The sequence below is a fragment of the Barbus barbus genome (assembly GCF_936440315.1).
Source record: "Barbus barbus genome assembly, chromosome: 13".
NCBI lineage: Eukaryota > Metazoa > Chordata > Actinopteri > Cypriniformes > Cyprinidae > Barbus > Barbus barbus.
This window is the reverse complement of record NC_136741.1, coordinates 31,686,627-31,808,522: the sequence shown is the minus strand read 5'-3', so window position 1 is coordinate 31,808,522 and position 121,896 is coordinate 31,686,627. Positions and strand designations below refer to the sequence as shown.

General features: G+C 37.0%; 2 protein-coding genes across 2 annotated transcripts in view; both read left to right on the top strand.

Moving 5' to 3' along the window:
• Positions 1-17,778: 17,778 nt before the first annotated feature.
• On the top strand, positions 17,779-76,241 carry gli1 (GLI family zinc finger 1). The gene is made up of 13 exons (XM_079432678.1): positions 17,779-18,175; positions 55,265-55,368; positions 58,058-58,209; positions 58,327-58,425; positions 59,309-59,507; positions 61,139-61,253; positions 62,561-62,668; positions 62,797-62,934; positions 65,602-65,751; positions 65,841-66,005; positions 68,562-68,798; positions 70,857-71,163; positions 72,001-76,241. The coding sequence occupies exons 2-13, from the start codon at positions 55,298-55,300 to the stop codon at positions 74,430-74,432; spliced, it is 4,173 nt and encodes a 1,390-aa protein (XP_079288804.1). The 5' UTR covers positions 17,779-18,175; positions 55,265-55,297; the 3' UTR covers positions 74,433-76,241.
• Positions 76,242-102,929: 26,688 nt separating this feature from the next.
• Positions 102,930-121,896, top strand: part of LOC306879607 (zinc finger E-box-binding homeobox 1) — a 25,261-nt gene continuing 6,294 nt past the window's right edge. Inside the window, exons 1-6 of the mRNA XM_079432693.1 lie at positions 102,930-103,317; positions 108,481-108,687; positions 112,044-112,226; positions 115,754-115,950; positions 116,030-116,138; positions 118,471-119,513. Coding sequence (XP_079288819.1) covers positions 103,263-103,317; positions 108,481-108,687; positions 112,044-112,226; positions 115,754-115,950; positions 116,030-116,138; positions 118,471-119,513 — 1,794 coding nt within the window. The 5' untranslated portion in view covers positions 102,930-103,262. The remainder of the gene's footprint in view (positions 103,318-108,480; positions 108,688-112,043; positions 112,227-115,753; positions 115,951-116,029; positions 116,139-118,470; positions 119,514-121,896) is intronic.

Here is a 121,896-nt window from a genome sequence, read left to right as displayed (position 1 = left end):
ACTGTGACTATGTTTGCAGTGAATATAAATGAGTGTCAGCACCATAGTAATGAATACTTATTACCAAAATAAGTTGGAAATAATGATTAAAAAGTAAAGGTCCTAAAATCAAGCCCTGAGGGACACTAGTACAAACTGGTCTAATATCAGACCTTAGCAACAAACTGTCTTTTGATCAAGCATGCAAGTGGTAGTTTTCAGAACTAAAACCACCGTGAAGCAGCATCAAGTTGCAAAAAAAAGGTAAAAACTTTGGTCAAAGGAAGGCAACACAATTAAAGGGATAGTTTACCCAAACATGATCAATCAGTCATCATTTACTCACACTCACATCATTCCAAACCTGTATGACTTTCTTTCTTCTGTGGAGCATAAAAGATGATATTTTGAAGAACGTTTGAAACAAAACACTAATGTGTGGACAAAAAACTTTCAAAATTTCTTCCTTTCCATGGAAGAATTAAAATCATACAGGTTAGGAATGACATGAAGGTGAGTAAATGATGACAGCTATAGGTTGAGCGATACAAAGATTGATAGAATTGTGACACATTTGCCTGAAACGGTGGACTGTCACTCAAGATGAGACTAGACGTGGACCACAGACTTTAGGAAGATGTCACACACTTACATTACAAACACGTGCATTACAAACATTAAATACATTACAAACACGTGCTTCATGACTAACTGAACTTTCACCTGTCATCAGTCATCAGTGTTCAGTCATCAGAATCAGTGTTCAAATATGAACTTTATACTTACACTTTGAAGTTATGAAGTTACATCACTGTTTAGCAATGTGTGCAGTGTGTGTACATATTCTGAAAAAAAATAAATCTCATGTATGACTCATTTAATCAAAACACGAAAAGTCAAATAATAGCTATTCAGTGAGTTTCCATACCTGGTCGGGGTGAACAATGAAGTGGAAAGTAAACAAAGCCCTAAAGTCATCAGATGATCATCAAGTCTATAAGACTCAATCATAATTATCATAAGCATCTAAAAATAGATGAAATGACCTTCCAGCTTGGTAACTATTGCTAAGACCAGATTTACAGAACGTCCCGTAGAAATGCATTGAGCATTTTGGCGATTTTCAGTAAAATGTGCTCCTAGAATAGTCAAATCGATTAGATATTATTTTTGCATCAATTGCAAAGCAATTTATCTGCCATTTTTCATTAAATTAATTGTAAAAAACAAAAAAAGAATCACACATGAACAAAAACAGCAGACTGTTAATCAAAATGAAAGCAAACGCTTTTCATAGTCAACAGAAAAGAGAAACGCCTCATTTGAAAATGAAAGGAGAGCCAAAGCTTGTCTGAGAACAAAGGGTCAATAGTCTGGTGAGAAATTAACATCAAATTATCTATAATAAACAGAGGATCCTGCCTCTGTAACTACAGGACCGTTTCCACCAGGTGGCACTGTTTTAATAACAACGCAAGTAACTATTTGATGCAATTCCCTTTTCTGCCACAAGAGGAACATATTCACAACCCTGCTCCTGGAGACGCAAAGTCCTGACTCCTGCAGAGTTCAGCTCCTAGTCAAACACACCTGAACCAGCTGATCAAGGACTTCAAGACCCCTGCCTGTGATTTGCATGAACTGATCGAATGTATATCTTGAATGCAATATAAAAGTGTCTGCCAAATGCATAAACGTAAATGTAATCATTGCTGTGTACTTTGACCCTTATTCTGATATTGATGGTGTCCGGCAGGGTTAGATACGGCTCAAGGTAATGTAATAGTGAAAGTGAGGTAATAGTAAAGAACTTAGTTAAAAACACTTAGAGGCTGATTTAAACTAGATCATAAAGAGAAGGTGATACAAAGAGGCATGTGACGGCACTGCACAGCTCTCAGAAATGGTTAAAGACGTGTTAGTGACCTTTTCGACACACTTTCATCACTTCTCTACCACTCGAGATGTTTTAAATGGTAGAATTATGACTCTAAACTGCATACCACTTTCCTGCAGTGTAAGGGAAGACACGTTACCAAGTAAATGTATAGTTTTCAGCACCTACATCAGAGTGACAAACATAGCTATCAGATGTGTTTTTGTATTCTGGGACCGTTTTAAACGTATGATTTTCTCAGACAAACCTTAATTCTTCCAAGGCCTCGATTGTCAAACTTCTGACTGAACATCATTCTTGTCCCAACATGCAACTCTGGAGAAAACACAACAGCACGGTAGGATGCACTGATTTTTTCTAAATGGTTTAGTTTTGCATTAAAAAAAACTAGAAGGTTGATCTTTTCAGGTAGTCATACCTTAAACAGACAGCAGGTGGCGCCTAAGGATTTATCAGAGACTGTGAGTGCAACTCATTCTGAATTCCTACATTTAAATTGATATGAAAAGACATTCATTCAGCAGACACCTTTACCCAATGCAACCTACAGTACACACTTAGTACCGATATAGTCGCCTAGGAGGAACCTGAGGGAAGGGGTCTTTTCTCGAGGGGTCATGGCTCGTTCTTTGTAGGGTTCAAACTAACAGATTTCTGCATATTGGCTTTCATTTTTGGCCAGCACACAACCATGTTTGCAAAAGAGAATGTTTGGAAAAAAATGAAGTATCAAAGAATTCAAAGCATCTCTGGAAAGTCCTGATGTGCGTAACTGTAAAACCTAACCATTCATCTGACAATAGAAATATTTTTTAACATGTATAGACATTGATACACATTTTACCAACTTTATTAGGTGTTTTGTGAAGTGCTGTGGTGAGGTTTAGTGGTTACGGATCTCCATTTGTGACTGAAAGATTGCAGGTTCAAATCCTAGAAGATCGGATTCATGAACTACCACCATTGAGATGCTCCCAGGCCCCAACAACAAGACTGTACCTGTGGTAAAGATATACTGTAGCTCCAAACATCGGCTTAGTGAAGAAAACCCAGAATAGCAACTAATCAGATCAAACCAAGAGGTGCTGCATGTGTTTTACTTTGGAATTTGAAAGTGTTTCTTTCTCAATGGAGTTTGAAATTTGGTCCTCCAACTTTAATTCTTGGTTTCTTTGCTTCCAACACACCTTCAGTCCTTGACTGATCAAACAGCTACATTGACCAAGGGTTGAAAAATGGAGGAAGACAAGACAAAGAACACATCAAAAACCAGACATTCATTTTGCTCCTCTTCTAGTGAATCTGGTGGATTCTGGAGTCTTTGTGCCAAATGTAAGCAACAGAGTCATCTTCAGTAGTTAGCATTAAGTGCTGGGTTTGATGACGAGTTCCTACAAATTGACACAGGAACTCAAGGATAGCAGTTTCTTGCATCATAGATGCAAGCTCTCTGGTTCTACTCGCCCCATTCTGAGCGGGATTCGAACCAGTGTTTCCAGCATGGGAGGCAAGCACGCTAACAAGGATGCTAAAGACCGCAGCCTCTAGCATCAGTCAGATGCCTCTTTAGACAATGGGAGTGAGGCTTACCTGCACAGCTCTTACTAGCAGGCCTCCGTTACATACAGAGGGAATTGAATCAGTCACCCAAGTAGGGTAATGATCTAGAGGGAATGTCAGATTGGGAACCTTGGACATTGTGCCCACCAAAAAAAAAAACAAAAAAAAAAAACAAGAGTCTTTGGCACATGCAATAAATGAGGCAAGCAACAATATTTTGGAGGCCTGACCTAAACTTTGTAGGTGTAGTCTAGCGTAGTCAAAAGATGAAAGATCTGGACAGGTAACAGATTGCTTGAAACCCTGCAAGAATGGATCCTTGATCCCAAGCCAAAACCACTTCAGGAGGACCATCCCTACAAGAGAATATGGTGATAGTGAGCGAAAGCTGAGAAAAATGTGAGAAAAATGTGAGATAAGAGACCTCTTGTACACTGGGATCAAAGTATTTCTACCCATGCAATTCAATTGCAATGCAACAAGGAGATGGAATGGGGGGCATTGCTGGCAACAAAAATGCTGCTTCGAGGCTAGTGCACCAGCGATCTTGGTGGACTTTATCAGCACCTCTTTTCTTGTCTATCATCTTAAATAAGTGTCCAAGTTTTGGAAGACTTATTCTGATCATTATTCCGGTACCAAAGATGGGGCATCTAGTACATACTTTGAGGCGCTTAGAGAGGCTCGATCTGTAGTCCTTCAACCCATTGATATTACTGAACACAGACCTGATCAAAGGTGGTCTTCCACCAGAATAAAGTTTGCCAATGCATAACATCCACCTGGACCAGTCAGGACCACAGTTTAACACCTGGTTCAAAGGATGGGGTCACTGTCCTGGCTACTTGTGGAGCTTTTCCACTGCATGGTACGGCACTGTACGGTTCAGTACAGCTCACTTTTGGGGGGTTTTCCACTGGGTACAGACAGTACCTGGTACCTGATACTTTTTTTAGTACCACCTCGGCCGAGGTTCCAAGCGAGTCGTACCGTTACTAAAACGTGACGTGTAAACCCTGCTGATCACTGATTGGCTGGAGAAAATCGTCACTGCCTAGTCATTTGAAATTTTATTTATTTATTTTTTTTTTTTTGCGTCATTTGAACTTGCGAGACACAACAGACCCGCTAGATTTAAATCAGCACAGCCAGCGAAGGATCGAACGCAACTGTTTTGAATGAGCGCACCTTTCTTTTAACAACCAAAAAATGGCCGTTTCATTGTCTGTTGAAGAAGTACAGACTGTCCTCTCGTTGATAGCCGAGGAGCGGATGGAGCGATGCAGTGTTTTTCAGGAGTCACGGCAGTAGAGGCGGCGCGACTATAACGACACTTGACTAATCCTGCCCAATCTAAAGCGGTACTAAACTGTAGTGGAAACGCAAACCGAGCCGAACTGAGCTGTTCCGTGCCATTCTGAACCGTGCCGAGCCGAGTCGTACCAAGCAGTGAAAGAGCGCCATTGGACTGACACAAACCGGCACCTTAGTTTTCTCCAGGAGGTCTCCCATCCTGGTACTGTCCTGGCTCAACCCTGCTTTGCTTCAGTGGGTAACTAGTCAAGAGCTGCAGAGTGATAGGCTGCCAGCGGCCAACTCCCTCGACAATATTTGCCAAAAGGGTTGGGAAAAAAGTTAGAAGGACTTTGAATGTGCCATTGCCTGGCCTCATACAAACTGTATAGCGTTTCTGCATGTGATATCCCACAACTCAATCTTTCACCAAAGCATGTCCAAGTTGGAGACCCCAGAGGTGGTGAAGCGTATCTACCACAAACACAGAAAGTGCATGGCTGCCTTCTTGGCTTCCAGTTCAAAATTATTGAATTACAAACATTTATATTGCAACATAAGAAAAATGTTCTAGCCTCATACATCAGTGATGAAACATTTGTGTGGTTTGGATCTACTGTCTGGCTGCAGGCCCACCTCTTTGTCCAGCCAAGCGGTTGTGGGGATGTATGATAGCTGCTGACATTAGCAGTGCTGAAATCTTATTTCAACAAAACAGAAGCATGTTCATATATGGATTGACAGAACACCACTCATCAAGAAAACATCTTGCCGACTTTACATATGACTACAGATTCAGTTGGCTTGAGATCAGGCTCAATCCTAGCCTTCTGGCTCCGAACTTCTCTAGCTCGGGTCATTTTTATGGTTCAGTAGGTGAAAATGGTGCATCTCATCAATTACAGCACTAATGATTTGAGGAATCATTCCTCATGTGAGACCCTGGACCATAAAACCAAAGGGTCCATTTTTCGAAATTGTGATTTATGCATCATCTGAAAGTTGAATAAATAATCTTTCCATTAAATGTATGGTTTGTTATGATAGGACAATATTTGTCTGAGATACAACTATTTGAAAATCTGGAATCTGAGGGTTGCAAAAAAATCTAAATATTGAGAAAATCTCCTTTAAAGTTGTTCAAATTAAGTTCTTAGCAATGCATATTACTGATCAAAAATGAAGTTTTGATAGAATTACGGTAGGAAATTTACAATATATCTTTACTTAATATCCTAATGATTTTTGGCCTAAAATAAAAATGTATAATTTTGATCCATATAATGTATTGTTGGCTATTGCTACAAATATACCCGTGCTACTCATGACTGCTTTTGTGCTGCAGGGTCACATATAGTCAACATAGGGCTAGCAACTTCCAAGTCATGGGTTTGATTACCAGGGAACGCATGCACCGATAAAATATAAAGACTGTTGAATGGGTCAATGAGTTATTGGGTTGGTGGTTTTGAAATATTTGTAATCCAAAGTATGAGCTATCATAATATGGCGATGCACTTCCTCACAAGGACCACTAAATGTGAGGTTGTTTTCAAGATCCAAACTCGTTCAATAGCCTATGTTCAGTTCGTAGCTCAACTTAAATTGGTCAGCTGACACTGAGAGAAAAAACAGAGCCCCCTATTGGCAGTGCTGGGTAGTACTGCAGTAAAACAATTACAGTAATTTAGAACGATTAAATTAATGAGTAATTTCTTAAATTAAGATAATTGGCTTAAAGATGCAGTATGATGACATACTGTTGTATAATTTATTGTTCAGTTTGAAAAGTAAGTCACAGTGAGTAAGCCAATATTCAGCATAAGCGGTTTCACTATTGTGATATAAACTGCAAGCATCTCCATCATTATTAGAGCACAGTGTTGGGTGTTGGCACTATTTCGACAAACTATTTCCCCGTCTAAATACTGTAAAGCTGATATAAAGCCACCCAGCTTTATATCAAGCCAATGTAAAGCTGCTTTGACACAATTTGCATTGTTAAAAGCGCTATACAAATAATATTGACTTGACTTGTTTTCAGCAAGGACACTGGTAGTTTATCTAGAGTAAGCTAGCATCAGTACAGGTCAGGGAATTAATGTCACCTGTCTTTTCATTCTCTCTAAACCCTCATTGGCTCAAAGCCCCAACCACTCACATAATTTCCAGAGCAGACCTAATTCTTGTGGACGGAAACTACTAGGCCGCCTTGGAAGGTTCTTAAGCGACAGTGAGAGACACTTTCAACTCGTAGAGAAGAAAGTGTGTGTCTATATTAGTAGGTCAAGGGGGAAAGCCTTAGTTTAATTTATATTATCACAGTGTTTCTTCCCAATCCATACGCATACTAAAGGGTGAATCCCACAAAAGCATGCCCAGGCCACATTTCACAATAAAATAAATAAATAAATAAAATACTAAAAAACAACAAAAAAAGTTGCACAATTACTTCAATTATTTATTATTATTATTTATTTCATTGTATTATTATTTTGCATTAGGTAATGAGAATGTTGGTGGTAAACATGTTTATTTATCATGAAACTAAATGTCATAATGCAAAAAGTGCAGTTTTTTTAAAGAGGTATATGTTTTGCAACTGAAAAAAAAATTAATTGAATTTACTAAAGTAAGTGGTTGCACTCAATTTAGTTTAGCTACATTTAAATAAATTTAGTTGACTAACTTTCAACATATTATTATTATTATTTTTTTAAATGTAGCTAAAATAAATTGTTTGCAACCACTCACCTTAAAAAAAATTAGTATTTTTTTTCCTGTGTACCAAAGCACAAACTGTTTGAGGAAAACCATTAATCAATTTATACAGGACTATACATTTGCACATTATATTAGTATACCAACTCAAAAATGGTAACTGATCATGCAAAAGCACCATCAGACTGTACTGTCCAGGTGGACCTCCTGGTTTTTCACATTTATTCATTGCTATAAAGAAAGAGACAAATGTATAAGAAACTTATGAAGCTATAAATATAGATTCTATATATAGAAATTGAACAAATGTGAAAATATGGTGACTGGTGGGGACACTCAGAACTGTATTTCCTGTGATTGTATATGTATTAGTCATTATGTGAGATTATTCATTAATGCCTAATGTATTAGTATTGTTGAACAGCACTGACCTCTGGTGGAAGAAACTTGAGGTGAAGCTCCCACAGTTAAGAGTCAAAACTGATGCTGAAAAGGAACACATTCAAAATCTTGTCAAATGCAATCCTAGTAGAAAACCATTTTGCACAAATTGAGGTGAAATATTTATTGCTCATTCCTTTGATGCAACTGGTGCAACTTGTTCATCTTTACAAAGAAATCTACATAAATTAACCTGCAAATTGATATTTCATTGCCAACACATGGAATCAAATTGTTTGCTGTAGCTGAAGAATAATTGATCATTTTAGCTTCTTATAAACATTTTTCTCAAATGCACAAAATTACTCGGACTTCACAGGAATCACTGACAGAACCGGTTAATCTGTTCTGAAGAAACTTCACTTTATTGTTTTCTGCTTCTAATGAAGTTATGAACAGTGCACACATTTCTAAGTATTTAAAAGACACATATGTAGCACACATGTGCAACTTTAAGGCTAAAGTCAGATGCAAGGGGGAAAAATGTAAGGAATAAATTAAAGGATACGTCAATATGTTCTATAAATGTTAATATCTAAGGAGAACACAATGTATTAGCAACACTGAAGTTTCCAGCAGAATAATCAATAGTACAAAATAAATTACTTCTAAAATAACTTTTACTGTAACTTCTGATCACACTGCAAAAAAGTGAAGTTCTTCTTCAGTATTTTGTCTTGTTTTCCAGTCCAAATGTCTAAGAATTCTTAAATAAAGGTAGATGCAAAAGTTGAAGTTGGAAACTCGCTGAATTTTGTTCTCTTACAAAACAAGACTTCATATCTTTATTTCTCAAGTAAATGTATACCGATTTAAGGATGCTCAGATATTTGTACCGGAAAACAAGACAAAAATACAGACAAAGATCTTCATTTTTGCAGTGCATGCAACATTTAATGCCATAACTTTATTAATTGAAGACTTTCTGCTCCAATTTAAGACCTTTAAAAGCCTTAATTTTTAAGTAATAATAAAACAAACAAAATCCATAATAAAGAATAATTGAAAGTGTCCATATATACAGACATGCTCATGCATGCTTACCTGTCTCTGCGTGTCTCCTGCGCATGCATCTCTGCCTCTCTCTCTGCCGGTCTCTCCTCAGCCGTGTGTGTGCAGACGGGGTGGAACAGATGGGGTGAAAGCGTCCTTTTATGCAGAACAGTGTGTGTTGTGCCAGTAGCAGGGTTGAACCCAGAGCCAATGGGAGGGAAACATGTGCACAAGACCATCTGCAATGGAAAAACAAATCCTGTAAAGACTGGATGGATTTCGTTGAGCTAGGGAAAACTGCCCAGATGTCGAAGGCTTGAGCAACAGATGTTGTACTCTCTACCTAACATACATAAACATACACACACACACACACATTAGTGTGCTTATCAGCTGGTCAATAAGAACTACTGAATTCGTTAGAAAAACATATTGAACAATTCAATTATGGAGCGTAATATTTGTGCTTTTAAAAAATCACTTGTTACCAGAAAAATCTTGGCATGAACTGCAAAAAAAAAAGAGACTAAACTAAAAGGTGAGTAAAAATGGTAAAAAAAAAAAAAAAAAAAAAATTCACTTATCTCTTATGTATGCATGTAAACTTAAAACATGCGCTTGCCCTTATGCATGCATGCATTTAAAATATACACTTGCCTCTATGCATGCATGTAAACTTAAAATATATTTGCCCTTTTGCATGCATACATAAAGTTATACACTTTCCCTTATGCATGCATGTAAACTTAAAATATATTTGCCCATTTGCATGCATACATAAAGTTATACACTTTCCCTTATGCATGCATACATTTAAAATATACACTTGCCTCTATGCATGCATGTAAACTTAAAATATATTTGCCCTTATGCATGCATGCATAAAGTTATACACTTTCCCTTATGCATGCATACATTTAAAATATACACTTGCCTCTATGCATGCATGTAAACTTAAAATATATTTGCCCTTATGCATGCATACATAAAGTTATACACTTGCCCTTATGCATGCATGCATTTAAAATATACACTTTCCCTTATGCATGCATGTAAACTTAATATACACTTTCCCTTATGCATGCATGTAAACTTAATATACACTTGCCCTTATGCATGCATGTAAACTTAATATACATTTGCCCTTATGCATGCATACTTGCCATCTTCCCTTTTCCAGTACCATTTATCTCAGTATATAGCATGACTTTCTCTGTAGTTTCGCTGGCATCGCTGCTGCTTTGGAAAGTGATGGACAAAGCTTCTGCTTTTCACTCTGATTCTGTGAATAGGTTGGCGGCGTTCGCCTTTAGCTCGGCTGACCATATGCCATCACGCTAATCCAGAAAGAGTTGTAAAGCTCTCAGGTGAATGGACACCTGCAACTTTTATTTGTGAACCAAAGCTCATACAGTAGATTCTCACACAGGTGTTCGATATTTACTTTCACCTGATTTAGATTGGACCGATTTAATTAACGAACAGATGCATTCTGGAGAAAGCCTCTTAGGACACTTCTTTTAGAAACTTTCAAGCAGCACAGACTCAAATGTAAGAATAAACCATGTGCACTCACTCACAAGAGGGCTTTAGTACATATGTGTCCCTGGACCACAAAACCAGTCATAAGTGTCAATCTATATAATTGAATAAATATGCTTTCCATTGATGTATGGTTTGTTATGATAGCACAATATTTATACAAAAAAATCTAAATATTGAGAAAATCACCTTTAAAGTTGTTCAAATGAAGTTCTTAGCAATGCATATTACTAATCAGAAATGAAGTTTTGATATATTTACGATAGGAAATTCACAAAATATCTTCATGGAACATGATCTTTACTTAATATCCTGATGATTTTTGGCATGAAAGAAAACTCAATAATTTTGACCCATACGATGTATTTTTGGCTATTGCTATAAATATACCCCAGAGAGTTAAGACTGGTTTTGTGCTCCAGGGTCACATATGCACTTAAAAGAATGAAACACAAATGACAATTTCACCATCTGACAACTCAAAAGAAGAAAATAGCACATTCATAGAAACATTATCAGCTGATCTGAGTGAATGAAATGACAATGACTCTGACTCTCTCTCTCTGTCTGTCTGTGTGTGTGAGAGAGAGAGAGAGAGAGAGAGCTTAACCTGGCAGTCTGTGCATATGCTGACAGCATCTGTGTGAGCGTAAGCCAGCAAACACCAACCAATCACACGACATCAACTCTCATTCACAATGTTCACTCAACACAGACAATACTCTCTCAATGAGACACTGTGCGATGATGACCAAACCTCTGTAACATTAATATATATTCCAGTTGTGCAGTGAAAATGATTCATATTAAAAGAATTAAACATATACAAAAATAAACAAATACATTAAATTAACAAAATAACCATAAAAAAATAATTTAAACAATTAAATTGAATAATAAAATTCATTTTAATTAAATAAATTGCACATCAAATTTAAAATAAAAATAACAAATACATTAAAACAATTTAAATAAATTGTACTTAAAACGTAATAAAAATATGTAAATTCTAATTTGAACCTTACTGTCAGCAAACTCCTAAACATCACTTCAGAATCTGCTAGACCTACAGAGAGAATAACATTATAATCACCAGAGATGTTATCCATAACCCTGAATCTGTCTTTCAACACAAATGATGTAATGATACACATTTTAAGAGTGACTTAAGTCAACAAATAGGCTACTTTATGAAGAGGTTATATACTGACGCTTTTTCCTCATTGGGTTTAAACCATGTATTTTTATATTCCATCACTCAAAACCATCAAATCATCAAATTAAAACCCAAACCTTCATGTTGCCATTTTTTTTTGTTCACAACCACTCACTTCAGTATGAATCTCCTGATTGGAAATCACTTGAGTCGTAAATATGACGTGATTGATCGCGCTGGCGTATCGGGAAATGTCACGATATAACGCTGAATGCGCCACGATAACGCGAGCACTCCGAAGATGTTCCATTGATCGGCCGATATTACTTCTTATAGGCTATCGGTCAACGATATGTCATGTTTGAGAGCAGATTTTTGATGACGACCAAACAAACCTGATTCAGATGTCAAAAACATCATGTCCGTGCCACCCGCGTAGTCTCGGTCTCCGTCGAGCGTGAGTGTGAGTAAAAAAATAAAAAATACATAGAAAAAACACAACATTCCCCGGGTTACAATTAAAAAGCTACAAAAAATACCAACTTACTTCCTTACGCATTCACCTTCCACTCCCTCCAACAGAGTGACCAGGCAGGGAATTGAATTCTGAATAAAGACTTCAAAATTCAATCTTTTTATATTTTATTCAAATTGTTAAGTAAAATATAAATAATGAAATACTATAAATAATCGTAATAATAATACAATAAAATGATAAATACATTTGTATTGTTTATATTTAATATCAATTAATATAGTGAAAACTTAACAAAAAAGCTCAAATAAAGTTATATATTATTCTTTATATATATATATTATTTTTATTATTATAATTTTTTTTTTGGATTGGTTTTATAAGGTAAAATGTGATCTATTATGTTCTTGACATTGATTCTCTGAAAAATCCTGTGATCATTATGCCGAATTCTTGGACTTCACTTGCGCTTCATGCACTTGTAAGGTCACTTGGAGTAGCAAACATTACTATCCTGAGGAAAGTGCTGCAGATTGCCAGCATATTAGTATGGGATTTTGTGGAAGGTGGTTAAGATCTTGGCAAAATGCCGATAGCCTTGTCGCTCAAGGTCAGTGCTTTGTTAGTGGATTACAGTGTGAAACACCTGTAACCAGACACACTGCTTTCAGACCTATTCAACCCACAACAAACCCTCCAGGATTCAGTCTAACAGGATTCAGTGTGGACTGTGTGTCGAAAACCACTGGACAGAGACCAGCAGAAACTGGGTAGAACCTGATTAGAGTTTACTTGATTTTGGAGATGATATCAGATAGATATTAGTTTTACATTTCGTTTTTAGTGTTATAAACACGTATTTTCTCGACTGCTATTGTCAGCATGCTCCCTTGCGAATTTTTAGGAACCATGTTGCCATTTTCAGCATTACAGCAAATTTACTGTAACGTACTTCTTTCAGAGTAAAATATTTACTAGAACATAATAATAAAAGAAAGAGAGATGAATATGGATAAAAAAAATAGATAGGCCTACAAGTGATAATTGCTACTTATTGACGTTTGTAATTCAAATCATGTTAAAGCAATTGCTTAGCCTGTTAACATTAACCTAAATAGGCCTATTATTACCTATTTCAAGACTTTAAAAAAAGTTTTTGCTGCAATTCGCTGTGAAGTTATTGTTTTACCTCAGAATTTTTCTTACCTCGGACGAACTCCTTCTGCTTTTCCGGTTTAACAAGGACTTTTCAAACTCTGCTGCTCTGTGTTTCACGGAAACCTGGCTGAACGACACCATTCCAGACAGCGCGTTATATCTGCCTAATTACCAGCTGATCAGAGCAGATCGCGACGCAGAATCAACGGGGAAATCACACGGTGGCAGACATGCTTCTACATCAATGAGAGGTGGTGTACAGATGTATCTGTGTTAAAGAAGATGTGCTGTTCTGATCTAGAAACACTTTTCATCAACCGTAAACCTTTCTACTCGCCGCGGGAGTTCTGCTCGTTCATTCTCGTGAGTGTCTACATTCCGCCGCAAGCGCACGCGAGCACAGCTTTACAGAAACTCACTGATCTGATCACAGAGAGTGAGCAACAACACCCGGACTCTGTTTTAATCATTCTCGGGGACTTTAATAAAGCAAATCTCTCCCGTGAACTGCCAAAATACAGACAGCACATCACATGTCCCACCAGAGACAGTAATTTATTGGATCACTGTTACACAACAATAAAGGACACATATCACTCGGTTCCATGAGCAGCTTTAGGACTCTCTGATCACTGTTTGGTTCATCTTATTCCGACCTACAGGCAGAAACTTAAATCCGTTAAACCTGTATTAAGGACTGTAAAGAGATGGACTAATGAGACAGAGCAGGTTTTACAAGCCTGTCTCGACCTGACTGATTGGACTGTTTTTGAAGCTGCTGCAAACGATCTGGATGAGCTCACAGAGACTGTAACATCATATCTCAGTTTCTGTGAGGATATGTGCATTCCTAACAGGACTCATCTAATCTACAACAACGACAAACCGTGGTTCACTGCAAAACTCAGACAGCTCCATCAGGCCAAAGAAGATGCTTACAGGAATGGGGGCAGAGTCTTGTATAAACAGGCCAAATACACACTAGAAAAGGAGATCAGAGTGGCAAAGAGGAATTATTCCGATAAGTTAAGGATCCAATTCTCTTCCAGTGACACAGCTTCAGTGTGGAAAGGTCTGAAAGACATCACCAATTACAAGACACCATCCCCCAGCACTGTGGAGAATCAACAACTGGCAGATGATCTGAATGAGTTCTACTGCAGGTTTGAATCATCACCATTCACACCTCCTGCAACCCCCCTCTCCCCCACACCTGAACTGCAGATAAGAGAAGATGACGTGCGCCAGGTCTTCAAAAAGAACAAGAGAAGGAAGGCACCAGGCCCAGATGGTGTGACACCAGCCTGCCTAAAAACCTGTGCTGAGCAGCTGGCCTCCATCTTCACACACATCTTCAACAGATCACTGGTGCTGTGTGAAGTCCCCTCATGCTTCAAACGCTCCACCATCATCCCCATCCCAAAGAAACCCAAGATTACAGGATTTAACGACTACAGACCTGTGGCTCTAACGTCTGTGGTCATGAAGTCACTTGAAAAACTGGTTTTGGCTTATCTGAAGGACATCACTGGTCCCTTACTGGACCCCCTGCAGTTTGCCTACAGAGCAAACAGGTCTGTGGATGATGCAGTCAAGATGGGACTGCACTTCATCCTGCAGCATCTGGACAGACTAGGGACTTATGTGAAGATCCTGTTTGTGAACTTCAACTCTGCCTTTAACACTCCAAAACCTCCATTCCAAACCTCCTCCTGTCCAAACTAACTCAGCTCTCCGTCCCCACCTCCGCCTCATCCAGGATGGTGATGAGTCTGCTTACAGACAGCAGGTTGAGCAGCTGGCTGTCTGGTGCAGTCTTAATAACCTGGAGCTTAACACGCTCAAAACTGTGGAGATGATCGTGGACTTCAGGAGAAACCCCTCTGCTCTCCCCCCACTCACCATCATGAACAGCACTGTGACTGCAGTGGAGTCATTCAGATTCCTGGGCACCACCATCTCTCAGGACCTGAAGTGGAATATTCACATAGACTCTATTGTCAGGAAGACCCAGCAGAGGTTGTACTTTCTTCGTCAGCTGAGGAAGTTCAACCTGCCACAGGACTTACTGAAACAGTTCTACTCTGCCATCATTGAATCCATCCTCTGCACTTCTATAACTGTCTGGTTCAGCTCAGCTACAAAATCTGACCTCAGAAGACTACGGAGGGTAGTCCGGACTGCTGAGCGAATCATTGGTACAACTCTCCCCACTCTCCAAGAACTGTACTCATCCAGAGTGAGCAAAAGGGCTGGTAAAATCACTCTGGACCCCTCACATCCAGCACACTCCCTCTTTGAACTGTTACCGTCTGGTCGACGCTACAGAGCTCTGAGCACCAGAACGACCAGACACAGGAACAGTTTCTTCCCTCAGGCAATCTCATGAACACTTGAACTCTTAACAATAAACATGAAACACACAACACTATCATACTTTTTGTCTTATTTAACACACATACTTATTACATTTCAAATTTGCACCTAACATACCTGTACATACCGAATTGTCTATTTTGTATATTGTGTTTGTGCTATTTGGCACATTGTCCATTTTTGTATATTTGTACATTATTTTATTTTTTATTTTTATTTTTTATTATCTGTGTTCTGTCCTGTTGCTGTCATTCTGTCACACTGTGGAGCTACTGTCACTAAAACAAATTCCTCGTATGTGCAAACATACCTGGCAATAAAGCTAATTCTGATTCTGAAATCTTCTCCGCTCCGTTAATGTTTTTTTTCGGCGAGACTTGCTACGAAATGATAAACACAGTTTCCTCACAGTATGTGAAATGTTTAGCACTTTATATTGCGTTAATGTCACAGATTTGCCGTTGAAGTTTGTTTTTAAGCTTTATTTTCCTTTTTTAGTCAAACACTTCACTGTCGAAAGTTCAACAAAAGTTGTCATGTGACATGGCTGTATTTTTCGCTTACAAGTTACTAGGCTATGGTTGTTCCTAAAATGTTTAATTAATAAGATTTTATTTAATGTTTAGATTTGGTTTGTATAAAGTTGAAAAATGTATTGAGACGTTAAGGAAATCTGGGCAGAATGCAACATTGCGATTTTTTTTGTTTTTGTTTTTTTTTACCGTTTCGTACTTCGATTAGCGCTTAATTTGAAGAGTAGGCTATGTATAGCAATTTTCAAAATTGTAAGATTTTTATTCGTCACATACACAGAATACAACTCGGAGTGAGATGTAAAACAGGTCAGCTACTCAGAAGGTGTAGGCTATTAAATATGAGATATAAACAGTGTTGGGGAGTATAGTTACATGTAACGGAATTACGTAATTTAAATACAAAATAAATGTAATTAATCAGTTACAGTTACTGAGAAAAAAAAAGTACTTAAATTACAGTTACTTGTGAAAATGTTAAGAATTACAAAGGGGGTTACATCTCAATTGTATTCACACACAGTCACATGCAGATTTAATTGATTTCTTTCATAAATTGCAGTGACTGCTCTTGAGACGCCATTGTTTCAGGAGTTTAGGACACATGCTTATTCAATAACTCCTATTTGGATTAATGTATTTGCTTTATTTTTTAAGATTAGCTTGTTTTTTTCTAAGCTACTGTTACACTGTAAAAAGTGATAAGTTGACTTAACTTAAAAAAATTGAGGGAACCTGTTGCCTTAAAATGATTAAGTAAATAATAATTAAATTACATTAATTTGACAATTCACTTCACTTATTTTTTTAAATTATTATTTACTTAATCGTTTTAAGGCAACAGGTTTCCTATAGATGCCAGTGTTTCCTGTCATAACTATGCAAAGATTTGATTTCATAAACGTATCATAGCTATTAAACTATTTCGTATGAGTTTAAATCTGTATTTAACCTCAGAATGATCTCAAAGTCAGTCTGATTTTGCGGTTGCTGTGCTTTAAAATGAAAGTATTATAATTTTTAATGCAAGTGATGAAGGATTTTGAAAGTCTGCAGTGTTTAGTACTATAAGGTTAACCCTGTCTGATTTACATGTTTTAAAAATGATTTAAAAATTACATTAGAAAACATAAGAAATTTAGAAAAGTATTCAAATGTAATCAGTTACATTACTTTAATAAAGTAATTTAAATAGTTACACTACTTCTGACATTTTAAATAGGGTAACTTGTAATCTGTAACCCATTACATTTCCAAAGTAACCTTCCCAGCACTGGATATAAAGTAGCCTACATTTAAAATGTTTTTCATTGCGTTGGATAGATTGATTATTTACACAAGTCTTTTATCAGCTCCTCTTCGCGTATCTGTCCACAAACACAAAATACTGTTTTACCCAAAAACTTTGGCTAAAGCAATATTTTACTAGAAAAGTTTTGAATCCTGTGGTTATTCACAGACATTATGCTAAAGAATAAAAAAAAGCAACAGACCCAATTAATTTCTAAAATATGTTTTTCTAAATATCACTGCTTGTTATAAATATTATTATTATTATTTATGAATGCTGCAGGAATGACGCTATCCAGCAGGGCTTTCTGTTTTTTCCCTCAAGAAAAACAAAAAGTGAACTTCCTGTTTCGGGGTGGTCCACGGAGTCTGAGAGAGAGAGAGAAAGAGAGGGGGAGGTCTCGCATTCTCGCGCTGCCGCTGCAGCTTTGGGCTCTCGGGGACCGGCGGAACCGAATATGGAATCTCTTTTCTAAATTCCAACTTTAGAGAAAACTTCTGCGGAGTTTGTGCTGATGTGAGTCCAGAGCGGAGAATAAAATTCACAAGAGGAGAGTTTAGCGCTCCTATCTGCATCTGCATCTGTGTGTGTGTGTGTGTGTGTGAGGAGAAAGAGGGGCTTTATTGGAAATTCTCGAACCCCCATCGGGACGCTCTCGGCTTTCAGCTCCGCTCGCGCAAGTTTTCCAGGGAGAAGTGGAGTTTGCTGGGATCAGCGCGAGGCCACACAGACTGATGAAGGCAGAAGCGAGTCCTCGAAGGTAACGCGCGATTCCTTCATATCACACACATGTGTGCAACTTATGTTTACTGTATAGAACGTGATGCGAACTTTTACAGATGTGGTGTTACTTTGTATCATGGCGGTGTACGTGTGAATAGGATCTGCAGTGCTGTCTAGTAAGTGTGCTGGAGTGTTAATCAAGTGGAATGTTTGCGTATTGATTAACAATCCAAACATGTGTGTCTATTACACACTCAGGCTGAGGGTCTCTTGAGGAAATGATGAACACATAAGTATTTAAGCAACTAATGCTTATTAAACGGGAGGAGAGATGTCATTTAAAGATGTCAAGAACTTCTCTGTACGGCTTTATTCTGAATGTTAGTTTTAATATCTGTATGATCTATTGGTTTTGTCCTGGGTTTAATTTTGCACATTATTTCTGCTTGTGAAGCGTGCATGACGGTGGTCTCTCGGGACTCTTGCTGTAGTATCCTGGTGGTCTCGCAGTCGTATCTCAAACTCAGACATTGCAACTAACGAAGCAAGCAACTAAGCAAGCTGTGTTTGTTTGCATGCTTATGTTTCATTTGGTTCTCTTCTGCATGTATTTTATCGATTGATGTGATGGTTCCAGTGTAGAGGTCAGTCTGTTCTTCTACAGGCCTCATCTCAACAGCTGTTTCTTGTAACGGGAAATATTTGAAGTGCGCAATATCTTTTCCAAATGTGTCTAACCTGAAGCCCCACCACAACACTGACTACGTGTCTTTTGACCGGAGATCTTCATATAAAGAGATACAAAAATCACAGAAAAATAAATAAATTATTTTATATATATATATATATATATATATATATATATATATATATATATACATATATATTACTGCTGTCAAACAATCGCATCCAAAATAAAAGTTTTAGTTTACATAATAAATGTGTAAACTGTGTATATTTATTATGTATATATAAATACAAACACATGCATGTATATATTTAATAATATAATATAATAATATTTTATATAATATAAAATAAGAATATAAATGTATATGCATGTAAATATTTTCAAAATATTTACTGTATGTGTGTGTCTTTTATATTAACAAATATACACAGCACACACACATATATAAACAAAAACTTTTATTTTGGATGCGATTAATTGCGATTAATCGTTTGACAGCACTAATATATACAGTAGTCAGTATATAGCTTATGTTGAATTATTTAGGTTTTTATGAAGAATTTTCTGTATAAGGGTATTCTTTATATAAAAAGCTATGTAATCCCAAGTAAACTATATATAATCCTCAAAGAATATTTGCACTTTTATTAATAGGATTTTAATGATCCTGGAGGGGGATCTCATATTTTGTTGTGCAGCATTTGATTGTGATCATGAGTTCTTAAACACAAACTACATATTATGTTAGATTAAGGTAGAAAGAGAGACTGTGTAAGTTTAGAATGGGGGGGGAAACAAACATCTAATATAATCGTCACAAATCTGTGTAATTGCCGTGTGAAAATCTCAGATGAGCCACTAGATCAGTAATAAGGGGATGATGTCATAATGCCATAAAGCCCTGCTTCACGTTTTAATTTTCTTTTACATAAAATGGATTGCTTAAAGTTTTTTGTTAAAGAAAAGTCTACAACAAATTAAAAGTTACCAGTCCATTATGTGATTAGGAAAAGCTTTTTTTAAATGTATTTTTCTGACCAGATTTTGACCTCTGGAAGCTTCTGTCAATTGTCTGGCTAATATGCTAATATGTCAACAGTTCAGTTATCTTCTCAACTATTAGTCATAACTACAGTTGTCATGCTTTTATGTGCAACGCAGGGGCTTTCTGGAAGCTGTTTTTGGTTTGTTTCAGCACAGTTGCACATAGAGGTCATTGCTTGCGAATCCAGGTTGATGTGGTATCTGGTCTTCCTCTCCCCCCCGAGCTCATTAGTGTTTGATGGACCTGCGTTAGTGCCAAAAGGCTTTCGTTAGCATACTCGCACTCACACAGATCTGGCCTGAAACCTCCCTCTGAGTCTGTCTTTCAGACAGCTTGAGATGTTACACACCAGAGTGCTAAAGAGGCGATGCATGTATGCCACCTTTTGCTAACCTGTGGGTGGAGATCCAGAGACTGATCTTGTCAAATAAAGGTTCAGTAGCAGTGCTGCTATAATACCCTGAGACTGAGAGCGATTCACACTTCTGCATGAGAGACGTTTTGAGTTTTAAAGTGAAAGTGAAGTGACAATTCGTGCTCTGCATTTTAACCCATCCAAAGTGCACACACACACCGTGAACACACACCCGGAGCAGTGGGCAGCCATTTATGCTGCAGCGCCCGGGGAGCAGTTGGGGGTTCGGTGCCTTGCTCAAGGGCACCTCAGTCGTGGTATTGAGGGTGGAGAGAGCGCTGGACATTCACTCCCCCCACCTACAATCCCTGCCGGCCGGGGACTCGAACCCGCAACCTTTGGATTACGAGTCCAACTCTCTAACCATTAGGCCACGACTTAAAGGTGTTTCGGAGCAACTAGAACTGCATGATTAATCAGAATAAAACTTGAAATTGCAACATGGCTTTTTTTGTGATTTAATTGCGTATCATAGTGAAGTGTGGCACTGTGTTCAGTTGCACATGAGCAGCTCGTGATCCAGTGTTTTCAGTGTCTTGAAGCGACTCGGTTTGCAGTAAATGCACAAACTCCATCTTTGCATCTACTCTGAGTTTGAGTCGCTTATAATGTGCATTTGAAAATGCATCATTCACTAACCTTATCTTCCTAAACTTGAGAAGTGCAAATACAGCAAACAAAGAATTTATTTAATCAAATTTTAAATAATTTGACAAATTTATCAGAAAATGTTATAGTTTTTTCCCCCAAATTGTGCCGCTGTATGGAAGCTTGTTTCTTCCACAGAATAAAAATGGTAATTGTGACCTTTTATCCCACAATTGAAACTTTTTTTTCTTGCAATTCGAACTTTTCTTTTCTTGAGTTTATATCTTGCATTTCTGAGTTAATATCTCATAATTCTTAGTTTACTTCTCAATTCTGAGTTTATATCTTGCAGTTCTGAGTGTATATCTCATGATTCTGAATTTATATCTTGAATTCTGAGTTTACATCTCATAATATTGAGTTTATATATTGCAAGAATGAATTTTTTTTCTCAGAATTACTAGAAAAAGTCAGAATTACAAGATATAAAAGTCATAATTGTGTGGTTAAAAAGTTGCATTACATTTTTTCTTTTTTTATTCTGACGGAAACCTATGAGCAACTATAGTGTGTGTGTTTTTTCTCTGTTTATTCTAAATAAATGTGTGTGTATTTGTGGGTGGGATGTTCCTCGCTGTGTTTTACTGTGTGAATGCAAGTGTGTGAGAGACGGCGTTCACTAAAGCTCGCCAAGGCAGAATCCAGGCAGGCAGGCGGCAACAAGTGGTTTTTCCGCCAGATTCCTTTTTGGGGCTGCGCAGCAAGACTCATGTCACGTGACACTTTCCTTTGCCTCCCCCTCTCTCCCTCTCTGCGGCATGAAGACCACCCTCACGGGGATCGTAGACCCCAATAACACCCTTTCACACTCCGTGAACCTGAAACAATCAACTTTTAATAGCAGCTGTCTGTCCAGTCAGCGGCCCGAGCGGCACAGAGCCGAAGCTCAGAGACCCAAGCAGGAAAGGAAGGAGTCAGAGAGGGTAAAACCCGCTAAATACCCCTGGTCCCTCTTTTATGCTCCTCGGGCTTTTCCTCCATCCTTTTTTTTGTCCCTCTTTCATTCATGAAGGACAAGAGAGCCAGAATAAAGCTCAGGATTGATGCTGCGTGTCTTCTCAGGTCTTACAGTGCATGTGTCAGCTGGATTCACATTATTGGCCTTTCTTTCTGTCTTTCTTTCGTTCTTTCTTTCTTGCATTTTTGCTCTTGCTTTTTTGCGTTCTTTCTGTTTTTTGGCTTTTTTTCTTGCTTTTTTGCATTCGTTTGTCTTTTGTTATCTTGCTTGCTTGATTTTCTTTCTTTACTTATATCTGTCTTTTATCTTTCTTGCGTTCTGTCTTTCTCTCTTTCTTACATGCTTTCTTGACTACTTTCTCTCTGTCTTGCATTTTTGGTTTCCTTCTGTCTTTATTTCTTTCTTTCTTTCCTTCTTTCTCTTTTTTATTGTTTTTGCCTTCTTCTTGCTTTCATTGTCTTTCTTGCCTTCTTTCTTTTCTCTTTTCTCTTCAATAAAGGAAAAATTCACCCCAAACTGACAATTCTGTCATAATTTCCCCCCCTTGTGTCATTTCAAACCTCTATGGTGTTCTTTCTGCACTAGAACAGAAAAGATGTATATCACAATGTTCATGTTCCAGTGGCTACAAAAGAAATGGAAACAAAGAGCAGCGTGAACATTCTGTTAAACATCTCCTTCTGTGTTCCACAGCAGAAATACAGTCCTTCGGGTTTGGAATGACATGAGGGTGAAGACAGAATGATCTTTTTCAAAGAAATTAATTTTTGCATGAACTTTTCCTTCAAGGCATCCAGATGACCATTTCTGGAGTTGCTTGCAACCAAGTCTAAGCGTTTCTTCAGTGGTCATTCTCATAGTTTGAGCTGACATTATGCGTCGGATCATCTGTCATCAGTTTCAGGTGGAAAAATGTTGCAACGTCATGTTTGAACAGAACATAAGTTTTCAAATTAGAGGGTAGCTTGTGTTGCGAAAAGGTTGGACAATTGAGCTTTACAAGCAGCCATTGTCCACGATGAAGACTATCTATGTATTATAATCATGAGTGTTTCAGATGCTGGCATTGATCTGCAGATCTGGTGGCGAGGAGATGCTCTGCAAATGAAAGTGATCGTACTGTCAGTGTAGGACAGGAATTGTTTGAGATTTAGACCGCGAGACCTGTTTATCAACTTATTTCCCCTTATTCTACCTTTCACTTCAATTACTGTTCACTTCATGCCATCTTGACGTTTAGCCTCCGAATAAATGAATCACTTTAAACCAGCTCAGCAAGTTTCAATAGTCCAATTCATCTCCAGATATAGTCTCATCGTTCTGGTGTTTGGCTTGTTCCAAAGAAAAGAAAGATCACAAATATAAGAACTCTTTAATATCCTTTGTTTTTGTTGAATAAATGCAAACGAAGACTTTCTTTCAGTGTTTCTTACTCCTCAGATGTTTCCTCTGAGAAAAAGACACCTTTAATCTCACATGTGTCTCCTCTGGAGTTTCAGAAGAGATCTTGACAATGTCTCAAACTCAAAACAGAACTAATATGTTTCTCATCAAATGATCTGAGCTGCTTTCCACGTTCATTTCTATTAATGAACTCCATACGCTTACTGTATGATGACTATTGACTCGTTTGGGACTGAAGTCTCCAATAGCTCTCCATTAGTTTACATTGAACAGAAAAAAATGGTGTATAAATGATTTTCACTCAGAAATTTGTAGTAAATTTCACAAAGAATTATAAAGAATTGCCAAATAACCCTTGTGCTGTAAATCCCCAAATAACTGGCCTTTTAAATGGCTTGTAAATCTCGTATAGTGCTGTATTATCACCAAAACTTGTCTGTTTGTTTTCTTTCAGTTAGCATAGGTTTTGAATGTCTTTTTTAGAGCTGATTGATCGTAGGCCTCATTGATTTGAGCGCATGCACCTCAGTTTTTGAGTGAAAAAAGCATTATTTGTGGTTAATTTGGGTAATAATCACTCAAAAACTGCAGAGCATAAGCTCAGATAAACCAATCAGTTCATACATAACCTGAAAATTGAAAGAAAACAAGTTGACAAAAAGATCCAATATTTGGTAATAATACAGCATAACGAGAGATTCATACGCCATTTTTAAAAGGCCGGTCACTTGTGAGCAGGAACACAACAAGTGTAACAAGGTGGGGAAAAATCCCCCCAAAAATGATCGTTATAGCTATAATAGTTATAGCTATTTTAGTCTAATGCAATAACATTTAACTAGAAAAAAAAAAAAAATCTCTGGGTCAAAATGGGTTAGTGTGAAATTTGTATTTGAAATAGTATTTATTCCAACAATCTTTGATTTATTTACAATTCAGACACTTTTTCCACTGTTTCAGGCCAGATCTGTGTGTGTGCGAGTATGCTAACGGAAGCCTTTTGGCACTAACGCAGGTCCATCAAACAACTGTGTGCTTATTCTTTCCTATTGGTTTGTATAGAAACTGAATTCTGAGTTTGGGGTCTCTCTCTATCTGTACACATTCATGTGTGTGTGAGTGTGTGTGTGTGTGTGTGTGATGACTCACTGGTGTCCAGAGCTGCGAGGGGGCGTGTTTATTATTCACTCGGTTGTCATGGAGACACTGGAGTTTTGAACTCGCATCATTGTAATTACGCGTCTTTGATGTGTTTCTTGCGCTTCGGATTTTTGGCATTTGACAAAGCAGATGCAACCCAGAGGAATCATCAAAAGGAAGTCAAATTAATTACTCAGAGTATTTGGCAGCGGTATGTTTTAGCAGCAGTGCAGATAATAATCCCAACATGCGCAAGCACAAACACGCATATGCTCACCTCTACACACAGCTTCACCTGCGCACGCTTTCATCTGTTCGTCATTGCATAAGTTTGCGTCACCTCACACGCATGCCAAGTGCATTACTTCCGCCGTTACGTACACGTATGAGCACACATGTTCCCTTCACTCAAAGGTAAACTCAATTAAGTCTTTACAAAAATGATATTGTTGGCCGGAGACGAGAGGAGTTGAGTTTTATTAGCACTGGGGAGAATAATGCGCAGTGAGACAGAGAGAGAGAGAGAGAGAGAGAGCTGCAGATAGTTTGAAACGCGCTGTGAGTCAGACTCTCAGATTTATGCCCATGGGCTGCTGCGGCTTCTTGGGTGGGCTGCATAGACGCATTCGACCAATCAGAGACGCAGAAACTCAGTGCTGCTTTCCTGCTGTTGCACACTGCTGCCCAGACACTTTCTTTCTTTCTTGCTTTCATTGACTTTATTATTTCTTCCTTCCTTTCAAAATTCTACTTATTACAGTTTTTTTACATTTAGTCATTTAGCAGATGCTTTTATCCAAAGCGACTTACAATGAAGACAATGGAAGCAATCAAAACCAACAAAAGAGCAATGATATGCAAGTGCTATGACAAGTCTCAGTTAGCTTAATGCAGTACACGTAGCAAAGTTTTTAAATTATTATTACATAATAAATAAAAAGAAAACAGAATAGAGTGTAAGTCTAAAAGGGACACCTTTTTATTTTAAAGAATAGAATTAGAATAGATTATTTTATTTTATTATTTTTATATTATTATAATGTATTATTTATTTGTTATTTATAATATTTTATATATTTATTATTATTATTTTATATTATTATTATTATATTTTATTTATTACTTATTTTTCAACTGCTTCCACACAAAATCTTTCCTTGTCACAAAAAATAGGCAAAGTTTTGAAAATGTTTGTAAACGGTTGAAAACAAACAGTAGTACTTCACCAAAAATAAAAAAGGGTAATTTACTCACCTCATGTCTGATGTTGTTTCAAACCTGTATGATTTTCTTTCTTCCGTGGGGATATTTAGGTGAATGTTCTCTAATGCAAGCCGACACACTGCAAAAAACACAAAGAAAGTTGGCTAATAAAAATTGTTATGCTTAAAATAAGTAAAAAATAGAAGATGAAATACACTTCTGTCTTAATATCTTGTGCAGTTTTGTTTCTCTGTTATACTGCATCTTTTTTTAAGGATGTTTGGATATTAATTCATTGAGAATCTGATTTGTTTTTTGTTAGTTTTTTTGCAGTGTGGAGACCGTCTGAGTTAATAATAGTTAACTAAAACTAATTCAAAATATCAATAAAAGCTATAATAGTATCTCATTGATACTAAAATATTACTGGTGAGCATCAGCTGTCAGACTCTAAAAAAGAAAATTGATGTCATTTCGATGCACAAAACTAATAGTGTTATTGGTGCTCCAGGTTTAGATTGTGTTTGCGTCACTATTTTATTTATTCATAGTTTTAGAGCAGAAATGATTGGTAAGCTGCAGCACTGGTTAAATGTGTTTATGTTGCTGAAGAGTGAAGTATCAGCGCAGGAATGTTCTGAGGATGAGTTACACCGACCCCGTGTGTGTGTGTGTGTGTGTGTGTGTGTGTGTGTGATCCTGCTCTTGAGTTACACCACAGCCAGTATGTTGCATTATTAGTGCTATTCACTGAACACACACACTGCTTTTCTTTGATTTGCAAAACTGCAGTGTGGATGAGGTTTATATGGGTAATTTGAGGTAGTTGGCATGCAATATTCCACATAAAACTATTTTAAACTGCATTTTTCTAATTCTTGTGCAATCATTTTACATGCATTTTTATGAGCTCGTATTAACTGAGAGAATGCATGGAATATTTGTACTTTTAAAAATTAATTTCTCACACCACAGGATTTAAAATGAACTAATGTATTACATGCATATACATATTAACCTTGTTGTTAATTACTGCTGTCAAATGATTAATCGCGATGAATCACATCCAAAATAAAAGTTTTGTTTACATAATAGATGTGTGTGTACTGTGTATATTTATTATGTATATATATATCGTTTGTATGTATAATCGTTTGACAGCACTATTGTTAATAATAAAAAACGTAGTCTATAGTGCTTGTCAACAACCCAAATACCTGTCAGACCTCTGTATTAAAGTGTGTAGATGTATTAGCCCACGTCATGTTCAATTTAATTTAATATGAATCTTTCGCGATGAGCTGGGCGTCAGAGGGACAGATCGAGACGTTTAGCGTGCCGTCGAAAGCTCGTTTCTGCTTGTTCCCAGTTCAAGTGCAGATCTGATAAGAGTTGCTCCGCTCAGAATGTTGTTTTCGTGCAAGTTTGCTCTGTTTGTTTTACAAAACCAAAAAAAAGTCGAAGGAAAATCAGGGCCCGCATATCCTCCGTAATTCCAGCAGGATTTGAGTGTGTACAGGAGATGTGACCGATAGACACATGAAACCTGAGCTACAGCGCAACCTCTTTCTTATTGTGTCCCTAATCTAAAGCTTTCTTCAGCTCTGAATGCACTGAATGCACTAAACTTATTTTCATTTATTATTGTTTTAATAATACAAAATATTAGTAGTATTATTTAAACAATATTAATAACAATATTCATTGTTGTTGTATTTTTTTCACATTTAATATATTTTAATTATAATTAAAAATAATTTTTAATAAATTATAATTAAATAAAATAATTTATATTTGTATTATATTTACAGATAATGCTAATGATGATTAATATTAAATAATATTTAAATGTAATACTTTAATATTTATACTCATTTTTATTAATTTCCTTTTATTATTCAGTTTTTCCCAACTTACATTTCCAAAAAACATATTTTTTTGTTGTATTTTTGGTTTGAGTAATTTCTTTTAATTTTTTTAAATTATTTTTTATAACTATTAATATTATTATTAATAAAATATTAATAATAAAAACAATGGTTAAATGTAATATTTGAATATTTATACTCATTTATTCATATACATTTCTTTTTTAATTTATTATTCATAGTGTATGTGTATATATATATATATATATATATATAAAAAAATATGTTTTTTTTTTATTTTTATTTTTTTTAGTAGTTGCTTTCTCGTTGTGTTGTTGGTTTCCTCCATAACTTGTAGTCTCTCATTTCGTCACACTTCCGTCAGCCGTGTGGCCACTAATGCAGCCTGAGGCTTTTATGGTAATAGTCGTTTTTGCTTGTGAGCTCGTAAGTTATTATTTACAGCCGGCGCTGTGTGTGTGTGTGTGTGTGTGTCTGTGAACGACTGACCTTTCCCCATGTGCCGCATCTGTTTCTCATTGAGACACACCGTTCCTCCTCAGAGTTATAATAATTGCACTCATTAATTACACACGGACTGCACACGCAGAGTTTCAGGACTTGGGGTCACTGGAGCTCTTAGACACAGATTTGCTAAATAACGTTTAATAAAGTGTTATCCAGCCTCGACCTCTCGCATTGGACAGAACAGCTGATGGTTTAGTCCAGACTGCAAAAAATAAATAGTTGCAAAAACGCAAAAAAAAAAAGGCAACTTGATGCAGTAAGACTTTTTAGTTCTCTCAACAATAGTTTTTAGTTCTCTCAGTAAAGATACTTTGTTTAGCAAACGGAAATTAGTTTGTTCATGCAATGCTGAATGTCTTATTTTGCTAATAGAAACATTCTTATCACAGCAACCTTTGCATTTACATCAAGTAAATCTACTAAATGAAACTAAAACTAAGCTAACTAAATGAAAATGACTAATGTCGCCTTGACAACTGGCTGAAATAAAATGTATTTTATTTTATATCAGTTAATGTTTATTTTATTTCTAGTAACAAAGTTACAAAATGTTTAAATGGTTTTTATATATTATTTATTTATTATAGTTTTTTCATATTTTGAATTAGCTTTTATTTTTGTATTTTCAGATTTCATTTTAATTTTTTTGTAATCTTATTGGTTTTGTAGTTTTTATAATTATTTATTTATTAATTATTTATTTCAGTTTTAATTATTTTAGTACATCAAGGTACTAAATGAATTTAAACTAAATGAAAATGTGAAATGTTGCCTTGGCAACCAGTAAAAAAAAAAAAAAGTAATTTATTTATTTTTATTATTTTAAGGGTATTTGAATCACATTACAGCAAAGTTGTATTTGTTAAGATTAGTTAATTGTATTAAAATTGCAACATTACTTTACATTAACTAAAAAATAAAAATACTTCTCAAGCATTTATTCATGTTTAATGTTAATTTCAGCATTTACTAATACATCAATAAAATCAAAAGTTGTTAATATTATTTATGAACCTGAGCCAACGTAAACTAACAATCAAGAGTTGCATTTTTATTAGTTCATGTTAAAAAGAATAATAATGCGACCTTATTGTGAAGTGTTACTATTTTTATGGCTTTAGTTGTGTCTTCTCTTCTCAGTGTTGACTCGTGAGTGAGTGTGTGTGAGTGAGTGTGTGTGTGTGTGTGTGCGTGAGTGTGTGTGCGTGAGTGTGTGTGTGAGCGTGTGTGAGTGTGTGTGCGTGAGTGTGTGTGTGCGTGAGTGAGTGTGTGAGTGTGTGTGTGAGTGAGCGTGTGTGAGTGTGTGAGTGTGTGTGTGAGTGAGTGTGTGAGTGTGTGTGTGCGTGAGTGTGTGTGTGTGTGTGTGTGTGTGTGTGTGTGTGAGTGCTCACACCTGCTCAAACAGTGTCTGTAGCTCCTCCACAGGTAACAGACTGTGTTTACCTTTTCATTTACCGCTTTCACTGCGGTAAACACCAGCCTGCTGGAACCTCACATGAACATACAGAGATGATTATGGCATAACCAGTGCAGGTTTCTTTTTTTTTCTTCAATTGGATATATTGAAGAGCTTGTCCATATTTAATAGCTAATAGTATTTTAGTTTCATCACAGCTGTGAGTGATTGTTTGTTACTTGCTGTTGCCAATCCCTGTCAACTGATATTTATAATATAGTGGGAGGGGCATTCTCATTCCAGAGAGCGTCTGATTGGACAAGAATTGGTGAAGTACAGGATGAGTCATCAGTATAAAACAAAAAGTACAGAAACATGGATGATACAGATAATATGGACAGAATAGCAGACACTGACTCGTCTTCACTACAAACCAGCAAAATAAAAGTTTAGTTTTACTTGAAGAAATTATGACAGAAATATATTATTTATAATTTTTAAAATGATTAAAAAACCTATTTTATACAGCAATGTATTTTACAGAGACGTTATATTGTAAACAATGTTTTTATTTTCATTTGATACATTTTTATTTATTTAATTAATTAAATTGTTAAAGTATTATTAATTCAGTTGATTAGACATGCTTTTTGATTATTCAAATGTAATCAATCCATTATAATGTAATCCAGAAATATTAAAACAGAAAACTCAGAATTTGGGGAAAAAATTTAAAATTGAAATTATGAATGAAAATCCGATCATTTTATTTTATAAAATCTTAAAATAAAATAAATATATATATTTTTTTGTTTATATAATCCCATTTTTGTCTGCACTGCTTTTAAAAATTAAATTTAAAGTTTTCAAATTTAGTTTTTACAAATATTCCTGTGTCCATTAAACTGCCTGAATAATAGATGTTTTGGTTAAAATAGATAGAATATAATCCTGTCAACTACCCAGCAGTGTTTGACGTGAACTACCCACCTGTAGGTTGTTAAACAGTCACTGCGAGAACTTTCCCAGATGATGATGATGATGATGATGCCTTTCCCTGCTTCAACCATTGTTCATTTCGCAGATAAGCAGGTGTGTGTGTGTGTGTGTGTGAGAGTGGCTCCCTGTGGAGACACCTGGAGTCCTGGGCTTCATCTGGCCTGTCAGCTGGAGGACTCTTGTGAGAAAGTGTTTGTGTGAAAGAGGAAAGATCCTCAGGTGCCTTATTGCTTTACTGTGGCTGTGAGGTCAAATGCTGAGAATGACGCTGATCGATCTGTAGTTTAATGTGGTGAAGGCTCATCTGAATCAGAGAACGAGGTATTTTGAGGCTTGTATACTCAAGAGTTTCAGGATGTGTTGATGCTTTATCAACAGCTAAAGAATTTAATTGGCAGAGTTGCATGATTTTCACAAACAAACAAGTTGTTGGCAAGTCGAACAGTAATGAAGCCAGCAGTAAAGCACCTTATTAACACATATAACAATCTATAAAATGTAATTAGACTGATCTTAGTTTCCTGTTACTATTAGATATTCTGCTTTATGAAGTACAAGTGCTATATTTACTGTCTGTATTCTTTACCAAGGTAATATTTAATTTCTCAGAGACGCTCTTTTATGGCTTAATTGAGTTCTCAGTTATATTTCATTTAAGTATCAGCTTTGTCTCATGTGTTTTTCCTAAAAAACGACAGTAGTCATCATCCAGTAAGAGTATAGAGCTATAGAAGAAATGTGAAGCAGCTCAAATCGCTTGAAGACTTTCGATTGCAGACTTCTTGGTTGATCTTAACTCAGTTTGAGACATTATTGAGATCACTTCTGAAAATCCAGAAGAGACACATTTGAGATTACTGGGTTGTTTTCATCAGGAGAATCATCTGAGGAGCAAGAGATTTCAGTGAAAGTCTCATTTGTGAGTGTCATCGTTGTCTAGAAGAAATGATGGATGTTCATCTGAGGACATGTGTAAAATCTGTGCAATGTCTTGAGTGCTTTGGTGTTGATCATTCTGATTGAACAAATTAAACATTCACTGTAGGACCGCACAAATTGGAGGAAAAGACTAATTGCTCTTTTTTGGATTTTTTAATTTAAAATGTGCTTTAAAACATTCTAGGTTTTATTTAGCGTGTTGGCTGCGCAATTTGGGCAAAACTTTGTGATATATATATATATATATCACTAAATATATAATCAATTTATGTAAATGAATACATCTTAAATAATAATAATAATAATAAATATATATATTATTAGTAGTATATTGTTATTATTATTATTGTTGTTGTTATAACTCTTATTACTACTCAGTAAAATCGTCTTAGGTTACTTGTGTAACCCTAGTTCCTCGAGGGAACGAGACGCTGCGTCGACGACGCTTTGGGGAACGCCAATAGCGTAACCGGCTCTGAATACCAATCAAATCTGTCCAGAATGGGAAAAGGACGTCACGGGCGAGGTGACGTAATGACCAGCTGGCATAAAAGCACGTGCGGGGAAACCGGCATCAGCTTCTAGAATGAAGCAAGCGCTGGCAGGGATGCCGGAAGTGTGGGTCCGTGACGCAGCGTCTCGTTCCCTCGAGGAACTAGGGTTACACAAGTAACCTAAGACGTTCCTCTTCAGGAACTCGAGCTGCGTCGACGACGCTTTGGGGAACGAGATACCAACGGCTCCAGACTTCCGCACCCCTGCCCTGTGTGTCCAAAGGCGCACAGCTAGGGCAAGAGAACGGAAGAACCTGGAGTGGCTCGCATGTCCAGGCCATAGAACCTGACGAAGGTCAGAGGCGTGGACCAACCCGCAGCGTTGCAGATGTCCTGGATAGGGACACCTGCGAGAATGGCCTTGGAGGCCGCCACACTCCTAGTGGAATGAGCCCTGACTCCCATCGGCGAGGGGAGGTCAGAGGACTCATAAGCCATGTGAATGGCATCCACAATCCACCGACTGAGGGTCTGCTTGGAAGCAGGCAGACCCCTCTTAGGAGGACCGTAGCACACTAGCAACTGGTCCGTCCTTCTCCACATGGCAGCTCTGTGGACGTACGCGTCCAGTGCTCGCACTGGACACATACGGTTTAGCTTCAGCTGGTCAGGCTCCCGAAAGGGGGGAGGACTAAGGGCCTGCAGTACGACAGGCTGTGGTGTGATAGAAGGAACCTTGGGGACATACCCTGCCCGAGGGTATAGAAAAACTTTGGCCATGCCAGGCGCAAAGTCCAAATGGGTAGGGGCCACTGAAAGGGCCTGCAGGTCCCCCACTCTCTTGAGAGATGCCATCGCCAGAAGAAACACGGTCTTCAGAGAGAGATGGCGATCTGAAATCTCCTCGATAGGCTCGAAGGGAGGCCTACAGAGAGCGTTCAGTACCACAGCCAAGTCCCAAGGTGGGACCCGGGACCGTACCGGAGGCCTTAGCCTTAGTGCACCACGGAGGAAACGTGTAACTAGGGGCTGTGCGCCCACTGTCGATCCACCCAGAGGGGTGTGGTAAGCAGAAATTGCCGCCACATAGACCTTCAAGGTGGAGTGGGCTAACCCTGCGGAGAGTCGAGCCTGCAGGAACTCCAGCACTGTACCTACTGGGCAGTTAACTGGGTCGAGCTGGCGATCTCCGCACCATGAAGTGAAGAGTCTCCACTTCAGGGCGTACAGTCTCCTCGTAGAAGGAGCTCTGGACTGGAGGATGGTCTCAACCACCTCGGTTGAGAGACCGGAAGCTATCAGCTGTGCCCCCTCAGGGGCCACACCCACAGCTTCCACAACTCCGGGCAAGGGTGTACAAGGGTGCCTCCTGCCTGTGAGAGGAGATCCCTCCTGACTGGAATCTCCCAAGGGGAGCCGTCGAGGAGGAAAATCAGGTCCGAGAACCATACTCGGCCCGGCCAGAACGGGGCTACCAATAGCAGCCGGTGTCCGTCCCGGCGCACTCTCTCCAGAACTCCGGGGAGCAGAGCGATCGGGGGAAAGGCGTACAGACGCAGCCTCGGCCACTTCTGTACCATGGCATCCAGCCCCAGGGGAGCTGGACGATGTAGAGAGTACCAGAGGGGACATTGCGCTGTCTCCTGAGTAGCGAAGAGGTCCACCTGAGCCTGGCCAAATACTCTCCAGATCTGCTCCACCACCTCGGTGTGAAGCATCCATTCCCCGGATAACAGCCCCTGCCTCGACAGGGTGTCTGCTCCCACATTGAGATGCCCAGGGATGTAAACAGCTCTCAATGAGAGGAGTTTGTCCTGGGCCCACACAAGGATCTGGTGTGCCAACCTGTAGAGGGGGCGCGACCGCAGACCTCCTTGGTGGTTGATGTAGGAGACCACTGATGTGTTGTCGGTGCGAACTAACACATGGTGACCTCTCAGGTCTAGGAGAAAGTGTTTCAAAGCCTGAAACACGGCCAACATCTCGAGCCTGTTGATGTGCCAGGCGAGATGACGACCTCTCCACCGACCGTGGGCAGGGTGGCCACTCATGACCGCTCCCCAACCGGTGAGGGATGCGTCCGTCGCTAGCGTTACGCGGCGACAAGGAGCTCCCAACTCCAGGCCCTGGGACAAGAACCAAGGTTGTCTCCACATGTCCAAGGCACGTAGGCATCGCCGCGTGACCTTGATCATGCGAAGCGGGTTTCCCCTCGGGGAGAACCCCTTGGTCTTGAGCCACCACTGTAGGGGTCTCATGTACAGCAGGCCAATAGGTAAAACGTTGGACGCCGCCGCCATCAGACCCAGCAGTCTCTGAAACTGCTTTACAGTGAGTGACTGGCCTTCTCTCACTCTCTCGACTTCTGTGAGGATCGACTCGATCCGAGCAGGGGACATACGTGCCTGCATCGTGGTCGAATCCCACACCACCCCCAGATAAGTGGTTCTCTGTACTGGAGAAAGAACACTTTTCTTGGCGTTTAGTCTTAACCCCAACACTTTCATGTGGGCGAGAACAGCACCTCGATGCTGAACCGCCCTCCGTTCTGACCGAGCGAGAATCAACCAATCGTCGATGTAATTGAGTATGCGGATGCCCCGCAGTCTCAACGGAGCTAACGCGGCGTCCACACACTTCGTGAAAGTGCGGGGTGAGAGTGCTAGGCCGAAAGGAAGTACCCGATACTGGTAAGCTTCGCCCCCGAAAGCAAACCTCAGGAACCTCCTGTGAGAGGGAAGAATGGAGACGTGGAAGTATGCGTCCTTCAGATCGATCGCGACGAACCAGTCCTCGGACTTGATTTGAGACGCGACCTGCCTGAGCGTGAGCATCTTGAACTTCAGTCTGCTGACTGAGCGGTTCAGGTGCCTCAGATCTAAAATGGGACGCAACCCTCCATCCTTCTTTGGAACTATGAAGTACCGGCTGTAGAACCCCGACTCTCTCTCGAGAGGAGGAACCACCTCGATGGCCTCCTTTCTTAAGAGAGTATGTACCTCGTGTTCCATTACCAGAGCCTGCTCGGGGCCCACTGACGTGGAAATCACCCCGTGAAATTGAGGCGGACGAGAACCAAACTGGATTCTGTAGCCTCTTTCTACAGTGCGCAGGACCCATCGAGACACATTTGGCAGAAGTTTCCACGCTGCGAAATAGTCTACTAAGGGAACCAGTCTCTCGAGACTGGCCTCTGGTGTAATCAGAGCGGCTAGTTCGGTGCCCTGAAGCGGCGGGCCGGCAGGGAACAACCGAACTAGCGGCTCCAGAGACCCCCAAAGGGGTGGCGAGCACCTCAGCTCCGCTACGGTCCCGGGCGGAAGAAACTGAGACACGCGCTCGCTGGAGACCGCTGCGCCCTGAAGCACCGTAGGTGGCAGGGTTGGCAGAACGATCTCCTGAGGGCGCTGGAGGGCGGCGATCGCTGTGTATTGCAGCGACCGTCGCTCTACCCCAGCGGGGGCTACCCTCATAGGCCCTGGTACACCACCATCAGGGCCTCTTGGCCGAAGACCTCCTCGCCTGAAGCATGGTCCTCAGATCCTGCTTAGGCTGAGAGGTCCCCGGCCGCGCACCCCTCTTTCTACCCCGCTTATGAGGAGGCGCACGGGTGGCCACGCTCTCCTTCTGCGCCTCCCTATGTGAGGAGCCAGCACGCAGTAGGGGCTGCTCTCGCCCAGCAGCCCCGAGAACTGGAGCGCGGCGAGGGAGAAACCGCTGGAACGCCGCCGCTTGCCTCCTGGCCTCCTGGTGTCTGCCGACAACTGAGTCAACAGCATCACCAAACAGGCCAGCAGGCGACAGCGGGGCGTCCAAGAGGAAGACCCTGTCACGAGCTTTAATGTCGGACAGGGTCAACCACAAGTGCCTCTCCGCCGCCACCAGGGCTCCATAGACCGCCCAATGGCACGGGCGGTCTCCTTGGTGGCGCGGAGAGACAAATCAGCGGTTCTGCGGAGTTCGCGAACGTCCTCCGCAGAAATTCCCTCGCCCTCGTCCAGATCTTTGAGCAGGTCCGCCTGGTATGCCTGCAACACCGCCATGGTGTGCAGGCATGAACCAGCCAGACCCGCTGCCGCGTACCCCTTGCCCACCAGCGCCGATGTTGTACGCAGCGGCTTGGTGGGCAAGGTCGGAGCCTTCAGGGACGATGCCGCGTCAGGAGACAGATAGCTTGCAAGCGTCTGTTCCACACGCGGCATGGCCCCATAGCCATGCTCCCTCGCCCCCATCACACTGCCGCAATAACCAGGTGAGGGGGCGAAGAGGCGGGCTGAGAAGGGTTTTCCCCACGACCTCGACACCTCGGTGTGGAGGTCGGGAAAAAACGGCAGGCTCCGGTGTGGAGGTGAGGTCTGGAGCCGCAGGAAGCGTTCCTCTAGTTTGCCTCTCTGCGGTTCAACCGAGCGCTCGGCTGGCCAGTCAATACTGAGCTTGGCTACAGCACGAGTGATCACCTCCACAAGCTCCTCATACTGGGGTGAGAGAGGTGGTGCGACACGTTCGGCGCCTCCCATGTCAACCTCCTCAGAGGAAGACAAGAGAAGCGCCGCGGCCGCTGCCCGAGGGGAAGAAACCGCCAGGCGTGCTTCCGGACTCGGGGAGCGGTCGCGGGATCCGGCAGGTGAGGACGGAGAAAGAGACTCGCTCGTCTCCGATCCCTCCGCCAGATCCCGTTGCGAACCCCACGAACGCCGCCTACGCTCCGCCTCAGCGGAAGCGGGGCCAGCGCCGCGGGGAGCGCTAATGAAAGACCCTTCCCCGGAGAAAAGGGCCTTTCGGGAGCGAAGCACACGCAGAGGAAAACCCTCGCAGTGCGGACAGTCAGCCCCCTCGAGGGCTGCCTCCGCATGCCTCGCTCCCAAGCAAAGCACACACAGGCTGTGTGTGTCCTCCGCACACAAATAGCGTTTGCACGGAGGAACACACAGCCTGTATTGCGCCTCACTCTCTCCAAACTTGGTTTTACAACCACGTTTAGACATCATTCACAGACAGACAACGGTAAATATGACTCACAAGACACAGAGCGCTTCGCTGAATGAAAAAAAGCTGATGCCGGTTTCCCCGCACGTGCTTTTATGCCAGCTGGTCATTACGTCACCTCGCCCGTGACGTCCTTTTCCCATTCTGGACAGATTTGATTGGTATTCAGAGCCGGTTACGCTATTGGCGTTCCCCAAAGCGTCGTCGACGCAGCTCGAGTTCCTGAAGAGGAACTATAGATTACTAAAACCAAAAAACTAAATGTATATATATTAAAATTGTAAAATTTCACAGTAAAATAAAAAATGAGTTTTTAAGAAAAATAATGTATATTTTTACATTAAATTGTTGATTTGCGACTTGATAATCGCAGTAAGCCGTAATGTGGTTTCAATTAATCGTGCAGCTCTAATCCTTTGATATATTTCATAAATTTGTGATTATTGTGTCCTGTATGTTCAACATGAGCATTAATGGCTGTATTTGATTGCTGTGGCTGGATTAGGGTTAGTTACAGTTATTTATTGCTGTTTGAGCATCTTCGGTTGGGATTCCTCCAGATAGTGAAGTTGTGTTTGCTAAACCTCTGAGGTGTGTGTGGTTTACCTCACTGTACACATACACACACACACACACACACACACACACAGAGAGAGAGAGAGACCTCAGGCTCAGCTTCATCCTTAAAGCCGCACAAACACTAGTGAAGGAGCTTCTTATCTTTGGCCTTTTGTTGCAGGAGTTAGAAGAGGGTTGGAGAAGGACTTTCCTCTGGTCCTGATGGATGCGTGATTCACGGCCTGCTCTGTGTGTAAACAGAAAGCAAGAGAGCAAACATGTTTAGCAATGAGTGGAGTCACTGGAGGACAGACGTGTGTCCGGCGGAAAACTTCATGAGTCTGTACACAACACACACAACCAGCCTCTGTGTGTGTGTCTGTGTGTGTGTGTGTGTGGGACGACAGGTTTAGACAAGCCTCCCGTCAGCCTGTTAAAATGCTAATGTCCCATTTGGCTTTAGGGTTCAGACTTTCCTGATTCGGATCTTCTGCTGCCGCTGTCTGAGCTGGAAATGTGTTTAGTCAGCTAATGTTAAATGTGTTTGTGGTAGCATTTCAATTAGCCAGTTTTATTCAGATTAATATGACTGAATCATCCTGAATCAAATTGATTTGACTGAGTCAAATCTAATCGAATTTATATTATTAAATCAAACAGAATCAAATTGCTTTGACTGAATCAACTTAAATGAAATGTAATATGATTGATTCGACCTGAATCAAACTGATAAGACTAAATCATCTTAAGTCAAATGTAATCTGATTAATTCATGCTGAATCAGATTGATATACCTGAGTCAATCTGAATCAAGTTTAATATGAGTCGGTATGAATCAAGTTCAATTCAGACTGAATCAAACTGATATTACTGAATTAACATGTTTATTATGACTGATTCAGTTTGAGTCAAATTTAAATGACTATCAGATTGAATTTAACTTAGTATGATTGATCAATTCAACTTGAATTTTTAAAGTGAATCAACTGAATCAACTTCAAATCAAATTTATTATGATTAATTCAACTTTAATCAGATCCATATGATTAAATCATCCTGCATCAAATGTAATATGATTAGTTCAACCTGCGTCAAATTTAAATGATAATATGAGTTTGAATCCAATTTAGTATAATCAACTTAAATCTAACTGATATGACTGAATCAACTTGAATCAAATCTATATGACTGAATCAACTTGAATCAAATCTATATGACTGAATCAACTTGAATCAAATATATATGACTGAATCAACTTGAATCAAATATATATGACTGAATCAACTTGAATCAAATCTATATGACTGATTCAAACTGAATATGATTGATTCAGCTAGAATCAAACTGACACTGAATCAAATTGAATCTAATATCACTGAATTAACCTCACGGCACCTAAACTAACCTTTACTGTCAGATCAAGTAGAAATAAACTTTTTAAATGATTATTTCAGGTTGAACACAAGTTGAACTCTTGGCAGTATGTGTGTCATAATGTTTATGACTACAGAAAATCATTTTTACCTTCTTTTTTTTTTACGAACACAGTCTCTCACAGCTGTCTGCTAATGCTGAGTTTTGGGTTTTGAGTCCAGCTGCTTCTTGCACATGTGTTGAGCTGGTTCTGGGTGTGCCAAGTTCAGAAGACCGGTTTAATACAGATCAAACCGCCACGTCTGGCCTCAGATCCGCTGCAGCAGACACACAAGCCGCTGAGCGGTGTTTTCCAGCTCTTAATGGAGTGAAACACATCATAGACATCATCCTTTCCTTGACAACTCTTTCAGAAATGAACCCTTTAAAGCCTGACATATGAAATAATAGTCAGAAAAAATACAAAATATTTTATAAAACCTTGCATATGTTTTTTGTAGGGCTGTCAGTTTAACTTAATTAGTTATGAAAAAATAACGTGATTAAAACATTTTAACGCAGTTAACACACAGGCCCTGCCCCCAGACCTGTACGTCATCTTACATTTCATACAGTTGACAAATATTATAACTCCATCAATGCAGTTATGTCCTAATTCAAGTTACTGGGGCAAAAATGCTCCTGTATGAGTTTTATATCACATAAGCGATATCACACAAGTGCTGTTTGTCCCGAATGCAATTGTGATTTTATACAACAGTTCAGTAAATAAGAAGTTAATATTGTGTTTTTGCTCAATTTTGCCAACACAAATATTACCTGTAAAGCCACAGCAGAACTGTTGTGTGTCTGTGAGCAGCACAGAGGAGTTTAGTTTCTGAATGAATCTGCGTTTTGAATGAATCGGGTGAATCAATGAATCAAAGACTTATTCATAAAGAGAGCCGTTTACTTAATTCCTGAATGAATCAGCCGTTTGAATGAATCAAATGAATGAATGACTCATAAAGACATTTACTGCCACCTGCTGGCAGATTTAGTTTCTTCTTTAGAGTGCCATTTCATTTATTTAAAAAATAAATAAATAAAGGGATAGTTCACCAAAACTTGACTTGCATTATTTTGCACAACTAAAGAAGGTTCTGTATTTTGAAGACCAGTGTATTTTGGTTACAACAAGTGACTTTCATTTCATGAACAAAAAATACTGTGATGTTTCTCAAATCATCTTGTTTTATGTTCCATAGTTTATGTTGGGCTGTTGTAGCCTAAACGTTTATGTGTAATAAATGTTATGTTGAATCAAATCAAATATTTATTTCTAAAGCTACTATTTGTAATGCTATTTGATACTTTCTCATTTAACTCAATAATAGCTTTAATCCGTACAGCAGATACTGACATTAAATGATTTTAAAATTCTCCAATTATATGTCTTAGTAAGATGAGATTAAAATGATCCAAACATATATAATGCAATGCTGATTGAGAGATGAAGAAATAAACGCTCCTCAGAAGATGTGAGATGTTTTGGAGGCTTGTGAAGATCATTCCTCCGCTGAGGAACAGAGAAAATAAAGCTTCTGGAAACAAACACTCCTTGGAAGATCCTGATGATCAGATTTGAGATGCACTGATTTTTCTAAAAAATGATTGATGGAGAATCAAGTAAAGCTGAGCTGCTTCAGTCCAGTAAGAGTTCATCTGGAAATATTACTGCAGTTATTCTGACGCTTACTTGATCAAAATCAGTACAGATTTGACACGTGAAGCAGCAGCTGAAGCTGGACATTTCTACAATTACACTAAAAGAGCTTTTACTGGATAAAACATCTAAACTATCAGTCAGAGGACAGAAGACATGCAGTAGATTGAGTGAAACAGGTTTAACAGTGTAGCTGATTATTAGTAATTCATGAATCAAATACAATCCATTAGGTTTAGTCCTAAAAGGGAATCAATCCTCACACACTTTCACTGTCACTCTAAAGCCATCATTAACAGGCCTTCTGTTTTACCTTCACATGCTAATTACTCATTTAGCACTGACCACGCACACACACACACACACACACACTCCTGGTGTGAGGCAGGAGGAAGCCATTCCAGCGGTTGTGTCGCGTCTGCTTTGTTGCCCAATACACAAACCTGAGCTGGAGAGAGAGACAGACAGACGGGGGAGGGACTGTTCTTTGAAATGACGTGTGAAGCAGGGACACTGGTATTAAGTGCTGGGCTCCGGTGGGGGGTCTATTGTTGGCGCTCGAGGGTCCCGGTGAGCCTCATGATCTGCTGCATTCATGTGAATGTGTTCAGGCTCAGGCCTGCAGTCCAGGTCAAAGAGCTACTAATGAGCCGCCGATCCGAACCGCCCACCGCCACATGCACCCATTTACCCAGCATGCACCTGGAACGGCTACACTGAAATAAATAACCTGTAGAATTTACTTTAAAAAATCATGGTAACAATTTGCACATTTTAAGTAAATTTTACTGCTACTGCTCTTCACATTGTACTTATTATTGAACTTCACATTCATAAAGAAATATTACATAAATTTAATTTCAATTATATACCAAAGTTAAGTAAATTTAACAGAAAATAAGCAACTTTAGCTTGGCCAGTCATTTGAGCTTACTTGGCAATACTCTGTTTTTACTTAATATGGCTCCTAATTAAACCATGCTTTAAAAATGAATATTGCTTAGAAACATTTAAGTAAATAATACAATAGACATCTACTTGCATAATTAGTGACTTGGCACTCATCCGAACACAGAGGCTTCAATACTTGGTTCACAACACTCATTCTGTGGTTCATTTTTGAGTATGACTGTGTCCTTTTGAGTGGAAAATGAACTTCAGATGTGACAAAGTCACAATTGTTATCGCAAAAAGAGAGATTTTGCATGCAAATGCACAGGACACCGATGTGAGCGGATCAATTAGTCTCTCGTTATTAGTGATAAGACTCTGGTCGGTGGTGTTGATGGTGACCTAACCTGTGTGGCGTTATCAGGACATTGGCACTGAAGCGTGTGTGTGTTTGAGCGAGTGATTGTGCGAGTGTACACGAGCATATTTGCACAGCGTTATCCTGCTTGTGCGAGGCCAACAGAAGTGAGGCGATTGTCAACAGTGGAAGTCCATAAAAACATGCTGCTGACAAAGCGTGAGCAAACACTGTGATTTACTCAGGATTTCCCAACAAACACTTCAGGAGAGGATCCAGAGTAAATGAGAGGGACTGAAGAACCCTTGGCGCTCCTCAGCGCTGACCCCAGGTCAGACGCACCGTTTACAGCTGGACGCTGAGTTTATACGCCGCTGGGCTGTTGTGACTGATTCTAGAACAGTTTTGTCATGGGCATCATAAAATAAAACCTAGATGGCAGTTGAAAGTTATTATTCATCATGTATGATATAATAATGGAATTTTTTGTGTGTTCATTTTTAGTGACATACTGAATGATATTTAGCATATATTTAATATTTAACTTCAAAAAAAATTAAAAAAAAAATATTTTTATTTTGAGTAAATATTGTGTAAAATTACTGTCACAAATATGTGCACAACTTATTTGCAAAAAGCAATCATATATGCATGAACTGAAAAAAAGTATCACTCGAATCCAATATTGCTTTGGATATTTATTTTTATTATATACATTACATATAAAACCATGTTTAAACCTTCTTTACAAATTAATTTGTTTCATTAATTAAATAATTACATTTAATTAATTTGTTGTCATTGTACCGTATCAAAGCCAAATTAAATGATTAAAATAATATCTGAAATAATATTATTAATAATGCATTCTTCAGTGCGGTTAGAAATAAATTCTGGTCCAAAGCAACCTGTTTTTTCTTTAAATTTTCTGTGGACTATTATGTAAAATTACTGACCACAAATATGTGCATTGCGCATTTGCAAAGAGCCGTCATCTATTCATGAACTGAAAAAATGCAACACTTCAATGCAATATCGTTTTGGATAAAAGTATCTGCCAAATGCATAAATGTAAAAGTAAATTATAGCATTTATTATGAAGCATGCTACTTCAGTAATTATAGAACGCTAAGCCAATGCAAATAATTAATAAAAAAATATTCAGTGTTTTGCATCATAAATAAGACTGGTGACTGACAAAGAGAGAGAGTTTCTATCAGGTTTGTTATCAGCTTGTTTCCAGCTATATATCTGCACCGATTGAGACTGTATGGAGATGATCAGGAGAAACATCACAATAGAGCAGAAATCTAAAGCCCCGGAGCAAACAGAAGCAGATTATGGGTGCATCTCCTCTTTCTTCTCCACTCGGCCATTATTAAGTGTCTCTCGACAGCTTAAACCTTACAAATGCTGCTCAAACTCTGAAAAACTGGCACATTACTAACTCTTCCAGTTTATTGATTTATACCGACTGATCCTATTTTTTAAAATCAAATTTAACATGATTGATTCAGCCTGAATCAAACTGATGTGACCAAATCAATTAAAATTTAGTGTGATCGATTTAACCTGAATTCATTTGAATTGAATTGAATAATTTGATTGAATCAGTTTAAATCAAATTAAATATTATCAAACTAAATTTGTTATGACTGAATCTGCATCAAAATAAAACGACTGAATACATTTTAATAAAGTATAGTATGATTGATTCAGCCGGAATCAAACTGACATGACTGAATCAAATCTAATATAATTGAGTCAATCTGAATCAAATCGCACGACCAAATCAATTTGAATCAAATTCAGTATGATCAGTTTTTGTGAACACACTGACTGAACAGACTCTGCTGGATGTTGATTGGTGTTTGTGACGGGTAAAGCAGACAGACGTACAGTGTGAAGGTGAGACAGGAGGGTTAGGGGTGAGACGGATGATTAGAATTCATCCCACGCTGCAACAAAAGGAGGAATGAAAGAGAGAGAATGCAGTGAAGGGATTGAACGGCTCCCTCTAAATCACGGCCTTTGACTCACGGCACAATCGCAGGAGAGAGGAGGGGCGAGCGCCACACGCAACACACAGAGAGAGAGAGAGAGAGCGAGCGTTTATTATTCCGCAGGCTCTCCTCTCCGAGCAGCTCGGCCAGTTTGAACAGGAGGTCAACAATTGATTCAATTACAAGACAAACTTCCCAAGAGCCCTACAGCCGGCGACTCGAGAGCTCTCGCTCGCTCGCTTTTCTCTCCTGCTCTTATCTGTAAATGCTGGCGCTCCTCAGGTAGGAGAGAGTTTAACCTCCTCCGGCTCTTTGTGCGCTAATGAATGAGGAAATAGCGGATGACCCTTTGGGATCGGGTGGCAGGAACCTGTTTTTGTGGGGTGACCCTATTTAAATCCTGAGAGAGAGATACGTGGGAACGGTACTGATGAGTTCAGTGCTGCAAATCTTCATCAGACACGTGCAGAAGACTTTACAACTGGTTGCTAGGGTGTTCTGAGTGGTTGCTATGGAATTGGGCAGTAAATTTGCATTTGTAGTGTCATTCAAAACTAATAAATAAAGAGTTTAAGAAGGCCTCGTCCAAATTGCATGCATCTGTGTGAACTTCTTTTACACCACAATAGCATTCTTCAATGATGCATCTTATTTTATATAAATTATAGTTTGTTGTTTGGAATTAGATTTTATTATTTTGAATTGTTTTGATTTTTAGATTTTCTGGTTTTATTTTTAATTTTAGTTAACGTTTTAGTACTTTTTAATAATTTTGTTGGGTGCATAATATATCTGTGTATTATCATAAATTTTATTTCAGATGTACTTTTAGTCATTTAATTTAATCAAGATAAACTAAATTAAAAATAAATGTTGCCTTTGTAACTAGCTGCAATCATTTTTTTTTTTTTAAATTTGATTTGTTGTTTTACTTAACTATAATAACCCTGATTAACTTGTTTCAGAGCATAATTTTGTGCATAAACATATATATATTAAAATGAACTGAATGAAGAGGAAACCTACGTGAATAAATAAATTAATTGCATAAACATTGGATTATGGTATATTTATAAAGCTGGCCTAACAGCACAATGAAAATGTTCAGCTCTAAGTGGATGTTGGAAATTAGGGATGCATCGATCCGATACTCAGGATCGGTATCGGCTCCGATACTGGAATTTCTGCCGGATCAGGTATCGGTCAGACGCGACCGATCCAAATCCGATATTGTGCGTATACTATTCTGTGTTATTGTTAAGCCCCACGAAAGCACAAAAACATGAGAAAACACCATAAAGTCAAAGTCCAAGTGTTCTGAAGCGTTCCATAGTTTAATGTGAGGTACAGACGGATATTTAAGTCGTTAAATTCAAGTTCATGTAAATTCTTCTCTCCGCTGCTTCTGTCTGTCATCCTCCGTTCAGCATTCAAACTGTGTCACGGTCGGTTAAGACAGTCAAGACGATAAAACTCTCTCCAAGAGCGCTCAATAACTGAGATTTAAAACTGTTGAACGAAAAGGATCAATAAACTATGTACATATTTAATAAGATACGCACCAATATCTGTTTCCTTTGTGCTTTGAACTTCTCTGTGGAGCTGCGCGCTGTGACTCCGTCTGATTCAAGCGCATCATTCTGCGGGAAGCCATAAGCGCTTTGTGCCGCTCTCTAGTGGAGCTTTTCCTATTATAATGCTTTTGCGCAATGAAAGATTTACAACAATACAAACATTTTACCAGATATAGTCCTTCACATATTTACTTTTATTTGTTCCCCACTAAATAATGTTATTACTAAATGTTTAGATTTTATAAAATTGTGCACTCATGATTTTTCTAGAATTAATTTTGCTGCTAAATTATCCACTAACCTAATTTATAATAATATTTTTGTCATGGATTATGAATGGGCCTGTTTACACCTGGCCATTTCATGCGTTTTCGCTGATCCGATATCTATTTGATTTGTTAAAACGTTTCAATTTACACATGGCCACAAAGTCCCAAAACGGATATAAATCCGATCTTCAATTCCTGCGCTATATTTAGATGTAACGAAATTCACTTCAACGAAATCAAAAGATAAGCGCTGCATTTGATTAATTATCAGCTCATTTCAAGATCAAAGAGCGCAATAGGAGAGCACGTGGCATCAGCACTGGGAAGATAAGTTTGTCTTATACTTTTAATGAAGAGTATTGTTGATCGTCTGCGTCTTCCAGTTTCATTCTCGGCAGTTTGCGTGTCTTCTGAAGAGATACTCAGCTACTCGTCCGCGGCGATGCGTGTTGCATTAGCGCAGTCATCTGACTATAATGTCATATAGCCTATAACACGGTCTCACACGTTTATTTTTTACATTTTGGGACAAGTAATGCGTTTACACATGTCCAGTTTGGTTTGGAATGCGGCCCAGACCACCTCCTGAAGTGGTTTGAGCGATCAGATTTATATTACAAAACGCATGAAGTGACCAGATGTAAACAGCCCCTATATATTTTTTCATGTTATTTTTTCATTAAAATGAATTTGTCTAATAGATTGTGTTTAACACACAAAAGAGTGACACAGAAGTAAAGAAATTCTACATTTAAAAAAAAAAAAACTGCGCTGGTATCGGATCGGATCGGAATCGGTCGATACTCAGAATTTTCTGGATCGGATCGGATCTGAAAAAATGGTATTGTTGCATCCCTATTGGAAATATGAATTACAGTTTCGCCAATGTTTTATTTTGTGTTGTTTAGTTGCCTCAGACTTGCTGTGATTTGAAGATGAAATGCTTGTGTATTTACTGTAATAGTAATTTCTGTAAATGCTCTTCAGATACATTTAACTAAAACTATTTCTTGTCCTTCATCTGCGTCAGGTGGATGTGTGTGAGCATTTCACATGTTAGACTTCGAGATGAGTGGATGTGGAGTGACTGTTTTCTGTGGAATCGGATATAAATCAGAGACACATTAGTGTTTAAAACAGCCGTATTTAGGATGATGGATGTTCCTCTCGTTAATCTGATCATGATTGAACACTGAGCTTGAGTCTGCTCTCTGTACACAAACAGTATATATATATATGCACGTGTACTGTGTGTGTGTGTGTGTGTGTGTGTGTGTGTCTGTATCTGTGTGTGTGTGTGTGTGTGTCTGTGTCCGTGTGTGTGTGTATGTGTCTGTGTGTGTGTGTGTGTGTGTGTGTCTGTATCTGTGTGTGTGTGTGTGTCTGTGTCCGTGTGTCTGTATCTGTGTGTCTGTGTGTGTGTTTGTATGTGTATGTGTATGTGAGTGACATTTCCCCATGTCCCCATATTTCAAAAGGCTTATAAATCATACAGAATCTGTTTTTTTGAGAAAGTAAAAATGCAGAAAGTTTCCTGTAATGGGTAGGTTTAGGTGTAGGGTTGGTGTAGGGCAATTTAAAAAATACAGTTTGTACAGTTTAAAAACCATTACACCTATGGAATGTCCCCACAAGTCACAAAAACAAACGTGTGTGTGTGTGCGGGCGTGTGCATGCGTGCGTGTGTGGTGGTTGAGTGGAGCTGGAGGGCGTCTCAATGCCACACACAGTCAGACTCTCTCTCTCACACACACACACACACACACTCACGCTGCTGCCAACTTCCTGCTTCCACATTTTTTCCATCTCATGTTCAGCTCTGCGCCTTTTTTCTTTAGATCACTTGAAGTTTTCTTTTCTTTGGATTCTCTCTCTCTCTTTTTCTGTCTGTCTGAGAATGTTCTGACTCAGAAGCTTCACCAGTCTGGACTGCGTTTCCCAAACGCATCGCAAGCCTGAGCTGATCGTAGCTCCATTGGTGGCAATGAGTGTATGATCAATTTAGGCTTACGATGCTTTTGGGAAACAGCCCTGGAGAAATCAAGCTTTACCTTGACAAAAAAACATTTTTTATGTTCTCTCTCTCTCTCTCTCTCTATATATATATATGGTTTCAAATATTTGTTATTTTAGTATGATTGATTTACTATGTAGTTTTTATTAATATTTTGAAATAGCTTTTATTTTTTGTATTTTCAGCTTTGATTTTAATCTTGTGCTTTTGTGTTGTTTTTATTTTCTTCTTAATAAATCATATTTATTATATATATATATATATATATATATATATTTATTTAAATAAATATTATATTAATACAAATGTAAAAATAAGTAATTAAAAAATTATAAATAGTATAAATTTATTTATAATTTATATTTATAATTTATATTAGTCTGTGTATTTAATATTTTATTTAATAATGCTTATTTCTAAATAATTAGTTTTTATTTGACTGTTTTTAAGTAGTTTTAATTAATTAAGTTTGGTTTTATATCAGTTAGTAATTTTAGTCATTCAACTTAAACTTATATCAGTGGTTATTATAATATTTTTGTTTATATTTTATTTCAGCTTAATTTCAATTAAGAAAAATTTTATAAGTTTTAGTTTTAGTTAATGACAGCACTTTATATATTATTTATATTTATTTATAGATAATATTTATATTATTATTTATTATGTTTATTTCTTTATAAATCATATTTATTTATAAATGCGTATTTTAATATTATTTATGAATAATAGGTATTATTCAAAATAATTTATAAATTTATCTCTCTACCCAAAAAGAGCATAATTGTGGACTGTTGTCGTCGGCACTTATAAACCTGTGACTGGTGTTTGTTTTCCTCGAGCCGAGGCTCTTCTGAAGTCTTTCTGTGCTCTTTATGTAGATGTGAGGCTGTTATCTGCTATTGGGTGATGAGAGCTGTTTGGCAGCCTGTGTGTGTGTGTGTGTGTGTGTGTGTGTGTAATATGATCGGTGAATCGTTGAGGAACAGGCCACACACACGCAGGAATATGGCAGTAGAACAGCTAACACTCATTTAGTTCTCATCTCTCTGTCTCTCAGTGAGTTGATGTGCTCATTTGTTAGTGTTTAGTTATGTAAATGGCCCTCGATGACGGAGCTGTTGTGTGAGTGGCTCGGTTTAGAGCTCCCGGGATCCGTATAGTGAGGAAACAAAAGCTTTTTCTCCGCCTGAAAGAAGGAGCTGAAGTGTTTGCGAACAAATGAATGTTCCTGTTGATGAGAGATCGCTCGGTCCGTCATAGTTTACACGTTCCTATGCAAATATTTCAGAAAATTAGTCGTCAGTCTCTGTGTGGATAGTTTCTGGAATGATTTCATGTGGTTTAATCACATCAGGTTTTGTAAGAACAGGTCTGAATGCTGTTACTGTAATCTTATAGTCTACAGTAGCACACTGACAGTAGTGAAATATTCATTTTCATTTAGTGTCTGAAATCTGACTAATCCAACTGCACATTAAACATTAAAACGGGTTACATTTTTTATCACTTTTAAAAAGTATATTTATTTAAAATATATTATTTTATTTATTGTTTGTTTGTTTGTTTAAAATTATTGATATCCATTTATAATCTGCAATAGCACACTGACAGTAGTGAAATATTAATATTAATTAGTGTCTGAAATCCAATGCAACTGCACTTCAACTACAAATGTTTTATGAAGATGGAAAAAAAATTAAACATTAAAATAGGTCATATTTTTATCACTTAAAAAAAAGTGTGTGTGTGTATATATATATATATATATATACACACACACATATATTAATTTAGATGTTTATTTATTTAAAATATATTATTTATTTATTGTTTAATATTATTGATTGTTTTTTTAGATATTATTTTTAATTACTTCTCTCTTATGTTGTTTGGTAAGTGTAATTAGTTGCATGCAGGACTATTTAATTGATGGAAACATGGTAAAATATGTGTGTGTGTCTGTTGGAGTGTGTGTGTATATATATGTATGTGTGTGTGTATATATATATATATATATACAGTTGCATGCAAAAGTCTGGGAACCCCTTGCAGAATCTGTGAAAATTTAAATAATTTTAACAAAATAAGAGGGATCATACAAAATGCATGTTATTTAATTTATTATTATTTAAGTTTGGGAACCCTTGGTTCTTACTACTGTGTTTGGTTACCTGGATGATCTACGACTGTTTTTTTGTTTTGTGATGGTTGTTCATGAGTCCCTTGTTTGTTCTGAACAGTTAAACTGAGCTCTGTTCTTCAGAAAAATCCTCCAGGTCCTGCAGAATCTTCAGTTTTCCAGCATATTTTGCATATTTGAACCCTTTTCAGCAGTGACTGTATGATTATGAGCTCCACCTTTTCACACTGAGGATGATTGAAGGACTCAAACACAACTATTAAAAAAAGTTCAAACGTTCACTGATGCTCCAGAAGGAAACACGATGCATTAAGAGCCGGGGCGTGAAAACTTTTCACAAACGGGTTCACAAACTTTTGAATGGGGTTATTTGAATAATTTCAGCTATTTTTTTGTCTTGTGGACTATATGTAAACACCTTTTATGGCAAATATCTTACTCAGGACAGTACTAAATTAAAAAATAAAAAATAACATGCATTTTGTATGATCTCTCTTATTTTGTTAAAATTATTCACATTTTAACTAATTCTGCATGGGGTTCCCAAACTTTCGCATGCCACTGTAATATATATATATAGCATGTAATACATGACAAATGTTTATATTATTACAGTTTTGTCACCATTGCTGAAGTGATAGAACTGTGAAGTTTACAAAAACCAAACAGAGTGTGTATGTGAAATGATTTTCAGAAATGTAAGGAATTAACATCTCAGAGATCTGTGAGTCATATAAGCATCAGTGTTTGTTACGGTGAGAGATGTTCGGCTCGGGTCCAGTCACACTGAACACTGAACAGACTCTCACACACACAAACACACACGTCCTTACAGATGATTTACACATGCGTATAAACACTCAGTATGACTTTATCGCAGTGCAATGAATGAGTTCTGACCCAACAGGACCACACAACGAGCCCGTCCGCACGCGCAGATACTGCCGAATCTTCATCAGTCGCACCACTTTCCTTCAGCACTTTTTAATCATTTCATCAACTGCTGTCGTCTTATTCATTGCTTTTATCAAACCGGACTAACTTCTGCTTCTAAAATGTTTTTGTGCTTCTTTCTTTACTATAAATGACGCTTGGTATTTTGTATCTAATGAGTGAAATTCTCACACTCTGTGTATGTATATTTTTCCTCAAGACGAAAGTGATGCTTGCATGTGGAACTGTGAGTGGTTGCCAGGGTGTTGCTATGTAGCTGTGAGTGGTTGCAAGGCTGTTGCTATGTAGCTGTGAGTGGTTGCCAGAGTTAGCTATGAAGTTGTGGGTGGTTGCCAGGGTGTTGCTTTGAAGCTGTGGGTGGTTGCCAAGGTGTTACTATGTAGCTGTGGGTGGTTGCGAAGGACGGTGCTTGTTAACAGTACAGTGTCCCCATCACTATACTGGGGCATTAGGACCCACACAGACCACAGGGTGAGCACCCCCTACTGAGCACCTCTTCCAGCAGCAACCTAGTTTTCCCAGGAGGTCTCCCATCCAGGTACTGACCAGCTCAACCCTGCTTAGCTTCAGTCTTGGGCTACAGGGCGATATGGCTGCTGGCCATATGCAGCTGTGGATGGTTGACTTCCCAGGGTGTTGCTATGCAGCTATGGTTAGTTGCCATGGTGTTGCTATGTAGCTATGAGTGGTTGCCAGTGTGTTGCTATGCAGCTATGGGTAGTTGCCATGGTGTTGCTATGCAGCTATGAGTGGTTGCCAGGGTGTTGCTATGCAGATTTCGGTGGTTGCAAGAATGATTTTCTACTCAGTGTTTCTGTCTTGTTTTCCAGAACAAATATCTAAACATTCTCAAATCAAGATGCATTACAGGAGCTGCAAAGTGACAAGAGATATTAAGTCTTGTTTTCTGAAAAGAAAAAAAAAAATCAGAGGGAAAACAATATTATTTATAATAGATTAATATCAATAAAATTATTTTTCTCACACATAAACCCACTTAATTTTGATACATGGAAAAAATACCAATTAGTCGTTTTGCAGCTCAGGTGTTCTGGGTGGTTGCCAGGGTGTTGCTGTGCAGTTGCTAGGGTGTTATGGGTGGGCTAGTACTAGTCATGACTGACTTTACCAGCACTGGAAAACTCAGATACAAACACATACACACACACCAGTAGGGCCGCTCACAGTGATTATAGATATTTTGTCTATTTTACACATAATTCTTGTGGTCACAGGAACTCTGCTGCTATTACGAGGCTTTAGACATGATATTCTGGGGCAGATTGGTCATAGAGGAAGAGAGAGAGAGTGTGTGTGTGTGTGTGTGTGTGAAGGTAAGTGTGTTCAGCAGCTGTGAGTCTGTCGGTGAAGCCGCTTTACTTCTTCACCCAGAAGAAAAGACGAGCTGATTTTGGGTACAGTCATGTGTAAATGAGGAGAGGGAGAGCAGACGGAGGTGTGAGGTTTGGGGAAACCACAGGTATGAACGTCACAGGAGACAGATTGAGAGAGAGAGAGGGAGAGATTGGAAAAAGAAGACGCCCTTTTCACTGAAGTTTCCTTTAAACAGTTTACGGTTGTCATGACGACAGTGGAGCAATTTAATTCCAAAAGAATCTTTCTTGCAACATTTGTTACAACAATCTGGCATTCATGCACTTAAAAATAATGCTTTTGTGAGATATTAACTCACTCACGCCACATTATTCAACCTTCTGTCTACCTCAGGTCAAATCAACTCACTTTTATTATTTATATAGCGATTTATACCATACAGATTATTTCAAAGCAGCTTCACAAAAATAAACAGGAAAATAATTTATATTTCTCTGTCTGTCTGTATGTATGTATAATTTTAGTTATTTTAGTACATCGTTAAACAAAATTAAAGTTATGTAACAAATTATGTAAAATTATGTTGTTGGCAAATAGCTGAAGTAAGATTTTAATGTATTACAATTCATGTTTACTTTGATTTGATTTATTAGACAAAAAGTAGTTAAATGCACTCATTTGTCAAGGATAACACAAAGTTAAAAACTTTTTCCATTGTCCTTGATGTTATTTTATTTTAAGTAATAATGGTTTAAATGGTTGTAATTTGAGTTTCATTTTTAGTTATCTATAATAACCCTGTTGTGAACAGGCTCAAAAGATAAATAAATCAGACTGATTATTTGCATTTTAATGAGCTGGTGTTTGAGTTAACTAGTTGTAGGGTTAGTAAACGGGTTGTTGTGGCTCTGAGGGAATAACCGAGTGAAGAATTTGTTGAGGGGCGTTTGAGTCGGGTTATGAAAACAAAGCCAGAACTGAAAAACAAAGTTTACCATTGAAGAAAAACAACGATATTGAGAGCGACGGAGGGCAAGAACGGAGGTGGAATCTGGCTGTGGTTGGTCCGATCCCAAACCCGGCCCATTCCTCTCGTTTTGGGCCACATCAGGAACGGCTGGCTACATTAGAGCTGCCATTATCCTCTCCAAGTCATAACAGCCAGAACACCCACCTCGACAGAGAGGAGGAGGAGGAGGATCCGCAGGGAGAGAGAGAGAGAGGGGGATGGGAGGAGAGCGAGAGAGACCAGCAGCCAACAGAGAGAGAGAGAGGAAAGCTGTTGCAGATGAGGGCGTGCGAGACTCTAACAACTTTTACACCCTTTTACTGTCTGCTGAAAGACGCCAACAGATTTTACACTCAACATCACAGAAAAGATGCACCACCAAAACTAGCAATCGGTCAGATTTTAAGAAGTCTCTTCTGCTCACCAGAGCTGTATTTATTGTAAATACAGTAAAAATTGTGAGATATTATTGTAATTTAAAATAGCTGTTTTCTATGTGAATGTGTGTTAAACTGTAATTTATTTCTGTGATCTGCAGCTGTATTTCCAGCATCATTACTCCAGTCTTCAGTGTCACATGATCTTCAGAAATCATTATAATATACTGATTTACTGCTCAACAAACATTTCTGATTATTATCAATATTGAAAACATTAATATTTTTGTGGAAACCGTGATACATTTTATTTTTCAGGATTCACAGATGAATAGAAAGTTCAAAAGAGCAGCATTTATTTAAAATAGAAACCTTTTCTAACATTATAAATGTCTTTACTGTCACTTTTGATCAATTTAATGCAGCCTTGATTAAAGGTGGGGTATGTAATTCTCAAAAACGAGTTGGGCCAAGTACCAAAACAAATATGTAGCCAATCAGCAGTAAGGGGCGTGTCTACTCATGATGTAGACAGCATCACTGATTATAATGACTTCTATAGTATTTTGACGCGCCGCTCACGTCCGGTGTAGACATGTTGTAACATTGGTTTTGCTTTGTTTCACAGAACCAGTCGTTGCCTGGGTTGCGTATGTATGTGTGGGGCGGAGCTATCAAAATAGGGGCGAGACCGTTTTGCGGTAGGGGCGTGTTTGTTTTGGTGATTTCAAATATCAACATTGGCTACCAGAAATCGCTTACCCCACCTTTAATATAAGTATTAATTTCTTTATTGCCTCAAACTCGATCTGAGTTTTGTCCTAAATAGCAACAAGTGTTGAGTGAGTTTGTCACTTGTTTGGTTTTTATTTCTGTGTTGTTGTTCTGTGTAGCCACTCCCCCTGTGAAATCTCACTGGTCTAAAATCCCACTCCAGTCACTGTGTCACTCTGACATGAAGCATGCTTGTTGCTGGAAACATCATGCTTGGTTAGGACAGCTTGTTGGACAGGGTTTGTCTACCAGTTTATTGTTTTTTAAATATTAGAAATATATTAGAAAATATATGTATACAATAGCTGTCCTGTATCTCAAAAAAGAGCACTGCACTAGCAACACCAAGATCATGGGTTCAATTCCTAGAGAATGCATGAAAAATTTCGCTTTGGAAAAATGCATATGCCAAATGCATAAATTTGAAATGTAAATAAAATTAAAATCATACAATAAAAAAAATAAAATAATAATATTAAAACATACACACACACACACACACACACATATATATATATATATATATATATATATATATATATATACATTAAATAAAAAATATATATATATTTTACCTGTTTGACAGGTTATTTTTTAGCTGACTGATGGTCACACAGTGACATTTTTGTCCTCGTCATGACTGTGATTCCCCTGTGAGTTCTGACAGGTGTGTGTCCATATGTGCTGCGTGTGTGTGTGTGTGTGTGTGTGTGTGTGTGTGTAGACCTCCCTCATGGTATTTATTGGGTTGGGCAGCTGTGGCTTCATACAAGATCTCTATTTAGCGCCTGAAACTCATTAGCACACGTTACCAGATATACACCTACACACACACATATGCTTGCATGACAGTGTGTGTATTGCATATCCATGTATGTGTCTAGAAAAATGTCCTTTACTTAAAGTGCTATGTTGGTACTCAAACCATGTTGTTTTAATATGCTCCTACTGACTTTAATGAAAGGTGCATGATGAAAGCACACAGTATTATGAAGCTCAGTGTGCAGGAGCTGTGCTGTGTGTGTTTTATTAGCTCTAACGCTGTCGTGTGTGTGTGTGTGTGTGTTCCTGCAGAGGTCTGTGGCTGTAGCGGGTGTGTTCGTCTCAATGCCAGTGGATATGCAGCCGCACCAAGGGCTGTACCACTACAACAACACCGCCAACCAGCCGAGCCGAGGGTACGATCACTCACATTACCCACAATCCCTCACTAAAACACATCTGATTCATATCAGCCGTCCTCCACGTGAACACACAGGTAGAGCAAAAACCAACCAACAAACAAACGAAACCGGTTCAGCGTGAAGCGCATGTGTTTATAGTTAGATAATACATGTTGAATAGATTAATGCTGATTCTGTAACAGAAATAATGCTTTTGCTGGAATTATACAAAGGGTTTCCAAAACTAGGGTTTATGAGGAACCGCAGGGTTTGTAAGTTAATGAAAAGTTAACAAATCAGTTCAATCAAAAAATAATAATAATAATAATTTTAAGACAAAAGCAATTAAATGTATTTAAATAAATATAATAATATTTATTTTAGAACAAAATAGTTATGAAGAAATTATTTATTTTATTTTAAATATTAATTATATTACATATAATTTTAATAATTCAAAAATAATTAATAATTATTTTAATATAATATTAAAATCTAATAATATGTTAAATATATTATTTGTTGTTTAATGTGGCCATTAACCAATGTTAGAGAACATATGAATGTGTTGTTAAATTATTGAAATATTTACTTAAAATCTCAGGTGTACTTCAAATAAAAGTTTTGGTTTCAGATAATAAAAACGCTTGGGAATTCATGGAATAATATATTGAATAATGTCACTGTTTCAGTAAGTGAACAAAAAAATACTTTTGGCTCAAAATTTAATTAGGCAATCAGGAAAAATGTGTCTAAAACTGTCTAAAATGTTTTTTTTATTTTTTTAAATGTAGTACTTTTTTAAGGAACTACAACACAATTGCTTATTGTTTTATTAATAGTTATTAATTATTTTGAATGATTTATGGCTGGTATTTTTCAAGGTAATTGGCAAGTTAAATTATTTGGCTCATTCTGACTGATCATGATTATTTTATAACTTTATTAGAAACTGCTGTGCAATCACAAAATATTAGAATTATTTAATCTGGTAGTTTTCTACCCATCTAACCATCATGCTTGGGTTAATTTTGGCTCTTTTGAGGTTAATGCTTGTTATTAATGATGAGGTCAGCTCCAGTCTCTCGCTCCTCCTCCTCCTCCTCCTCCTCCTCCTCCTGCTAAATGCCACCCATGTTGAGCCGGCTTCAGACACTCGCTCTCTCTCTCTCTCTGAGTTTCTCTTTGTCTCTCGGCCGTTTTCTCTCTCACAGCTGCTTATTACTGGTCAGAGAGCAGAAACTCTCCGCATGACTGACCAAACCAGACTCAGGTTTCCTCAGAGAGACAGAATTGAATTCATTTTAGAATAACTTTATTCAGTCGTGTCAACCAAAAAACAGTCAGATCTTAATGAAACAGTCCTTACAAAAATGTCAAGCAATGTTTACAAAAGTTGCCTACAATATACTAAAGCTTTACAAAGGAAAAAAACTTGTTTTCAAGCAGAAAACAATATAAATTCACTTGAGAAACTATTGTTTTTAGATCATTTTTGCATCGGTTTTCACTTGGATATACAAATGAATCTCATTGATCTCATTTGAAAGGTAAATTCTCTGAAAACAACAATAAATATATTTGAAATAAATAATATAATAAGTGTAAATGTTCATATTTATCTCTTAATAGCAGTTTTGCTTCTCAGATCGTCTTCTTTTAGGAATGTTTAGGTTAACAAGGCAAAGATGCGAGAGATTGATCAGAGAGAGTGCGAGTGAGCGAGCTGTGCTGGATTAGTGTGAGGAGATTAAAGCACTGGAATACACACACACACACACACACACACAGCATTCAGAGGAATTACAGAGAGCACCGTCACTGAACACCACTCTGCATCACACCACCACAGACAGACAGAAGAGATGGGAAAAACGGATCAATATGGGAAGGTAGAGCAAGAGGAAAGTGGAGGAATGTTGGGGATTCCCAATGATGTGTTTCTAGTCTTTCCTTAGAGGTTCTCTGAAGAAAAGCTGAAGGAAGTGGCGCCTCCTAGTGGCCGTATGGAGGAATCACAATAAACCCTCACTAATGTTCTCCACTTTTAGTATCAAGTCAATTATCTTTAGTACTTGTTGAGCTCATATAGTGACACTTAAATATATTATGTATGGATGTATATGCCTGCTATATTATATTATATTACTATAATTTATGTACTAATTAAAGCATATACATACTTATACTTTTTTAATTTAAAAGAGACATAGATGATATAGATGATAGAGATATAGATGTTTTTATAAAATATATATTGTATCCATCTATGTATGCATGTATTAGACCTATTTCGATATTTACTTATATGTGTGTATTTAAAAAAAAATTATTTGTATACATTTTAGATGTACTTTAAGTATATATGAATTAAACATACTTCTGCTCTCTTTATATACTATAATGTTTTATTTAAAATTTACATGTATATATTTACATATATATAAGTTTAATAATTAAATTATTCAATATTGATTATTAAATAATTAACGTAGTGTAAGTAAAATTATTTATATATATATATTATTATTAAACCTACTACATTTTCTTCTACTCTCTGGATATACTCAATATGCATGCATTTAATTTTATTAATATATTTAATTTAGTATATATAACAATTAATTGAAGTATGTGTGTATGTATAATTTTTTTTAATGATTTTCTGTATAATAATTAATAGTGCATGTGTTTGTGTGTGCAGACTGGCTCCGTCAGTGCGATCGCCCTACAGCGAGGTGTCACCCCACAGCAGAGGGATGTTTAACCCCTCCATGACCCCGGGAGCCTGTATGGACCCCTACATGCGGCCGCCGCACGGCATGATGGGACACCGCGGGATGCCTCCGCCTGAGAGTGAGTGCTCGTCATTATCATTCACTCATCAGATGAGATGAGGAGTCTCACATTAACTGCCAGTCTGAGGAAATAAAGTCTGTGTTAAAAGCATTAACTGTGTTGTTGTTGTTTTAGGTGTCAGTGGCGCCCCCTACTGTAACCAGAGCATGATGGGATCTCATCACAACTTCATGCATAACCAGCCGAGATCTGAACACATGGGATCAGGAGACGGTGAGACGACAAACTCTGTCTCAATAAACCCTTCACTCGACGACTTCAACATGATGCGACCCGTTTAGCATTTCTAAAACATGACAACTTTATTTTAGGAGACAAAACGCTACATTTGATTAATCTCGATTAATGTCCATTTATAGGTATACTATTTTTCATTGTTAATTCATGTCTGTTCTTAATACATGAACTCCCAAACAGGGATTCCCTGAGATTTTTTAATATATGTGGGTTAATGGTCATATGACATGCAGGTAAATAATAAAATATTTAATACATTAAAAAGGTTTTAAGGTCTATTTTTATTTGTTTTGAATTTTAATATATTTAGATTATTAGCTTTTCATCAGCTCACAAACCCTGCATTAAAGTTTATTTATTTATTTATTTATTTTCATTGTTAGCATTTAATAAACTCACATTCTGGAAACCTTGCATTAACAAAAATAAATGTATCCAAGTTGAACTTTTAAAAGTGTAATTGGTTAATTTGAGTTGTTTTTATTTTTTTTAAATAATATGGTTAATAAAATGGTTAATTTATCCTAACTAAAATTAGAAAAATATAAGAGTTTAATTTTGGTTGTCTATTCATTTTAATTGTATATTTATATGATTTAATTCATTATTAGTTTTTCATGAACTCACAAACCCTGATTGGAAAACCCTTATCTAAATGTTAAGGGTTTTATAAATATTCTAAATAAATTTGATAAATATACTATTGCCCGTTGTTAATTCATGTTTAGTCACAACTTTAATTTAAAATGCAATAAAATGGCTCAGTGTTAGTTGATGATATGTAATGCATGCTAACTAACTGAACCTCACTCTGAAGTGTTTTAAAATCATGAATGAAATGTTTATCTGTGTCCGGCAGCGTCTTGCTTCTCGACGCCTCGCTCCGTGCTGAAGTTGAGTAAGAAGCGAGCGCTGTCCATCTCGCCGCTGTCCGATGCCAGTGTGGACCTGCAGACGGTCATCCGCACCTCGCCCAACTCTCTGGTGGCGTTTGTGAACTCGCGCTGCGGGCCGAACGCTGCCAGCTCGTATGGGCATCTGTCTGTGGGCAGCATGAGGTGGAGATTCATCATTAACACTTCAATTACACACTCATATTCCCACGCTTCCTACACATTTTCCATTTCAAAATTCCATACTCTATTTCCAAGCCTCTCAGTAGATCTTATTTTAGACCATATTTAACATAAATGGTTCACACAGCACTATTTTCAGCTTTATATTTGGTATATGTGACTCTGGAGCACAAAAGCAGTCATAAGTAGCACAGGTATATTTGTAGCAATAGCCTACAATTTACTATGTACCATCTACCATCAATTACTCAATAAGTACCTTGGTCCATGTTTATACTCCCAACTTGAGTATCGCATAGCTTATTCTGTACATTAATTAATAGGTACATACACCAGTACTTACATAGTAAGTATATGGAAATAGGACTGTAAAATAAAGTGCACCATTTTACATAAACATTACACAGGAATGACCAATTCTTCAAACTTTGTAAGCACTGTTGTGGAGAGCAATTTAACATTAACACACATATTTACCATGTTTATACATTAGTAAGTACAGTAAAGTATCTAATTAGTTACCATGTACGGGCACTACCTGTAAGTGACCGTTCTTATCCACACTTGTCTGTATGTACAGACTAATTACCATGCATGTGCGACTGTTAAGTAACGCCGTGTTTCTTATTTGTTACCATGTACACACACTTCAGGTAAGTACCTTGTGTTACCACTCATTTGCCTGTAGGTACAAGATATTTACCATGTATGTACCAGGGAAGTACACGTACTGTAAATTAAAGTGCTACCGAGGTTTCTATAGAAAATGCATAGAAACGTTTTTGCATTCGAATGTGGATTTTTATTTTAAATTCAATTAATATTCGAAATTCAATTATTTATTTTTTTTGGCAGCCCTAGTGTGCTTCAGTCCTATATGCAAAGTTTAATGGGGTTTTTTTTTTATTTTTGCAAAGGTCCTCATACGGTGCTAAGAATATCGTGAGAAGAAACCCAAAACGCAAAACATTTTGCATAATTAAAAAGTGTACCTTGAATTAATTCAGCCATGTTTGACAATCACTAAACAGCTGCCATGAAAACACACTTCTTGTATGATACACTTATTTTCATTAAATTCTTAATTTTCTATTATAAAAACCTAAATGGGGGCAAAAATCTAGAAATGCTAATATTTTTCCATACTCTGCTTTCTTTTTTCCATACTTTTCCAGACCTGGAAATGAATTCCATACTTTTCCAAACCGCGTAGGACCCTGGATAATCTACATTCTGATCCATTAATATTCAATTCAAGTTTATTTGTATAGCGCTTTTCACGATGCAAATTATTGCAAAGCAGCTTTACAGAAAATTGAAGTTTCTATTTGAAAGTTTCTACATTATATTTAGTTGTAGCTTATCAGTGGTGACTGTCAAGTTGATGTCCATATGGCAGAAATGAACAGTAAAATTCATGCAGTTAGTTAATGACGTAATGACGGTGAACACTATTAAATGCAATGATTATATGTTGCGATTTAAACTTATAGCAAAGTTTGGTAGTTTTGTATGCTGTTTGATGGTTGGCATCATCTGAGGTCCTCTGGGGGGTTGGCATCATCTCTTCTCAGGTTTATAATATTTATAATATGGGATGTTTGTGTTTTCAGTCCGTCATTGGGTTTCTCCAGCTCCATGAACTACCCTTGCAGACCGCAGGGGAACATGTACGGCTCTCTCGCTGCATCATGCCCCAGACTCCACGCTCCGGCCAAACACACACACGTGAGTCCCCTCACTCTCTCGATATTTTAGTATTACTTATATATTATTATTGTTTTTGTAATATTTTAAATTGGCAGTGGCTATTTGCACTAAGTGAAAATAGCAGTATATGAGATTTAAAAAGGAAGAAAAAAAATTCTGAAGAAAAAAGCGGGTTCGAACTCGGGTCGAAGTCAAGTCACCTTTATTTATAAAGCGCTTTTAACAGTACAGATTGTGTCAAAGCACTTAACTGTATCAAATTGGAGGATAGAGTGTCAGTAATGTATAATAATAAGATTAAACACTCAATTTTCAGTTAAAGGCATTTCATTATTGAGTTCAGTGATGTCATTGTCTAGCACAGTTTAGTTTAAATAGTATCTGTGAAATCAAATTGACGATAATCGCTAGAAATTAAGTGTCCCCAGCTGAGCAAGCCAGAGGCGACAGCGGCAAGGAAACAAAACTCCCTCTGAGACAGAATGGAGAAAAAAACCTTGGGAGAAACCAGACTCAGTCGGGGGGCAGTTCTCCTCTGACCAGGATATTATTGTTTATTTATTGTTTTAATTAAAATTTTAAATGTATAAATGCATTATATTTCTGTTTTTATATTGTTGCAATTTCTAACAATAATAGTATTATGTAGTTCGGTATTTTATTATATTTTTAGTTATTTGTTTTATTTTAAGTTTTATTGTATTTTAAGTTGAGGTCTTCACTGGTGGATATGTCCCCGGGGCCCATCCAGGTGTCCGGCCTCCGCCGATGATCAGGGCCACATACATCATCTCCCAGCTCCGATCCACCATCTGATCCAGACACGGACTGAGAAACAGAATAGAAACAGACAAATATTAGCGTAGATGCCATTCTTCTTACGATGTAACGAGTACATCAGGTGTCATGGGGAGTGTTCCCGGTTCTGGTTGATCTAATATCATTTTCCAGGCTGCTCTCTTTAGGGTGCGAGTGTGCTCATTATACCACGGAGTCGGACTGTTTTCTTTGATCTTCTTAAGCGTAAAGGAGCAACTGTATCTACAGTGCTAGAAAAGAGAGAGTCCATAGTTTCTGTTACATCATCAAGTTGTTCTGCGCTGTTGGATATGCTGAGGAATTGAGATAAATCAGGAAGATTACTTACAAAGCAGTCTTTTGTGATGGTGATGGTTCTACCATACTTCTCTGTATTGTAAATTGTAAAATTTTAAATACGTTTTTCATCTAATATTTATTTTATTTTAGCTTTATTTCAATTAACAAAATGTTTAAATAGTTTTAGTTTTAGTTAATGATAATAACCCTGCTGTGTGTGTCTTCAGCTGAAGACAGAGCCTGTTCTGGGCAGCGTGATGGACAGCATTAACATCAAGAACCTGGAGGAGCATTCGGAGGGAGACGTGGCGAGTCCATCCTCAACTGGAACCCAGGTTATCTTCAAAACATTGTCTAATGCTTGACTAATGGATTCACATCCTCCAAATTTTGGTTGCTGTAAAATGGGTCCATGTTTATGTTGTTCAGATATGAGCTCCTGTGCTTTGTTCCTCTTCTGCAGGATCCTCTTCTGGGTTTACTGGAAGGCAGAGATGATCTCGATAAGGAGGAGAAACCTGAACCAGAGGCCGTTTACGAGACCAATTGCCACTGGGAGAGCTGCAGCAAAGAGTTCGACACTCAGGAGCAACTCGTGCATGTAAGACAGAGAAAAAGAGATTCCTTTCAAAGAGTCATTTACTCACCGGAATTGTTTCAAACCTGTATGCTGTTATTTTGTTTCACAAAAAACACTTCATCTTCGTAAAAGGAATAGTTTCTAGTAAACATCATAACAGTAGTATGTATGGCTTTAATGGTATATAGCGAGATTTCTGAAGTCATATGATAGATTTATGTGATAAACAGAAGGAAAATTAACCCTTCGTTTGCAAAAAAATTCTGCTTCTGCCGAAGCTCTGAAATCTAATTTGTTTTTGCATTAAGATTCAAAAATGGCACGTTGCACCAGGCAGATGTTATTGTTAACAAAACTATTACAAAAAATAAAAAAGTTAAATTAAATAAATTTGAAATAACATAAAAATAAAATATAAATATTAGATGAAAAACTTAAACTTGCAAAATGTAAATACAAAAATAAATGAATAAGTGCAAGTACAAATATTACTAAAATTAAACTAAAATTATATTGAAAACTGAAAGTATAAAAATAAAAGCTAAAATAAAATAACATAAAAATGTATATAAAACATTTATAAATATAATAATAAATACAAATATAAAAAGCTAATAAAAATGGCGAACAAACAACAAAATTACTCATATTAAAATTTTATTAAATTGAAAACTGAGAATATAAAAACAAAAGCTAATTCAGAATATTAATAAATACTATAATTTTAAACTGAAATAAAGTTAAACAGAATATATAATACACACATATATACATATATACATATATATTATACAGTGCCCTCCATAAGTATTGAAACAGTAAAGACAAAATTGCTCTGTTGGCTGTGGAGTCAAGACATTTATAAATATGATTAAAAGATGAATATGAGACAAAACTACAGAATGTCACATTTTATTATTAGCCGTTTCAACACATGTTTTACCAAATAAAAAGAACAGCACTTTTAGAGTTCATCCACTCATTGATGTGAGCATAAGTATTGGGACAGTTGAACATAAGGCAGATATTAAAGATTAAAAGCTATTATTTAGTTGCAGATCCCTTGCACACAATCACAGCAGTGAGTCTGGGACCCATAGACATCACCAGACTCTTGCTCTCATCCTTTGAAATACTTTTCCCAGCCTTTAATGCAGCCAATTCCAATTGTTGCTTGTTTTGGGGAGTTTCTGCCTTTACTCTCCTCTTCAGCTGCTGAAATTCATGTTCAATCAGATTTAAATCTGGAGATTGACTTGGGCAATCTAACACTTTCCATTTCTTTGCTCTTATAAACTCCTTGACTGAACTGGCAGGGTGTTTTGGGTCATTGTCCTGATGCAATATGAAGCACTTCCCAATGAATCTGGTGGCATTTTCTTGAATATTGGTAGGCAAGATGGTTTTGTCCCCTTCCAAATTCATTCTGCTACTGTCATCATACATTAAGTCATCAGTAAAGTTGAGAGGGCCTGTTCCAGAGGCAGCCATGCATGCCCATGCCATGACACCACCTCCACCATGCTTTACAGATGAGGCTGTATGCTTGGGATCATTGCAGTTCCTTTTTTCTCCACATTAGTGCTTTCCCATCACTTAGATAAAGGTTCATCTTTGTCTCATCGGTCCATAAACACAGGTCCAAAACTCTTCTGGCTGACCTTTGTGCTTTTTTGCAAACTCTACTCTTGTCTTTCTATGTTTGGTGCTGGTCAGAGGTTAGCATCTTGCTGTGTAGCATCTGTAATTCTGTGTCAAAGTCTCCTGAGGACAGTAGATTGTCAGAGCATCACCCCAGCTTTCTGGAAGTTGTTGCTGATTTTACAGACACGTCTTTTAGGATTCATTTTCACAGCTTTTAAGATTTGTCTGTCATCAGCTACTGTTGTTTTCTCAGCCGATCAGGTCGTTGTTGGTTGCTGGTGTCGCTGGTGGTTTCCAAACTCTTGATTTCTCCATGCCCTTTGTTTTTGCTAGAGCTCTAATTGACTTCCTCTTTTCTTTTAGCATCCAAATTGCTTGCTTTTCTCTCAAAGTCAGCTCCCTCGTCTTCATCCTGGTTTGTGTGTCATCATCGAATGCAGGATTCAGAATACAGAAGTAATGGATATAACTGATACGACACATTCCCTGCTTTTAATATCTGAAGAATTAATGCAACAGGACACAGCTGATCACTTAGAAAGACCTGAGAGGCAACTGTCCCAATACTTATGCTCACATCAATGAGTGGGATGAAACTCTAAAAGCTGTGCTGTTCTTTTTATTTGGTAAAACATCTATGTGTTGAAACGGCTAATAATAAAATGTGACATTCTGTAGTTTTGTCTCATATTCATCTTTTAATCATATTTGCAAATGTCTTGACTCCACAGCTAACAGAGCAATTTTGTCTTTACTGTTCCAATACTTATGGAGGGCACTGTATATATATATATATAAGAAGAGTTTTTTTGCTAAAACTGATAACTCAAAAATCATGTTTTTTTTTATTATGTTATCGTGTTTTTATTGTGTTTTGTGTTAGTTTTTAAAAAGCTAATAAAATGACAAGAGCACATATAACAAGACTACTAAAAAACTGAAAAAATCTAATTCAAAATACTAATAAATACTATAATACATGCATATTAAAACAACACAGGCACCAACGAGATGTCATGTTATTTAATCTGATTTTCTGTACAGCACATCAATAACGAGCACATCCACGGCGAGAAGAAGGAGTTTGTGTGTCACTGGATGGACTGTTCTCGAGAGCAGCGGCCCTTTAAGGCCCAGTACATGCTAGTGGTCCACATGCGCAGACACACGGGAGAGAAACCTCACAAGTGCACTGTGAATACACTCTCTGACAGTCAGCCATATCTGTGTTTGATCCTTCTTGACATCAATGTAACATAAATGTTTCTGTTTGTGCGTATCAGTTTGAAGGCTGCAATAAAGCGTACTCGCGTCTGGAGAACCTGAAGACTCATCTGCGCTCACACACTGGTGAGAAACCATATGTGTGTGAACACGAGGGCTGCAACAAGGCTTTCTCCAATGCATCAGACCGCGCAAAGCACCAGAACCGAACACACTCCAATGAGGTAAACTCATGCACTAAATAAAACAAAACTAAAAATAAAATATGCATATACATATGTGACCCTGGACCACAAAACCAGTCATAAGGGTCCATTGAGATTTATACTGAAGGCTGAATAAATGCGCTTTCCATTGATGTATGGTTTGTTAGGATAGGGCAATATTTGGCTGAGATACAACTATTTGAAAATCTGAGGGTGCGAAAAAATCTAAATATTGAGAAAATCTCCTTTAAAGTTGTCCAAATGAAGTTCTTAGCAATGCATATTACTAATCAAAAATGAAGTTTTGATATATTTATGGTAGGAAATTTACAAAATATCTTCATGGAACATGATCTTAATATCCTAATGATTTTTGTCATAAAAGAGAAATGTATAATTTTGATCCATACAATGTATTGTTGGCTATTGCTACAAATATACCTGTGCTACTCATGACTGCTTTTGTGCTGCAGGGTCACATATTATATATTATATATGTTACAAAAATGTTCTTATGCGATTTTGAAAACATTGTCAAGTTATATGCTGGTTATGTGTTGCATTTCACTTCTTTGTTTTTGATAATGTATTTGTGGGTCTGTACAATGTTTGACTAAAATGAATATGACATGACAAAATCTGCAGGATATTTTTGTAAAAAGACACAAACTGAGTAAAAGAGCTGTAAAAAAAAAAAATTCTGATTGCAATTTGTTATTGCATTAATTTATTATAAAATAAAATTGCTTATATATTGTCAAAGATCAAAAACTGACTAAAACAAAAAAAGAAGTAAAACTGTACAAAAACTGCAAATTATTATTGCATTAATTTATTATAAAGAATTGCAGATTATTTTTTATCAAACGACACAAACTATGACTAAAACAAAAAAAAACTGTACAAAAACTGTGAATTATTATTGAATATCGAATGCAATTATTATGACTCGTGCAGTCAAAACAAATGAAGGCACACTCACAGAGTAACTCACAGAAAGTTATAGATGCATACTGCGATAGAAAAAAATTATATTTAAAATATATGATTTAGGTAAGCAACATTACACGACCAAGATGTTTGCAGTATCAACGTGATTGCAACGTGACACTGATTTTATACAATAGTAGTTCAATAAATAACAAGTTAAAATTTGTGACATATTTTAGACATAATATTGACTGTTTTTGCTCAATTTCGCTGATGAAAATAGTTCCAATCAAAGCCACGGCAGAACTGCTGTGTATCTCCGTGCAACACAGAGGTGTTTCCTTACTAAATGAATCCATGTTTTTGAATGAATCAAGTGAGTCAATGATTCAGTAATCCATTCATAAAAACTGTCACTTGCTTAGTTTCTGAATGAATCAGCCGTTTGAACGAATCGGTTGAATGAATGACTCACTCATTTAAAGAGTCATTTGCCGCCACCTACTGGTGGTTTGATTTCATATTTAAAAACATCATTGCATTATCTAATTTCTTATTTTTCTAAATAAATCAATTAAAACAATGTAAGAATTTGATGAGAAAGATGACACATAATAAGGGGGAAAAAGTAGCATTTATAAACACAGTGGGAAATGACATCTGTTTTGTTACAGCAACTAATTTTCAGTTAATTGTTATTTCTACCTCTTTCTAGTCACAGAGCACTTTATTTTGAGAGTTGTTTAAGTTAGAGAACATCTGTAATTTAGTCCAAATTGGGAGAATTGTAATGTTTGAAAATGTCTAATTTATTTAAAATTTATCATTTTTGGCATTAATAAAAAAGTATAGATTTCTGTTTGTATATGCTGTATATTATAGTTCTTAGAAAAAAAAATCAAAATTAGCAAAAATCAGTATCGGCAGGTCACACTTCCAAAAAAATCGGTGCATCTCTAGCTAAAACTATTACAAACACTGACTGCATTCATTTATTATAAAATCAAATTGCTTATTTATTGTCAAAGGACAAAATCTATGGCTAAAAACAAAAAAAATAATTCACATTTATTATTGCACTAATTTATTATGAAATTCAAGAATTTCACTCACGAAGGCACATGTGCTGTGGTGATGTGACAATAAAAGTGATTTGATTTGATTTTATAAAAATGTGCAGGTTATTCTTTTGCTTATTGTCTTTTATAATGTACTTGTGACAACCTTTTGAGGTTCATCTATAAATCTTTTAATTAGTTGCACTGCTTTATTTATTTATGTATTTTTATTATTATTACTATATATTTTTTAAATATCTCTTTATCCAATTTTTTTATTTTTTTATTTATTGCTTTTCTTTTCCCATACATGCAAATACAGAAAAAGTTTTAAAAGCACTTCTAAACAGCATTTCTGTTTTATTTCAATGTACAACACTTTTCCTAATATAAATACAGCAGCAAAACATGCCTGAATACATTTAATGCAGTCTAACCTGACATTCTTTATAGAATTATTTCACCACATGACCTGAAAAAGCAATAAGCCTGTAGTTAACAATGCATAAATTTAGCTTTGTTTCCAAACGTTTGGCTACAGCTGCAGATTACATGCCAACCATGCTCTCCTGTTTCTGTCCTTTAGAAACCGTATGTTTGTAAGATCCCCGGCTGTACCAAGCGCTACACTGACCCGAGCTCTCTGAGGAAGCATGTGAAGACGGTACACGGACCTGAGGCTCACATCACTAAAAAGCACCGCGGAGACACCGGACCACGTCCTCTGGGTCTGAACCCTGCAGGTCAGACCTCTGAACTTCTGATAGAAAAAGAGGAGAGAAGCAGAGAGGACTGCAAATTACTTGCTCCAGAAACCGCACTGGTAAGACAAGCTTTGCCCTCTTTTTCTCTTGACTATCCATTGCAGGCCCGGTTCTCAAACAAAATCAAAAGCACCCTCAGTTAAAGCTATATTAGTGGCATTTTATTGCAGATTTGGCAAACTATCCAGTGCATTATGGTTTGCGCTCTGGAGATCAGGTTTTTGTTCAGGTATTGTGTTCAGCATGAATCACCTCATTATAACAAAGTGTAGACGCAATGTAAATAAGAGATCTTTGTGAGATCTCGATAAACTAAGATGAATCATGGTTGATTCTCAACCATGGTGAGGATCAACAAATCTTAAATAAGTAAAAATATGAACTCTGATCCACATGAGAGCTAACTGACAGTGACAGCAGCAGCATAAATTAAGCCAGTAAAATTTTAAACAATAATAACATTTTAATAATAATAAAATGTTTTCAAGCTGCAATGCATGCTGGAAACTTGTGCAATATTGTTCAATGTAAAATAGTTTGTTCAGATTACTCAGTTTGAAAAGTTGGGAGAACATTTGGATATGTTGTGAACAAATACTTGAGTATCTAGCGACATGTTTAGAGTATTTTTGTACAATTCACACAAAAAATTAAACTGACTTCTCCTACTAACAATTCTTTGTTCAGGCTAATACTTTACATTGGTTAGTAGAACTTTTCGAAAGTTGGATTTTTTACAGTATATATGTATATATACACTCACCTAAAGGATTATTAGGAACACCATACTAATACTGTGTTTGACCCCCTTTCGCCTTCAGAACTGCCTTAATTCTACGTGCCATTGATTCAACAAGGTGCTGAAAGCATTCTTTAGAAATGTTGGCCCATATTGATAGGATAGCATCTTGCAGTTGATGGAGATTTGTGGGATGCACATCCAGGGCACGAAGCTCCCGTTCCACCACATCCCAAAGATGCTCTATTGGGTTGAGATCTGGTGACTGTGGGGGCCATTTTAGTACAGTGAACTCATTGTCATGTTCAAGAAACCAATTTGAAATGATTCGAGCTTTGTGACATGGTGCATTATCCTGCTGGAAGTAGCCATCAGAGGATGGGTACATGGTGGTCATAAAGGGATGGACATGGTCAGAAACAATGCTCAGGTAGGCCGTGGCATTTAAACGATGCCCAATTGGCACTAAGGGGCCTAAAGTGTGCCAAGAAAACATCCCCCACACCATTACACCACCACCACCACCAGCCTGCACAGTGGTAACAAGGCATGATGGATCCATGTTCTCATTCTGTTTACGCCAAATTCTGACTCTACCATCTGAATGTCTCAACAGAAATCGAGACTCATCAGACCAGGCAACATTTTTCCAGTCTTCAACCGTCCAATTTTGGCGAGCTCGTGCAAATTGTAGCCTCTTTTTCCTATTTGTAGTGGAGATGAGTGGTACCCGGTGGGGTCTTCTGCTGTTGTAGCCCATCCGCCTCAAGGTTGTGCGTGTTGTGGCTTCACAAATGCTTTGCTGCATACCTCGGTTGTAACGAGTGGTTATTTCAGTCAAAGTTGCTCTTCTATCAGTCGGTCCATTCTCCTCTGACCTCTAGCATCAACAAGGCATTTTCGCCCACAGGACTGCCGCATACTGGATGTTTTTCCCTTTTCACACCATTCTTTGTAAACCCTAGAAATGGTTGTGCGTGAAAATCCCAGTAACTGAGCAGATTGTGAAATACTCAGACCGGCCCCTCTGACACCAACAACCATGCCACGCTCAAAATTGCTTAAATCACCTTTCTTTCCCATTCTGACATTCAGTTTGGAGTTCAGGAGATTGTCTTGACCAGGACCACACCCCTAAATGCATTGAAGCAACTGCCATGTGATTGGTTGATTAGATAATTGCATTAATGAGAAATTGAACAGGTGTTCCTAATAATCCTTTAGGTGAGTGTATATATATATATATATATATATATATTAGAGCACCCTCACTAATTTAAGAAGCACCCTCAGTGATTTGATTCTGGAGCCGGGCCTGATCCATTGTAATGGATAACTGTGTGCATAATAACTACAATATGTCTTGAATCATTTCTAGAAATCCCAGCCAAGCCCTGGAGGCCAGTCATCCTGTAGTAGCGAACGTTCTCCACTAGGGAGTGCCAACAACAACGACAGTGGTGTGGAGATGAACCTCAATGCGGCAGGTAGTCTGGAGGACCTGACCACACAGGAAGAGAGCGGGAACACCGGTGTGGCCGAGTCCGGCGGCGGCTCGGGGGGAATGTGTATGTCGGTTCAGGCCTTGAAGAGGTTGGAGAACCTAAAGATCGACAAACTGAAGCAAATTCGCCGGCAAACACCACCTGGGCGGAGCGCAGGAAATAAACTGCCGGCTCTCTCAGGTAAAAGACTAAGCAAATCAAGCTCTTGTTCTTTGTTTGCAATCAGTGTCGATCTGGTGAAAATTCTTGTTGACAAATGGTATTTTGATTTCATCAACAATTACAAAAATTAGATGAAAAATGTGCATCATGATGCTAACGCAGTTTATTGCTATGTGAGATAAATGCACAGCATAATATTACAATCTGATAATATTATAATAATATTGACAAGTGAATTTGAACTTTTGGGCTCATCAGAATTTGTAATATGTTCTTTTCATCTACTAAAATGAGATGTATTTTTGAGAGAAAAACTGACTAAAATCTGTAAATATGACGTGACAATTTGCAGGATATTTTTGTCAAAGGACAATAATTATGAGTAAAAAAAAAAAATGAACACCAATTATTGCAATTAATTTATTATTAAAAATTGCATGTTGTTTTAGTTGTAAAACAAACTACAACTAAAAAACTATACAAATACCGATTGCAATTTATTATAAAACATTTGAAGTTTATTTTGGTCAAAAGATACATCTATGACTAAAAAAAACTGTAAACCAGGGATAAAAACATACATAGACCAGAAGGGGGGAACCCCCCCCCCCCCCCATCCCCCCTGCAAATCGCACCCTGTATATATATAACAAAAAGAAAACAAGAATATACAACAGAAAAAGAATAGAGGAGGCTAGTGTTAGAGGCCTTTTTTTAAAGAAAACAAGCAATTATAAAACGAATAGACAGTGCAAGTGTTTGAGGGTAAATCAACAAATAGATAAAATAGAATTAGAATTCTATTTTTTGCTATTGAATAATTCTCATACTAACTTCCTTCTCTGCTCCTTTCAGCAACAGGAGAGATGATGGGCATGTGTGCGCCTTCACCCTTGCTCTCCAACCGGCGTGTAATGGAGCTTTCTGCCCCGAATCTGAGCGGAGTTAACGGGATAGGAATGCCCTGCCCACCAAACGACCGGCGGGGCAGCGGCACCAGCAGCCTCAGCTCTGCCTACACAGTGAGCCGTCGTTCGTCTATGGTCTCGCCCTACCTATCAAGCAGACGCTCCAGTGATGTGTCCCAAGTGGGTCACTGCCAGTCCGTAATGGGGACCGATGTTCCCGGCGACCCACTGTCTCCTCAGAACAGCCAAAGAGGCAGATCATGCCAGAATCATACCCCCGGGGGGTTGCCAGGTCTACCGAGTCTGACTCCTGCGCAGCAGTATAGTCTGAAAGCTAAATATGCAGCAGCAACAGGCGGCCCACCGCCAACCCCGCTACCCAACATGGACCAACCTGGCAACCCGGGAAGATTCCTGAGGGAATGCCATGGCCAACCTCTTCCTCCGTTTCTGCAGCAAAGCGGCACAAGGAGGCACAGTGCTAATGCCGAATACGGTACAGGAGTGATCTATCCACATCAGGCACCCGGGAACAACACAAGGCGTGCCAGTGACCCTGTACGCTCTGTTGCCGACCCGCAGGGTTTACCCAAGGTGCAACGCTTTAATAGCTTAAGCAACGTGTCCCTTATGAGTCGCCGCAATGCACTGCAGCAGTGCGGGTCTGATGCCACTCTAAGCAGGCACATGTACTCACCTCGTCCACCGAGCATCACTGAAAATGTCATGATGGAGGCCATGGCCATGGATCCTCATGGGACTGCCGAAGGCAGAGAGCAAGGCAACATGATCCAAGGTGGAGACCAAGCCTACATGGGCTACCAGCAACCTCAACAATGCAACCACCCTCACAATGCAAGTCAGCTGTCTCCTGGACAAGAAGGTCTGAGTTGCATGGATCAAGTCTACCAGTCTCAAATGCAAGGTCCATACCAGCGTGAGGAGATCTGTGCCACTGGGATAATTGGTCAGGCTGACATTGCAAACAATCTTCTACAGCAAGCCGAGTTCGGCATGAGCAACTGTCAGCTTAGCCCCTCCGGTCCACATTATCCCAGCCAGGGTGATGGATCAGGACCCTGGGGACAGGCCAACCAGCTCCACAGCCCTCAGACCGATATGCAGTACCAGTGTGCAAGCATGCAAGGACAACACTATCCTCAACAGGGTGTATACGACCCTACATCTGACCCTGGCCATCAAAGAGTTACTGTAAAACCAGAGCAGTTCCATTCATCCATGGGAGGAACCAGTTCCTGCCAGAACACTAAACCTCTACACCAGCATCGGCATAATGCGAATATGCAGGCGTATCCACCGCAGTCAGGTCAGGCTATCATGGGCAGGTCCTCCAATGCGAACTGTGACTTCCATCATGACCAGATGGGAACACAAGTTTGTCTTCCACAGCAGAGCCAGGCGGGATCGTTTCCGAGCGGTGGAGGAATAAATCTTGCACTGGCGGAGAGCCGTAGGTCACAGACGCCAATGCATCAGATGAAGGAAATGATGGTGAGGAATTATGTGCAGTCCCAGCAAGAGCTCCTTTGGGAGCAGCAGCAGGAGCAAAGGGTAGTCGATGGTCTCTCTGGGAAGCCTGATGGCATGGAAATGGGAAGACATCAACCAGCTAACCAGAACCTTTATCCTGGAAACTCCTACCAAGGCTACCCGAATCAGAACTTGATGAGCCCACCACAAAATCGAGTTCCTAGTTCCATCAAGGAGCATACCGCTGGCATGCAGGGATCCTGCTACGGGCCGGATATGGTGCCACGACCACCTCAGGGACGAAAGCCTCTGAGTCGCCAAAACAGCCTATCACAGCAGACAGGTGGAGCTTACCTGGGCAGCCCAACTCACCTGAGCCCGGTCCACTCCAATGCCAGTCCCAGAAGAGGAGTCCGTCTCCCACCGGTTCAACAACAGCAACAGCAGCATCATTCGGAAAACTTCAACAATAACAGCAACCCCATGTACTACTCAGGCCAGATACACATGCACCGCGACATAGAGAAGACTCCAGATGGTCCATGCCTGGCCCAGCAGCACCTGACAGGGATAGACCCTAGTACCAAGCCCACCTCGATGGCCTACTCGGACCCTGCACCCATGTCCAATGCCTTAGAAAACCTGGACTTGGAGAATGCTCAGATTGACTTTGCTTCCATCATTGATGACCCAGAACCTTTATCTTACAGTCCAATAAACCCACCGCTTGGACATCACCAGTGCTCCTCTCAGACCTCCTCCCGTCTCACCACACCCCAAACCTCCATCACCCTTCCAAGTGGCCTTTCCAATATGGCAATCGGGGACATGACCTCAATGTTGACGTCCCTGGCTGGGGAGAACAAGTATTTGAACACATTGTCTTAAAGTGTTTATACATATAATTGGGCCAAAATAAGCATGTAGACTCTATTGCCCTTTCAACACTAAAGGTTCCTCTGGACGTCCTTTTCTTGCTCATACGCCAAGTACCGATGGTGTCCTTCATGGGATCTCAGAGATTTTGCATAATAGTTTTGTAATTGTGTAAAACATGTTGCTGAACATTACCACAGAGGCCTAAAGACTATTACTGAAGGGGCATTCCGGTCACTACTGTGAGACTGTTTACGATGGAAATCTTGTTTAAAATGTAAATATGAGCTTTGGATTGTAAATGGTGGCAAGATAGTATAAAGAAAATCTACGTTTTGATACATATACAGATTTGGACTGGCACAAAAGCCACATGAACTCTACATAAGAAGACTGAAATACTAAGTGAGTGAATGTATAAAGGAAGAATCTGGTTGGCACGTTCTCTAGACGTATTGGTAAAGACAGGACTCAAGTGCCTTTGACCAATGTGGCCTCTTTGATTCCTCACAGGTACGACATGTTGGAGAAAACTCGACAGTCAGATGGAAATACTCTGACAGATTGATAAACTCAGTATGAAGCCCAAAGTATATGAACGCTTAATGTATGAGTACAGCAGAATGCATAGCCTTTCAAAGTATAATCCATTTAATAATGCACAAAAACACAGGTGGCCGACATATGTGCACTAGACAGTTTCATCTTTGCCGGTGTCTGTGCTATTTCTCTACAGAAGTAATGAGCAATAAAAACAAACGTCTTTGTTCTCTTTTAAACTAGCAGGTTTCTATATTCTTCTTGTGTCTCCAGTAGTTTGTCGTTCCATCTCGTTTCTTTTTCTACCTTGAAACAACCAATGTCGCCACCTTGTGGACCAACTAGTTAGTGCAAAGAATGTGTTTGCACACGCTGAGGGTAAAGAGTACATGAATATACTTTGGGCTTAGGAGAAAGAGTGTTCTCACTAAAACGCATCGCTAACTGTCATAATGGCAGATTACAGAACAGTATTTTGAAGCTTTGTTAACTATCTCTAGGTCTAGACAGGAGCCTTTGAGTCATAATATTACTACAAAGTTCTAGTGTTTGTTTTCTGATTATTTGACTAGTCTGCTTTCAGACAGATATGTTAAAGGGTAACGGCACTGAGTGGTTTTTGTAAGATTTCTTTTAGTCTACGCTGCGCTATGTAACCCAAGCTAGCATGCATATGCATTGCACTGACAACAGCACTGAGCTGAGGAGAAGTGATGAATTTTAATTAAAGGTTCCATATAGTATGAAAGGTACATACAGTGCAGGTATTTTATTTTTTGGTTTTGAGTCCTCTGTTATTTCAACACATTGTCTACGTTGTGCTTAACTCGTTTTACGTATCATTTTATCATTTAAGTGTTATCGAGGGCTGCAACCCTTTAAAAATCCCAGTGTTTCCACTTTCTGTGGCATACCAAAGACGACCGGCACTGAGACGAGTCCACTCTTGATATTTGCTAGACATCATTTGCATAGACTGCTTGACGTCATGTGCTTCCATATTGCTGCAAAAATGTAACAATGTTCTTTTTTATCATTTCCTCTTTTTTTAAAGAAAAAAAAAACATTTTGTGGTTTTTGCATTTCTGTGTGTTTTTATATCTGTCACAGTTCACTCAAACCTTTTTGCTGGCAAAAGTTCATAAAGTAGTAACAGATTTATGATATTAGCATTTATCTCATCTATTTACAAGGAAGTGATATTTTTGCGTACCGTTTTCTACATTTTTGTACAAAAGTACTATATTATACCAGTTTATAAATAAACAGAGCCTGTGATGGAAGAAAATGATGTACTGTATTATGTTTCTTTGTGCATTATTTTAGTATCATTGAGATACTATTATAGTTTTAATTTATATTTTGAATTAGTTTTATTTATAGATTTTTTTTGTTTTCATTTTCATTTTAGTTAAAGTTTTAGTCATACATTTTTGTTTTGATATTTTTAATAGGTTTTGTTTTTTAAGCATGTTTAATATTTATTAAATTTTATTTCAGATTTAGTTCTTTTAGTACATCAAAAATGAAAATGAGAAATGTTGCAACTAGTAAAAAGTAAAGTAAAAGTCGTGACGTATTGTCAAGTATGGTGACCCATACTCGAAATTGGTGCTCTGCGTTTAACCCATCCAAGTGCACACACACAGCAGTGAGTAGTGAACAAATCCACACACACACACACACACACACACCGTGAACACACACCCGGAGCAGTGGGCAGCCATGCTGCAGCGCCCGGGGAGCAATTGGGGGTTCGGTGCCTTGCTCAAGGGCACCTCAGTCGTGGTATTGAGGGTGGAGAGAGCGCTGGACATTCCCTCCCCCCACCTACAATTCCTGCCGGCCGGGGGCTCGAACTCGCAACCTTTCGATTACTAGTCCGACTCTCTAACCATTAGGCCACGACTTCCCCCTAGCTGAAATAAGTATTTTTATATTTTATTTAATTTCAGTTTATTTTATTTCAAGTAACGTAAGTTTTTTATGATTTTAGTTAACTATAATAATCCTGATCCATGTACTACTCTTAATAGAAACAAATATTGGACAACAGCATGACGCATGCTTCAACCTTTATTTTTTTCAGGTAGAAACACGTCAAATGTCCTCTAGATGGCGTCAAAACCACAGCTCATGGTCTTTGTGAGGTCTTGAAAGCCACACACAGGGTTTATGTTACACTGGCTTATTAGATCCCTCCTCCTTTAGTTACAGAGAAAACATTTTTGCTCACTAATACTGAAATCTCTGTGACAAAGCTAATCCTCTCCATACTTGCCCTTTCCCTGTGCCTGATTATAAGATCAAAAGAAAGATTTTCTTTTTTCATTTCACTACATGCCAGTGTGTGTGTGTTTGAGTCTATAATGCTGTGGCTCCTGGTCCCTGGTACCCTGATTTGGCCCCACGGATCTAATGCTGTGTGCGGCACGAATCCAATGAAGACCTGCCCTCGACATCGCCATCGCCAACTCCGCTGACTCAATTCTCCCTGTCTCCCATCTGCTATTTGCTTCATAACTGACTGATCGTCTCTGCTTCTTCCTTTCGCTCTCTACCTTGCTTCCATCCTGATTTGACCACCGTCAGCCATCTCTCATCTCGCACTATCCCTCCTTCATCATTAGTGTTTTTTGCTCAAGCAAGGATCCCTTTACTTTTGCTTATACTTAGGGTTACCTCGAGTATTGAAGACGTCCCGCACTGTTTGTGTCATGAACATGAATGATTCCTCTGCGTGTTGTCATTTTTCAAACTGTTTGCATTTTTGCAAAAAAATTTAGTTTGCTATAATTTAAATTCATTAAACAAAAATAAATGATGTTTATTTTGTGATGCATATAAATTCTGAAACCCCAATCAGTGCAAACCCTTACTGCCACATGCACTCAATTCTCATTGAACAAATGCATAGGAAACGCACTAGTCGTTCTATAATTAACATCTGCAGAATGTAGCATTGAGTTGATTTCTAAAGAGAGAGTGCAGGGGTTTAACAGCGCTCTGATCTACAGCCTGACTTAAGCCACAATCTACTGAGCTGAGGTTGCTGATACAAATGGAAATGGCAAAATAAGCGCTGAGGTTTTCACATGCAAAGAAGTGAAACCAGCTTCTTTTCTTGGTTTGCCATTCAAATTGAGGCTTTTTATTCTCTTTGTCACAAAGGTTGGCATATAATTAACTCCTGTTTAATATGCTGTTAAGGAAGACTCCTCCCTTTGCTCCTTCTCTGAACCCCTGCCAAACTCGTGCGTGCTTGGAAACCCCACGGGACACCCCACCCTAGGGCGTCCCTCAGTGAGTATGGAGGTGTTTGGGACCATTTGGTGCCCAGAATCTTGCACTTATTGACTGTTCTTAGGCTCACTGCACACAGTAAACTGCACTCTTTGTCTGCACATAAAAAGACAACGGTACTTCGTTTATAACGTTCATGTAAAAAACACTTTCTTACTATCATATGCAGGGGCAGAGGTGAAGTGGTGAATGAGGTTTTCTTTGTGTCCTCCTTTACTCCTCTCATCCAAGATCCACAGCAGGGTGTAGGTTTATGACCCATTCCATCTCCTTTACTCTCCTGGACAAAAGGACTGTGACCTCTCATCCCTTCTCCTTTTCTTTGGCTTTCTCCACCTGAATCCCTCTATTTTATGACCCTGAAAAGACAAATGTCCATTAGAAACAACAAACACAAGCTTAGCATTTTGCCTTTTAAATAAATGCTCAGGATTCACTACTAAAAATGGCCATGGTTCAGGCATAGTTAGTACCTTATGTAAATATCATGGTACATCAATATGGTAATCATTCTGTTCCTCAATGGAAATTAAAGCACTATTACCTTCTGATATTTTACTGTACTGTTGTAAGGTTGTATAAACAAGGGATCAAGGTCCACCCTATTGCGCGGAATTATCATGACATTGCGCGTTCATGCGTGTGAATGCCAAGGTAGGGGTCCTGGAACGGTGTGTTTGAGTTTTTCTGATGTTTTTCTTTTTCATTTGCTAAACAGATTACCGTTCAATTACTCGCACAAAAGAGGTGACAATACAATACTTCCTACAGCGATCAACAGGAGAAGCGGCTGATGGGGGAACAGGTGCGATTCGCTCCCAATAAAACGCGTAGCGTACCTGCGCGTTAAAACACCGCTTGCAACGTTTAACCGATATTTTTTTTAAGGTAATGCATTTACTTTTTATATGTATTGCGATCAAAAATATAACTGCAAACCTAAAATTTGAGTAGGCTTTTAGCGTCTGCCGCTTAAACACAAAAACAAGCATGAAGTCAAATCACCTTTATTTTGTGTCAAAGCAGCTTTATAGTGTCAACAAGAAAATACTTTGTCAATAATGCAAGAGGACAATAACAAAGAGTTATTTTTCCAGCTAAAGTCAATTCATTGATGATTCAGTGATGTCATCATGCAGTTCAGCTCTCTTCTAATAGTGTCTGTGCAATCAGTCAAGTTCCCCAACTAATTAAGAAAGACACTTTGCATCATTTCTGCAGTCCCCAGCATCACATGTTTATTAAACTACATGCATATATTTAATTTGATCAAGTTTTTCGCACGCAAACTGGTTATGTCCTATTAGAAACAATAAAATGCATGTAGGCTAACATTACTATATATATTATATACGGTTGTGTTTATGATAAGAAAAAAAATTATGCATAAGCAAAATGATCTCTTTAATAAAAAAGCAATTCCACCTCAGGAAATCACACACTTTTAAGTGCGCAAATTCTCCTTTCTTTGAACACACTTTACCGTTTGGGCTGACTGACACCAGACCTGCCTCCGATGACATCACCAGAGCCGCTGCTGATCGCGAGCGCGTTTGAGCTCATTTATCCGCGTTCACCGGCCGAATACAGCCGAGACATGGCAGAGAGGAGCCGAGGAAAGCGGAGAAAACAGGCGAACCCGCGGAGAAACCAAGGTTAGTGGTGACCAAGTTGTCTGTGTTTATTTCTGCGCTCATTCATTCCGCTAGAAAAACTAGATTAGCACGACATTTGCATTCGTAGCCAGACATCAGCACTTCCTAAACTATTATTCCACGAATATTATATTACTTTAATGCATTAGTAGCCTACATTATTTTTTTCTTGCTTTGACTGTTAGCTTTCAAGTTTGCAGAACTTGTGGTCCGCTTTGCATCGTTTCTGCAGTCCTCAGCATCACATTCTCATCGAGTTTTACAACATTCAGCTGCACTTTATGTGTTGCACTTCCTCACATCCTCGTGCAAATGATTGTTTCGATTTGTATTTGTCAATTAAATTAAACGTTATTTATAGTCTAAATAAAAAATAAATCGTTAAAGTGAATTTAATTTACTTTAATAGGCTTTTATATAATAATATATCTATTAAGAAGATTACAGCTGAATTTAAAATTAATGTGACTGACTTTAATTATTGTTCGTATTATTATACTACTAAAAATGGCTAATTTCGCTGGTACTTGTGACTAGTGACAATAAAGGGCTACTACTACTATTATTGTTAACTTGAGCAACTTATGCATTACAATAAAAGCAATAAGGCTATATAGTTTTGTAATCACGATTCAAAACTACACTCACTGTTTATTTAGGCTTATGCTATTTTGTTCTGAAATTCACTGCAGTTCTGATTGTTGTAAAGCGTTGTTCTTCAAAAAGGGACAAAATTGCATTCAATAATTAAAACACTTGTTTAATTTAAAGGTGTATCTTAATTGCATTTAAATTTAACTTCAAATCAAAAAGCTCTGCTGCCCATCTCTATTATTTCATATTTACATTTTAGTGTATTTGTGACTTCTCAGTAAAAAAAAATAACTGAATACCTTTGGTTTTCTTGAAGAAAAGTTGCTCTGATGGGCCTAAAAGAGTTCCACCTCAAGCTTTAAGCATCTTCTCATGGTCTCAAATATTCACTTGTTGGTTTTATACGTATACCCCACAAAAGTCACACTCAACAAATTAATCAGTTTCACATTTCACGTTTGTTTATAGATGTAGATACCCACGAACACAAGACAAGCTCAAATCCAAGACAGTTGTTCCCGGCGCTTATTGCACATTCCAGAGATCTGATACGTTAGTGGTTTAGAAGAAGTGTGAAAGTGCTTTGCTGGACCATCTGAGTGATTGTGTATCTTAACAGCCGTATGACTAAAGGCGTTTTGTTTGACATACATGCAGGACGGTGTGTATTTGAGTATATGTGTGTGTGGTTTGAGAGCTTCCTCATTTGGATGCGACAAAAGTGTCATTTTTGTCAACCAGAGCTACCGGACAGAGTCCCACCGTGTCACCTCACACACAAACACACACACTGTGTTCATATATATATATATATATATATATATATACATATATGAGACGTGACCCCTTAATTCCTCTATTAGCCGCTGATGCGCGAAAGCAACATATAGGACGTTTTTGAGTTCCAGCTGCCTTTTTGTTCCACCAATGGTCAGTTTACATGATGATCAGTGCAAATAAGTCATTTAAAAATGCAATTTAATTTTATTCAAAAATTAAATTTTAGTCATTTAATCAAAGACAAACCATCAAAGCGCCATCTAATCAGTCAAATGCTGCCGGATGTTTTCTCTGCTGCAGCATCACTTTTCTCCATGTTTGAGTCTGAATGTGTTTGAATCAGCTGGTCTTTAATAGATGTACGAAGTCAGAGACTGGTTGCATTCAATGCTTACACTCTTAAAAATAAATACTCTTTATTGGCACTGACGGCTCCATGGAACTTTTACATTGTACAAAAGTTTCTTTATAGTGGAAAAAAAGGTTCTTTAGACTAAGAAAAACAGGGGTTCTTTTAGGATCTTTTGGGGAACCAAAAATTGCTCTTTTATGGGATTGCTGCAGAAACTCAACCTTTACGTTTAAGAGTACAGACTAATCATTTGAAGTCACTTACATAGAAATTGGAGAAGTAAGACTGATTACCCCTTCAGTAACTGCTAGATGGTCAGACTATTTCTTAAGACACAGACTAGTTTCCTTAAGTTCACCCAGGTGTCTTCATCTTCAACATATCTGTTGATTTAGCAGTTCAAACATCTTTTTTTTGGTCAAATGTTTTATTTGTAAGGTGTGTTTGTGCATCTGTCTTTTCAATAAATGGAACTTGCTTTAAAATCTCATTTGTATGACATTTACATGTTTGAAATGTGACATAAGGGTCCATAGAGGTTTTGGGGTCACTGTAGAATGACACGATGCACTGTCAAAAAATGTTGGAAAACATTGAGAAATGACATGCAAAATGTTGTTGGTTATGCAGCCTTACATTGTGCCTCCCTCTCTGTTCTTTAACAAAAATAAGTGTGTGTGTGTGTGTGTGTGTGCGCGCATATGCAGAACAGATGATTGTGATGAGAAAACACACAATCGCAGCAAACACAGTGAGAGCTCTCTGACGCGTTCATTGCTTGTTTCATGGCTCAACAGCACATTTCTCAACTATTAAGTGTTAAACAGTGCAGATTCAGATTAATGATCATCAGTATGTGCACGTGTGTGTGTGTGTGTGTGTGTTTTGTATAATGTGGCTGGTAGTGGACAGTGGGATAGTCCAGCTAAAAGAGAACATTCACAGAACTGTGACTAACATAAATCTCAAAGTTTTGAACAAATGTTCTTGCAGTAACATTAATAGAATGTTTGTTTTGAATAGAAAATTAATAGAAATGTTTTGTCAAATTTTCTGCTTTTTAATTGTTCTCAAAGCATTAGCACAACATTTATTTTAAACATCAATGGAATGTTTTTCTGAAACTTTTTAGGTGGACGTTTACCTAACATTTTCCAAATGCTACTATTTGTTTCAGAATGTTCAAAACATTCAAAAGTAACATTCTTATAATGTTATGAAATGATACAATGTTGTAAAAAGATACAATGGAATGTTTGGAACGTTCACATGATCGAGAAAAACGTTTTTAAAACACTTAAAAAAACTAAATACATTTTTTATAATGTTAGCAAAATGTTCTTCGAGCATATGCTTGTTAGCTGGGTGATTGTAATATGTCCTAAAACATGATACAAAACATTTTCCGTTCTTTTGTTTTGTGTTTTTCCGGTGTCACTCAAGACCGAGCGCTTTCATCTGACCAGCTACATAAAACACTTTGCAAAATGAGCATGAGAACCGCAGATGTTGTTCAGCCCGACAACATCATCCTCAGTAGCGAGAGGAATGTCTTCTCTACGGAGGAATACGGATATAGTGATGCGTTATAAAACCCACCGGTTCCAGGGTGGCGGCCGCATCACTCTCGTTTATCACAACTCCAGCCAAGTTTGTGATTGGATGATATCAGATTTCAGACATCTTAATGCAAGATGTCATCCGATCTGAAACGTTGCATCTTTGTTATCTGCGATTAAGGATGGTCTTTGACCTTGGGTTTTGACGTAGTGCTGCAGTTACAGCTCATTTCCTTGCCTATTGTCTCTCTGCGCGTGTTTTCTTTCTCTTTCTCGATTGCCTCTTTGCGTTTTCTTTTTTCAAGTGCCAATTTATTTAAACTCTTTTCCCTTTTTCTTCATTCGCCTTCATTGATTTCCAAACCCCAGCCTTTGTAGGCAGCTGGGGTCCAGCTGTGTGTCTGCTGTCGAGTGTGTGTATGTGTGTGTGTTTCTCTGGCACAGTCTTGTCACAGTGGGCAGAATGCGAGAAAACGACAGACAGAGAGAGAGAGACTAAGGAAAAGTCGCTTGTCATTTTGGACAACAGAAGAGAACTGGGCAAGAAATCAGAGAGATCTGAGCAGAGCGAGAGCGAGACAGAGACGAGTCCAGGCTCCAAGCTTTATTAGTGGCGCTCCCCAAACGAGAGAGCTGAGGCGTCAGACGCAGCAGGAGAGAGAAAGAGGAGAAATAAAAGAAAGGACCAGCGATTGGGACAGTAAAAGTGGTGCAGGAGATGTGTGTGTTCCACTGTGAGATCGCTGACTAAATTAATCAGGGCCAAATTATAACACCATATATATCACAGTATAGTTATTTTTGCTGGGAATGTCATTAAAAATACAATCTATTTTAAACTTTTAATGGCTGAGACAATAAAAGTGTCTCAGAAGGTGTGCAAGATAGCTGACAAAATAAATTAGGACCAAAAGTCATTTTAACACTGTATTTATGTATATATCACAATATCGTTATTGCTGCTAAAATGTTTTTAAAAATGTGTTCTATTTTAAACTTTTACAGAAGATATGCTTTTTCAATTGTGAGATTGCTGAGTATATGTCATTTTAATGCTGTGTAACTGTACACTCTTAAAGATAAAGGAGCTTAAAAGGTTCTTCACAGCGATGCCATAGAAAAAACATTTTTGGTTCCACAAAGAACCATCTCTTTATAATCTGAAAACCTTCTTTTACCACAAAGAAGCTTTTGTGAAACAGAAAGGTTGTTCAGATGTTAAAGGTTCTTCATGGAACCATTTAGACAAAAAGGTTCTTCTATGGCATCTTGAAGCACCTTTATTTTTAAGAGTATATATATCTCGATGTAGTTATTTCTGATGGAAATTTTATTTAAAAAATTACATTAGTTTTAACCTTTTAGAAATTGAGACAGTAAAAGTGGCTCAGAAGATGTGTGAGATAGTTGACAAAATTAATTAGCAGCAAAATATAGTCAAGTCAAGTCAATATTATTTGTATAGCGCTTTTAACAATTTAAATTGTGTCAAAGCAGCTTTACATTGGTTTGATATAAAGCTGGGTGGCTTTATATCAGCTTTACGGTATTTAGACGGGGAAATAGTTTGTCTAAATAGTGTCATTCTCCTCTGGCCAGACAAAATCATCAGTTTAAATCTAAAGCAGAATCAGATTGTGTAAAGGACTCATCTGGTTCCTGTGGTCTTGTCCGATGGCCGTCTTGGAGACAGGGTCTTCACTGGGGGTCAGTCTCTGGGCTCATCTAGGTGTCCTGCTGTAGAGGTCATCTCTAGGTGCTGATCCACCATCTGATCTGGATAAAGTCTGGATCTGGGTGGCTACGGTGACCTCGGAATAAGAAAGAAACAGACTAATATTAGCATAGATGCCATTCTTCTAACGATGTAACAAGTACATCAGGTGTTTTGGGAAGTGTTCCCGGTTCCGGCTGACTTAATTAATGCAACCTAACAATCCTTTAACGGATTTGAATTATAGAAATGCGTAATTTTAACGCTGTTTACACAATATAGGTATTTCTGCTGAAAATTTGATTAAAAAAAAGCATTGCATTTTAAAGCTATAGATATTGAGACAGTAAAAGTGTCTCAGGAGATGTGTTTCATTGCATGATTGTTGACTAAATTAAGATCAAAATATAAAGAGATACAATTCACAACATCTGTTTATGATTTGTAATTTTCACAGCATTTCCAACATGTATTCCCTGATATATTCCCCAACATATATTCCCTGATATATTCCCCAACATATATTCCCTGATCAGGAAGAAAAAAAACTGATCAAAAAGTTCTTCATGACAATAACAGATCAATATATCTCTTTTAATTATCTTCCATTTATACAAAAACTATTTACAAAAGAAAGAGGGTGTGGACACAATATTTATAAATAAACATAAAAAAAGGTTCTATAACAAAAAAACAAAAAACAAAACAACATTCAGTTCAATAGGAGTTATATACTCAATCCATTTGGACCACAAGTCAACAAATATATATTTTTGGTAATTCAGAAAGAATGTAATTTTCTCCAAAGTAAACATACTTTTTACAACGACAATCCAATCCTGTATTTGTGGCGGATCAGGTTTATACCAGCATCTAGTAATAGTTTTTTACTTGAAGCAAGAATTATTCTATACATATATTTGTTTTTCCTTTGCCAGGAAACCATTGACACCTTGCCCATGTAAAGTACCTCACAACTGAAATCAACTGAAGTGCATAAAATCTTTTCTAATACGTTCTGTATATCTTTCCAAAAACTTCTGATATTAGGACATCCTCAAAATATGTGAAAATGGTTAGCATCCTGTAAGCCGCAATGTCTCCAACAATTTTAAATGGCCTAGAAATGTATTTTTCTGTTTTGGAGTAAGGAGAAACCGAGCAGTATTTCTCCAGCAAAATTCTCTCCAATATAAGGAAGTTGCTCAATGTAGTTTACATATATTTTCCCTCCTCAGTTGAAATAGTAATACCACTTTCTGTCTCCCATCTCTTCTTAATGTACAGAGATGAATCTCCTTGTAAATCCATCAATGCTCTATATAGTTTAGTAATAGTCTTCAACATTGGTTCATCCTTTCCATCAGTTTCTTTTTTAATTTTCTGACAGAAATGTTGTTGGATCTGAAGAGATCTGAAGAAATCCTTGGATTGAATCTTTCTTTTAGAGAATTAAAGTCTAATAATTGACCTTTATCTATGATTGTACAGTAAGCGGTGATCCCTTCCTTACCCCATATTTTAAAACGCATATCTAAAGTATTTGGTTTAAAATCAGAATCATATGAACCCCATTTCAATACATTCACAGAATCCTTTAGATTATACTCCTTAATAATCTCAAACCATATTTTGAAAGTTACCTTAATCCATTGATTTACTTTTTTCTTTTTGATTAAATTTTCATCTGCAATGATCACTTGAATAGGAAACTCACCAAACCAACCAATCTCTATGTCCTTCCATCTTGCTTGATATTCTGGATTGCACCAACAGATTATTAATCTCAACTGTGCTGCCCAGAAATATTTTTGTAAACATGGAAGGGCCACCCTTCCCTTTTCTTTACTCAGCTGCTGGGTTTTACATTTTACTCTTGGTTTCTTGCCTTGCCATATGAATCTGGAAATCAGTTTATCCCATTCTGAGAATTGCTTTTCAAACTCGTAATCTAAGATTACGTAATATTTTGTAATATTTCGATTTTATTCCCGTAATTTCGATTTTATTCTTGTAGTATTTTGACTTTATTCTCATAATATTTAGACTTTATTTCCGTAATATTTCGACTTTATTCTCATATTATTTCTACTTTATTCTCGTAATATTTCGACTTTATTCCCGTAATATTTAGACTTTATTCTCGTAATATTTCGACTTTATTCTCGTAATATTTCGACTTTATTTCCGTAATATTTCGACTTTATTCTCATATTATTTCTACTTTATTCTCGTAATATTTCGACTTTATTCCCGTAATATTTCGACTTTATTCTCGTAATATTTCGACTTTATTCTCGTAATATTTAGACTTTATTCCCGTAATATTTAGACTTTATTCTCATAATATTTCGACTTTATTCTCGTAATATTTCGACTTTATTCTCGTAATATCGACTTTATTCTTGTAGTATTTCGACTTTATTCTCGTAATATCGACTTTATTCTTGTAATATTTAGACTTTATTCTCGTAATATTTCGACTTTATTCCCATAATATTTCGACTTTATTCTCATAATATTTCGATTTTATTCCCGTAATATTTCGACTTTATTCTCGTAATATTTCGACTTTATTCTCGTAATATCGACTTTATTCTTGAAATATTTTGACTTTATTCTCATAATATTTCGACTTTATTCTCGTAATATCGACTTTATTCTTGAAATATTTTGACTTTATTCTCATAATATTTCGACTTTATTCTCGTAATATCGACTTTATTCTCATAGTATTTCTACTTTATTCTCGTAATATTTCGACTTTATTCCCATAATATTTAGACTTTATTCCCGTAATATCGACTTTATTCTTGAAATATTTTGACTTTATTCTCATAATATTTCGACTTTATTCTCGTAATATCGACTTTATTCTCGTAATATTTCGACTTTATTCCCATAATATTTCGACTTTATTCTCATAATATTTCGATTTTATTCCCGTAATATTTCGACTTTATTCTCGTAATATTTCGACTTTATTCTCGTAATATCGACTTTATTCTTGAAATATTTTGACTTTATTCTCATAATATTTCGACTTTATTCTCGTAATATCGACTTTATTCTCGTAATATTTCGACTTTATTCTCGTAATATCGACTTTATTCTTGTAGTATTTCGACTTTATTCTCATAGTATTTCTACTTTATTCTCGTAATATTTCGACTTTATTCCCATAATATTTAGACTTTATTCTCGTAATATCGACTTTATTCTTGAAATATTTTGACTTTATTCTCATAATATTTCGACTTTATTCTCATAATATTTCGACTTTATTCTCGTAATATCGACTTTATTCTTGTAGTATTTCGACTTTATTCTCATAGTATTTCTACTTTATTCTCGTAATATTTCGACGTTATTCCCGTAATATTTAGACTTTATTCTCGTAATTGTGACTTTATTCTCGTAATATCGACTTTATTCTTGAAATATTTTGACTTTATTCTTGAAATATTTCGACTTTATTCTCGTAATATTTCGACTTTATTCTCGTAATTTCAATTTTATTCTTGAAATATTTAGACTTTATTCTCGTAATTTCAACTTTATTCTCGTAATTTCGACTTTATTCTCGTAATTTTGACTTTATTCTTGTAATATTTTGACTTTATTCTCGTAATTTCGACTTTATTCTTGAAATATTTCGACTTTATTCTCATAATTTCGACTTTATTCTTGAAATATTTCAACTTTATTCTCATAATTTCAACTTTATTCTCGTAATATCGACTTTATTCTTGAAATATTTTGACTTTATTCTTGAAATATTTAGACTTTATTCTCGTAATTTCAATTTTATTCTTGAAATATTTCAACTTTATTGTCGTAATTTCAATTTTATTCTCGTAATATCGACTTTATTCTCGTAATTTCAATTTTATTCTTGAAATATTTCAACTTTATTCTCGTAATTTCGACTTTATTCTCGTAATATCGACTTTATTCTTGAAATATTTTGACTTTATTCTTGAAATATTTCTACTTTATTCTCGTAATTTCAATTTTATTCTTGAAATATTTCGACTTTATTGTCGTAATTTCAATTTTATTCTTGAAATATTTCGACTTTATTGTCGTAATTTCTATTTTATTCTTGAAATATTTAGACTTTATTCTCATAATTTCAACTTTATTCTTGAAATATTTAGACTTTATTCTCGTAATTTCAACTTTATTCTTGAAATATTTAGACTTTATTCTCGTAATTTCAACTTTATTCTTGAAATATTTTGACTTTATTCTCGTAATTTCAATTTTATTCTTGAAATATTTTGACTTTATTCTCGTAATATTTCGACTTTATTCTCGTAATTTCAACTTTATTCTTGAAATATTTCAACTTTATTCTCAAAATATTAGGACTTTAGTCTCATAAAATTAGTTTTTTTTATTAAATTTTTTATGTGGCACTAAAACGCCATCGTAATAATTAAAGGTCATTACTTCTGTTTTTTTAATATTCAATTTAAATCCTGTAAAAGACCCAAAAGTTTGTAATGTTTCCCATAGCTCAGCCAATGACTTGGCTGGATCCTTTAGATACACTAATATGTTGTCAGCAAATAGTGCTATTTTGTGCTCGACGCCTTTGATGTTAATACCTTTTATTTTTTAATTTTGCCTGATCCACTGCCCCAGGGGTTCGATAAATAATGCAAAGAGTAGAGGGGACAGGATACAAAACATTTATATAATTTTCATATTAAATTTCTGCCGTCTGTTGTACTGTATATACCGTTCTTAGAACGTTCTGGCAAGGTTCTCTCCACGTTATAAGTGATAAGTAAAGTTCTAGTCATTTTAATAGAATGTTCATTTAGAGTTATCTGTCCTTTAAGAATGTTCTCAACACATTTTGTTGCACAAAAACACTATTTCTGAAACTTCTTAGTTGGACGTTTGTCTAACGTTTTTAAATGTTACTGTTTGTTTCGGGAACGTTTAGGGAACAATCAAAAGTATCATTCCCATAATGTTTGCAAAATGATGAAACGGAATGTTCCCTTAACATTCGTATAACCAAGAAATTTACTTAACATTTTGAACATTGTGAAAACATTTATAAATAATGTTTTCGTAACTTAATGGTAACGTTAGAACATATTTTCATTAGCTGAGCATCATCATCAGCTCTGGTCTTAATTAAAGCAGAAAAAGTTTAATTTCTCAGTACAGTTCTCATACATGAGAAGCACGCTCATGTTAATGTCTCTTGTACATGATAAGCGTGTGTTAAGCGTGTGCGTGAGAGGCTGTGGTTTCCATGCGTTTCCTCGGGTCACGTCTGTGTGTGGCCGCTGCTGTGACTCAGATGTTCAGCTTCGGTCACATTAAGTCCAGCGTCTTATAAAAAACAGAAACACACTTAAAATGTCCTGCAGCATTAAATTGCTTTGGCATTTGCATTTGGGAATTTTGAGGCAGAAAAAGCACATATTTCAACTCAAAAGACCTCAGTTATTGAATGGAGGACAAATGGAGGCTATATTTCGTTCTATTTTCTATTTCTCTTGATGAGTTGTTGGAGAGATATTTGAGACAAAGTCCATTCAGTCTCTTGAGCTTTAAAAGAGCTCTAAGCGATAACATTTTCCTGTGGGTTTGTGTTTGAATTTAGATGATGGTTTGTGAAGTAAACAGTTGACTTGTGCCATGCTTTAACGCAGGATGAAGCACTGATACTCACCTAACGGATGCATCCGCAGTGCTGATATTGTTGTTTGCTTGTCAGAATAAGGATAAACACACACCTATGCAGCACCGCCGCTTAAAACTAAAACACACACACACACACATAGAGTTCACCCACCACAGTAAACACACAAGAGCATAGACCCGTACAGAGTTTTGTTTGTGTGCAAAGTGTCGTGATGGACTTACGGGGCTGTAAACAGTGTATCTTTGCTGAGTGAAGTCTGTTTGCCTGTTTGCGTCTTGTGGTAGCGAACTGCCATGCTCAATTTACACACACACACACACACACACACACACACACACACACACACACACACAGAGGTCATACGTAATGGAATAGCTCGTCTTAACTAGAAGTGTTCATTTGGTTTTGCCCTGGATGGACTTGTTCTTATAGTCATGTGGTAAAACAAAACACATTATATTCCAGTCGTTCCCTTTAGTTCATACATGAACTCAATACTTTAAACTCTCCTAACTGTGAATGATTCAGCATTTTGTCTTCATAATTTTTTTAACTTGACTTTCAGTCACATCCCGGTCAGATGCTTTAAAATGAAACACTCATTTAATTAAAGGATGTCGTTTATTAGGCCGTCCCGCTGTGTTCGTCACTGAGTGCAATTCAACTATTAATCTGGCAAACGTGCATGCATCATTATGAACAGAGATCATAATTGCAATCATTAATGCAACTAGTAATATCATGCACTTGTCAAAATCATGCTAGTTGTCAAGTGCAGGAGTTTTAACAAGAGTTTAGAAGAGTTGAAAAACTGTGTAAAGTATTTTACAATAAATAAATATTAACAAATAAAATTCAACTAATTAATAAATTGATTAGAATAAATGTACATTGCTTAAATTACATTGCATTTACATATACATTTTATTTATTAATAAATTATTATGACTTAAACACATAAAAAATACATTTAACACAGTAATGTAACAAATAGAAACTAAACATTTCCCAAATAATATTTTAAACATTTATAATATTTTTGTAATAATATCTGTGGCACCCTGGTCAAGTGTGTGACATATGTCATTTTTTCTTCAGAATAACTTGCACTAATGAATCGATCACAATAAGACAAGTTCAGCTCAGTATCATATAAAGACCTTGAGCTTTGAGACTGAAGGAGCGAGAACGACTCCCTAAACCTCCCTCACGCTGTACCTGTAGTCAACAGGTACAAATCAACACACTCCTCTGAGGCTTTATGTGTGAGGATCTATCACAAAATCAGTGGCTTCATATGAAGTCAGTTATATTTGTTATATCCATATAATTATGTATATTATATTTGTTATATGTTTCAAAGCAGCTTTACAGAAAATAATTATGTTAATGTTTATAATATCTTACTATCTTCATCTTATTCAGTTGCATTTAGCAGAATAGAGCTGGATGATAATATAGTTACATTTTGCGTTGACATAAGCAAAAACAGTTAGTAATTGCAACAGTTAACGCTCCCACAAAACCGAGTGACAGAAAAACAAAGCTCCTGAACCTTTACAACAGTGAACTCCAGCTCTTCTACAGGTTTCACTGTATTAACAAGGACATTTTTGACTGGTGAGGACATTTTAAGTAAAGTGAAGCAAGACGAAGCATTGAGCCAACACTTTTAACTGGAAAGTCTGGTTATTAGAAGAGAATTGGAGCAGATCTGTGTTGCCGTTTCTCCTGCACACATCACATATCTCCAGTTCTGTGGACAGGAGCAAGTATGTATGATGTGTTAATAGAGATAGTCAGATTTGATAAGTCCAGGGATCTGACGGCAGGAAGTCGAGTCATAAGAAAGGAAGTCAGCGATGAATCCGATTATATCACAGAGCAGCAACATCAAACACACGGATGATCGGACATAAACCCAATGCAGCTTGCATTTGTGTTTCTAATAGAATTACCCAGGAGGAATAGAACTAGTCACAAATGAGTTGTACAGTAAGATATACTGTTGATGTTTGATGAGAAAAGTTTCAGTAATGAGATCTCTGACTATTGCATCTTAATATTTCAGGTTTATTTGTATAGCTCTTTTCACGATACCAATCGTTGCAAAGCAGCTTTACAGAAAATATTAAGTTTCTACATTATATTCAGTAGTAGGTTATTAGTGGTGACTAAATGTACAGTAAGAATCATGCAGTTAGTTACAAATTACATGCAATCAAACAGACGGCGAACACTATTAACTGCAATGATTATATGTTGCCATTAAACTTTGCGATTGCGATTAAGCAAAATTTGGTAGTTTCGTGTTGCTCCAGGGTTAGCATCATCTGAGGTCTTCTGGACCTATCCCAGATAACAGAGACGTTATAAACAACCGTTCTTCCCGTAACGTTAATAGAATGTTTGTTCAAAGTTATGTGGTCTTCAATATTGTTTTTAAAAAACATTGTTTATTCATTGCTCACGGAATGTTTTTCAGAAATGTTTAGTTGGACGTTCATCTGATGTTTTTAAACTTGTTTCAGAACATTCCGAGAACGTTTAAAAGTAGCGTTCCCATAAAGTTTGCAAATGGAATGTTCTTTTCAAGCATTCGCAGAACTCATTTAAAAAACATTTAAAAAAATAACATTTTCATAACGCAATTCTGAACCTATTTCTATTCACTGGGATGTGTGTTTTTCATAGAAGTAACATCTGAACATCTAAAGTTTAGGAGAAACAATTGAGATTTTGTGATTTGCCTTTGCAGCGGGTTTGAGCGCGGATCGGATCGGAAAAGCACGTTTTTTTAATCGCTGCCAAACCAGAGAGACAAAACTGGGCCTTCCTTAAAACACATAAATGTCTGTGGTTGATGGCAGAGCGATGACGAGAGAGGAAATATTATTGATTATGAAGTTATTTGTCACTGATTTACTGTATATGAGTAGCGATGCGTCACTGAGGTGTGAATATCTGTGTAACACACACACACACACACACACACACAAGCGATTAGATGCGACTGGAGGGGAAAGAGACTCCTGCGCTCCGTTTGGTCCCTCTGACGCCACACACAGCTCCCTTCCCCCCGAAACCACATCACACACACATCAAACATACACGGCCCACGAGCCCTTCTGCTTTGACTTACAGTAACACACACACACACAGTCCTTCAGTGATACACATCAAAGATTCTCTTAAAAACCCTGTTTGCCTTTTTAAACTTCCCATTTTTCCAACCCACTCAATGTCATTTTTATTTAGTTCTTTTTTCCACTTTTCTTTCTCTCTTTTTTGGCGAGAGGATCAGCAATCACACACACACACACACACACACACACAGTTCCTTTAGGTTTTTTTTTTTTTTGCCATCACTGCACTTTCTGTGACTTTAATTAGAGTGTTTTTAAGACTTTATTTTAGATTCTCATTAACACACAAATTAAATAAAATCAAACGAATGTGGACTGTGATATATATATATATATATAAACACACACACATTTACACAGTTTATCTAGCTGCATGTGTAAAAGAGGATTTGTCGGTGACATGGATGTCACATATACATATAATAAGGTTATTTTTAATATCTTCTTTCATCTTCTGCTCACCAAGGCTACATTTGTTTGACCAAAAATACAGTAAAAATGGTAAAAATTGTGAAATATTATTACAATTTAAAATATCTTTTTTCTATGTGAATATCTGTTAAACTGTAATTTATTTCTGTGATCTGCAGCTGTATTTTCAGTATCATTACTCCAGTCTTCAGTGTCACATGATATTTCATAAATCCTTCCAATATACTGATTTGCTGCTCAAGAAACATTTATGATTATTATCAATGAAGAAAGCAGCTGTGCTGCACAATATTTTTCACAGTTCACTGATAAATAGGAAGTAAAAAAAACAGCATTTATTTGAAATAGCAATCTTTTAGAACATTATAAATGACTTTACTGTCAATTTTGATAAATTTAATGCACCCTTGATTAATAAAAAAAGTATTAATTTCTTTCCAAAAAAATGACTGACCTTAAACTTTTGAACAGTGCTGTATGCATCCATGTCAACCACCTAATGTTTTTAAATATTACTCGTTTTAATTATTTATTTTTTGTAGTTTTCCACTGAGTTTAATCCTTTGTAGGATGGTATGAGTTTAATTCAGCAAGTAACAGAATTGCTTAATTAAAAACACTTCTGTGTGCTGTAGAATCTGATCTGACCTCTTACACATCCAAACATTTCCACAAGGTGGCGCTCAGTCGATGTTGAGCACGAGGAACATAGAAACCTGGCCTGCAAAGATCACACACACGAGTCATTTGATGTTCTTCTTCTTCTCGGTGCGAGTGGTTTGAGCTCCTCGCATTAAACAACACAAGCTGTGAGATTGCGGATTCTTTAATGACTCGAGGTAGAAATGCTTTCTGAGTTCGTAAAAGCCGGAGCAGGATAGCAGGCATATTTGTGAAACCCCAACACTAATTTCTCAGCGAATGTCACAACTGATGTGCAGCTAACCGACTCTCACATTATCCAGCTCAAAGAGGAGCTTTATTTAGCCCCCACCCGCCATTAAAACTTCAAAACGGCCCTCTCGCGCCGGGCCCTGAGAATGTTTTAATATCCACCGACCGCTATTGTGCGGTCTGCGTGAATGTACAAAATAAAGAGCCACATCAGAAAGCCTGGAAGATGTTGCAAACATTTTCTTGCGTCGAGAGATGGAAAAAAAAGACCAGGAAAACAAATTTGGGGGGGGAAGCAAAGGTATTTATAGTGCGGTATGAGAGCGAGAGAGATTTGAGACAAGACAGTAATGGCGAGGGATTGGTTTGATTCAGAATGTGGTGTGTGTTTGCCATCATAGACTCGCTGCGACATTCCTGGACTGTAGCGCTAACCAGAGACACACACACACACACACACATGCAACACAGATGCATGGACACACACAAACACAAAAAAAAATGCATGCACACAGAAACACAGCACTGAAACATTCTGCAGCATGATTGCGAGAAAATTCACGAATGAGGTCTCTTTGAAATTGCAATTGTTTCTCTTAGAGCCGATGAAATTTAATGCATTCTCAATCTGTATGCAAAGGTCAGAGATCTTGATATAAATTATGGATGTCAAAAATTGACTCACTTGTGTCTGCATAATGAAAAAGCAACATCTGAGCAATAAACTGAAGAGGCCTTTATACACACATCCAATGCATTTGACTGATAAACATTCTGAGGATTTGTGAGACACTTAAACGCTCATGCATTACATTTCATGAGAGAAAAGCGTGGGATGACATTCTCGATGCACATACACAGAGATGATCACAGAAACCACAAAAGACACTCACTAAATGCAAGAAAGAAATTGCCTTTGGCATGCAAATAAAACAGTTGGCTCGTCATCTTTTTATTAATTGCAACGTAAAATACATGGTTTAAATTACAACGTAAGAGCGATAATATGACCTGCATGGAGGTCATTAAACGATGTGAGCTAATCAAATCAAAATCAAAGACACAAGCGGTTACTAAAAAAACATCTGTCTTAAATCACGTGTCTTCTTACTATTTTTACCTCATAATGTAGCTTCAGATCATCTACAAGTTTGATTTGCTTTTATTTCGGAACTGTGACGACACATTCTTGTCTTTGAGCCACCAAAACAAAAAATAGGGACTCGTTGCAATTTTGATCCATGTATTTTTGTTTTGCTGGCATTAAGTCCCAATGAAGGGAAGTAACAGATCTTTTATTCTGTACTGTGAGGTACATCAGAGTTAAAAGTGATTATCAGAATAAAATCTGGTTTTGTGAATCGGTTGCGGACTGGATTTTGAGTCAATTGTAAGAAGAAATGCAGCGTTTAAGTGAACAAAACGATTGGAGAAGTCACGCTTATGTCACCAGAGAAAAGATCCAGAGATATTTTGATAAAAAAATGACAGGCCAATTAAAAAAAGAGAGAGAGAAACATGAAAGAAACAAACTGAATTTGATCAATAAACATGCATTTGCATAATGGATGACATTTACTTTCATGCCCACTTTTTTGTCATTATGATTATATAATGATCCCTGTCATTATAATTATAATCAACATATTATTATTTCATTACTATATGAAAATGAAATATATATATTAATATATAAAATGTATAAATACATAAAACTATATAAATATATAAAAACATATAACTATATTAAAATTAAAAATATGTTTTTATAAATTAATCATAATTCATTATTAATTTCTATTAATATAAAATGTAATTCTTATAGTAATTATAATATATATATATATATACACACACACACACACACACACACATTTTATACAATATATGCACTATTAATATATATTAGTGCTGTCAAACGATTAATTGCGATTAATCGCATCCAAAATAAAAGTTTTTGTTTACATAATATATGTGTGTATATTTATTATGTATATATCAATACAAACACTTGCATGTATATATTTAAGAAAAATATGTTGTTTATATGTTAAATATATTTTTATATAAAATATAAGAATATTAAATTGATAAATGTATAAACATGTAAATATTTTCCAAATATATACTGTATGTGTGTGTATATATATATATACATAATAAATATGCACAGTACACATATATAATGTAAACAAAAACTTTTTTTTTGGATGCGATTAATCGTGATTAATTGTTCGACAGCACTAATATATATATAAAACGAAATGCAAAAATTAAGAAATGCTTTCCTGCTGTATGCACACACACATCCATAAACTGTAGTGTGTGTGATGCTGTTTTCATGATAAAATCTACTGATATCATTTCCTTTTTCACCCACAACCTCTAACAAGCCAGGTTAGGTCAGTTCAAACCAGTTTAGCTCAAACCATTTCATGCTAAGTTTGAATGGTTTCTATAGCAGAGAAATCAACAGAAGAGTCGTCTGATAGCAGAGATCTGTGTGTTATAGCACGCTGTCATGCAGCACAGCGCCACGCCGTGTTTGTCATCGTGCCTTCGGCCAGATTTCAGCGCAGGGAATTTCCGCTGCTGTCGTTTGAATATCTCTCACCATCTGAGTCAGGGGTCCCGCGTCTCTCCCTTTTCGTTTCTCTCTCACACACACACATCCTACTCCTTTCATCTGCGTGCAAACACTTTCCTCACTGCACGTTTTCTCTTCAGGTGTTTTTTTGTTGTTTGCTAAATCACACCTTTGCAGTCTGGCTTTCTCTGCGCTCGGCTGGTCGTCTCGGAGCTGAAGGTGCTCTTCCCGCTGCGTTTACCGTAAACCCTGAAGCTTGTGATTCAGCGGGGCCAACCCTGATGAAGAGCGTTTTGCATTCTCAGAGCAACTCATGCAGTCATGCAGTCACTAAAACAGCATCTCAATCAATGCAGATGAGAACATCGATCAGGAGTCAGGAAATTATTTTTGGAAACGGATCTGATATGTACTTCACTTATGTCTGTTTAGGGTGCTTCTTTAGTTCACTTAATTCACAAAATGAGGTGCTTTTACTGTAATCGATCTGATCATGCATAACAAATGATGCACTTAATCACCAGAAAATGAATATGCTGTCCTCATTTACTCATCCTCAAGATGTTCCGATAGATAAAAAAAAAAAAAAAGTCTTGGTGTTTTTTGTACATACAGTTAAACTCAATGAGGTTTGCATCAGAATATCTTTAAAAAGTCATACAGGTTAAAAAAGAGCAGACATGAAAGTGAGAGAATGATTTTTCTGTTTAAAATAGCTATATTGTTTATATCAGCCCTAAAAGTATTTTTTGTCACCTTTAAAAATTCCTGAATATGATCAGATGTGATATAAAATATAATATAATGTAAAGAAAGACATTTAAAAAAAAAAAAACATTTCCAAAAAAAGGCATTTGTTTATGTTTAAACTGGGGTTTAATTGCTAACATTTTAGTTTAACTATTTAGTTGGGTTTTAACTACTAAAAATTAAATCCCAAATGTCATTTTTTGTAAAGAAAGATGCACAAACATACTGTAAAAACTAAATATTACAGAAAATGGTATTTGTTGGGTTTTAAATGCTACAAATATCAGTTTTTACTGCTATTTAACTGCTAACATGTCAAATATCAAACACTAAAAAGGCTTTTTTGTTGCTCAAACTGTAGAGCACAAAGCTCGCAACATCAGAGTCATGGGTTCGATTCCTAGAGAAACATGAACTGATAAAATGTAGATGTGTACTTTGCATGCAATGCAAGTTGCTTTGGATAAAAGCATTTCCCAAATGCATAAATGTAAATATCATGTCATTTATTGTAAAGAAAGATGCAGAAACACACTTTAAAATCAATATATATATATTTATAAAGAAACATTTGTTGGGTTTTAACTGCTGAAATATTGGTTTATCTGCTATATAGTTTTAACTAACTTGGGTTTTAACTACTAAATATCAAATGTCATTTATTGTAAAGAAAGATGCACAGACACTTAAAAAAATAAACATTTTAGAAAAAGACATTTGTTAGGTTTTAACTGCTAAAACACTAGAAAACCGTCAGGGGTGCGTTTCCCAAAAGCAACTATACCAATATACGTTTCCAACAGAGTCCAATGGAGCTTACCACCTTAGTTAGCTAACGATGCTTTTGAGAAACGCACCCCAGTGTGGTTAGTGGTTAGTTAGTTAGTCTAGTTAATGTGATTCTCCACAGCTGGTCACCTGTGAGAACTGACTTCACACATTCACTAAAAACACCTGATTCAAACACGCTGAGACACAAACATGAAGAACAGTGTGGTTTGTGAAGAGAAAACATCCTTCAGCATCATGATGAATCACATTCACAGATTTAGAAGTGATTAGATACTTGTGGACATTTGTTTGGGTTATAACAAACTATACATAACAAACTAAGCATGCAATGTCTATAATTACTGATGAGAAGAAAGAAGCTGCTCCATTTTAACAGACAAATGCATAAACAAACGATCACTACAATATTACTAGAGGAAAGATTTATTGCTTTTAAGTCACTATCTTTTACTGAATTATCAACTTGGTTTCAGATGTTTCTCCTAAAATCCCCAAGGTGAAGTAAAAGCACAAATGAGTCAGATGAGGTACAGTAATAGCCGTTATTGAGATCTGAAGTGTTGTTTCTGGTCGAATCATCGTTGAGATCTCTTCTGAAGCCCTAGAGGAGTCATGTGAGATTTCTGGGTGTTTTTATGAGACTCGTTTGCTCTTCATTAATCTCACTGCCAGTGTTGTGCAAGTTACTTCCAAACTGTAATACATTACTTGTTACTGTTATTTAAAAGTAATTCCTTACCTTACAATATTACTGTTTCAGAATTGTAATGCGTTACATGACTCCTGTATTACTTTTGAGTTACTTTCACCCAAATATCTACAGAAGTAGAACTTAACATTCTAAAATGACTAAATGTACTAGAGCCCTGCTGCAATGGCAAAGTGTTTATATTTCATTCTGGCTTTTTATTAAGTTCATTTAGAAAAAACGTTTGGAGCATTTTTTGTTCATTGAACAAGTTTTTTCTTTCTTAAAGTAACGACCAAGCGGCCAGCGGCAGACCGGCAGGCTGATCATAGCTTATGTTTGATCAATTTAGCCTTCTCAAATCATCACGACTTGCCTAAAATAAAATCTATAGCTATACTAAAACAGTTGAAGCATATAACAGTGTTTAAACGTTAAAGATAAATGTGCGCTGCATCAGTAGTTTGTGCGGAGAGTGGAAGCTAAAGCGCAGGACATGGAGGCGCCAGCGCAATCAATTGCATTTTTTTTCAATGGAAACAACTTGCGCCATAATTTTTGCTCATAAAGGTAAGAGATCATTCTGAACTTTAAAGGGTCTACTTTTATTTGTGTGCACTCACAATATCAACAAAACGTGCTTTTAACTTGAACAGGAGCGCTTCACAAAAATGAACTGAAAGTCAGTGAATACATGCCTCACAGACATGATAAATATATCTAAAGAAAGCTTTAAATTACTACTTAACAAAATAAATAAAAACAAAAACTATTTAATACAATCGTTATCCGTGAAGATGCACTTCTCTCTAAATGCGCGTCTAACGAGGAGCTGACGAATCCTTACTATTCCCCCGGACACATTCATGGTAATTACTTTTGCTGGGGCTTTAGCTTTATTGTGTGTATTTGAAGCAGAACTCTTCATCTGTGCTGACGGCTCGCTGCTGCTGCGGGACACTAAACACCGGCTCGTGTTGTTTCCACCAGCGCGGCAATTGTTTTTCACCAATAATTGATGGATTTCTAAAATATAAAGATAAGGAGAAGCCTAAAACAGGCCTGAGGCCCAGCCCGCGTCTGAACTATGACGTGAATATTGGCCCGAAGCCCGGCCCTAGGGACATAAAAAAGTCGGAGCCCGACTTTAAATTAAATTAAAAAAAAAAACAAATTGGGTTTTGTTCAGTAAAAACGTTACTGAACATGTACCGAGTGAAATATTACTGAAAATGTATTAGTAATGCCTTACACTACTGCGTTACAGAAAAAAGTAATACGCTACTGTAATGCATTACTTTTGTAACGCCTTACTCCCAACACTGCTCACTGCTGTCTTGGAGGAGCATCTGAGATAAAGAGATATCATTAGTGATTGTTGTTCTTCTTACGGGTTCCCATAATGCATCAGACCTGGAACTGATACTACGTCTGGAACACAAACACTCGTTTGATGAAGCCGCTGTGAAAGCTTCCCACACACTCTGAAAACCCTGTTAATATCTCAGTCACAAGCAAATGTCATTTAAATATCTCTACTGGGTCGTCTAAACTGAAATTAAATGAAGAATTAGCTTTTTTAAGTCCTAATGAAAAGACCCCAGGAATCTAGTGTTTCAGAAGAGATCTTAAACTTTTCTTATCACATGATCTGCTTTTTACATCAATTTAGCTCTCTACTCTTACTTAAGATGATTCTTGATGTTGCTTATATATTATATATTCTCCAGCTAGAGATGATGTATGTTGTGCAGCTGTGACAACTTGTTGAATTGTGTTAATTGGTTTTCTTGCTTTAGTAATGGCATCCATTCTTGATGTATGAAATACACATCTGTGATGCAATGCCCTGTTATACTGCATTTCTGTATAATATTTATGGTTTCTATAGCCGTGGCTTCATTATGATGGCATTAAGAGGTGGATTCATTCATGTACAGTAGGACACCACTGAAGGCCTAGGTGTGAAATGCATGGACCGCTACTGATATATATATAGGTGTGTGTGTGTGTGTGTGTGTGTGTGTGTCTGTGTGTATGTGTGTGTGTGTGTGACCCTGGACCACAAAACCAGTCTTAAGTGTCAATTTTTCGAAATTGAGATTTATACATCATCGGATGAGATACAACTATTAGAAAATCTGGAATCTGAGGGAGCAACAAAAAGTCTAAATATTGAGAAAATCACCTTTAAAGTTGTTCAAATTAAGTTCTTAGCAATGCATATTACTAATCAAAAATCAAGTTTTGATATATTTATGGTAAGCAATTTACTAAATATCTTTATTGAATGAACATGATCTTTACTTAATATCCTAATGATTTTTGGCATAAAAGAAAAATCTATCATTTTGATCCATACAGTGTATTGTTGGCTATTTCTACAAATATACCTGTGTTACTCATGACTTCTTTTGTGCTCCAGGGTCACATATATATATATATATATATATGAAATAATCATTAAATAATTATAATGATTATATATATATGTGTGTGTGTGTGTGTGTGTGTGTGTGTCTGTGTGTGTGTGTGTGTGTGTCTGTGTGTATGTGTGTGTGTGTGTGTGTGTGCATGTTTATGTGGTTTATGAGGACACAAATTTGTATAATGACATGGGTATGACAGAGGTATTACAATATGAAGGTGGTTTATGAGGACACTGCCTATGTCCCCGTAATTCAAAAGGCTTAAAAAACATACTAAATGGTGTTTTTTTGAAAATCTAAAAATGCACAAAGTCTCCTGTGAGGGGTAAGTTTAGGTGTAGGGTTGGTGTAGGGCAATAGCACACACAGTTTGTTCAGTATAAAAACCATTACGCCTATGGAGAGTCCCCATAAACCACAAAAACCAACGTGTGTGTGTGTGTGAAATAATGTATATGAAAATAATAATATAAATAATATATATGATGCAAATACAGTTTCATGACCAGTTTAAATTTAACCTGTAAATTTTGTCAGCGTGTCAACTGCTGACCCGTTTGTGTAGCGTTATTCCTCCTCATACACTGATACAGTACTTGAGTGAAACTCTTGACTCTTGACTCAGTAGCATCAGGGGCTCTCTGAGAGAAGGTGATGCTGGTTGAGCGGAGGAAGCTCTCTCTTATCAGAGCTTATCAGAGCGTGTGTGAGATGACTGACCACCTGCGTGACTTATGAGAATCGCACGGGGACACGAGCTGAAGCAAACAGCAACCGGGATCTGCGTTCTGTCCAGGGTTGACCCCTGCGAGTGACGTCTGTGTAGTGTGTGTGCCGTGGGAGGTGTTGAAGCTGTGATGTGGTGCGTCTCTGACTCATTGTCAGAGTGTGAAAATAGCCGAGTCAGATAATTCTCGATGTGTTGTTAAACTTCTTCGAGACATTCAAATTGTTGGATGTTTGCTCAAAGGATACTAATCACGGATCGCAGCACACGTGACCTCGCCGACGGTAAGATTGAGTGTGGTTTTGCTCTCTTGAAGACTGTAACCTTTAGTATTTTCTCTCATTGTTGCTCATCACGATATTACAGCTTGACCTTTTAAACTAGCTGTGTGTTCTAGTAAGTCAAAATGACACATCATGCTGCTTCCTTTTGGCATGTGGCTTTTTGTATTTTAAGGCGTGCTTTCTTACTCATAATTCATGGTTTAATGCATTTTTTAGGTCAGATTGTGGAGTACTAAATGAGTGTAGAATGATAAATAGTGTGGATTTTGTGTTGGCAAGAAACGAAAGTTTTGAAACACCTCCATCCACCATGACACAACACCGCGACTCCTACTGCTGCTCATCTCCAAATCCCGTTTGATGTTTTTACCTCATTGTAACCACAATTTACCACATGCTTTTTAAAAAGAAAAGTAATCATTTGAAGTCTTTCCTGAGATGAACGAAACGCTCAGATTAGAATATCTATATCAGGTTTTTCCATCTGAAGATGCAGAATACGTGCTTGTCTCGTAATGGCGGCCAATATTCGTTTCTTAACTTCATTTAAAACTTTAGAACATGGATCACATTTTTTATAAATGCAGGAATTCATGTTTTAGACAATTTTGCCTTTCAGTAAAATAAGATGAGAAAGCAAAATTATAATTAGAAATACAAAAAAATATTAACATTAAAAAAAAGCAAAGGCCAGAATAACATAAGTGTGCCTTATAGGCAAAGAGAAATAAACAAACACATAAATAAAATAAAAAAGTAAAAGTCCATTAAACATGTTTTAAGTATGTCATTATAATTTGTCACAGTTCATTGTTGTGCTGTGTGGCATTAAAGCATCATCTGATGTGTGTTTTACTGACTCTCTCTCGATCTGTGGCCCCCTGCGGCTCTACAGAGAGTTATGAGTGAAATAAAAGCCTGAGTGAAGAATGTGCTTGGATGCAGAGAGATAAAGTGAGCCATCCAGCGTGATGATGATGCAGGCCCTCACTCATAAAGCAAATTACAGCCTAATGCGGAGCAGACCCTGTTCTGTGTTCTTCCAGGGAAACCCCAGCGCCACGGCACCAGTCTCTGTCCGCTCATCATGACACATCGCTTATTAAAGATATGCCACATTAATGCATTAAAAATTATCTTCGTACTCAGATTAGACAGGCGTGCAAAAAAAAATAATAATATCAAAAAGTCTATCTACAAACATTCAGATCGCAAAAGCATGGCGGTTCGGATGCATCTACTCATTCTTTAATATTTACATTTTAAAATAACTGTGAAAAAATGATGGAGTTGGTTTTCTAGCAATGGAGTTGGTTTTCCTTCACTCTTCTATCTATTCACCATCTATTAGTATTTTTAAATCTTATCTAAAGACGTATTTTTTCACCCTGGCTTATAACTCCACTTAGTTTGTTTCTTGGGTTGATTTCCTTGTTACTCTTTTATTTTATTCCTTGGTTGTGTTTAAATGTGCTCTATAACTAAACAGTGTTGTTGTTGTTCACTATACATGACAACGTGTTCATATTTCATACTTGTAAAAAACAATTGAAAATAATTGAGTTAATCTTGCTCTCTTGGCTTTATAGGTTAGTAGATAGAATTGTGTATTTATATATAATATTGTGTGTGTGTGTGTGTGTGTGTGTGTGTGTCTGTGAGTGAGTGAGTGTGTGTGTGTGTGTGTGTGTGTGTGTGTGTGTGTGTGTGTGTGTGTGTCTGTGAGTGAGTGTGTGTGTGTGTGTGTGTGTGTGTGTATTACAGATACACAAGTGTAATACAGTACAAAATAAAATACATTTTATATATATAATAAATACACAAATATATCTATTAAATATAAATACACACACAAATGTAATACAATATAAAAAATTTATTATATATCTATATATACATATAGATATATAGATTAGATAGATAGATAGATAGATAGATAGATAGATAGATAGATAGATAGATAGATAGATAGATAGATAGATAGATAGATAGATAGATAGATAGATAGATTACACACACGCACACACAAACACACACACAAAACATGTCTACACTAATTTAACCAGAAGATGAAAATGAACAAGTTTTAAGATCATGAGAAACAGACCTTTCAGACATTTAACTGGTGGTGTAGATAGATAAATAGATAGATAGCACTCATAAAAAATTGTTTCTCCATGTGAAAAGCTTAGCTTAACACTCATCTTTGCTGATGGGTTTGATCGCCCCTGTTTTGCACAGTCATAACTGGAAAGGCCCTGGTCATAATATGCATTACGGGTACAGGAGTGTGTGTGTGTGTGTGTGTGTGTGTTTGCATCTGCAGTGAACCGGTGGGAGCAGCACGTGTTTGACATATACATTGAGCAGAGGTGTATTACTCATACGTGAGCAGCAGTGGGTCTTCACAAACACACACACACACACACACACACACACTCCTGCATGCGTCAGCGCTGCATTGTTTGTTCCATTACAGTCGAATTGAAACTGTAGCTTCCTGCCCTGCTGCTGTACCAACTGATTAGAGACGCTAATAAACTCAGAGTTCAGCGTCAGAATGATGAAAGATGGCCTGCACGCTGCTTTAACACCACTCTTATTTTTACACTCGAGTGCACTTAAAACACCAGCTTTTATTTGAGTGCCAAAACTTTAATTTACATTAACCATGTATTTTAGGTTTACATTTGTTCATTTAGCACACATGCAAATAAACTTACAAATGAAGGATGATTATAATAAAAAGTGCAACAAAACCAAAATAGTACAAATCTGCAATATTTCATGCATTTTTTACTTTATGAAACCCTATGAACACAGTTGCATCACAAAAACAATGATTCTACAGTAATTCTGTGGTGTTATTGTGTTGCATTTATTTTGTTGCAAAAATACTGCTAATAAAATTATCATTTTAAACCTGTTTAGAGATTGTAAACATTGTAGCAGTGATCTGATAATGTAAACCTTTAATAATAAATGCCAGTGTTATTTTTACTCTGGAGTGCACTGAAATTTGAGCTCCTAATACTTTTACACAAGTGCCAACAAATATTTGATTTGCATTAATTTGGTACTCAGCAGACATATAAAGTAACTTAGAAATGATGGAAAACATGAATGACAAAAAGCACCAGTCTTAGTGCTGCAACAAAACCAGAATAGCACACAAATGAGCAACGTGTCATGAGTAATCCATAAATTTACTGCTATTTAATATTTATGAGTTGCATCACAAAAACACTGAGAAAGGTGATTCTGTGGCATTTTTGTGATGTATTTGTGTTACATTTACCGCTGTTTATGGAAAATAAAAAATAAATACTGCTAAGAAAAATGAGCATTTTAAACCTGTATAGAGGTTGTGAAGAGTGTAGCAATGATCTGATCATAAAAAATAGATCAAATTAAACTATGATTCATAGCAAAAGTACATTGATGATCAAATGTCGTATTACTAATGCAGGATTTCTCCAGTAATTAGGCCAGCATGACAAATAATGTCCAGTTTCACGATGTGAAAGCGTTCGCTCTCAATTCCGCTTCGCCCACAGATATACGCAGTCATATGTTTCTTGATGAATACATAAAAAGATAAAATAGCTTTCACAGGGAACACGTATTAAACTAACACGTCACGTCAGGCCAAGTGAACTCTGAAACAAAGAAAAATGCCTGGTTCTTTCGCTCACAGTTTAAATAAAACTATCTGCCGTCCTAACAGCTTTCAGGCCTTCATTTTCTCATGTGCTCTTCACCCAAAAATACTGCACAGCCCAATTCCCATTTGGGAAAATTATAATGCCGTGAGTCTGCGGCTGCCAATCCATTCAAGTGTATTTATAAATGTATAAAAGACAGCTGATGTAAATCACAGCCTGTTCTCCGTTTAATCAAGTTCATGTTGCACATTTGTGACTTTTTACAAGATTTAAGCGATTAGGCAGAATAAAAATTCAAACATTAAACACACATCTGTGTGTGTGTGTGTGTGTGTGCGTGTGTGTGTGTGCATGAGGATTCATTATTATATCTAATGCTACAGGAATCATTTCAAAAGCCTTCACTGACATGAATTAAATGTTCACTCCTTTGCTTTAAAAACCGTTGCACTCGTGCTTTCAGAGAACTTCACACTTGTCATGCTTTTTTTATCTATTCCGTTTAATGTTAACTGTTTTTTTTTTCTTCACAAGATCTTAATCTTAACCCTTTGGCTCATATCTAGGGTTAAAATTGTTAGTCAGCTTATATTAAATTCCTGCAGCTCTTTTCATGTAATGATGGGATCAAGGTTAATTGTTGATATTTTTATTATTTTTCAAATTTGTTACATTTTTTGAGTACTATAGTTATTTCCAAGTTAATAAATAATGTATACATTAATAAACTGATAAATACTGTGGTCTGAAGCTGTTGCATATTGCATACTGTTTCATATATATATATAGAGAGAGAGAGAGAGAGAGAGAGAGAGATAGTAGTATGTATACTTAATATGAAGTCTTAAGCAGTATGTTAGGATTGCATGAACAAAGTGACCTTTAAAAACCATTAAGTGTTTTTCTCACCTTTCAATGAGTTTGTGCAAAAATTAAAAATGGGGAAAAAAAGTCAATAATGACAATTAATGTGTGAATGTCATTTATTAGCATAGAATGTCATCCATTTCAAAGCTATTTTTGCAATGCAATTTATTTTTAGATTTTACTTTCACATTAGACAGCATTAGATATAGGAACAGAGGAAATAAAATAATATTATTTGCAAGTTAATAAATAAAAATATAAATTGATATGTATGGAAACACTTATAAAATTGTGAATGTCATTGATTAGATCAAGTGTGATTTCCGAGCAATTTTTTATTTATTATAAAAATCACATTAGATGGAATTAGATATTGAGCAAGGATAATAAAATATTATTTACAATTAATAAATGGATAAAAATTCGCTCTGAGACGCACTTTATATTAATTATAGTTATGCAATTCATTTTAAACTTTCACATTAGTCAGAATTAGATATTGAGCAAAGATAATAAAGTCTGTGAAGTCATTTGTTAGATCAAGTGTGATCAGTTTCTGGGTCGTTTTTGCAATGCATTTTTTATTTGTATTATTCATTGTGATGTCAGTGCAAATGCTGTGCTTTCTCAGGGGAGCTGGAGCGCTGCCTGGGCTCTGAGGGCGAGGATGAGGGCAGCGTTTGGGGGATGGAGGCTCTGGACAGCAGAGATGCTCAGGATAAAGTCAGTCTGACACCCAGCGAGGGCACAGAGCCCGGCAGTCCCGTCCCGTGTGCGGAGAGCTGGGCCGACACCGAAACCACGCCGCTCAAAACCCCAGCCGCAGACCCTGAACACCGTAAGTCACTCCAGCAGGCACTTCACGCAAAACAACTCCAAAATAAAGACTCCAATAAAAACCAAAAACAGGCTTTTACAGGAGAATCCTTTTTATACTCCAGAATAAGAGATCTGAAGAACCTATAATGAAACATCAAGAACAGTTTTAACAAAGAAGCTGTATGAAGTACACTATACAGTGTACTTATTACATCCAGTCACTACTGTAGTATGCTACGTTGTTGTCACATGACCTCAACATGAAAGAGCATCCAACCATCATTATTGTATATGCTACTCATACATGTTGAGGTCATGTGACAACAATGTAGCATACTACAGTATGCTGTTTACCGCCTTATATTATTTCTAGAAAACATAATCAGACATAATCAGAAAAAATAGGGTAAAGCTGAAGTTTAACTTCAAATATCCATTAAAGTAACGAATAAAATGCATTTATTTATTATTTTTTTTAAAGAACAACATGAATTGCTTTTTCTCATCCTTGAACTTGTCCATACTAAGTACAAAAATTAAAAATAAAATGTTATGGTTATGTGACAACAATGTAGAGTACTACTGTCTGCAAGTGTTGCATACTGTATACTGTTTCACATATTATGTTTTGGTTAGAAAATAGCAGTGTGCAGTGTTCAGTATTTAGTAAGTAGTATGCTTGGATTACATTCTGAACAAAGGGACCTAGAGTGGCATTAAAACCTAGTTTTAAAAACATTTACTGTTTTCGCACCCTTGAACTGGTCCATAATAAGTAGCCTACAAAAATTCTAAAATGCAGAATAAAAATAATTTTTTAACATCTATGACTGGATGCTTGACTCATGTTGAGTACATGTGACAACAATGTAGCACAATACTGTTGCATACTGCTTCACATATTTTTTTAGCAGTATGCCTATGTAGTGTGCAGTATTCAGTAAGTAGTATGCTAGGATTGCATAAAGTGGCATTAAAACCCAGTTTTAGTGTTTGATTTCACCCTTGAAAGGGTGTATAGGATTGTGTTCTGAACAAAGTAACCTAAAGTGACATTAAAGCCCACATTGTTTTCTCGCCCTAGAACTGGTCCATACTAAGTACAAACATTTAAAATGTAAAATTAAAAACGTATTTCAATAATGATGACTGGATGCTATTCTCATACTGAGGTCATGTACTGTTTCACATGTTATTTGTCAGAAAATAGCAGTATGCATACTTGGTGTGTAGTATTCAGTAAGTAATATAGTATATAATATAGGATTTCATTCTGAACAGCCTAAAGTGACCTTAAATGGCATTTGTTGGCATTAGTTGCTTTTCCAACCCTTGCACATGATTGTGTTCTGAACAAAGTAACCTAAAGTAACCAATTTGTTTTTGTCACCCTATAGAACTAATCCATACAAAACACAAACATTTTAAATGCAAAATAAAAATAAATGTATATTAACGACCGGATGCTATTTTCATATTGAGGTCATGTAGTGTTTCACATGTTATTTTTAGAAAATAGCAGTATGCATACTTAGTATGCAATATTCAGTAAGTAGTATGCTAGGATCGCATTATTAAGTGACATTAAAACCCAGTTTTAGTGTTTTCCTCACCCTTGAAGAGATCTGTACTACATAGAATTCAGAATTTTGACTTAAACTCATCAGATGTGATCAGGAAGATGAGTGAGCGGCCTACATTCGCGTCAGCTTCACACAGTACAGACATGACACATTAAAGAGTAATTATCATCATGAATGTAATGAGTCTGATCTCACTGAGAACGCACTTTCAGTCAAAACTGCTGCTCTCATCAAGCCTCGTAATGTTTCCTCACATCAAACGAGGTGACGGTTCTCCTCTGAAATCAGAACTGAGAGTGTGAGCATTTCTCTTTTGTTCGCCGGAGATCAAACGCTCAGGGTTCGCCTACAACAGACTATTTACAGCGCGGACTCTTCCACGGCCACATGAGAGAAAGAGAGCGCTGGAAAGCCCATGCCAACATCTGCAAACACTTGAGAACTGGTCCTGCGTCGCAGCGCAGCGCTGGCATCCCTCCTCGCGCGCTTCTGCTTGTATTTTAGTCTTATTGGTTTCAAGGGAGGATTTCTGCAACATTCGAGCCATTTTCTCTGTAAACTGAAGCATCATTTGTATTTCATTTGTGAGAATCACAATAACTACATCTCGGATCTACATGAAAGACAACAGGCTGATGTAAGGAAACTAATAACTGTGATGTAAGCTATAAAAAAGATAAACAGCATTTAAATATATACAGCCGAACAAATGACCTGATGTTTATTTTTGTTTACACTTAAATCAATTTTAACCATCTTTTGTGGTTATTTTTTAATTATAAAAAAAATAAATAATCTAATTAAATATAAAAATTATATAAATTAACTTGCTTGTTTTTTTTTGCACTTTAATGTTTGTTTACTTTATACATTTTTATTGTATTTTTTAATTGCATGTACATGATCTTTTTGTTATTTGAAAACATTAAACTTTTTAAATAAATATAATGTTAATATAAACATGCAAACATATTACTTTTAACACTGACTTGATGTAAAGTTAAAATGAAATGAAACACGAATTGACATTGGACTAAATAAAAGCAAGCCTTTATGGCATAATATTCCTCTCAAAATATTAAAAATGTAATTAAAAACAGTAAATTTAAGTAATATTTACACATTTAAATATATTTATATACATGATATTAGCTGAACAAAAGTTAGAAGTAATAAATAAAAGTGTGTTTTTATATTCCTGACCCTGCAGCACAGAAGCAGTCATGAGTAGCACAGGTATATTTGTAGCAATAGACAACAATACACTGTATGGATCAAAATTATACATTTCTCTTTTATGACACAAATCATTAGGATATTAAGATCATGTTCCATGAAGATATTTAGTACATTTCTTACAGTAAATATATCAAAACTTCATTTCTGATTAGTAATATGCATTGCTAAGGACTTAATTTGAACAACTTTAAAGGAGATTTTCTCAATATTTAGATTTTTTTGCTCCCTCAGATTCCAGATTTTCTAATAGTTGTATCTCAGACAAATATTGTCCGATCATAACAAACCATACATCAATGGAGAGATTATTTATTCAGCTTCAGATGATGTATAAATACTCAATAATAAAAATAAAATCTTTTTATTTTGTATATTGTGGTCCAGGGTCACATTTATCATCTTTAGATAAAAGTTAAAATATTAAAATTTAAAAACATGACTTACATTTAAAAGTTATTAAGATGAAAACACTAACGTTTGTTTATCTTTCAGCCTGTGTTTGTAATGTAATCCAGTAGCGTGATGATAATGTTGATGCGCGTGTCTCTTTCAGGTCAGGCTGACGCTCGTGTGATGGACGGCGCGCCGCATTACGACTCTGTGTCGCATCTGCTCAGCCCGATTCACTCGCAACAATGCAACGGGTCCGTCAGCTCGTACCATTTAGACGGCGTTCACGGCGACATGTCGCCCGTCTGCTGGTCACCCGGAGAACACGAGTCGCCCGAGGGCAAAGGTCAACTAGTAGAGCTTGTCAATTCATTTTTCCGATTATTTTATGTGTCCTGGGGTGCAATTATAATCCTAGTATGGGTTTTCATTAAAAACCAGTGTTCGAATTGAAGGGGGGGGGGGGGTAACACCCAAAAAAATATACTGGGGGGGGGGGGGGGGGGGGGGGGTCCCCTGGTTTTTTAATAAAACTATAATACTTGAAACATGAAACTAGTGAAAATGAAATGAGAGGACTTAATTGCTGTATTAAATTTAGACTAAAAACAGCTCGTTACATCTTATTTTATTTTTACGTGTTTTTACAGCATTGCTAATTATAACCAATCACACACGATTCTGTTGAGTTTAGGAATGCAGTGGCCAATCAGAGGCGTTCAGATTAGTCTTGTTTAGACTGAAACTCATGAATTCTCTCATCATACGCAACAAAAGTTCATATGCACGTATGATAAAAGTAAAGAGATTAATTTATAATACAGATTATAAGAGGAGTTATGAGCGCTTAAACACTAACTAGACTGACTGTGCTCATTTACAGCGTGTTCTTTCCCGGCATGATTCAGTCTAATAAAATGCACTTAGAATGCTGCCAAAATTCAAGATCTGGGGCAGAAAATGTATATATTTATATCATTTCATATAGTTAATCAATATAACACGAAGAGTGACATTTTTTTGCAAAAATCACAAATGTGATATTGATTTTAGCCTATACAACAGTTCAATAAACAAGAAGTTATCATTAATAGACTAACGTTTTAGACATCATATTGCCTATTTTTGCTCATTTCGCCAACAAAAATGGATCCAAACACAGCCACAGCACTGTTTTGTGTCTCTGAGCAACATGATGGTGATGGTTCCTGAATGAATCAACCGTTTAATGATTCGATTCAATCACAATGACTCACTAACAGTGACTTGCTGCCACCTACTGGAGGCTTAAATTACATTTAAAGTACCTTTTCATTTTTTTAAATAATTTAAAATATCAGTATTCAGTGTTTTATGATTAAAATATGAAAACATTATTTATGCATTTATAACTGCAAGTTAAATGCATTCATGTCCTGTTAATAAATACATCTAAACGCCTCTTCAGATGCAGCTTCTGTGTTTCCTCTGCATTGCAAAGATTCATTTAGTTGATCATGATTTTATTTGTTTGGTAACACCCCAAATGTCTTATTATTCTAATTGACTTTATTGATTAAATGTAAGAATTTGACTGACCACATAATATGAAGAATATCAAAAACTTTAGGAGTCAGCTGTCCACGGCAGTCCTGCAGCGACACACTCAGGAAAAGATCTGATTATCGTTATCCATAAAATACAAGAAAATATCGAGATATCATATTCAGTCTATATCGCACACCCATAGGCTAGATATTTAATAATTTTTTGCTTAGTGATTGTTTGGTACACATAATTCACTGATCATCATAATATAAGATTTTATCTTAGAATGAGGGTTTCACAATGATAACTAAAATCTGAATCATATTTATATAAGGTTTTATTTATTAATTAATTTAGTTTGTTTTTTAGGAGGGGGGGGGTGGTTAGGGGGAGCTTTGACACAATTCGAACACTGTTAAAAACAGTCATAAATGGTCATTTTAGAAAGAAACGGTTGATTGGAAGAGGCGTGTCTTCTGTGAGACTTCACTGTAAACGCCCACTGCTATGATTGGCTGACGTCTTTGCATATGTAATGAGCATTACATGTGGATTTCTCTCTCAAAAAAAAAACTTTTTCTGTGTTTTTACTAGAATAACTTCTCTTATGTGTAAAATAGGTATCAAGAACATTTTGATTCTCCATTACATGACCACTTTAAATAAATAATTCACCCAAAAATTATCATTCTGACATCATTTACTCACCCTCATCCCAGCTAACAGCCAGCGTTCTCTCAACTTTCACTAACGTTTATTAAAAGTTATATAAATGATAGGACAAAATGTTCTTAAAGTAATGTTTATGGATCATTCTTAAAACTTTATTAGTATTTGATGAACGTTCTTATAACATTGAGAGAAAATGTTCTTGGATCAACATGCTGATAAACATCCTTCTGTTATTTGTACCTGAATGTTCTAAGAAATGTTTTTGTAACTTTAAAATATATTATAATCACGACAAGAAAACTGGACATTTTTGTGCTCTTAGAATATTAAAAATAAATGTTCAAATAACGTTCATTTTGGCTAAAATTCTAAGAAACATTTTTGTAAAATTTAAATAACATTAGAAACATAAAAAGAAAACTGGACGTTTTAACACTCTTAGAATATTAAAAATAAATGTAAAAACATATTTTGGGTAAAAATAACATTTTTGTAACATTTAAATAGCATTACTACGGAAGCGTATTGCATTCACTTGAGGAAAAAAAAATCTACTCTGTTTTTCTGAATTAACGAGTTAATTATCTCAGAATTACGAGATAATTTTTCATGAAAAAAAAGTTTTTGCTCTGTTTTTCTGAATTAACGACAATTATCTCAGAATTACGAGATAATTTTTAAAGAAAAAAAAAGTTTTTGCTCTGTTTTTCTGAATTAATGACTTAATTATCTCAGAATTACGAGATAATTTTTAAAGAAAAAAAAAGTTTTTGCTCTGTTTTTCTGAATTAATGACTTAATTATCTCAGAATTACGAGATAATTTTTAAAGAAAAAAAAAGTTTTTGCTCTGTTTTTCTGAATTAATGACTTAATTATCTCAGAATTACGAGATAATTTTTAAAGAAAAAAAAAGTTTTTGCTCTGTTTTTCTGAATTAATGACTTAATTATCTCAGAATTATGAGATAATTTTTCATTAAAAAAAGTTTTTGCTCTGTTTTTCTGAATTAAGGACTTAATTATCTCAGAATTACGAGATAATTTTTCATGAAAAAAGTTTTTTCTGTTTTTCTGAATTAATGACTTAATTATCTCAGAATTACGAGATAATTAAGTCCTTAATTCAGAAAAACAGAGCAAAAACTTTTTTTTTCATTAAAAATTATCTCGTAATTCTGAGATAATTAACTCGTTAATTCAGAAAAACAGAACAAAAACTTTTTTTTTCATTAAAAATTATCTCGTAATTCTGAGATAATTAACTCGTTAATTCAGAAAAACAGAGCAAAAACATTTTTTTAATGAAAAATTATCTCGTAATTCTGAGATAATTAACTCATTAATTCAGAAAAACAGAGTAGATTTTTTTTTCCTCAAGTGAATGCAATACGCTTCCGTACATTACAATCACAACGAGAAAACTACATTTTTACATTCTTAAAAAACTTTCAAATAACATATTTGGAGGAAAAATAACAGTGTTGTAAGAAATGTTTTTGTAAACGAAGTAATATTATAATCACTGGACATTTCAATGTTTCAGAAACATTTCAAAACAACGTGTTTCCCTGGGATGTCAAACCTGTTTGAATTCTGTCTTTCAACTGAAAAACTGAATTTTGACTGTTTATTTATTGAAAGATGAATCCCAAAACAAAAATCTCTCTGTGCAGACGGTGGAGCCTTAAACCCCGAGACGGCCGTCCAGACGTGTCCATACTGCCAGCGGACGTACCGGCACGACGCGTCTCTGCAGGAACACATGAAGTTCTGTCAGGACAGGGATGGAGGAGACGGCACTTGTCCTCTGTGTGGATTCAGTACGCCGTACCGCGCTCATATGGAGCGCCACCTGACCCTCCACAGCCAGGTGCTGACATCAGACGCGTGCATAACTAACCACACACATACAGAAACACAGCATGCTCATGATTGCACGTCTCTTCCAGAACTCCATGTCTGAGCCCGGTCTGGAGAACAGAAAGTTCAAGTGCAATCAGTGTGGAAAGGCCTTTAAATACAAGCATCACCTCAAAGAGCACCTGCGCATTCACAGCGGTAAGAGACTCCAGCATCACTTCAAGCAAAGCGGATTCAAATGATTCAGCAAAAGGAATCTCACCAAGAAATGCCCGTCATATTTTACCAAATTATATTGTGCATAAAGTAAATAAAGGATTTCTCTGCCATGCTGTGATTTTTTTAGGCAATTATTTACATTTACATTTACATTTAGTCATTTGGCAGATGCTTTTATTAGATTAGATTAGATTCAACTTTATTGTCATTGCACATGTGGGTACAAGGCAACGAAATACAGCATAAGCAATCTTATTAGGATAATAAGTAGTTCAAATAAAAAAGTATATATTTCAAATTGGAGTGAAATGTGTGGAAGCCCATTTCGGCCACATCAGAAAACCAAATTGTTAAGAAAACAGTCATGCTTTGGTAAATAATTGACATAAAAATCTGAATTATGACATTAAAAATTGAAATTATGAGATGCTAAGCCACATAGGGAAAAAAATCATGCTTTGGTAAATCAAAATTATGACAAAAAGCCATAATTTTGAGATAAATTATGACATATAAAGTAGGGGTGCTCCGATTGATCGGTTACCGATCACTATCGGCCGATAATCGCATTGGGATGTTTGATCGGTGGTCTCTATAAAGGCAGATCTCAAAAAACGATCTCTAGCTGATGACGCGTCTGCTTTGAGAGGTCTGTCTCAGTCTCTGTCCAGCGCGGGTGAAATAATTATAATGCTGAAGGTGAGGTACAATTCATATTTCTTCATTAACTTCTAAAGTAATTTGAAAACTTTCAGAGTTTAATTCCATACATAATTCCACAAACAGCGTGAGTGAATCACTGCGCGGACTCACTCTTTCTCTCTCAAAGTGCGCAAACGGCTTCAAATCAAATTGCGTCTGCACTATAAGAGAACTGCACGCTGCACAGTCAACACAGGAATTGTCACTTGCACTATCGAGGCAGTGTCGCATTGTCACTAAAGTTTATAAATAGCATTTCGTTTTAAATTCTTGCCAGTGTTTAAAGAAACCATTCAGCGCTTGCGCGCTCTCATGCACACTCGCAGCGCACACACATAATGCCAGGTTTACACATACTCCGTTTGCAGGGGGTATGCGGTGCATATTTTTTCCACGCTCATGTTAATGGATTAAAGCGTTCACACTGCACACGGTTGCGGTCCGGCACTGTGTTCCATGAGCGGTGCAGAGATCCTTTCCGCACCAAGTCTATTTTTGCTGCACTGCATGCACTGAAAGTGACAGCACATTGCTTGTGGTAAATATGAACATGGATTGACACGGAAATGTAGTAATTACACCATAAATGCTTAAAATTAAAGTCTGCTGTGTTTCACAGTCAACACATAGGCTATGGCCTTTTGGGTAGGTTTAAAGGAAAAGAACACTTTTAGATAAACAGGGCAATAATGGATGGCACTAGTGGAGGTATAGGAAAACAAAGTTCTTTATGAACCGCAGGATTGCTTGTAATAAAGATTTAAATGCTAAAGAAAATGCAGTAGAGCTGACTGTATCTGTCAGTGAAAAGTTTTCATTTAGAACGTTCTGTGCAACAACAATTGCAGCCGTTTCAAGCGCAAAATAGTTTAAGACATGCTTTTTTGGGCGTTAAATAATGGCACAAATACCAGTAATTTGATGAGTGCAAACATTAGTAAATCTCATTGTGTGATTCATTTGAATACTCTGCACCCATAAATTTTGGGTCTGAAAGAGAAACTCCTATAAATGCATATTCAGTAAGTTCAGGCGCAAAAATAACTGTTTCTATGCCTTTTCAGTGCTAATTCTAATTCTTGGATGTGATGTAAACATTAACTTTTATTTTGAATGTGATTAATCACAATCATTTTGCAATACAAATATTTTTTTAATATATACATATATGTGTCACGTTTTGCTGGGAGCAAGGAGAACGCAGGAAACGAGGAGAATAATTAACATTACATTTAATGAAGATACCAGGAAACATGGAGCACAGGGATCAGACATACACCGAATGAAGATTAAGACCGGACAGAGAGGCAGGGAAGTACAGGACTTATAAACACTGGGGAAAACTAGATAATTAATGAAACACGGCTGGGGGCAAATAAACTAATAATGAACATGAACAACCAAATATGGGCACAAGAGGGAGGGAAACAAAAGACACAGGGACAAAGGTCTGACAAAATGTGTGTGTATTTATGTATACCTAATAAATATACACAGTACACACACATATATAGTATATAAACATAAACTTTTATTTTGAATGTGATTAATCGCGATTAATCGTGTTGCAGCCCTAATTATGTTACATTTCTGTGTTTCTCCTGTGCAGGTGAGAAGCCGTACGAATGCTCGAACTGTAAGAAGCGCTTCAGTCACTCGGGCTCCTACAGCTCACACCTCAGCAGTAAGAAGTGTCTAAGCGGCGGTGGCGGCGCGACAGGGAACGGGGCTCATTATAACGCCCATCCTGCGTACCTCTTCCCCTCACCCACTTCGCCCCCTGCTGTCGGCAGGAGAAAGGGCTCTCGGTTCCCCCTGGAGTCATCCATTCCCGTCCTGAGCCACTCGTGGGACCCGGCGGAGGATCTGGCGCTAAGGACCGGTGTGTTTAAGGGCACAACACTTCTGCCGCTGCTGCAGTCGCGCAGCAAATTCGAGCATCTGCTGCAGGAGATGCTGCGGAGAGAGGTGAGAGACGAGAAACAAGCGAAAACTGAAAACTTCTCTCGGCCGTACGATGCCCAAACATCACCCACAACCAATCACGCGACTTATAGAGAGCTGTCGTCACCGCAGCGGGCGTCTTGGCATTCTGTGCCGCAGCAGATCCTCGTGCCTTTACCGACACCCGCCCAACTGGATAACTGCTGGCCGAGCGAAGAAAACGCAAGTCCGAAAAAAACCCCCACGTCGCCCACATTACCCGAACGGCAGCATCCCATTGGCTCACGCTTCGGCTCTCCTCCTGGCTTGGAGCTGTCAATCAACACGTCGCCACGGCAACCAAACCACATCCAGAGCGAACCTTTAGACTTGTCTATTCCCAAAGCGCATTCGGTCGTGCCATGGAATCCAGTGCGTAATGGCAACTTAACACATCATGAGGGCGTGTTTAAGAGACTGACTCCACCCTCTCAGCAGCAGGTGGGCGGGGCCTATGCTGCGTCGCCGCTGTTCAGAAGCATGGTGTTCGGCAGCTTCCCGCTCTTCAATCACATGATCCCCGCTGGTCTGGGACACAATGGTCTGACATCACTTCCTCTCACGCCACCCACGTCCAGTCCCGGCTTCCTGTCTCCTGTGGCGTATATGGTGGAGGCGGAGTCAGAGCCGATGCTGAAGAGAATGCAACACGAAAGACATTCGATCATGGTAAGCGCAAACACACCAGAACACACTCGAAATAAAGGCTACTTCAAAAACTATATGAATGTACAATAAAAATATTATATTTTTTAGGTTACACTTTATTTCAATAGTCCACTTTAGACATTCTACTAACTATAAGTAACTTTGTAACTACATGTCAACTAATTCTCATTAATTTGCAACTACAAGTCTACTAACTCTCAGTAGGGTAGGTTTACGGTTAGTAGAATAAGTTGACATGCAAAGTTGCAAAGTTTCTAATACTCAGTATGTTGTATGTTGTGGACCCATCAAAAATAAAGTGTTAGAAGATATTAAGCAGACAGTCTACTAATACTCTAATGACTGCTAGTTGACATGTAGTTGCAAAGTTACTTACTGTTAGTAGAATGTCTAAAGTGGACTATCAAAATAAAGTGTTACCATTTTTTATAATAAAAATGTATTCTAAATATATGCAATAAAATCTAAAAATGCAAATAAGATATTCATTATAACAAAATTGTGTTCTAAATATGATTAATAAAAATGTAAAAATAGAAAATGATATTCATTATAGCAAAAATGTATTCTAAATGTGTAATAAAATATAAAAAATATGATATTCATTAGAACAAAAAAAAAATCTAAATATGATGAATGAAAACATGTTCATTATAACAAAAATATATTCTGAAAATGTATAATAAAATATAAAAAAATATAAATGTGATATTCATTATAACAAAAATGTATTCTAAATATGTGAAAGAAAATATAAAAATAAAAATACGGGATTCATTATTACAAAATGTATTCTAAATATATACAATAAAACATAAAAATACAAATAAGATATTCATTATAAAAACTGTATTCTACATGTCTAATAATATACAATGATATTCATTATAACAAAAATTTATTCTAAGTATGAATAATAAAATCTAAAAATAAAAATTATATTCATTATAACAAAAATGTATTCTAAATATGTATAATAATATTAATGTGAAAAACAACAAACAGAAGACCTGTGTAACACCTTAATAAACAGCTTCCTGTCCTGTGTAGATATATTTCCTGTTGAAACAGGAAGTTGGGGTGAAACATATTGTTGTTATTAGACTTTTTTTTTAATACCCAGTAGCCATTGATTTACATTTTTGCTTATTTTATTGCAAGAAAACAAGTTTTAAATGTTTATCAACATTGACTGTTTTATTGATTTGTATTGCGCTTTTCACAACACACACTGATTCAAAGCAGCTTTACAGAAAAATATGATGTTTATAATATCTTCATATCTTTATGCCTTATAGTCGCATTCATTCATAATATAGTTTAATTTATCTGCCAAAAGTTACATTTAACTTAGTTTTGACTCAAAAATATTTATGGTAATTAATATTTATTAATAAAAATGTATTTATGGTTGTTGATTTGTACACCAATTGTTTAAAACCTTTCAATAAATTAGGCCAATAATAACAAAATAGAATCATTTGAATGAATTCTATTTTGTTTAGTAATGTAATATTCAGCTTTAATCTTCAACCTTCTTTGGAAATGCTAGTAGTTCGAATGAGAAAGACTGATTTTACACTCTTAGTCATAAAAGCAGAATATGAAAGGTTAACTATATATACACACACGCACATGCACATAATGCAAGAGCGCCTCGTATTGCAGCAGCTGCGCTGACATCCATGTGAAGGTGAATGATTTCCTCTGCTTGAGCTGTAAACAAAGACGCCACGCTCAGGGAAATTCCCTGCACTTCATGTTAAAGGGCAGCGAGAGCAAACGCCTGCACACTCATATCTGCACTCAGCATCTCACCGTTACACTGCGGACAGTCATGCATGCTGGATATTTCAAATATGCAAGAATATTTGTGACCCTGGAGCACAAAAGCAGTCATGAGTAGCACAGGTATATTTGTAGCAATAGCCAACAATAGAGTGTATGGGTCAAAATTATCCATTTTTATTGTATGCCAAAAATCATTGGGATATTATGTAAAGATCATGTTTCATGAAGATATTTTGTAAAATTCTTACCGTGAATATATATTTTTCAAAACTTTTGCATTGCTCAGAACTTCATTTGGACAACTTTAAAGTCGATTTTTTTTTTTTTTTCGTACCCTCAGATTCCAGATTTTCAAATAGTTGTATCTCAGCCAAATATTGTCCTATCCTAACAAACCATACATCAATGGAAAATTGACCCTTATGACTGGTTTTGTGCTCCAGGGTCACATTTAGAAAACAATAGTCATAGTCTTTGTCATGATCACAAAAGAGGATTCAGTAGCGAATGTGAAATATAACAATTTATTAGATTATTAGATTAACAATATATTAAAGGAAGCATGTGCAGAATCACAGTCACTCTTGGCAGC

Excerpts from the sequence above, each read along its gene's own strand:
- gli1 (XM_079432678.1), top strand. The coding sequence starts at position 55,298 with ATGCCAGTGGATATGCAGCCGCACCAAGGGCTGTACCACTACAACAAC. Across the intron at positions 55,369-58,057 it reads GCCAACCAGCCGAGCCGAGG|ACTGGCTCCGTCAGTGCGAT; the intron begins GTACGATCACTC and ends TTGTGTGTGCAG. Across the intron at positions 65,752-65,840 it reads AGAAACCTCACAAGTGCACT|TTTGAAGGCTGCAATAAAGC; the intron begins GTGAATACACTC and ends TGTGCGTATCAG.